Consider the following 139,623-nt stretch of genomic DNA (forward strand, 5'->3'; position numbering starts at 1 on the left):
CTGACTACGGTCTTTACAACCCTTTAAAGCAGCTAAGGGACTCCTGACTAAGATCTTTACACGCATTTAAAGCAGCTGAGATACTGCTGACTAAGATCTTTACAACCCTTTAAAAGCAGCCGAGATCCTACTGCCTAAGGTCTTTACAACCATTTAAGGCAGCTGAGATACTGTTAATGTCTTCACAACCATTGAAAGCAACTGAGATAGTTAGGTAGACACAAGTTTGTTGATAACAACTTCTTTAATACTGTAAGAAGCGACGTTTCGGTATAGATCCTTATACTGTTGTCAAGCAAGACAGTCTTGTCATCCGGCAACTTCCTATCAAACAATTTAAAACTGAGATAGTGCTGACTGCGACCTTTACAACCCTTTAAAGCAGCTAAAGGACTCCTTACTAAGGCATTAACAACCCTTCTTAGGAGCTAAGATACTGCTGACTAAGATCTTTACAACGCTTTAAAGCAGCTGATATACTGATGACTAAGGTCTTTACAACCCTTTAAAGCAGCTGAGATACTGCTGACTAAGATCTTTACAACCCTAAAAAGCCACTGAGATACTGATGACTAAGGTCTTTACAACCCTTTATAGCAGCTGAGATGCTGCTAACTAAGGTCTTTACAACCCTTCTTAGGAGCTAAGATACTGCTGACCAAGATCTTTACAACGCTTTAAAGCAGCTGAGATACTGATGACTAAGGTCTTTACAACCCTTTTAAGCAGCTGAGATACTGCTGACTAAGATCATTACAACCCTTTAAAGCAGCTCGGATACTGCTGACTAAGATCTTTACAACCCTAAAAAGCCACTGAGATACTGATAAGTTCCCTACAACCCTGTAAGCAGCTGACATATTGCACGTCACTGCAAAGTAGCTAAATACATGTTTTGCCGCGCACAGCAATATTCTAGCTATGTAGAGGCGGTCTGTAATTAAGCCAGTCTGGACCAGACAAAACAGGTATCGATATCATGAGCATTGATTCACGCAATTGGGATACGATGACATGCATCAACCAAGTCAGCGAGCCTGACCACCCGATCCCGTTAGTCGCCTCTTACGACAAGCATAGTCGCCGTTTTCGGTAAGCATGGGTAGCTAAAGGCTAAATACATCAACTGCCCACTGAGGTCCACATTTCCATGTAAAACAATTATGATATTGCAAAGTTCCTCACAGCCTTCTAGAGATCATATATTGCTGACTACACTGTTTTTTTCCCGTAGTTCAGTTAGAAATTATAATTTATTGTTTATTGAGTTTTCAGCCTATCGTTTTGAAACCTATTTCATAGAATATGCCTTGTCAGGGGGATAAAGGCATCACCATTAGCAGCTTCCCAGGGCAAGGGAGATAATTGACTGTAAAAGTCCGGAAACTTCAGGTTAATGCTATGAAATCTTTGCAGTGGCGTAGCTACCATGTAGCAAAAGTGCAAGTGCTTATACTTTGAAATCGTTACAAAGATCAAATAAAATAAATAATTAAATAAAAAACTGCTTTAGTGCGCTCTTCTTTCAGTCGTGTGTTATAGTTACATGAGCTTTTGTTGATTTACAGGTTGACCCGCCTACCAGTGTCAGATTTGTTGTTGATGAGTTGGTTCAATGTTGTTGTTTGCTTGTTACATTTCCTTTACGCTTTTCGCGAAAAAACGGTGTCATAACTCATTTTCAGTAGTCCATTGGTCAATGGTCGACAATTCAATTTTCACCTTTTTTTCCCTTTACGCCAAATGGAATCTGTTTCGGTGGATAATCTACAGTGGTTATTCTCTTGCATTCACAATTTATATTTTATGAGGATACGTGGGTTTGGTAACAATACTCTAACTGTTTTATGCTTAAAATTGGTTATATCGACGAGAACGTGGAAAGGATATGTCGTGATATCTTAGTTTTAGGTACGTTGTACTGGCCTGTTTGTGTTTGTGCTTGATCAGCGTCATGAGTATTTAAGAATCAGTACTGCAATATGATTGCTAACATTTTAAATTCATCTAGCTACGCCCCTGCTTTGGTCTGTGGTATGGACACTATTCGTGTTACGGCATATATTGTCGCCGGGCTCATATTGCCGCTGGCGACAATATAACTATTTAGCACCAATGTTAAGAGTGTTTACAAGAATAACTTCCTATCAATTACAGAACTGAACGAAGTCGAGCACGGTTATATTTTTCTGCCTAAGATACTTGCACTGAAGCCACTGCTGAGGGGAGAAAACATCTGCAAAATATTTGTGCTTCCAGGAATGAGTTTGTGAATATTTTATGACCGTTTTAGTCACTTTTGTCAGCCTTCAAGACGAATGGACCCAATAACGAGATTAGAGTGTGGCCATTAAGCTGATGTAACAGCTGAAGCCAACGGTGCAAGTGTCTTGTTATCAATTATACGGAATCAAAATGAAAGTAATGTTTGGCCATTGTAACTGTCCCAGACTGTGTTCCAATACATACACGTGTATTATCTTAAACTTTGTTTCTTTACTAAGCAGCAGACTCTTCACACTACAGACATAATTCAAAATTAACATATCGTCTTAAGGATATCAGTAACTGCTGTCGTGTGACTGAGTTACTGGTCCATCACTTGAGTGTCTGGTTTGTTTTCATGCCGCCGTCGCATGGTAGGAGAACTGTTGTGTGATTTGAAAATACAAAATTTGAATCCTACAATAAACCAGATTTTAAAATATGTATCTCAGTTTCAAAAGTTTACAACCTAAAAATGCGCGAAATTCCCTGTGTGTGTTTACAGGTTGTTTTTCATTGAATGTTGTGTGTGTGTTAATATGCATCCCCTGTTTTGACAATGAGGAGGAAAATGTGGGTGCATCTATCCTTCCTTCAAGGGGAACCGTGAAGGTCCGGGGTAGAATAGGTCTTCAGCAGCCCATGCTTGCCGTCAGAGCGACCATGCTTGTCGCAAGAGGCGACTAAGGGGATCAGGTGGTCAGGCTCGCTGTCTTGGTTGATGCATGTGATCGTATCTCAAGTACGTGGATGCTCATGATATCAATCACTGGATTGTCTGGTCCAAACTTGATTATTTACAGACCGCCTTGAAATGGCGGGAATATTGCTGAGTGCGGCGTGAACAAACAAGCAAACAAACAAGCCGAACAAACAGATACACAAACATGGAGCGTATTGTGACAACGTGTATGCCCCCTCTTTCACTACGACTACGAATATCCCGAATCACCCCGAAACTTTCGAAATTCGTGATGATTCGGCCAATAATGCAAACTTTCGTGTAGAATCGGTAGGAGGTACATGTGTACGAAGCAGTTACGACAAACGTTCGACGGAGTTACGAAAACTCGGGTTGAAAAAATATGAAGAATGCCAGGAATGGGTTGAGAAACATGTACGAATTACAAGATTCATGTACGGATCATGCACCACTTGTAAGAATCACCTACGACTAAGTTACGAATATGCCGAATGCAGGACGATCGCAACGAATAAGATACGACGAATACGACATATTTACAAATAGTTTGCCCAAATCGGTACTTTTCCTGACACTTCGGCATGTTCTTGGGTCCCGAAAGGCTGGCCAACCAATCATTTCCACCATGGAGGTTCAACGGAGAGCACGTGTTGCTCTGGTCCTTGTCCTTGGGGAATCGTGTTGTTCTTACTTAATTCTTACATGATTCGTAGTTGACTCTGGACATTCGTGGCTGTTTCGGGATGTTTTCGGGTTGAGGACAAACAATTTGGGCGCCACAAATCGCTAAGAATAGCCAAGAATGCAAAAGAATCGATTACGAAGCTTTTACGGAACATAAGAATTAATTACGAATGGATTGCGAATTGCAATTCGGCGACCCAAAACAAAAACATATTACGTCGATTCGACGATCTCCCGCGCACTGTACGAATGTTTGGGAATCAAATGAGATTCATTTAAGAACTTCAAGAAATGATTGAGATTTATCTACGAACATGAAAAATTTCCTATTCGGGGATATTCAGGATATTCGTAGTCGTAGTGAAATGGGGGCATAACGTGGTTGACTGTGTGTTTTATCTTGACGACTGTGAGGACCCATACACATACTTTTAACAACTGATATGTTGCACAGACATGAATGTTTAATGGCTTCCGTGGTATGGCTTGAATATTGCTCTTTGGGGTTTTAAACACTACATTGACGTCCTCATTCTCGTGTCTTCCTCACCGAGTATATTACATTGTATGTTATTTTACAAATCGTTTTCTTTGCTGTTTTACGTCACGCTCAGCAATATCCCTTTGTATGACGGTGGCTTATAAATAATCGTGTCTGGACGATAAACAGTGATTGATGTTATGAGCAACCTTTGACGTTTTCGGGGTACGAAATGACACTCAGTCAACCAAGTCCCGAGCCTAAGCACCCAGCACCCAGCACCCAGCCATCGACTCGTCGACAAGCAACTCCCTGAGGACCAATTCTCACCCAGAGAATGTGATATATGGTGAGTGAGTGAGTATGGTTTTTAGCAATATTCAAGCAAAATCACGGCGGCGGACACCAGAAAAAGGCTTCACACACTGTACCCATGTCGGGAATCGAACCTGGGTCTTCGGCGTGACGAGCGAACGCTTTAACCACTAGGCTACCCGACCGACCGGTGATATGGTGAAAATAAAACGTCAGGAACAATAAACATATATCAACGTATTTATTGCAGTGGTTTAAAGAATCATAATTTAAAATAATAATAACAGGGGAAAACATCGACATCAAGGAACGTGACATCAAACTAGCCTGTAAACAAATCAGCAACTCTCCAATATTGTAATGTTGCCAAAACCATAGCAGCACATATCCTAGTGACAACGGGTAAGATAAAGCATGTACATTGATCATATCCTATGGGTGAAGTCTACAAACATTACGGTGGCTGTTTTAGGGATCTGGAACTGTTTTCTATGACGTAAAACAGAAGACTTATACTTCTAAAGTCGGTATTGTGTTTTGGGGAGGAAAAAGATTATAGGAAAGATTAACTATTATGTACGTATATGTACACAAGACAACATATTGATATGGATTGTATCCAGCTCATCAACATCTGTTGTTATTTCTCTTACAGTGGAACACCGTATTTCCTTCAATAGACAGCATGGTAACGGTACATATTGTGAGTGTGTTCGGGCATTGACATAAACCAGTGGTAATAGGAGACCCAGTGTCTGTATCGTCACCATAGTTACGGGTTTGTTTGCACTAAGTAACGTTCCTCCATCACACGTGAGGACCGCCTCCGTGGTCTAGTGGTACAGTGTCCGCCCGGAGAGCGGAAGGTCCGGGGTTCGATCCCCGACCGCGTCATACCAAAAGACGTTAATAGATGGTACTTGTTGTCTGGCGCTCGGCATTAAGGGGATAAAACAAGGACTGGTCGGCTCGGAGTCAGAAAACTGTGTCTGAGTGGGGTATTCATGTTAAACTGCGGCATGGTATCTCAGTGAGCTAGCACTATAATTCGGCATCAGTCCGGACTAGTACAAGCAGCCACACACACACACACACACACGTGCATGCACGTCGCTATATAAGTGCAATGATTTTGGACCCGACGTTAAGTACCATTTCACCTCTCCTCACCTCTCACGGTTTGCAGAGTAGTTGCTTTTTTAACATACAGATCCACCTTGTCTAATTACGCAAAGTAGAAATCATGAGAAACTGACAAAGGGGAGAGGTCATTCCTTTTTCGGAAACAAAAGATTCGGGTGATTTTTCTGACTTAAACCATGTTATTTATGGTTGATGAATAAGTTCTCTATAATTCTGCATTATGAGCTATAGTTGTGTCCGTTGTGCATGTTTAAAATGCAGGTTAAAAATAGCCAGTGGATTCCTGGTTCAGAAACTGCAGAAACGATCGCGTGGCGTCACCATAATGGTCAAATTGACTACAAATGGACATTACCCACAACTGCTGTGTGTAGGTGAGTGAGTATGGTTTAAGGCCTCTTTTAGCACCATTCCAGCAATATCATGGAGCAGGACACCGGAAATGGGCTTCACACATTGTACCCATGTGGGGAGCGGAAGCCGGGTCTTCGACGTGACGAGCGAACGCTTTAACCACCGACCACCTACCCGACCGCCCCGGGACACAGTGCACACGAACACGTGAAAACTGACGATGTGTCTTCACGGGTTCGTCACCATATGACACAGACGTCTCGATACCACTCGACGCAGTTTGACATTATTAACACAGAATCTATTAGAAACTCCGTCTTTGTTTCTGACCTGCGTGCATTCGGGGCTTTGGGTGTTTTCCCCGGCGTTTATTGGAGGAAATACGGCAAACCATCACTGATGTTCATTCACTCGGCTGGGAAATACAAACAAGAAATGTTAGTCAATTATAATTTGTCAAATGCTCCAGTTATTTCTTGTGAGATTCACCGACGTAACACACGCATCATGCTTATAGTGAAGCTTATGAGCTCACAGGTATACGATATTTTGGAATATATACACCAAATTACAAATTATTCAAATTTGATAGTCATTTAGTGCATATATTTTACCCTGTATCTTATGTCGAGTATTTGCAGGTTACTCTCATGAAATTTCGACTTTTAACAATGGCATTTTTTGTAAATTTATTTTTTCCGAATATCCTGAATATAGACTACTCCATTTTTGATAAGAACAGTTTTTATCTTTCCATGATGCACAAAACTGATTAATAAATGTGTCAAGTATATTTAAATTGAAAGAAATAATGATTATCACTATCCAAATGTCATAAGTATATTTTTAAGGCAATGTAAAATCGGTCCGTGTCGATGTCTGCACCTTCTTGAATATACATTAAGAGTCATCGTAATCATTCCATGCTTGACTTTTATTGACCAGAGACGATTGATAGAAGTTTCCCGAAGAACACATTCAGAACACAATCGACCAACATCATCCACAGTTCATGAAGAAGATTTTCTCAGACGTGACGTACAGTGTGAGGATGATGCGTCCAGAACCGTTGCATTCTTGCTGAAAGATATTAAAAAGAATCCCCAGATTGGTTCAACGTTAAAATACGAACATGGCGTTTCTGATTCCTTCACCGAGTTATGACAAGTAATCGGACTATATAACCGAGATGTTCCGAATGTCTCGGTGAAACTGAAGTAGGCTCCACAGTTCTTATTTCTTGGCTACAATGTCACCATCGAGGTCGATCCCTGTGATTTTGTCTTCAGCATCCAGTCTCATTTCTATCGTTCCGATGTCCTTCAGTGGGTCTTTGCCGGCCTTGCAGCCCTCAAGGAAGACGTACTTTGGCTCGTTGTCATCTTTTTGGATGACGTACTTAAATGTGCATTTCGGGTCTTCCTTGTGCTGCCTCATCACTCGATACTCTACGAAACCTGCAACAAATGAAGTGGTGAGTGAGTATAGTTTTACGCCGCTGTTAGCTTAAAGTTTAAGTTCAAGTTCTTTATTTCACCAAAACCGCTCACAGTGGGACACGATACAATTCAGTTATTATATTTATACCACTCCACATTTGCCAAGGGCCATATATGTGATTAAATGTTGCTAGCTGGTTCCTTAGAACATGTTGAGTAGTGTATTAAATGAGGCAGTTTCATAATACAAAATTGGTACTAATGGTACAATGATATGACAGTTGTCAAGTGAGAGCTGTTTTAACAGGTCAGTGGTAGTATGTAATAATATATACCATTATTATTTCCTTATGAAGATATAAAATCATGATACCAACTTTAAATTTGTAAAACAATATTCCACCGACAAGGGTATGTAATAGCGAGGGGAGATAACTATGTATCCCAATGGGTGCCAGTCGAGTTTGGACTAGATTGTCAACAGATCCAGTGATTGACAACATGGGCTTCGATCCACGCAATCGGGATACGATTATATGAATTCACCAAGTCAGCGAGCCTGGCCACCTGATCCGGATAGTCGCCTCTAAAGGTTGCCGAAGACCTCTTCTCACCCGGGTACATCTTCACGGGTACATTTTCATAAGCACCACGTATAAGATGGGTGCCTCGATCACGTTGACCCCCTTAGGATGACCAACACGGTCAAATCATGAAACATCCATTACTCAGTGACCGTTGGATTTGAACAACGACCAACTGCCTCCGACTGTGTTCCGGGGGCATGGGCGGGCCAATCATCTGAGGTACCGCAGAGCAACAAGCCTGAAGTGATGCAGGTCTCAGACTTTTACCACTTTGGTGAAACCCACGAGCATGGGTATGGTGCTGACAACTAAGAAACACAATCGGAGCAAAACAGTATTCCAACCCACGGTCATAGGTTTCTGGCGAGACCAAGGGACTTAACTCTACGTTGCGAATTGCGGAGCCTTAGACGACTAGGCCTGTCGTGGTTCTCTTGAATATGAGCTTAAATGCTTGACATTATTAGCTGCAAATCAGTTCTAAGGGTCGGTTCTTCCAACACAGTTGTGTAGTTTATGGCCGCATTGGGGGATTCCATTTTACATGGTATCCAAAATTCTGTTCTTGTGGTATTTATTGTGAACGTGTATTCCTCTTCTTGTTTGTCTGCTTACTATACTTTCTCAAGTTGGAAGTACCCGTGAAGACCAGGGTTAGAATTGGCCTTCAGCAACCCACTCTTGTCGTAAGAGGCGCTTTTCGGGATCGAGTGGTCATGCTATCTTATTTGGCTGATGCATGTCGTCGTATCCCAATTGCGTAGATTGATGCTCATGATGTCAATCACTGGATTGTCTGGTTCAGACGTACTTACGTACATACCGACATCAGAAAGCTTGAATATTGCTGAGTACGGCGTTAAATGACACACAAATAAACAAACAAATAACTATTAGCAATAGTGATATAATCCCTTTTACTCAACCAAAGTATGGTTAATTATGACTTACATTATTAGTGTGTGAACCATTATGCTGACGTCAAGCACGACAGTTTACGAACCGGATTTCGATTTCGGTGCGCGATTTTGATTGGACTATGCATAGACTCGTTAATCCAGCCAAAATGTAACTCCATGATACCAGCCTAGTTCGGCAAGGGTGGAAACTGGACTTTTATAGTCAGTTAACTCTCTTGCCTCGGGAAGATGGGGAAATCACACGAATCTGTTGATTCCGGGAGTATAATCAACGAGCACTTCGAGCTCCATTTCATTGATTCTATTTCGTTTATCCTACTTACGGAGTCAGTCATGTCTTTTCAGCAATCTGCCCGTATGTGAATATGGAAAAGGGTTACAATTAAGAATAGATCCTACAACTCAATGCTTGCTACATGGAGCCGGAACATAGGATTGGATGGTCAGACTCGAAGCCTCACCTTCCCGATACAAGGGAACTATCTGACCATAAAGGCCAGTTTCCATCTAGGCTGGAATTATGGAGTTATATTTTGGCTGGACTAACGAGTCTATGCATAATCCAATCAAAGTCGCGTAACGAAATCGAAATCCGGTTCGTGAACTGCCGTGCAGATTTCCGTCAACTTAGGATTAACAGATATTTTCCAAATCGTTTCATATTTTTAATTGACGTGCTCGCGTGATTTGATGCTCTTCGTGAAGTAAGACCCGTTTTATAACAATATAGATCTTGATTATTGATCAGATCGTCTTAACGCCCCCATTTTGCTTGACACAAATGCAAGTGGTATGAGAGGTGGAATCTGATTAGTCGATAGGAGGGATATAAAAGGGAAATAACTCGTAATAGCCACTGCCGGTCCTACGATCGAGCCCAAAAATTCCATCATAGTTTGCCAAGGGTGACTTTTAGAGTCAGTTACCTCCCTTGCCACGGGCGTTCACCATCGGTACAGATTAGTCGTATGTCCTCATCCAGTGACACGTCCATGATGGTGCACGGGTGGGGTGATTGGTGAGGGGAGAGAGAGGATGGAGATTGAAACCATTCAATAATGTACATTATTGTGTCCTCGTCGTACACTGTTGCTTATAAATACATTTAATACTCGTTGTTTAATTGTTTCAATGGAAGCGCATTAAAATCACTGCGTTCAGTGGTAAGAGTGCCTGCGTCTGTGAATCTTCATTGCTCGGAGAGGAAGTACCATTAATATTTCTGTCGCATTGTAAATTAAAACGGATGAAGCTGCGGTAAAATCGTCATATAATTGCTGACATACACTCTACACAGCAAAACGGTTTGGGTCGGACGGGGGTGGATTTAAGGGGAAAACGTAACCGTGCTGTTACAGAGCCCACAAGCGAGAGGAATCGCGCGACTGTGTTTCTCAAATGCAGGTATATTTTAAACCCCGAGCGAAAAATCATTTGCAATCAACGTCGGGGCTCGTTGAATCTACTCTCGGTATCAACAGACTCTCATAATTTTCCCATGGCATCAAAACGTTCTAGAAATCATCCCGTGAAGGTTCGGGTAGAGAATAGGTCTTTAGCAACCCATGCTTGCCGTTAGAGGCGACTGACGGGATCGGGTGATCAGGCTTGTTGACTTGTTTGATGCATTTCATCGAAATCCAATTGCGTGGATCGATGCTCATGATGTCAATCACTTGATTGTCTGGTCCAGACAACGCATAGATCTACGCAATTGGGCTAAATATGAACAAAACAGGAATGGTTATTCGTTGGTGATGTATTTGATCTTAATTTTCTTAGGACTTATGCTTGCCGTAAAAGGTGACTATGCTTGTCGTAAAAGGCGACTAACGGGATCGATTGGTCAGGCTCGCTGACTTGGTTGATGCATGTCATCGATCCCAATTGCGTGGATCGATGCTCATGATATTAATCACTGGATTGTCTGGTCCAGACTCGATTACTTACAGACCGCCGTCATATAGCTGGAATATTACCGATGCAATAAACCAATGTTATCATGAGTGAGGAGTGAGTGAATATGATTTTACGCCGCTTTTAGAAATATTCCAGCAACATCACGGCAGGGGAACCAGCCTTGGGCTTCACGCATTGTACCCATGCAGGGAATAAAACCCGGGACTTCGGCGTGACGAGCGAACCCTTTCACCACTAGGCTGCCCGACCGCCCCTCCAAATTTTAAGCTCAATCAATGACGTGTCTGCTTGATCAATTAACAATATATATGAAGTTAAGTGAATATGAGTTTAATGAATTAATGTCTTCTACAAATATCAATGTACTGAAGCCTTTGACAGCGTATATATTCCATGCAAAGAATTTTAGAAGTGATAATGACTTAAATAAGTAGAAATCAATATGTCCACCTACTGTCCACAAAGATATGTACTATAGGCCTATGGCCTTTCAGTATTTCTGAAATAAAGATTAATTGATTGATTGACACCAGGTGTTCGCAAAATATAAAAATGTTATATTGAGAGCACTAAAGTCTAGACACCTATTGTTCCAAATGCTTGTGACCAAACCAAGGCGTAACCTCTTAGAGACCGAAATATGACATCGCCATGCAGCCCAATTGAAACTTTATTTTTTTCAATAACCTCATCATCACAACCAGAAAACATAGTGTACTGGATACACTTGAAATAGAAACTCCTTTTTACAAGCAGAAGTCGGTTTGTTATTTAATCTGACATGATCCTTCCAAATGTACTGTCTCGCACCCGCTTCATGTGAACATTAGATTCTACGTTGATTTAGAAAGTGTATATTCGCTTCGATGACTTTCTATGCCAATGATAAGATGGACGTGATTGCCTGCCGTTACGAGTACATTTTATGAAGCGGAGTATCCAATATTGTATGTACGAGTATGTCCGTATATGGAATATTGGATGTACATGTATATCGACTATTAGATGTATATCGAATATTGAATGTATGTCGAATTAGGATTTTTGATTTAAACTTATTTATTCACAAGGAGTGAACGGGATTGGGGGACAAGTTCTTCCAACTTAGAATGCCCTCTCCCTGGTATTTACAAAAAAGTCACAATTTCAAATTCAATATATCTGCATAAAACATAAAACACTATAGAGAGAGAGAGACAGAGAGAGAGAGAGAGAGAGAGAGAGAGAGAGAGAGAGAGAGAGAGAGAGAGAGAGAGAGAGAGAGAGAGAGAGAGAAAATGTTGTACTTATAAAATGTTGTGCCTTAAATATAGCTTCATTTTCTGTAACAACGTCGAATTAGGAGACAAATCTGCTGTTTTGAAATTCGATGCAATCTCTCTTAAGATTACATACGTCTTATCTTTATCTAGAAATCAGAAGTATCTAACCTACCATGGGGCTATTTCAAACACAGTAGGCTGATCTCTATTCTACCATGGCGGCAAGAGCGCTTTGAAAACGGTGCTCTTTCGGAACACGTAATTACATATTGGTAAAAATGTCCACTATCTTCTAAAATTCCGAAAAGGGGTCAAAAGTTATAATTGTAACAAATATTACTAAAGTTCAAGATTAAACTACTCACAGTCTTAGCTAGTTCATAATAACTACTCAAAACACATAGATTTTCAAAAAGACCTTGTCAAAAAACCCTCCAAAGATTTCATCGCAACCTATTGCATATTTGCATGCTTCAACTCAACCAAGTTGTTTCTTGGAAATCACCGCGACAAGACAATTCGTGGAAATCAACATGACATCTCCCGATGTAGTGGTAACAACCTTTAGAAATAGAGAACACAATGCTGAACGAATATTTCTCCAAAAAACTTTATTGAATAACATGATTATATGTATTTTGAAGTTGTAAGTGTGTAGCAGTTGGTTTGAAATATCTCCTCAACAGTAATAAATGTTAAGAATGATTTCGACTCGAGCTTCGACCTCGCTGAACTTGTGTCCTGTCCATGGCTGGCAAAAGGTTTGATCGCGGTGACAGTGATATGTACAAGTTACTTAAACCTCGAGACAAATCCCGATCGGTAGTTATGTTCAACATTAACCCGATGACTGACGGAAATGATCCTACTGGCACAAGTATTGCCAGTAGTATATCTGAATACCGCCGTTTTTTTGCTGCAGACGACGACACGAGAGAGACTGCCCCCATCTGTGACCGAGGATTATGTGGCCCGGTTCATGTGTAGGAATTGTGTAGGAAACAGATTCCATCATTTTCGATAAGCTGTTCTTCTCATATCGAACGTATTCAAAATTTCTGGTGCATACGTACATGTATTTTTTAAAGACATTAATACATGCTTAAAGTCATGAGTAGCATTGCCACCATTCGCTGTGCATATTAATCGTGTGTTGCTGCACAGTGAATTGATGCCTATAGACATTGTACATCATTTTCCAAATCCCCATCACCCTCTGAAGTCATAGATCACAGCCTATTTTATCATTAGTTTGCAGCTTTCCTATACAACATAAGCAAGCATGGATGACACGGCCCTGTGAAACAACATAGGACGTAAGATGTATATCCTGTCAGTTAAACATGTAACCTGTAGAATCCTAACTACATGTAATCATGTAGTAATATCTTCCATCGGGTGGCATTTCGTCTGCTGCACGTATCGTTTTAGCCCTTGCCAACAATAAATAACCGAAAGCAAATTGCTTTGACTACATGAACACTTCCCTCTATCATTCCTCCAAGACATCAGCTTCCTATAATGTACAATGTAATGGACATAAAAATGGCATATTTGAATTGAGCTATACATGTAGGTGAAACGGAAGCTTGCTCGCAACATTCTTAAGAATTAAGTTTATGATTTCAGCTTGTGTTTAAAATATATTTTATAATATTATTCCCTGTTATAAATATATACATAAGATAAATATTAAAGAATCAGATGTCTGTGAAGAATGTGGTCAAGTGAATACATCCCAACACCATTCATTTTACTGTCATAACGTCAATAGATTTTGGAAATCCAATGTATTTTGTGATATTTCAAAAGCTGTTTATTCAGATTTAGTAACACGGGATTAATGCCACTGTGTCTTTACAGGGTTCATACTAAACACTTCTCATTCTCAATCATTTAATTATATATTATTATTAGCGAAATTGTATGTATTTCGCTCAAGAGTAAAAGTTAACTATTTTCTGTTTATTTTGTAAAAGAACTCAAGGATATATACACACAAAGCAACAAAGCAAACGTAAGGATAATGTAGATTTAATTAGAAAAATAGACTTAGGCTTAGAACAAGTTGTTTGATAAATTTACTGTTATTTTGGTACTTCCTATTCTAAGTAATATCAATATTACACCAAGTCCTATACCTCTCGCCTTGAGAATCTGTAAGGGTTAATTGTAAAACTGTGGCAACTATCTTGAGAATAAAAGTTAACATTTAAAAAGATGATAAGAAAAAAAGGTTTATGATTTGAAAGAGCTATTTCCGAAATGCACTAATTAATGCCTGGGCTGTTCATTATACTGAATACAAAGATTGGTTCCAGACTGACATATTGTCAAATATTACTCTGAAGCAATTAATCCAAGATGGCCGCCAAAGCCACGGCGATAAAAAATAAATGGCACATCATGGCTTGCAGACAACAAAGAAGGATAAGATAGTTAAGATCTATGCACCTGTATGACAAGATTACCTTCGCTGTCAGTTCCATGCAAAGATAAATGTACATAATTATAGATGACTCTTCCAACCAGATATACATGTGCACGACAACGCCAGTTCAGTCGTGGTAACTTGATACATGCCCCACGGTTAAATGAGAAGGCATAGCTGGTGTTATACAATTTATACTTACCATAATCAGAACACAAAACACATAAACAAACTAAATCAGTTTATTTATAAAATCTAGGTAACTGCACTTGAGCGAGATGTTATGGAACTCAAACACTTCAAAAAGCTTAATAAGCATAAGACCTGTGAATGTGATACAGTAAGTTTCTTTGAAGAAATAATAGATGTGCTGCAAAGAGTCATTAGGAGTTTAGATTATTAAGATGCACTAAATATAAGATAAGAAAAAAGCATTATTAAAAACACACAAAGGCTGCTCTGGGAAAAGTAATTACCCAAAAAATCTATACTGTGAACAAAGCAATTGAAATTGCATTGTCCTATTGAAACTGCTCTGTTTCGAAAAAGTTATTTATACTATAAGCATCTCACATTGAATAGATTAGGAACTTTTGATGGATACAGCATGTATTTGATCTCTATAAGTAATAAATCATCATCATAGCAGACACCTAGTACTGCAAGTAAAACGACAGGTGCAGACTGACGTCATTTGTGCTTCAAATTTGTGATGGTGAATGTGAGCTCCAGCTGCAGTGTGTGCTCGAGTTCTACACGAAACTGTCCGTTGATGCGCTTGTTTGCTTATGTGAAGCACAATACACACATTTGTACGACTAACGTCAAACGACCATTAGAACATGTCCTTGTCACTCAAGATGGTTGCGAAATGTCCGGCGGTCGTGTGTTTGCTTAGTGTTTCCATGCCCCTTAAGAATAAGAATAAGAATAATGTATATATATATCATAACTTATGACTTGTACGGTGTTATTGTAATTTAATTAATATTTATGACTACGGTCCGTCGTCACAGATATCCTCTTCTCCAGAAAAAAACATAGTTATATATCAAATATGTGTGACGACGTGGTTATCAACAAGTACCATTTGGATCACGTGGTCACTGAGAGTCAAAATCTTAAGTTTGACAATAGAGCATGTACTGCCTATAACCCCACGTAGAATATTAGAAATGTTATTGGTTGCTTCCTAGTCTTCCTGATTTTATTTATTTGAACCTTTGTATTATGACGTTGGATTCTACACTCAGACTCTAGTCAGAATAAAACATCTTATATTGATATTGTAGCCTCTGTGGTGTTGGAAAACATTAAAGCATCTTTAGGCCTTTCAATTCTAACCCTCACTTTAGTTCAAAAAGTTTTGCCGATGAGACGTTGAAATCTAACACACTCGCTCATATTGGTCTCAATAACATTTACAACCATTTACTACTGTGTTTTAAGCTCTTGATGTGTAATATTGCTCATTGAGGCATGTTAAGACAATGTCCCCAACCCAGTCCTAAAAGGCAAACACACGTTCCTCCCCTTCTCACACGCTGTCTTGAAGATCGAGATAAATTAGCTCCAATAAAACTTGATGAAAGTGAATATAGTAGCTGGCTAAACGGCCTCTACTTCTTAGAAACAATTTCGCCGTCCAGGTCGACGCCAAGGACGTGCTTGCCCTCCTCGTCCAGCTTGAGCTCCGCTGTGCCGATGTCCTTGAGGGGGTCCATGCCGATCTTGCAGCCTACCAGGTATACGGCCTTGGGGTCGTCATCCTCCTGCTGGATCAGGTACTTGAAAGTACCGTACGGATCCTCCTTGTGCTGCCTCATCACCTTGTACTCCTTGTAACCTGCAACAAAGGGAGGTAATAATCAGGGGAGGTAACTTCAAGGAAGGGAAGTAACTTCAAACAAAGGAGGTAATTGGTTTGGATAACCGTCGATAGTACACTATGCAATGTATATTCAAGATTCGATGTCATTCAGATTTAAAAAACATATTTTATGTTTGTCGATCAAGTGAACTGAATACTATTTGCAAACGTTTTTTAAATATTGTGAATGTCATATTATTTGATAGGCCGTTATTTTGCAAATATATTTCGTAATATGTTGGCATCGTTTGGAAATCTAATGGTAATGTGAACGAAAGTTCAATCATTGAATCAGTAGAAAATAATAAAGATTATATGAATTAATTTGTTATGGGAAGCGAAGGATTTCCAACATGGTGTGAATGTTATTACTTGCATGACACCGTTTACACACACAGTAGTATCGATATTAAAGAAAACATAAGTAATTGTATTGCACAGAAGTTTACATGAATGGGCAGGTTTCATTTTCGAAATAATGTAGGTTCAGGGTGAAGACAGTGGAACGGCATACCCAATTCATGGAAATATTTGGTTAGCTGTATTCTTTAATGCATCAGTTAATTTAGAGTTGGCATTGCCCTGAGGAGGCGTTGTCAGTTGTTAGCCATGAGTATAGGGGTATCATTAGTTCACATTCATCGTAATTATACCAACCTAGATACATGTTTCTACATTAGTAGGACAAGGTGGTCCAACGATGTAAGAAGCCTCAATTAAGAGTTGTCTGTGTCTACACACAGGACGAAAAAAGAACGTTTCCCAGCCTGGAAAGAACATGGAAAACTGATCTTTCCAATCTTTCCAAACTACACGATATTAAACATTTTGAAGCCATGGTTCCAAGTAGATCATCACTTCTCTCAAACTCCCAAACATTCCCACAACTTTCTAAACATGATAATCTCTAAGGTTTTAAAATATGCTATTTCCGTTTTGAATTTTTTTATTTCTTAGAAGGGAAAATTTGGAAAAGAACACATTTCTTCCAGTGACTTGTCTTATCCGAGTGCACAACACACCTGGATTATTATCCCTAGTATCACAGTGTAATATCCATGATCTTAAGTTTCAATAGGCTAGGCGACACATATCTCCAGTCCAACCTAGCACACATACGTTCAGAATAGTCGAAGGAAGAAACGGTACGATAATTACGTTATTTTACTAATCATTATGTGGCAAGTAGGCTGTTATATACAGATCCATGTATGTTGAGATAAAACCCGCTTGAAACGGTTATCGTGATCACTCTTCCACAGGTGTGGCTTTAATCAACGACAAATATCTACACCAGATTCTTCGTTAATTGTCTTAATCACTCAAGTTATTATACGGGGTTTGATAAATGATGCACGTCCATTATTACTGCCAGATGCAAATAACTTCATTGTTGCACTACCAGCCGATGGAAGCATAAATCTACCAGCTTATCATTTATTGAATTCATATGCACGATGTTACCTCCAGGGTAAGCATTTGGAATGCATATATATAGCCTTTGGGTCGCGTTGTTTGCAATGTATAAAACATGTTGGCTGATTGGTGTGATATGCCCCACATGCGTTGGTCCATATCATGAAGGCATCGATGGTGTGCCTTGTGAAGCTGCGACCAGATGGATTGCGTTAAATGATAATTTAATGCATGTTTACAAAATTCATATTTATCCATCATCCCACATATGCAAACATCATCCTGTTTAATGGGCGTCGGGGTTAGCATAGTGGTTACAGCGTTCGCTCGTCACGGCAAAGGCCCGGGATCGATTCCCTACAAGGGTACAATGTGTCAAGCCCATTTCTGATGTCCATCGGATCGCCGTGACATTGCTGGAATATTGCTAAAAGCGGCGTAAAACCATACTCACTCACTCTTCCTATTCAATTGGCGTCCTCGTCATATGTTCACTGTTAATCATGTTGTTATAATGTCACCCTACTGTTATGATTTTACCACTCTTGTTGATATTGCTCATGCATAAATTGTTGTTAATGTTCATCCTGCACCAACCATATGTAATTCTGTACCAGGCTCACACGATTCTTTCCTGCTTGACAACGGTATAAGGATCTATACCCTCACATTCTATACTATCACATTATAGAAGCTTTTATCCATAAATCGTGTCCATTGAACGATTTCGACTTTCCGACTTTATAAAAAGCATATTATCATCTGACGAATGCCTATCAGGCACCCCATATGCCAGAAGTTTGTTTCTGAAATGAAATATGAGCTACAGCTGGAAAATGACCTGGGATTGCTAAAGGTTGGACAACATGCAACCATGCCACATGCAGTTTGTATTCATGTTTCTGACACCTAGATGCCAGTATGTAGTATAACTCCAACACATACGAGTAATGAAGCAATAGATTAGTGAATGGTGGTAAATATAAAGGTTTTTATAATTTGTCAAATTGTTACAAGAAATTTGTCTTACCATGACTGGTTCATCTCGGGCAAACGCCGTCTGGTGGCTCTCAACGGTCATCCAGGTGTTGAGGAATACATCAGGTATTTCGTATATCTAACATGAGTAGCACTTCTTGTTGTTACAGACAATCTGCATTATGGAAGGGCTTGCAGTTTTGTAGTGATTGCTGTTATGTTAGAGCAATGGCGTTGGGAGACATCAATATTTCGCGCCATGTTAAGATTTTGAGTATGGATATATGTCCTTCATAATATAGGTTTGGTCTTAGCACAAACCTACAAATTAAGAAACATCTTATACCAGTACATTTGTTTCCTGAATGAATTTGTTATATACATGGAAGTAACTCCAGCATGGTGATCCAGCAGATGGCCTGTTACTGGAATACACTGTGTGTGTGTGTGTGTGTGTGTGTGTGTGTGTGTGTGTGTGTGTGTGTGTGTGTGTGTGTGTGTGTGTGTGACGTAATATAACAAGTATGTTCACATTTTTGTGCTTGTTGTCTTCATAACCAATAGGTCATGGAAACTATGAACTATAAAGTGACGTACTAACTTACTCCACCATTTATTCATCCACTGATTCGTTGTGCCGTACAGCTGCGTCACTCGTTACCTATTTTAACCTGTGTACGTATTTATTTCCATTGCTCTCTGTCTGTCTCTCCCTCTCTTTCTTTTCTCCCTCTCTCTCGCACTCGCTCTCTCTCTCTCTCTCAGTCTCTCTCTCTCTCTCTCTCTCACACACACGCACAAGAAATAACACACAAAGACTGTTTCCATCTGTTTGCAAAATCTTCTATTTGGAAGTTTTGCTAATTTGCAAATTCTACGTAGGAACACACGACACACAACTCTGCTGATACTAGGCATAAACACCAATCTCGGGGGCTAAGTATCTAAAGAAGGATCCACTCTGTTGCACTGGAGCCGTCATCCCCGAGACAGCTGGCGCTATGACTGACGTGACGATCGACGTAAGGGGAGGTAAGGGGAATACTCATTACTAGGGTTGATGGTTGGAGACATGCTCGATAGATAGATAGATAGATAGATAGATAGATAGATAGATAGATAGATAGATAGATAGATAGATAGATAGATAGATAGATAGATAGATAGATAGATGTCTCAAACCATCAAAAAACTGTGAAACAGTGGCTTGAAACATTGAAACATTATGAGGGACGTGTGTGTTCCGTCTACACTAAAGGAAATGGAAGTAGGCACTCAATGCATGGAGAACAAACCTACATACATCCTACCAAAACACACAATTTTCTTATAATACACAAAGTACATATTTCATCAACACATACATTACATTAAAATGAGAGATAGGATCATGTTTACATTTTCGACTGAACACATGCAATATGTTTTAAAGTTGATAATGGATATTGATGCAACTGTCGCGAAGTACATATACTAATCAAAACAAGTTAAGGATCACCCTTTATTGGATGGTTGTGTGTTGTAATACGCAGCAACCATGACATATTAACAATATAAAACAATCGGGTGTTCTTTAACTTAACTGAATAGTACATATGCTGAGTGACAAGTGCCGGCAGTAGTTATCTATATTTCACATAAGTATGGACTGACAATACTTATTTACTGGTCTGCTCACAGTACAATTAGGGTAACAGTGCTGTGCACACGACCTGGTGGGCAGCGTGGGAACACTGTTGAGGCCACAGGTGTCTGTCTGTGACTGATACTCACCATCACCTTTGGCTGCAACCTCCACAGCCTGCCACTTGTCTCCATCCAAACTGTCGATCAGGGACTCCATCACTCTGGAATAAAACAATGTTATGAGAACAAGGATTCCATGACGACGAACATGAAAATGATGATGATGGTGATGAGTGAGTGAGTATGGTTTTACGCCACCTTTAGCATTATTCGATCAATATCACGGCGGGGGACACCAGAACTGGGGTTAAAAATTTGTACCCATGTGATGAATCGAATCAGGGCCTTCTGCGTAACGAGCGAACAGAAGAAGAAGAAGAAGAAGAAGAAGATGATGATGATGATGATGATGATGATGATGATGATGATCAGCGATAACAGCAATACTGAACAACTTAAGCATCGTTTCCCAGCTCAAAGCATCGTTTCCCAGCACTACATATCGCAATGTTTTCGAGCGAAATGAAGCTTGATTTAGCAGATGGTCTCATCAGTTTTAAAAACAAACAGCAGTAAATTTACATGAGCTCCCGTAGGTTGCTTTGGGTGTTGTTAGTAGAGTGCAAGGTGACCCAGCCCCGAGACAGCAGACAGTGTGAATGCACTATCTAGATGCTGGCATTTGTCGAACTATTGGTGTACAACAGGCGCTTGTCCCATCGCAGATACTGCACAACAAACAGATGTTTACCTTTGGATGCTTATAAGGAACGTATCCTTCTGCCGGAAGGCATACATGAAGGTATGGAGACACACTGTGTATCGGGCATGAAGCGAGCGTGAGTAAGTTTGCTTTAGCGCGCATATCGAACAGTATTTCAGTTATATATCAATTTCATGTCAGCTTGACTTTGGGTCGCAGACGGTGAGACAGACAGACAGAAATGATGCAGGTCTTTGAGGAAACCAGCAGACATGGATCTGGTGCTGAAAGTGCACATAATCAGGATGAAACTTGCATTGAACATAAAACGTCAACCCCAGAGAAAAAAACACAGATTTTCCGCCAATGCTATTGAGCGTAAATGCAAAATAACTCATAACTTATTTGAATGGATCACTGACAATTTGTGATGGCACCAGTTGTTCGCGAAAATGGTAAGCATGTCCTGCTCTACCTTTCACAACGACAGGCCATAATTTGCATAAAAAGTAAGTGGTGGTTGTCTGACGCCGCATACCAGCACTCTCTACAAAGACCGGTTGGTTATATTCTCATGGCCAGGTAACATTCTAAGGTAAGCCAGCGGTATTCTGGCAATGTCCATGTTGCATTACGGACGAGTGATACTTTGTGTAAACATATGTTTCCTGTCGTAATGTTGTTGTGTGTATGGATGAAGCTGTGTGTAAATAACTCGTTGGTCAGTTCTGAAATAACGGGAGACGACGTGGTAATTGATGTGTAATGGCAACGCTAACTTGATAACCTTTTGTCAACAACAGGCTGCCATACAATAGCATTCCTGCTGGTAATGGCTCTGGCTAAAAAGTACACTCAAGGATAAATGTACTACCTCGGCAGCGCTTTTTTGTTTGTTGTTTAACGCCGCACTAAGCAATATTCCAACCATATGACGGCTGTCTGTAAATAATTGAGTCTGGACAAGACAATCCAGTGATTGACATGATGAATATTGATCAACGCAACAGGGATACAATGACATGCATCAAGCAAGTCAGCGAGTCTGACCACCCCATCCCGTTAGTCGCCTCTTACGACAAGCACAGTCGCCTTTTATGGCAAGCATGGGTTGCTGAAGATCTATTCTACTCCGGATCTTCACGCAAACCGGTAAACCAATGTGCTGCTTCATAGCAAACACATAGTCTAGAGTACAGTTTATGTGCTAGGATATCGTCTGAGCTCAATACACATAGAATGAAACTACGTAAATCCTGGGGGTGAGGGTAGCCTAGTGGTTACAGCATTCGCTCGTCGCGCCGAAGACCCGGGTTCGATTCTCCACAAGGGTACAATGTGTGAAGCCCATTTCTGGTGTCCATCGCCGTGATATTGCTGGAATATTTCTAAAATCGGCGTAAATCCATACTCACTCACTCATAACGCCAATCGGGAAACATTTTCGTTAAACATTTATGTATAACTACAGCGACCTTTATATAAACCAATGATTCGTTCACCCGGCCATTTGATAAGCAGGACATGTTTCACTTTGAACTGTTCAGTCCGGATAAACGGGTGTTCAATGTGTTAATTTGTTGTTGTTGTTTTTTGTTAGTTGGATAACACGGCAAGATTCCGGCTATATGACAGCAGTCTCTTAATATTCGAATTTTGACCAGACAAACCAGTGATTGACATCATGAGCATCGATCTATGCATCAACAAAATCAGCATAACCACCTGATCCCAATCGCCTCTAACGACAAGCACGGGTTGCTGAAGACCAATTCTAACCTAGCAAATTCTAACCAATTCTAACTGGCGATACATGTGAATTTTACGGAAATATATTATTAATATTATAAACATTTAAATGTCATAAACATATGACTGATATATTCATCACAAACACAACAGCATACGTCTTAAGCTTTTCTATCAGGACGCACGTGTGGTGAGACTTTTTCGTACAAATCTCAACTAGGAGTAAGACAGCGACCAATTAAGAAGACACGGCGGAACGTGTGATATCATAGTACCGTGACATGCATACACGTGTGTGTGTGTGTGTGTGTGTGTGTGTGTGTGTGTGTGTGTGTGTGTGTGTGTGTGTGTGACTGCTTGTAATAGTCCTGACTGATACCAATTTTATAGTGCTAGCTCACTGAGATACCATGCCGCAGTTTAACATGAATACCCCAGTAAGACACAGTATACTTAATCCGAGCCGACCAGTCCTTGTTTTATCCCCTCAATGCCGAGCACTAGGCAGGGTATCAATAAGCACAATATTTTAACGTCTTTTGGTATGACGCGACCGGGGATCGAACTCAGGACCTTTCGCTTTCCGGTCGGAAGCTCTACCACAGAACTATGATAACCGTATATAATACATATCATCGATTAATCGTTTCTTGTTTGTTTCGTTTTTAGCTACCACCAGGCATTGCTCAAGGCAAGTTTAGTTGCATATATGTTCCTGATATGTCTGACATTATGTTATATACATACTGCTGACATAGTCATCCAAAACACAATGGTACCTGTCATTCAGAATTACCTTTTGGACACACGTAAGGTGATACGTCTTCATACATATCTCATCTTGGAAACGTAGTACTGAGACACGTACCACACATACTATCATAATACCGTGAAGCTTGCAGTACTGTGTTGGCAGCAGAAGAATGACAGGATATGTCAGTGCATGTTAGTGTTACTGCTGGTATATGACCCATTGTCACACACACATTGTCACATATGACGAGCACTGTACTGATGACAGACAGCGCATGTGTTGATATTCCTCAATGTTACTTCACCATAAGTTGTTTCTAATTAACGAGAACCGTCAGAAGAAAAACTGGCCACTTATTTGTCAGGTTCCTTTGGTGCATCATTGTATGTTCTCCTATGCTGTAGTCAGCAATGATGTTCATCCTATTTTCATCTCAATGATCTAGAAAGGGTAAAGTGTGGTTGACAGCGTGAACACGATCTGTCTACGGACGTCGTATCCTATGATCAGCAGAGATTACAAAGTTGTTGGGCGTTTGTTCTACCTCGAATATCCACTGGGTAGTGAGAGCTGAGTGAATATGGTTTTACGCCGCTTTTGCAATATTCAAGCACAATCACGGCGGTGGACACCAGAAATGGGCTTCACACATTGTACCCATTTTTGAGGTCCCAGCCCGGGTCTTCAGCTTGACGAGCGAACGCTTTTACCACTAGGCTACCCGACCGCCCCTCTCATTGGTTGAATAATGTTCTTATTGTTATAAATAACCTTGAAATGTTTCATGATTTTAACGTATGAGAACATTTCTTGATAATGATCTTTTAGTTTCATATCATTCCCAAATGAGAAAAAAAAACTTCATTCTGCGTGGTGATATGAATACCACTTTATTTGAATGCCGTCGGTTCCAAATATTGAATACTCAATAACACCCGCAAGTCTGACAACACATTATGGTAATGTCAGACGTAATTAATATATACACCTTTTAGTTTTCTAAATGCGGGAGACTGGGTGATAACACGTTGGAGACCGCCTCCGTGTTGTAGTTGGTAGCGGGCCTCCCCAGAAACCGGACGGGCGGTGTTGTGATCCCTGGTCGCATCAAACAGAAATACGTTTAGATATGGTACCCTGCATGGCATACGCACACACACACACACACACACACACACACACACACACACACACACACACACACACACACACACACACACACACACACACACACACACACACACACACACACACACACACACACACACACACACACACACGCACGCACGTATACAAGCACGCATACAAGCACATGTACACACCCACCCATACACACACACGCCTACACACACAAGCAGGCACGTCGCTACGTCAGTGCAGTAATCGTGAACACGTCGTTAAATCCCTTTTCACCTCAACTCAACTGTAACATGACGTGCCTCAGGTGCAATATGTGGAGCGCATTCATTTTGTCACCGACGCGCTTTTGACTTGATTATTGCTAAAAAAAACACTAAACCACACATACAATCTATGTTTGTGTGTACTAACACAAATTGTTTATGTACTGTGTGGTGTTTGTCCTCGATAGTAAATATATTGTCTGCACTATCGACAAAAGACAAGTGCAGATACCCTCCATCACGGAAAATGGTTTCGTTATCTCTGTTAAAAAACCTCATGTTCTACATCATAACACCCATGTGTCTGAACGTGTATATCATCAAGTGGACATATTCCTGATCAGATAATTCGGCCAAGGTACTATTCCTGCTGTAAAGTCGATACCAACGTCCTCGTATATCTGCGAACCCTTTGCCAATCTCATGATTATCATGTACCTCAGTGTGAAACAACAACAGAGCGGTGACTCGTTTCAGAATACATGTTATCTTCACGAGGATCCTATACGTGTCATTAAATACACACCTCCTTAAGCACAAATCTGTCACAGAAACCTCTGCATCGACCAAGAAGCGATTCCGCTATAAACAACGTGTTTAAATAGAAAAAAAAACACAATCCAAAGCGTTTGTGGAGCTGGATATTGTTTCAGATGACGTTGCAATTTACCGTTTCTACGACCGGAGAGTTTTTTCTAATTCTTCTCACATGTTTGATGGTAGACTGATATTTATATATAGAAAACTACGCTGACTTACACGCCGTGCAAAACAATGCCGACCTACGGAGTGGTCGCTGAAATTGGTTTAGCATGCGCCACAGAGGTGTTGAAGATATTGTGTTTCTCATCGCCTTCCGGTATCTAGTATTTAACATTTACGGGTCAGGTTGGCTCTTGTGAAGGATTGTAACCTTGTTCCGTTTGACTGAGGAACATGCTCCCCACATTGTTCTCATTTCCCAACCTCCAGAAAGAGCATGGAAAAAAGCTAGACTAGTCGCTTGGTTATTTGGACAATGTTTTTTTCTGGGGTTTTGCATGAAGTGATTTCAAGGCAAATATACACTGACCACAAAACATATGGGCGGACGTTCCTGTACGGTAATTCCCCGAGTGGTTGTTACTAAAAGTAGAAATATTTCGATGTGTAATGGTATGGATGTGAATGAAGGATACTAAGGGTACTTTCTTGATAATATGCATGCTACTCAACGGAAGATAAGAACACAAAAACATTTTCATGCGACTAAAGTAAACCTGTCATGCACATCAACAGGAGATATGAAATATTCGTGTGCTCTTTAACTTCTTTTGAGTAGTATATGTGGTTGCCTCGTCTCAGTATCAGCCTGTACCTATTTTGCCATAATCAGTGTACTATTCAGTATAACTGGACACCTGGATTCTCAGCGTATGTTTCAGTTTAACTGGACACTTTGATTCAGTGTGCGAATCAGTCTAAAATGGAAACTTTGATTCTGAGTGTGCGAATGAGTTTAAACTGGACACTTTCATTCACAGTGTGCGAATGGACACATTGATTCTCAGAGTACGATTCATTTTAAACTGGACCTCTTGATTCTCAGTGGACGAATCAGTTTAAGATCGATACCTTGGTCCTTAGTGTACGATTAAGTTTATATTGGATACCTTGGTGTACGATTCCGGTTAAAATGGACATCTTGGTCTCCAGTGTCCGTTTCAGTTTAACTGGACACCTTGAATCTCAGTGTACGATTCTGGTAAATGTAGACACTTTGATCTTCAGCGTACGATTGTTTAAACTGGACACCTTGATTCTCAGTGTACGATTCTGGTAAATGTAGACACTTTGATCTTCAGCGTACGATTGTTTAAACTGAACACCTTGATTCTCAGTGTACGATTCTGGTAAATGTAGACACTTTGATCTTCAGCGTACGATTGTTTAAACTGAACTCCTTGATTCTCAGTGTACGATTCTGGTAAATGTAGACACTTTGATCTTCAGCGTACGATTGTTTAAACTGAACACCTTGATTCTCAGTGTACGATTCTGGTAAATGTAGACACTTTGATCTTCAGCGTACGATTGTTTAAACTGAACTCCTTGAATCTCAGTGTACGATTCTGGTAAATGTAGACACTTTGATCTTCAGCGTACGTTTGTTTAAACTGAACTCCTTTATGCTCAGTGTACGATTCTGGTAAATGTAGACACTTTGATCCTCAGCGTACGATTGTTTAAACTGGACACCTTGATTCTCAGTGTAGGATTCTGGTAAATGTAGACACTTTGATCTTCAGCGTACGATTGTTTAAACTGGACACCTTGAATCTCAGTGTACGATTCAAGTAAATGTAGACACTTTGATCTTCAGCGTACGATTGTTTAAACTGGACATCTTGATTCTCCGTGTACGATTCAAGTAAATGTAGACACTTTGATCTTCAGCGTACGATTGTTTAAACTGGACACCTTGATTCTCAGTGTACGATTCTGGTAAATGAAGACACTTTGATCTTCAGCGTACGATTGTTTAAACTGGACACCTTGATTCTCAGTGTACGATTCTGGTAAATGTAGACACTTTGATCTTCAGCGTACGTTTGTTTAAACTGAACTCCTTGAATCTCAGTGTACGATTCTGGTAAATGAAGACACTTTGATCTTCAGCGTACGATTGTTTAAACTGGACACCTTGATTCTCAGTGTACGATTCTGGTAAATGTAGACACTTTGATCTTCAGCGTACGATTGTTTAAACTGGACACCTTGATTCTCAGTGTAGGATTCTGGTAAATGTAGACACTTTGATCCTCAGCGTACGATTGTTTAAACTGGATTACTTGAATCTCAGTGTATGATTCAATGTAAAGTGGATACCTTGGTTCTCAGTGTATGATTCAGGTAAATGTAGATTCTTTGATCCTCAGTGTATGATTGTTTAAACATGACTCCTTGAATCTCAGTGTATGATTGGTTAAACATGACTCCTTGAATCTCAGTGTATGATTGGTTAAACATGACTCCTTGAATCTCAGTGTATGATTGGTTAAACATGACTCCTTGAATCTCAGTGTATGATTGGTTAAACATGACTCCTTAAATCTCAGTGTATGATTGGTTAAACATGACTCCTTGAATCTCAGTGTATGATTGGTTAAACATGACTCCTTGAATCTCAGTGTATGATTGGTTAAACATGACTCCTTGAATCTCAGTGTATGATTGGTTAAACATGACTCCTTGAATCTCAGTGTATGATTGGTTAAACATGACTCCTTGAATCTCAGTGTATGATTGGTTAAACATGACTCCTTGAATCTCAGTGTATGATTGGTTAAACTGCAGGACTCTAAATTTACGAATCTGTTGAAACTAGAGACCATGTCCCCCACAGAGTACATCCCGCTTCCTATTTAAGGCATGACCTGGCAGAAGACTGTGCTTCAAAAGTAAACTTTGGCTGTCGACTCCGAGATACCGTACATACATGTTTCTGTCGTAAACATGGCTACATGGTTTGGCAACGCAGAACACATTGAGATAACACAATTATTTATGAAAGGGCTGTTAACAGGAAGGAGGTTCTGTCATACGTGAGTGAGCGAGTCCGGTTTAACGCTGTTTAAAAATTCTACATTATTTACGTTATATCACAAACTGTTGGTTGATGTGGGAGGAAAACCCGAAGTGGTATAAGTTCCAGACGTTTACAACTTTCGAGAAACCAACGAATACACTGTGGTGCTAACAAACGTAGATACATAACATAGTCGAATCGGGATTCGAACCCGTGATCATAGGCTTCTGGCAAGCTTGATGGACGCATCTCAGCACTGCGAACTGCGGCATCTCAGACCGTGGCCCACCCGTGGCCCCCATATAGTGTTAGCTTTGTTCCATGTCAGCTAATATGGCTTATCTGTTTATGCGGAGAAGCGCTGACATACACACACGCTGACTTTTACTTTATTGCATGGAGTTCCTCTTCATATTATTTCTGAACAAGGTGATATTTACATATAACCATAAACAATCTTGTTTGAAATTCCGATGCGCGTAAAACAATGGGCTCTCCCTGTACATTTTACAATTGGCGGTTAAGAAGGCGATCAACATTCCTCTCTTGAAAATATTCAACTGGAAACGGTAGTGTGCATTTACGTCACAGGATCCCGATATAGGGTAATCAATCATTTAAAAGTGGAAACGCCTTGCCCCGAGAAAAAAAGAAGAAGCAGTTCCCTCGTTCGGTGAATCTTGAAAGCTGTTGAAAAAACTGAATCTCGGTTCACAGTGTTGGAGAGTGTGCCATGTGCTATTTGATACCTCTAAACTTAGATGAGTGAGGGCGAGTTGGGTTTACCGCCGCTTTGAACAGTATTCCAGTTTTATCACGGCGTGTCAGCTTGATGTGAGAAGTTAGCCCGAGTGATGTAGGTCCTACCATTTTAGTGAAACCAAAAGCATAGGCATGGTGATTATAAACATAGAAACATAATCGGGGCGAATCGGGATCCGAACGCATAATTATAGGTTTCTGGCGTTCCCATGGGACGCAACACTGCACAACTCTTGTCATATGGATGCTTTTAATATATTTAACTATCTCACTTACTGGTGGAAGAAAACAGATTGGTGGACCTGTCGAGTGTATTCTCTGCGTCAGAATCCTATGATTCGAATGTCAGATTCGCAATGATTTTGCTTTTAGCTTGTTAGCATCATACCTGAGCTCGATATACACATATCCTCTTACACCAAGCTGACACGCAGTGATATTATAGAAGACTGTTCAAAGCGGCGTTAAGCCAACTCACCGACTTGTAACATACCAGAATTGAATGTCAACCCCCTTTTGGTTCGCAGGATTCGAGGGGGCTAATTAGCGTGTTTTCGTGACGCATAAGTGTGGTACGCTGGATGCAAAAGAATCGTATTTAGTACGTATATTCAACATTCCAACATAGTAATGGTGTACGTAAATAAATTCTGTGTACATTTTATTTCTTTGATATTTTTTCAGTAGTATAAATATATATCTCACTGTCAATGCTTTTGGGATTTGTGTTAAGTAGTATCCAGGATTCAGTGGAGGGTGAGGTTGACATCGTCAGCAATGACCCAGGTGTCGACGCCCGTGGACAACATTGCAACACAGGACACGGTGTTTCTGGGCCCAGACAGGGTTTTGTTTTCTTCCTTATCTTTTTCATGATCAGCAGACATAAAACAGCAAAACATGACCAATGCACCTGTTTTTGCAAGTAAGATCTGTGTTCTGCCAGTCAACTTTTGACAGGTTTTTGTTTTGCTAAAATTGTTTCGTGTGGCAAGATTGTTTTCTATGTAAGTGCCAAGATTTGCTTTAGATATGAGAATACAACCGGATATTTTGTCTTTTAAGAAGTTCAACAAGCGCAACCAGAGAGGAATTAACAGCTTATTCAAGTTTGCTTTGAAGGGAAATAGATCTGGAAGATTGTGAAGAGCGAATGCCGTCTTCACATCTTTTACTGGAGTTCAGTTTTGAATTCAATGCATTGCTTGGACGTTTCTGTCTGGTGGGCGTCGAACGATGCTGTCGGAGTTTATACTGACAATGTTACGGGCGCGAATCATCACGTGACCACTGTGTTTTTCACGAGCTGTTTTACACAAATCGAAGCATCCCCATGGGATTAATTATACAACATGTCACGAAGGTAAAATGGGATTTAACTATCCCTTCCCTCACGCAACATGTCACGAAGAGGCGAAGTTAGGTGAAATGGGGTGTAACTATACAACACGTCACGAAGGTGAAATGGGGTTAAACTATCCCATACTTAATGCAACACGTTACGAAGGTGAAATGGGGGTAAAACTATTTCATCCCTCATACAACACGTCACGAAGGTGAAATGGGGTTAAACTATCCCATCCGTCATACAACACATCACGAAGTAAGGTGAAGTGGGATTTAACTAAGACACCACTCTTATCCAACAAGGTTTGGCCCTTAATGCCGAACACCAGGCAGGTTAACAACGTGTTTGCCTGTTTAACGCCGTACTCAGCAATATTCCAGCAATATTCGAGTCTTGACCAGACAATCAAGTGTTTGACATTGTGAGCTTCATTTATCATATGTTAACGTAATTACGCATGGCCTGTCCAGGGGATCGAACCATTGACCTTCCGCTCTGTCAACTGGTGGTGACAGTTATCTCAAAAAGAGCTTGGGATTCTACTATGCATAATTTATATGCATTATGTCCATATAGTATTTCCATAACAGCGCATGTAATGGTTCGGTAGTCAGACGAGGGACTGGGTTACATGTAGTCGTACCCCGACGGCATGAGACGTTGGTCGTAATATCAAACACTGGTTTGTCGGATCCAATCGTCCTCTGACAGGTCGCAGCGATAGAGCTAGACTAAATACTAAAATATTAAACAAACATCTTTGTTCAAGTAACCCTTGTTCCAAAAAAATCATGCACATCTGCAACTGGGCTATGTAATGAACGTTAATGATTGTAATCTTGAATTATCAATAAAGTATCCCAAAGCAGATTCTTCAAGAATCGCCGAATAAGACTTTAGCCAGGGTCTGTCAGTTTTGGCACTGGGACAGGGTACGATTGTGTTTCTACACTATTACATAAGGGTCGGTAAGAACACAGTGTTGTGAGATCCGCATCTTCCCACGCTCAGCAATGTTCATCCTGAATCATCAAGTAGAATCCAATAAACCCTAATCTCCAACTCGCCAGGTAATACTTGCATGGATCTAAATAAACCAAGGGTCTTATTTCATTAAATCCTTCTTTAGGTAGATCACAAAATCTGTTCTTTCTTTTTTTGGTGTGAACCTTTTTTTAACATTGTAACACATTTAATATGCTATGGAAACTGGGATGTTACCATTGAGCCATCGGAAATATATCCACAGTTCGAGACACGAAAATGTATATATATGAATTGAACAATCTAGCCTTTATATCAAAACATATGGAACGTGACTAGTACGTTATATCGATATGTCGTGATAGCGGGGTTGGAGGAAACAAGATGTAACTGCAAGGACGTTTTAGGTTGTGTCTGTGGTCCGTTCATGTCTCGCACACATGTATAGTTGCAATGACGCAAACGTTAGCAAAATCATTTGGGTTGATACGCGGTGCCTGTTCATGTGTAAACAGCAAGTATATTGCATGCATATGAACATTAGGATGGTCCTTTTTTGCCTTGAATCCTTTGAGTATTGCTTTGTATTAATATACTTCCTCTGATTCAAGGTGAGGTAAAATGGAGTTTATAGTCGCACTCAAGTGTATTGCATTTATAAAGCGACGTGCATGCATGTGTGTGTCCGATTGTTCCAGAACAATGCTAGTTTCATAGTGCTAGGCATAATATACCATGCAGCAGTTTAACATGAGCACCCACTCAGACACAGTATATACTGATTCCGAGCCGACCTTGTTTTAGCCCCCCCCCCCCCCCCCCCCCCCAGTACCGAGCGCATGGCAGGATAACACGGGTACCATCCTTTAACGTCTTTTGGTACGATGCGGTCGAGGATCGAACCACGACCTTCGGCTCTCGGGGGGTATTTGGGATCCTTTTTCTAAATTTCAGATATCGTATAAACAAACCCAGCTGGAATGATGATGACAAACTTACAACTTAGTCAACTATATACACAACGAAGTAGACCATCCCTTGCCGTCCTCTTTAGTACACTAGGGTCTTTAGAAACCGACCAGGAGAAGATATGGAGGACCAGTGTGTGTGGGATGGATGGAGTGTTGTGTGGTGGAGCAGCTGGTAGCGACCGCAGCACCACATGCTCTTCATCACTCACCGAGCGCCAACACCGACTTGAAATCTCATTTCTTCGCTACACATGACGTAATCTCGTCAAGTCTCAAATATCAGTGTGAAAGGGCGAGATTGTTGGTGTGATCGAGTCACGTAGCTTCACAAACCTTTCTCAGATTGATGAAATAACACAAATAGTGTCCGCCTCTTTACAAGCCATTTATACGCGTACGTTCAATGTTACACAAACAACTTTCTAAAATTATGACACATTTAAAAGCAAGCATTCAAACCACGCAACTGCGCCCTAAATCGTTTTATATCATTAAGGGAATCATCACAGAGAAATGTGTTTTACCATTTCAAAGATCTATGCTTCGCTGCAAAGCAGGAAGCTGAAAAACACTGACGAATGATGTTTAATTTTTAACACTGAAAATACAAGAAGTTTAATGGTCGTGTTCGGGCGTTGTAGGGCGACAAGCAGGCTGTGACTCACGTTGCAACACCTGGCAAAATCAAGGGAGGCAACTCCTAACTGTGTCTGGGGAACCAGCCACGCAAACGAGTGTCGTCGCTTCTCACACCCTATCTGTATTTGAAAGCATCGCGGCATGATTACACACGGAGTAAATATTGATGCGTGAAGCGGAGATGTATGAAGCACGTGCTGCACGAGCTTTGAGCCACAGAGGATACCTCCTGGAGATTTGCACACGGTTCATAACTCTTCTACAGGAGCCCTGATCACTCCTGTAAATAGCCATGTAACTGATTATACGACACACATTGCTGATTTGAGTGATAAATGTGCTTTGAAGTGTAACTTTATTTACTTAATGAGATTGATGTTCTCTAGTACAGAAAACTACGTTTATAACGAACACGTTTATAACGAACTGACGGATATAACGATTTTTTGGGGGGTCCCGTCCATTTGACATAAGACAAAAATAATGTGTTATAAAGCCATGACCAATAGAAAAACAACCTGTGGAACACCCCCTCCCAACATTCCTCCCTCCACACCCTCAATCCCCGAATATACAGCGGGCGGTCTGCTTGACATTGCTAAAACCCTTAGTCACTCACCCACCCTGAAAGGATCATCATGATAGCGTTCTCTCTTCAAGACCCGGGTCTACAACCCGTTGATGGTGTGAACTGCCGTAATTAAAGAGAAGCATTGAAAATCTGTATATTCGATAAAACTATGTTGTTTGTGACATATTATATTTATAATATAAAACAAAATAAAAAGTTTTATATAACTACATACATGAAATTACGACTGTTGAGTTCTTTAAAAAGTCTTTGCAATATATCTATTTCTGAATGTTTCGAAATATATCCGTCCCTCCTTAAGCTTCTTCATCTAACCCCACATCTTACTTTCAGGGTTAATCATTTATGTGAATCACTGTACAATGCCATCTGTTATCTGTTGTGGGTGTCATTGGCAGAGAAAGGTACCATTTACAGAGCGATGCTTCAAAAGAATCTAAATCTATTTCAAGCAAAACATGTTTCTACTAAGAATACTACATCGAAAGAACAAATTGTGAAAAAAGATATAAAATAAATAAATTATTGTCCCAATAAAATGTATATCGATATTGTCGTAAATATTCATTTATCCGTAAGAATTTCCCTAAAATAGTTAAACGGATCATCTTTTAAAAGAGATGACCGAACTGTGTGGAAAAAACGACAATCAGGGATCAGAACTTACTTCATCTCATGATGTAAACACATGGATACATTGTTTATAGTATAGTGATGTGCGCCGTATCAAACCAGTCACCGCAACAAACCTTGATAAGTTTCTCTAAACAGCCTGAAGCTGAATGTGATTGTTTTGATTCCGAGTAAAGATATGTACACAAACTGCTTGGCCATTTGGTAAGCATCAGGTCTGTATATTCACCAACCATCTGATTCTACTTGTGGCTATGTATCCTCCTCGTTAATCTTAAACGATTTTTATCATTGCTGAACTTTCTCGTATTTACCTATTTATGTGAAAAAAGGAATTGAAAAAGTTGGCAGGAACATTCTGAAGACATGTAATCAGCTTCAAGAGGATATTATGTGCCTGAGTGGGTATATACACATCGAATTGTTGTACGCAAAAACGCGGCTAATATACAAACGTTGAACGTGGTCGTCACAGGGATAGCCGCTGAGGCTGATGTATGCGACCTCGCTGTAAACACGCCTCATAATAATAGTCAGGGAGTGAAGATGTGTAGCGCCACCTGGTGATGAAAAGAAGTGCACCTGACATTCAACTCCGGTTCTCTTGAACTCTCTTTGAAAGCCGGTGACCGCATGATTTGTTCCTAGATGAACACTAATCACAAACTATAGAGGAACTTGACACACACACAATCTAAATCTACACGTGAAGATTCGGATTAGAATTGATCTTCCTCATCCCATGTTTGTCGTAAGAGCCGACTAAGGGGATCGGGTGGTCAGACTCGCGGACATTGTTGATGCATGTCATCGCATCCCAATTGCGTAGGGGGGCACGGGTGGCCCAGTCGTCTAAGGCGCCGCGATTCGCTGTGCAGAGTTGCGTCCCTTGGGCACGCCAGAAACCTATGATTGTGGGTTCGAATCCCGGTTCGCCCCGATTATGTTTCTAGGTTTGTCAGCACCACACCCGTGCTTGTGGGTTTTGCCGAAGTGGTAAACGTCTGAGACCTGCATAACTTCTGGCTTTCCTCCCACATTAAGCTGACACGCCGCGAATAACTGGAATACTGTTAAAAGCGGCGTTAAACCTAACTCACTCACTCACCAATTGCGTAGATCAATACTAATAATGGCAATCACTGGATTGTCTGGACCAGACTCGATTATTTACAGACTGCAGTCATATAGCTGAAAGACTGTTGTGTGTAGCGTTGAACAACAAACAAACAAATAAAACATAATCAAAATCCGAACCAGGCAATCCAATGGTCGAAAGTATGAACATCGAGTGTATCCAAGCCTTTGAAAGGAAAATAGAAATGATACATACAAGAAACAGAATTTATACATGTCAACTTCATTCTTATGAGGAACACAACGTTTCTGAGTATACGCTTAATCCGCAACGAATGAATTCACCTGATGAAGGATTAAGCATATGCTCCGAAACGTTGTGTTCCTCATTTTAAAGAAGTTGAATTCACCTGATGAAGGAGTAAGCATATACTCCGAAACGTTGTGTTCCTCATAGTAAAGAAGTTAAGTTCCATAAATGCACTTCCTTATCGAGTGCATCGGTCAAGTGATTCCAGACGCCATTTGAAAGGAATCTATCTGCTGGTACAATAGTACTCAGTTCGTGATTATTTGCTAAAACAAAAGTAGTTACTCATTACTACACGATAATGATCAGAAAAATGAAAGTTGTCATTAGCCCTTACACACATTGCCAAACGCTTGGTAGACAACAGGCGCACTGAAAATACATAGTACAGAGAGTTGAAGGTCTCGTTTTTCAACTGTACTTTAAATACCATGGTGTCTTTTGTTCTTCAGCGCCATACAATGGTTCCGCAGACATTTGGTCCTGGATCTAGCGAGTATGTGGCACGAGTTGCATCAGCTTCACCATATACCGCACTAATATCACACAATGGAATCATCTTGCTCCGTCGAAAATTCAATACATACAGATCGGGGCCCCGTCTACCCTGTATTGTTGATGCAGGTGCTAAAAATCATAATGCCTATGTACATTTCTATATTTACACCTGACAGGGAGCAAGATGCACACCCAGCAAATGCCATTTTGCAATATACGGTGCTCAGTTCGGGCCACATTTCTTCACCAGCATGAAGATCTCCGTAGTTGTAGAGCTACCGCTTTTATTTACAATTCGACGTCACTTTCCAAACATGAATTGTTTTTACACATTAAGCCCAAATCTAGTTATTCATATCAGTGTGATTCATGCATATTAACCATTTTGTCCATCTGATCACAATGCTTCTCACTCAGAATACATCACCGATGTATCTATTTTAGTATAAATCATCAACGCTAGTGAATAACCAGTCTCGATGTTCCAACGAAACAGATTCGAAAAATAGCGGTGTAAATAAATTACATGAACAAGAGGTGACGCCAGGTGTTCTTGAAAATGGTAAGCATGTCCTTCCCTACCGGTAGCACTACAATCATCTAACGTTTCTCTTTTCAAAATATCAGGCTAAAAAAAGATGAATTTCACTTCAAAATTAACGAGTGAATGGATTGAATTCAAAAGGGGCCATGATTCATATCTGAAGTATGGCTACGACAGGCTTTTGTAAATAACCAGTTCCGGAAATTAACGAGTGAGTGGGTTGAATTCAAAACTGACCGTGATTAATTTCTGAAGTATGACTACGACAGGCTCCTGTAGATAATCAGTTCCGTCAGTGGCTTGTTGGCAGTACGTAGCAGATAGACAGCATGAAGCTTGCATTGTTAGAGACTGCAGTGCGGCTTGACTCAAATAACGCTCCGACCACGTTCCAAAACATCTAACTGCGCCAATCCTACGTCTATATTTTCCCAGTCAGCTGCTTGTGGTGGAATGTGAAGGGCGCTATTTCAAATTCATTGCTCTGAACAGCTCCATGCCAAATACATAAAATGTCGAAGGTAAAATAACCATTTCGGTGGTCCTCTAGGATTTGCACTGATGTGTCGATGGCAATAGGTCCACAGAAGACTGCGCTACACGCCCATTCCCAGCGGTGATCTAAATGTAATTACTGTTATGTTTCAAATTGATATATTGAAACGTGTTAGATGGCTACACTCAACGAATTGAGAGATGGCAGAGAAAAAAGAATATTGTTATTGATATGAGTCATTTTTTGTAGGACATCCATATTGCTCCTTTCCAGCATCTTTTAATGTGTTCGCTATTGTAGATCTAATTGTAAACACTATTAGTTATAGACACCACAGCAATAAAAGGTCCATTCGATATTTGGGAGTGGGATAGGGACTATCGAAATCAATATATTCCCGAAAATGGTCTTAGTTGAATCAAAATAACTCGTTCATGGACATGATGGTTGTTCTGAAAGAAGATGTGCTTGGCTGTTCTTTCATAGAAAACAAGTGCATGTTTTGGAGCACGATCAAACTTCCCTGCCTCTCGTGTATTTTTATACCGTTGTATTGCAGAACAAATACCTATGGTCCAATATGGTAGATGCAGTAATTCTGAGTGTCTTATATGGTACATGGCAGCAGGGTTGATGTAATATGTAAGATGTAAAATGTCCTTGTCTTCCTATTCTTTGGCCCATTTCTGGTGTCCCCCGCCGTGATATTGCTGCAATATTGCTAAAAGCGGCGTAAAAACATACTCACTCACTCACTCCTATTCTTTGTTAGATCGGCCCCAGTCGTAATATACGGTTGTGCTAGCCGCGTGCGCAGGGGACACGCGCAGGACGAACCGAGAACCAGTCGAAGTAAGAGTTGTTCAGGTTGAGTCCTATCCGGGATTCGAACCCATACTCCCAGAGTGAGGCATCTAATCGCCAGTGCACAAAGTGGGTGGGGTTTTGAGTTTTCAAACTTGTGCCATGTTCTAACAATATCACGATGTGTGACATCAATATAATAATGATAATAATAGGTTATTTATAGGTACATTACCACACCACTCATGGGCATGCCCAAAGCGCTAATATAACCCAGGTCACTGGATCAGTGTGCACTCAAGAATCATTCTCAGCTCCCTGGGGAGTATACAACCCAAGCTGCCTGTTAGGTGCTAAAAGGTGAACAACCACATTGCCATCTCATCCCATCGGGTAACTATTCACTGCTGAGTGAACAGAGACCCATATTCGAACAAAGCCACTTGCCCAAGGAGACGCCACATGTGCTTCAGTCGGGGGCAGGACCGAAGCCCTAGATAATCTCTGGAGCCAAGTTGCCGAAAAGTGGTCACCCATCCAAGGACTCTCCTCGAATCTCCTGCTTAACTTAGTAATTTGATTTGTGACATGTGCGCTGGGCATAGGACCATGCTGTCACAGAAGACCAATCGTCACACATTTGACCCATATGGGAATCAAACCTGGGTCTTCGACATGACGAGCCAACACATTTACCTACTGCCTCTGTCACACTACCTGTCTCCCTGCATTGTTTTATTGTACGATGAACAAAGGCACGAGTCATTTATTTCTTATATGAGATATCAACATTATGTACAGCCCTTTTAAGAACAATGCTAAACTGTACTAGCTTAAACACTATTAACCCGTATTTAAATAATGATGACTCCCTCAATACCAATGTCGAACAGATCCATTTTATGTACGGGTGGGTGTCTCCCGCATATTCTCACATTCCTCACGTCGATTACCTGTAACTTTTATCCTATTGCCAATTGTCACATCTCCCCTGGTTTAGGATGCTATCGTTTGGACATTGCATTTATCTGCGTTGCCCAGCTACATCTATATGGAACAACTCACTAGACACTACCCTCCCCAAAATAACGTCGTCCAATATACGACGTCATCAGGTTGCGAGCCATGTTCGATTCTCCAGAAATGACGTCATGATAGAACAATGTTTTATCGTGAAATAACCCACGCTTCGTTCTTCATTGATCTTTGTGATTTATCGCGTAGGAATCTTATATTTTAAAATAGATCGTTACAAAAAAAAGTGTCCTTCGTCATTTTGAATTAGTTGCACTGCTGTGATTTGGTCAAACAGCTTTTACCTAACGTAATGTAAGTGCCCCAGTTCTTTCTTAGTGCATCTTTTCCAAAGGTAGACAGGCCGTTTCATCACAACAGACGCTCAATTGGTACTTGTTACTTCGAGTCAGTATACTGTGTCTGAGTGTGGTATTCATGTTAAACTGCAGTATGGTATCTCAGTGCGGTCTCACCACAAAGCGACATTATACGGACTATAACACGCAGCCACACACACACACACGTGCATGCACGTTGCACGTAAGTGTAGTACTTTTGAACTTGACATTAAACCTCACCTAATGAATTTCACCTAACGACACCTATTGTTATAATCTATGTGACTCCGACAAGTCTGCATGATGTGTCTGACCCTGCTATCCTCCCCTGTCCCACGTCTTCCTGATGGCTCTAAGTGTTTTTGTGACATTTCATTTGTAACTCAAATGCCATCATTATACAGAGGAAACACGCGAGGAAATCTGGGCACAATGAACGCTACATACCGATGGTTAAGTTGGTAGGAACAAAAACCATCAGAATCCTGCACAAAATGCACGGAGAGATACAAACAAATCGCTCTGTTAACAGAATAGAACACTGTGTCAAAATAAGTTAGTGAGATGGTCTAACAAAGGTGTCAGCAGGTTTTCGGTTGTACCGAGGCGTGTTATCTAAGAGATCGACCCGTTGATGAATCATATCATTAAGAAAAAGCACCTTGCAACAATGTAATTTTTGTTGTGGCAGGGAATTTGTCTTCTTTTGCAAGAGAAGCATAAGTATTTTTTCACGAATTTTATTGGACAATTATGTTTTTGAGGCACACATCCCAGAGAACATAAAATGGTCAGTCCCAAAAATGTTGAACGAATGCCGTAAATGCTCTGTCTGACATTTCTAATATATACTACTTTGTATGAAGTTAAAGAACATCCGATTCTAAGACAATAATCTGTCATACAATGACAGGTTGTTATGGTCATTTGAAAAAGGGGGTGTTGTGTAGCTGCTTCTGGGACATGACAGATCACTTATCGTCATTTGTCGGACACATTTTGTGGAAGCCTCGATGGCTGAGTGGGTTAGATAGCTCACTTTGTGTACTTGCGATTAGATGCTTCACTTTGAGGGTATGGGTTCGATTCCCGGATAGGACTCAATCTGAACAAAGTACTATAATTGTACTTTACCTAGGAAGCAAATATAACATTTGTTATGTTAAAAAAGTTGGTGTCAGTGTACAATTGATCATTTACGTCATATGTAATAAACCCCAGTTTCTCTTATCAAAGGTAAATCGGAATTTACGCAATGCTATTACTGACAAGAAAAGTGTGACATCATCTACATCTAATAGATCTCCACCAAAACATACATACCCTATATCGAGTTAGAAAGTACAGAAGTCAGTCAGTTTAACTATATATTATCATAGAGATCAAATTACAATTTCATTCCTATCAGTCCAAACTAAATATGTCATGCACATTTTGCCCTCGTTTTAAGTGAGTCCAGCTCCGTTTCAAGGCAAGGCACAGGACTCCAAGCACATAAACAGTAATCACTGTAATAATATGCTTTCGTTTTGTTTACTGAGCACTAATGTTCATACACATGAACGCGGTGCAAAGAAACGCAACAGCTGCACGTGTACTCCGAGATTCTCGGGGAGGATCTAGTGCACATATAACAATGCATTCACAGAACTAGAAATGTAAGAGATATTGAGTAATTACCTTCGGGTATTAAGGTAGATACATTATCTTGCATTTATTTTCTTAATGAATAAATAACGACACATCAAAAATATGCATGTGCACGTGCGGTCGGATGCATAGGATATTAAACGGAGAAATATACTATTTTGGCAAATTTTCTTTGATCTGAAAATAATATAATATTGGTGTTTGTCTGCAGATAAGAGTGCATTCTGGGGTGATACACATGTGGTGTAGTGATATGTGTGTCAAAATTGTAGATATATTCTCGTAATAATATTCAGAAGTTCAGTAGGTTTAATGTCTGACAATATGGTGTACTGTCCATAGCACTGGTTATGGCGATCATCTCATACCCACACAAGATGACTACCTGGATCGGCAAATACAGAGAGAATCTCATCCGAGGGTCTGTTTAGATCAGATAGTTATAATATTATCAAGACGAGTTGAGGAGTAAGTGAGTGAGTATTGTTTTACGCCGCTTTTAGAAATAGTTCAGCAATATCACGGCGGGGGACACCAAAATGGACTTATACCCATATCGGGAATCAAACCCGGGTCTTCGGCGTCTTGATATATTTGGGCTTGGTAGACACGAGGGTGAATATATATTAATCATCTAAAACCATTCTGTTCAGTTTGTAAGTTCCTTCACTTGAGTGTAAGATGTAACAACAACCAGCATCAGTAGCGAAGAGATTAGTGACGTTTGATTATGACGTCATGGTAACCAATTACCACACAGTGGTATGTGAAACATCGTGATGCAATTTCATTGTCCTCGGAAAAATAGCCTGAAATCTCCTTTGAAAGCCATCGTTAATACACGATACAGATCGAAATGAAATCGCCCGGATTAACACATCAGATTAACGAATCTAATACGCAGTAGTTGTCTTTTGTAGAACTTTCGACGTCCCCAACAGTAATTGCCCAACATAGAGTTTCCGTCTGAACGGGGTTCGCACTATCGAGGTGTTTCTAATCATAAGAAATCTCTCCTAATTGCAGAGTCCCTTGTACGATTCCGGCTATATCATAAGTATGTGTTTCTGAAATCTCGGTCAAATAGTGAAGATACCAGGTGTTCGAAAATGGGAGCATATCCTGCCCCACCATGAACACCTGTCACAAACACATGCAAAGGCAAGCCAATTTGTTTACCTGAAGAAACACGCCAATATATAGTACAAATGAATATAGGGAATCGGACATCATATTTGTAACTGCTGCGTCCTCTATGCAATGCGCTGATGAGCATCAAAGTAGAAACGGTCATCGCAATACAGTGTTTGTAAGAGCTGATCAAAATGGGCATCGTGTTGTGTTGTTTGCCATTCAATCTGAATTTGCGTGCAGTGTTTAAGCATTGAACACAAGTGTACCTGATAAGTATAGAGACACCTCCTAGACGCTTCTGGTAGGCCAAGGTGCCTCCGAAGAGAGTGGAGAATTTGATATAGGTGTGTAGTCTCGGTATGACGAGGAACATCAAACAGAAGGTGCAAACGGGAAATGTCAGGTGCTGGTTTGGATTTCGCCAATGCTTCAGGAGTCAGGGGCCCGAGAGAAAAATAGAACATCTGCCCTAAACTGAGCGTGCATATTTAAATACAAACATACCTTCAACGACGTGGAGGTAAATTCAGACACTAACTTGACCATGAGTAGAACATAGTTGTTTGTTTGTTTGTTTGTTGTTTAACGCCGCACTCAGCAATATTCCAGCTATATGACTGCGGTCTGTATATAGTCGAGGCTTGACAGACAATCCAGTGATTGACATCACCAGCATCGATCTAAATTTGGATACGATGACATGCATCAACAAAGTCAGCGGGCCTGACCACCCAATCCCGTTTGTCGCCTCTTACGACAACCATAATCGCCGGTTGCCGCAAACATGGGTTGCCGAAAGCCAGTTTTCACCCGGATATAAAATTGTAGTAGGTAGGATGTCTATATGTTCATTCAAACATTGGACGGACCTGGATATACATTCAAACACTGACTTGACCAGGAGTGACACTCAGCAGAAGACGGGAGACCTGCCTATGTACCTGTCAATTGTGTTTATGCAAGGTTTATGTACAAATTAACTTGCTTACATTCGACAATTTACAGGCATATTGCGGCAAAAATCAACATTCACTCCGAAAAGTAAGTGAGTCAACAGCTGGCATTGAAATTCCTAAATGCATGACGTCATTGTTTGAATAAATGTGTTTGCCCTTTCAAGCAATCAGTCGACGGAATTCGAGACGCCCAAATTCCTAAAGGAAGCAAACGAGTTGAGACAAATTGACGGCAGAACACATTCTCGAAAAATCGTAACTTTATCACCATTAAACGTCCGTTGATAGAAATCGTCCATATTTGGCGTAAACATCCCCGCAAAGCTACCTCAGTCACGCGACATATGTACGTACAAAACTGAAAATGATTCAGCATTTTTCGTTCGACCGGCTTCGCAGGGAAATGTAAATACAAGTTTGGGAAACTGGCTGGGATCCAAGTATTCGACATGACGGCGAGATCAGCCTCGGCTTTGTAGTCAAAGAAGAAAGCAAAAACTCCGTATTGATAATATCAGTATTGTTATGGCACCGACGGGGAGCCGTACTGCCATAACACCCACATAGTGGGCGTGTCTATTATTGTATTTTCTGTACATGTACATAATTGCTATATGATACATGTTTCAGGATTTCTTTTTTAAGTCCTTGAGCTCAAAGATGCCGGAGGTCTTGTAATGCCATCTATTTGCAGGAACATGTACGCTAAGGATGCGGGAAGGTTTATGTGCATTGTTATATCTACCCTCCATTTGGTGGTAACATTTAAGGATGAAATGCCACGATAGTGTCTAGTCTATTCACGGTAAATTACTGGCATAAGCCAAATAGGATTCTTGAGATACGACACAGCGACCCAGAAAACAAAACACTTGATCGGTTGAATGTGAAGTCAGCATTGGGAAATCATTATTATTGTAGTTATATACAGAGGACACGTTTTTAACTCGTTTCATCGTACATTAACAAATGAACGTACATGTAAAGCTATAATATTATCGAGTGCGGGAGTGTGTGAGTGCGCGAGTGAGTGAGAAGAGTGAACAAACACCGGGAAATGGCAATATTCTGTCATAAAGAAATGAGACAAAATTCTATAATCAGAAAAAGAAAGCTAAGTAAAACAGTAAGAGGCGACTAACGTGACATGTTGGTCAGGCTCGCTGACTCGGTTGATGCATGACATCGTATCCCAATTGCGTGGATCGATGCTTATAATGTCAATCACTGGATTGTCTGATCCAGACAGTTTTTTTACAGGACGCAGTCATATACCTGGGATAAAGCATTGTGCGGCTTTAAACAGCAAACAAGCAAGTAAACATCTGGACAAGTTCATGCCTTTTATGATAGACACATTGTCTCTTATTTTAACACAATTTTAACATGTATGATATACCCTGGTTATTTTATATATTTCAAAATGAGAGTGAGTGAGTGAGTGAATGAGTTGGGTTTAACGCCGCTTTTAACAGTATTCCAGTTATATCACGGCGTGTCAGCTTAATGTGGGAGGAAAGCCCGAAGTGATACAGGTCTCGGGCGTTTACCACTTCGGTGAAACCCACGAGCACGGGTATGGTGCTGACAAACCTAGAAACATAATTTGGGCGAACCGGGATTCGAACCCACAATCATAGGTTTCTGGCGTTCCCAAGGGACGCAACTCTGCACAGCGAATCGCGGCGCCTTAGACGACTGGGCCACCCGTGCACTCAAAATGAGAGTGTCACCCTACCCCTCCGACGTGGCTCGTTACTATTGCTACAAAAACAGAAAAAAACAATGATTGACAGGTCATCGTTATATACCCGAATTAATGCTGAATATGACGTAAAACCAAACCGACTCGCCTACTGACAGACGCGAACCCAGCGAACCACCTAACCATGCTTAACAATTTTCAACCCGAAAACCTAAACTTTATAAAGATAAACGAAATGAAGTTTAGCTGCAAGAATCAAAATCCATATGAAGCTCCTTGTCATTAAACCAAGCACAATGATTCTTAAACCCAGAGGGATCTAAACACCTTGGGCCCTTAAAGGTTTATTCCACCTATGACGATCCGGGGTAAAATAGGTCTTCAGCAACCCATGCTTGCCGTAAAAGACGACTATGCTTGTCGTAAGAGGCGACTCACGGGATCGGGTGGTCAGGCTCGCTGACTTGGTTGATTCATGTCATCGTATCCCAATGGCGTTGATCGATGTTCATGATGTCAATGACTGGATTGTCTGGTCCAGATTCACTTATTTCCAGACCGCCGACATACAGCTGGATTATTGCTTGGTGCGGCGTTAAACAACAAACAAACAAACAATTAAAGGTTTATTCACGTGTAATACATGTTCAAATACAATTTTGTACAAGAAGCATATTGCCTCAACCACCATGATGCATTCTCCACATTAATGACGAGATGACAAACTCGTACGCTTTCTGAAGTGTTGCAACATTGTAGATGTATGGAAAATTTACTATAATGTCAACTTGTCTCAAATCAAGCATATAGAGGAAATTGGGCGCCACTAAAGACTTAATTATGCCAGCGTACATTATACATCTTGCTTCTTAAGCATCCGTTAAGAGGATGCAAACACAGACAACATTACCAGTAACGCAATAATGGGATATCAGTATGGTGTTATAATGATCAATCCAGACTGTAGTTGATCCAATTGTCTAACCCTTTCAGAAGAAATCGCTTCTTTTATTGCTGTTTTATCCCAATTCATTTTACAGTAGAATACAGTTAGGACTCTTGAAACAAATGCCTTCTCGTTACAATCTGTGAATATCATTTCCGGTTCTCTCTTGTGGAAGGCACATGGTTTTCATATAGTCATTCATATTGTGGATTGTCGACATTATAGTAGAACCTCGTCATAATGCCAATTTTTCGTGAAATGTATTTCTCACTTTCAAATTACCTTTTTAATGCCATCTTGGTTATAATGCCAATGGACTTTTCCTGAACAAATGTCCTGATTCCTTGTCTATAATTTCAATGTCTGGGGGTAATGTTCACCAATGTGTATCATTTTCGATCACCTTTTCGAAACCATCCCATGTTCACAGCTAATCCTCTTTTAATCTTTCTTTGGTGAAACTTTGGTATTGAAATCGCAAACAAATTAGTTTGGTCTTCATAACAATTGTATTGCCATTATAACAAATGTTATATTTGGGATAACACTCTCTTAGTAAAGTACAGATTTTCGTACTGTTTTGGGGTCGAGTCCCGTCCGGAAGTCACGCACCTAATCGCCAGCACACAAAGTCAGCGATCAAAGATCTAGACTACCAGCTGTCGGACCTCCATTTGTGCGGAAGCCTCAGTGGCTGACTGGGTTCGATCGCTGATTCGTGTGCTGGCGATGAGATGAGTGACTCTGGCAGTGTGGGTTCGAATCCCAGACGGGACTCAACCCAAAACCAGAACTAGAATCTGTACTTTACTAAGAAAGTGTTATCCCAAATATAACATGTGTTACATTTGATCACATTCTAAATGGCATCGAGTGTACATATTACCATTAGCTCAGAATGAATATTAATATGACTTGAATGTGTTTTGGGTTCTTATAACTGGTTTTTTTTTATATTATGACAATCTGGTCGACCTTTCACCTACCTGTCTGTAATGCCAACCAGGTCATAATAGCATATTATTCAATGTTCAAAAGGTGGCATTATACTTAAGTTGTACTGTACATCTACATGAGATTACCACGAGGCATTACTGCTTCCAGTACACAGATGTTAATCTCCACCGAGATGCTTCATGTTGAATATGCTGAAGGTAGTTTAACCTAAAGGCAATATTCTTACCGGTATGTTTCCATAAAGCAATTGGAGATCACAGAAATGTTAATGGCCGGATAAAGGTTTGGCTATTAGTTTTGTTATAAATACGACTTGTTTTATCATCTAGTAATCTGTTTGTACCGGTTCGTCATAACAGTGGCATCAAAGAGACCCGTGTAACATGGGTTCGTATGTGTTCACCTCGTTTGTATTGTAAATAATTACTCTGTAAAGAGATACGAGAATACTGCAAGAAAGAGCGTCTTAAATGTAGGCATGAAAGTGTATATTGCTTATTTTGTAACGGTTTGATATTCTGGTATTTCCGTTGCAGGCGCAGCTACCGCCTTACTTCCTCCTGTATCATCTTCATCACTTCTACAACATCATCTGGGAGGATCCAGGGCAGTATATGTCCAGAGAGTACGCCATTCTTGTTGTGGGTCCCAGTACACGCTATGTGTCTCCCAGTGTGGGATTTCAGAGTAGAGTATGTCCCAAGTATTCCATTCTTGTGGAGTCCCAGTACACGCTATTTGTCTCCCAGTTGGGATTTCAGGGTAGAGTGTTTCCCAAGTACCCCATTCTTGTGGGGTCCCAGTACACGCTATTTGTCTCCCAGTGTGGGATTTCAGGGTAGAGTGTTTCCCAAGTACCCCATTCTTGTGGGGTCCCAGTACACGCTATTTGTCTTTCAGTTGGGATTTCAGGGTAGAGTGTTTCCCAAGTACCCCATTCTTGTGGGATCCCAGTAGACGCTATTTGTCTCCCAGTTGGGATTTCAGAGCAGAATATGTCCCAACTGCCTTATCTCTGTCGGATCCCAGTACACGCTATTTGTCTCCCAGTTGGGATTTCAGGGTAGAGTGTTTCCCAAGTACCCCATTCTTGAGGGGTCCCAGTACACATGACTTGTCTCCCAGTTGAGATTTCAGGGCAGAATATGAAACCAGTCAACTCATGGCTATCGGAGAAACACTTGGAAAACACCTGCATCACTTCGGGCTTTCGTTATCAAATCAAACGGGGACGATCTATTTGAAATAGTGTTCAAAGTGGCTCACGCCAAACTCACTCGTTGATAACATGTATACGAACTTTAAATTTCCATACTCAGTAACACGTCCATCTTCAAAGACGCTTCACTGTCAAACCTATCAGCGGGTAACATACCACTTCTGTTTTCCCATCACGACTGTGTTGACTATCAGTGCACAGTGAATGTTATCTTCTACATCGCCGCAACATTGCAGAAAACGCCTACTTTATGATAACATAATTAACATACAATGTATCTTGATTTTAGATTTGTCACATTGACTGCGCACTCGCCAACATGTTTGTTTCTTACATAGACATGGATGTGAAAGTATTTATGATGGTAAAAGCAATATTTAGGCTACGGTGTGGGTGGAAATACATGAGTAAATCTTATTCTGACATGGCACTTTTTGAGATTCTGATGGAAATATCATCTTTGTTAGATTGCTAAAAGACTTGCATATCACATTTCGTTATGTATGTAAGTGATATCCCGTTTAACTTTAATAATAGTTATGCGGGAATGATTGTCTAAATTTGAACTCTGCGCATTTCACCTCATTATACGAATATATAAATGATGAATATATTGGATTAAGAAATCATATCCACGATTATTGTATTGCATTGTCCATGAGAACATTAGACACAATAGACAATATGAATGCACGTTATCGGTACTCCTTACGTTAATTTCTGTTTGAACAACAAATATCATAAACACAACCAGGTGTTCTTTGTCGTTTTTGTAGAATACTTACTCGTATGTTATCAATACTATCCTTCAGTAGGATATCTTACAAGAATGTCAATAGAGAGTTATATATCGTTACCTGAACTTGTTACACCTTGATGCAAGTACACGCGTTATGAGTATTTAGCGTTATAAACCCAGGTACAAGTTGGTCATGAATATTTACCATTATGAAACCAGGAACAAGTTGGTCATGAATATTTACCATTTTAAACCCAGGTACAAGTTGGTCATGAATATTTACCATTATGAACCCAGGAACAAGTTGGTCATGAATATTTACCATTTTAAACAAAGGTACAAGTTGGTCATGAATGTTTACCGTTATGAATTTTCAACATTTTCTAAATTGCATACCCGAAGATGCAATAACAATCGACTGATTATTGATACCCTATTTCATTATCCCTTTTAAAACTTAAGATGAGATAACGTTCAGCTGATGATGACGACTTATTTCATATCCACAGATATTGTATTTCATAATCCATATCACAACCGAAAATGCAATGACGATCAAATGATTATCAAAACAAAGCCTGACCATGGCATATTCCATCAGCCATATGTTCCTGCGATAGAGAAGAATGCAGTGATTCACACAGCACATCTCCTCCCCATGTGGTTATGTAAGAACAGGTCCGTACCTGCCTGACAGACCTGCTCACCATTGAAACAACATTTTGTCAGATACCCATCATCTAAACATCAATAAAACTACTTCTAAATATATACCTGCACTTGTTGGTGTGTCTGTTGTAAATGATACAAAGGTTTAATCATAAGGAATAGCGGAAAGTAAACGTGGATAATGCACATGCAATCTTTACCAAATAAACATGTCATGACATTAAGAGCAACGAGTACGAGGGCGCGTAAACAATACTAAAACATGTGGGTATCTACACAACGTGAACGATGAATTGATGACGTTATCCTACGCTGATAACATACATGGTGATGACAACAGAGGGACCAATAGTGAAAACAGTCTGACTCATTCTAAGAACAGCTCGGTTGCCATAAATAGTTTACCGCTTATCCCACAGTTGCCAGCTCATATATTTCCAACACAATCGCCCCATTTTTAGATCCATCTTCAAACGAGTAGTATCATTAGTTGTTCGTGTTAAGCGAGGGGAAGAGTGTCCCTCCACCTTAAATAGAAAGACGCTTATCCCATATGTGCCAGCTCATTTATTTCCAACATTTTCGGATCTATCTTTAAACGATGTGATCATTAGTTTGCTTATGTTAGAAGTCATATTTTCAACTTGTCATTTCAGCGCCGTGTTCGCGACGCGTTAAAGAGCGTTCAGTTCCGCTTTGCTGCCACGAACCGTGTTAACAGGGCAGGTCTTCATTTAGGGATGATGAGAAAAAGAACATACGAGGTATCAATCAGGTTTATGTTTGTAGCCATGTGTTATCTATAGCTCCCTACAATGTTTTTTAATCAGTGAAACATGACGTGTCGAAACATTGTTCGGATGACTTACACACGTTCGCGAGTACGCCCATACCGGCGAGTGATTAACACGGAGGGTATGCTATGAATTGTGTGAAGTGATTATTTTACACGTTGTAGAAATTCCGTGTAATAATAAATACCGTTTTCTTTCATCGTGCGTTCCGGTTCTTATATATACAAACTCACTGCGGTTGTATATTGCGTTACAAAGGGCATGAAGTTTATTGACTTTCTTTTGGACATTTCCCAATGGTGACTGAGTCAGTCAGTGTTGATCGCTGATGTCGACAATATTCCAGCTAAACAACCACGGCTTGTATATAATGAAGTCTAGTCCGGTAACCAGCTGTTGATAACTGAAGAGGAATGGGTTTAACCCAACCTCAATCAATAGGTAAATTATAGACCCCTGAAGATCGGGGGTAGAATTGGTCTTCAGCAACCCATGCTTGCCATTAAAGGCGACTATGCTTGTCGTAAGAGGCGACTAACGGGATCGGGTGGTCAGGCTCGCTGACTTAGCTGATACATGTCGTCGTATCCCAATGGCGTGGATCGATGTTCATAATGTAAATCACCGGATTGTCTGGTGTCAGCGTTATGTGACAGTAACGCCTTCAGTAACGTTGTCCGAAGACTTACGGAAGTCGATTAAATCCTTTATTACAAAATACATTTCCTCCTCATATGGAATAGAGCAGGTGAGATTTTTTTATCATCTAACTGGGCAAAACATGAAAACGCCCATGGTTAAAAATGAAACAAATGAAACAAATATGGTTTTTCGATGGTGATGTACAGTACAACATGTTTATAACGAATACGCTAATAACGAACTGACGGATATTACGAATTTTTGGTCACGGACATTTGCTGTATAGATGCTGTAAATATGCTTACAACGAACTCCGGTTATAACGAACTACTATTAGTGGTCCATTTGAATTCGTTATAACCGTAGTTTTCTGTATTTCATACGGGTATCATAGGTATGATTTGGACATTATGGACGACTGTTTTAGCATAGTAAACAGTTTTTAAGTTATGTGTCAAATCCAAATTTAAAGTGTATACTTTACTTTGCCCGGCAGTTTAGATGTGGTGTCATATATTCCACATGTCAGGGCTACGCTGATGGGAGACCGCTTTGGTTAAAGCCATGAACACGGGTATGGTTCTGAGAGACCTTAGGCCATAAGCAAGGGGAATCGGTGACTCAAACCTACTATATGTATATGGCAATGCTAGCACGGTGGAGGACTACAACTGGCACCGTAAAGGCAAATAGGCATTAAGTAGCGTCAAGGAAGAAGGAGTGTGTGAGTGAGGGAGATTGGTGAACAGTTATATCACAACGTGTAGCTTGATGTCTGAAGGAAGGGATGAAGGCGTTAGATGGTTTGTGGAAAACCTTGAACTAGTGGACGGTGCTGATCATCCTATGAGCACGAAGAGGAGGATCCGGACTTTGGAGTTTTGTGTGTTTGTTGTTTAATGCCGCACCCTGCAATATCCCTGCTATGTGACGGCGGTCTGTAAATAATCAAATCTGGGCCAGACAGTCCTGTGATTGATATCTTGAACATCGATCTATACAGAGTGGATACTTGCATCAACCAGGTCAGCAAACCTGATACCCCATCCTGTTGGTCGATTATGGAACTCGAATTGTGGGGCCTTAGAAGACTGGGCCACCCGTGCCCACGTCGCAAACGATCTACTCAGATCGATGGGGTGAGGGCATCCTTTTAAGTGCCCCGCATCTAAGCTGTATAGGTGCCCCTTCAGCTGACGATAATTGGATAATGTTCCATTTACAGAAACAATATGGAGGATTAATAGCAATATATTTTTCTATGCCCCTGTCGTACAGATGTTTTGCACACACATGTTCATCCCCGGGTAAACCTCAAAATAATTCGAAACCTGAAATAATTCAAAAGTATAGCATATTATGAATTTTTCAATTCATGACTATATTGACTATGAAGAAATAACTTTCTATATTGTTCTCGCTGTTTGTTGAAACAAATCGTCCTGTCTTTCGCGAACGGATCGCGGCAACATCGCCTCTCAGTCGCAATGGTGGGCAGTTTCTTTTGACGAGTAGTGTACCATGCCACCTGCCTATCTTTCTCCTCATCTACACCAGCTGTAACCGCAACCTCATCAATTCCTCCATGGCGATGCCCCCTACCTCCTCTTGCTAAATAGACCAATTGTTTCGCATTAGACAGCTAGCCACCTCTATCCTGAACATACACGTCCACCAGGCAAACAAGCTGCTTTATTTACTTCGGTACTGAGCATATTATACCTGGTAATCAGATACGTTAGAATTCCCTCACGTCTCAACGGTGGGTTATAGCACCTGTGCATCTTAATTTGTTAATCGTTCCAGAAAATGCCGCGCCCTTGCTTTGAAAACTATAAGGTTCATTTTTGCATCGTTTGCTTGGAAGCACCGCGATGTTGTTAGTGGTAGACTTACAAGACAAATAGCATTGATGTATAAATCCTGATATGCCAGAAAACAGTTTGACTTGAATTACACAATGTACTTTAAAGTCTTCACTTAAACCCACAGACCGTCAATTCGTACCAAGGGAAATCAGGTTTGTTGACGTTGTTGCAGCCGTGTGCAGTAAACATATAAAAAAATCTCACAATAGTTTCTTTTGAAATATATCATCACAAGTCAAACGTTTTAAACTCCCAGGTATGTCGATACATATCACTGGCAAGGTAGACACATTTGTATGGATAACAACTTTTTTAATACTGTAAAAATCGACGTTTCGGTATAACTAATGTAATTATTTTATACATAGAATAAACAATGCTCTTGACGAACAACGGGCGGTCGGGTAGCCTAGTGGTTAAAGCGTTCGCTCGTCACGCCGAAAACCCGGGTTCGATTCCCGACATGGGTATAATGTGTGAAGCCCATTTCTGGTGTCCCCCGCCGTGATATTGCTGGAATATTGCTAAAAGGCGGCGTAAAACCATACTTACTCACTCACTCACTCACTTGACGAACAACATACAGTCGAACCTCCTTATCTCGAACTTAGCCATCTCAATTGTACCGATACGTCGAACCTGTTCACCCGTCCCGACCAACCCACTATAAATACGACCCGTGAAGATTTCGGGGTAGAATAGGTCTTCAGCAACCCATGCTTGCCGTAAAAGGTGACTATGCTTTTCGTATAAGGCGACTGACGGGATCGGGTGGTCAGGCTCGCTGACTTGGTTGATGCATGTCATCGATCCAAATTGCGTGGATCGATGCTCATGATATCAATCACTGGAGTGTCTGGTCCAGACTCGATTATTTACAGACCACCGTCATAGAGCTGGAATATTGCTGAGTGCGGCGTAAACCAAACCAAACCACTATAAATACATACAAAAACACATAACGCTATCTCGAACCTTGGATCTGGCCCATACATAATGTTGTACCTTTATTTCGAAGTCTACAGTGGTTCTTTACATAATGTCTGCTAAAGAAATCTCATTTCTTTCGTCGATTTTTTATATACTGAGTGTATTCCGTATCGTGATACCGCCTCTTGACGGGCTCACCTGGCAACAATATATGTCCCTGACATATGTGCCCCATCCAGCCCAGTGAATGCCTGATGATTCAAGACTCGTACATCAGTGGTATGTGACGCAATCTCGATCAATATAGAGTCTAATTCCTGCGCTAAATAGGTAATCGTCGCTCATAATAGCCAGTCAATTACACCAAGGTGAAAAAAGAATTCCAAATGTGAGCTTATACGCATTACACTTAAAACAAATTTGAAGTTTAATGCCTGCAGGAACGCGCATGGTGTTCGTAAAGCTGCAATCGAGCCCAGCATCTGCCTTCATGTAGACGACCCCCCTGCTCGACCCTCATGGGCGTGGTACGTCTGGATGAGCAAGATGTAACACAACAGGTGAACCGGAAGAGTTACAGCAATGCGCATGCGTATGATGACCATATGCTGAATCTTCAGAGATAACGAAGGGATATGGTTGTCATTACGCACAGTTGTGTGGGATCTATATGTGTTTATCACCGAGGCTTTGAAGAAAAGAAAACAAAGCTTAAAATGATAGCAACCAGCCTCGGGCTTTTACCCCTGGGGTAGTGGCGTCAGTAGATGGGGGTCGTCGTGGCCGCGGCAACGCTGGTGGTTATCATATGTGAAATGTACTTATTGACCCGGTGTGGGGTTGCATGGGGGGAAGTGGGAGACGGACAGACATCAAGGTAGCAGACAATGAAATAATAATTGCAGAAGTAAGTCAATATTCAGAGAATTGATGGTAATGTCATGGAACAGATGTCGGTATGAAGACAGGAATATCCGAGAGGGCATTACGTGTAAGACGCCACGGTGCTCTCTCTGTGGATACCCCAATGAAGCACAGCACACTGACTTCGAGCCGACCAGTCCTTATTTTATCACCTTAATACCGAGCACCAGGCAAGGAAACAACAAGTACCAACTTTGAACGTCAATTGACATGACGCGGCCGGGGCGGTAGTAGTATTAGAAGTAGTAGTTGTAGTAGTAGTAGTGGTGGTGGTAGTAGCAGCAGTAGTAGTAGCGACAGTAGTAGAAGTTGTCGTAGTAGTAGTAGTAGTAGTTGTTGTAGTTGTATTTGTAGTTGTAGTAGTAGTGGTGGTAGTAGCAGTAGTAGTAGTAATAATGGTGGTAGTGGCAGTAATTGTAATGGTAGTAGTAGCGGTAGTAGTAGTTGTTGTCGTAGTTGTAGCAATGGTTGTGAACGCGGAATGCAAATACACCCGAGCTAGCTTGTAATAAACAGTCAAATACCGCAACGAGAGCATGACCTCGATCATCTTACTATTTCATAGTAACTCACGTATGTCCGATATGTGCACTGAACATGCACATGTTTGTTACGACGTGCATGCAACAGGGAGTTGCCCTTCAAATCTGAGACTTAACCGCCCATGCCTGATTCATTTCTAGAAATCGGAACTACTCGCAGACAGGCGATCAGCCATGCTGACTACAACAGCATATGCATGGGGCGTCTACACACCAGAACGAGGCTGTAAGGTCACGTCACTTGACACTGATCACGTTCCGTCCGATGTCTTCCACTCGTTGCACGTGCACCTAGGTCACGGTGACCTGGTACGGCACGTACAGGACAAGATGTGCTGGTTTAACATTCAACAACGATGAATCGGTAAAATCAACAGTCCAGGTGTGTGAGTATACAGTGAATGTATTTAATATGTGATCAAAGAGATATTCGACTCAATTGAACTCCTTTGTATTGCAATTAGTAATAGATATGTGGCGTTGTATTCATTTTGTTTGTTCAAAAGGCGTTTTGTCTCTTGTCTTTTTGCGCCTATTGCATATGCATTGGAATAAACGTTATGAACCTGTGTTCACGTCAACAAGTAATCGGTGCATCTCCGAAGCAGCCATCAAGTATAGCAGTTAGTGATAGATATATGTATATTCTGTTCTTGTTTAGTCAATAGGCGTATTGTCTCTCAAAATACATCCTGTTTTGAAACAATGAAACGTACGTCATGAACTGGCGTGAACGTACTTGAAAGACCCGGATGCACGTTCTCGATAATCCACTCATGACCAGTTCGGGTGATTCTGCCTGGGAATTAAGTATTGGTGATGCTTACAACCAAGTGCCAAACAACTATTATCATCCCAAACTGGCTCCCACAGGAGATATCGCTTAGATGAGATCAAGCGATATCTACACTGTAGATATCGCTGCAATGATATTACATCACAATGCTTTGCAGACCATTGTGACGTCACTGGTTACCATTACGTCACAATCAAATGACATCACCAATGACTCTGCTACTGAAGCTGTTAGCAGTCCTTTTTACACTGAAGACATGCTATATACTGTTTACAAATTGAAAAAGCTGGAAGAATGATGTTGGATGATAAATAAAATCTCACCCTTGTGTCTTTTGATATCAAATATATCAACACTCGTTGATAAAAGTTGCAAAAATCCTCGGCAAGCCTCGGAATATTTCCACTTTTATCAACTCGTGTTGGTATATCTGATATCAAAAGACACTCTGGTGAGATTCTCTATATACCGAATTCCACAACATATGCATCAAGGTAAATGTTTCTGGACCCTGTTCAACAAAGCGATCTTAGCATTAGGATGATCGTAGCTCCAATGCTTACGATAGTCGTAGCACTAAGATCGCTTTGTGGAACAGGGCCCTGGTGCCAATCTGGTATGTCATCAACGGACGATATGCACATGCATGCATTACCAGCACAGCATATCACTGTCTTCAACAACGCCATAGACATGTGTTTCATGCTACTTCCTGGTATGTCATCAACGGACGATATGCACATGCATGCATTGCCAGCACAGCATATCACTGTCTTCAACAACGCCATAGACATGTGTTTCATGCTACTTCCTGGTATGTCATCAACGGACGATATGCACATGCATGCATTGCCAGCACAGCATATCACTGTCTTCAACAACGCCATAGACATGTGTTTCATGCTACTTCCTGGTATATCAGCGACGGATGATATCCACATGCGTGGATTATTAACACTGCATATCTACGTCTACGATAATGCAATGATTTAACGTTTTAAAGCAAGCCCTGAAGCATGATGCGAAATTCTACTAACTCAATGTCATAAACATTAAGGTTTCGGGTGCCAGAGCTCCGTTACCCAAAGCTATCGTAGCTCTAAGATGGCCCTTGTTCCCATACTTTAACACAGCTAACAGCCAAGATCTGTTTCTGGAACGGGGCCGTGGTACGTTTTACGGGTGATCTGCACATACATGCATTATTACTGAAACATATCAATGTCTACGATGGCTCTATAGATTACAATGCCAAAATTGGAGAAGGTCGCTTTACCTGGCCACCTGTGTTGAAGGTCAGAGGAGGGCACTTGGGGGGTACACGAGCTAAATATGTTGGCATATGCTCGTAGAATTCCGAGCATTAACCGCAGGTATACGAAAACAAACTGTTTTCTGTATGGCTAGATTTTGTATTGATAGAATTTTTTTCCACAATAAGCACTGGTTTTATTTATACTGCAGCAAGTTGACATTCGCGGCGGTGTCGTGGCCGAAGCTAATAGGGCGGAAATATGCCAGACTTTTGACTTTTTTCTAATTTTTACCTGATCTCATATTTGCCTGACTTTATTGTGGTACAATCTTAACGCCTTATCACCCATGTCCTTAAAACAACACGCATCCTTACAACAGAGATATCAGAGATATCAGAGATATCTATTGGAGCGAACAGACCTTCCAGCATACAGGCTATGATATCACACGGAGAGGTCTATATCCGCCTTGTGATAATATAACGCCAATGATAAATAGAAAATCGACCAAAAAAATTATATATATTTTTCAAAATCCGGTAGGATTTCAGTGTAAAGGATGACTCAGTGAAATTCGGCAGCTAGGAACGTTGAAAGAAGTTTTTCTTGTCAAAACAGCCAGGTGTGCCTGTCTTCCAGAACAGCCAAGTAGGGTTCTTTCGTAAAAAAGTTTCAAAAGAAAAATGAAGGAGCTCGTAACTAAAATGTATTGGTTTTCGAAGAGCGAAATCGCAGTGGGAAGGAGCATTCTGGGTGGTAACCTATTTGGACAATTCAAAGAAACTATAAGAAGGTAGACGCTGCTGGCTCATATAAGTGTGGATGCAACTGGTAATAGGGTGATGTGCTTTTGAAAGGGGGAGAGGTAAAGGAGATGTAAGTACGGGGTGTAATAGACTCAGAGTACAGAGAATGAGAGGAAGGAAGAGACGGATTCCAAAGCGAAAGGACGGCGAGGTGTGATCAAGGAAGAGTGTGATAGACCGGCAGTACACAGGGTTGGATCAAGGGAGAGAGGGATTCGAAAGAGAAAAAAAACGGAGGGGAGGCGTCAAATTAGAGGGACGCGAGGGAGGAACAGGGCAAAGGGGACAGAGGAAAGGGTAACGAGAGAGCGGAAAGGGAGAGACAGGTAAGGCAAGGAAGGGTAATTGGGAGAGAGCGGAGAGGGAGAGACAGGAGAGACAAGGAAGGGCTATGAAGAAGAGAGCGGAGAGGGGGAGACAAGGAATGATAATGAGGGGAGTGTGGAGAGGAGAGACAAAGACTGGTAATGAGGAGAGAGTGAAGAGGGAGAGACAAGAGAGACAAGGAAGGGTAATGAGGGAGAGAGCGGAGAGGGGGAGACAAGGAATGATAATGAGGGGAGTGTGGAGAGGAGAGACAAAGAATGGTAATGAGGAGAGAGTGAAGAGGGAGAGACAAGAGAGACAAGGAAGGGTAATGAAGGAGGGAGCGGAGAGGAGAGACAAGGGAGGGTAATGGGGAGCGGAGGGGGAGGGAAGAGACAAGGGAGGGTAATGAGGGAGAGAGCGGGGAGGAGAGACAAGGGAGGGCAATGAGGGAGAGAGCGGAGAGGAGAGACAAGATGAGGGAGAGAGCGGAGGCTAAAGTCGGTGACGGGCAGGAGGCCAGAGGAGAAAATTGAAAATGAGTGTCTTTAAAAGAGGTGAGGTGAGGTGAAATTTGGTTAACGTCGCGTCCATGATTATTGCACTTATATAGCGACGTGCATGCACTTGTGGGTGTGGCTGCTTGTACTAGTCCGGACTAATGCCGATTTATAGTGCTAGCACACTGAGATACCATAAATATTCATGACCCTGACATTTTTTGTTCGGGATATATAGAATGAGTGAGTGAGTTTGTTCTGAAGCCGCTTAGATATATTCAAGTGTGTCTGTTTGAAGCGAGAGGAAAACCCGATGTGATGAAGGTACCAGACGTTTTCCCGTCCCGAAACCCAACAACACAAGTGCTGACAAACCTAGAAAATCATAAAGTTCTATATGTACAGTGAAGATACCAGGTGATCACATATACACAAATGATAGTATACCACAATACACGAGGTGCGTCTACTCATTAGCATCACGACCAGCAAGTTCAATGCCCAACAGCTCTAGATTCCCCAATATAGTTTCCTGTTGATCTGTACTGGCGATATCCTTCTTTACACACAGCGAGAGCGACCACTAACAGCTGCCTCATAGTCTCTGAGTGGCATGTAGTAGGTCAGATGGAAGATGTAGTGTGCAACAGTTACCTAACTGTCGGAAGGGAAGGATTCACAGATAGTTCCCCAAGGATGGGGGGCACGGGTGGCCCAGTCGTCTAAGGCGCCGCGATTCGCTGTGCAGAGTTGCGTCCCTTGGGCACGCCAGAACCTATGATTGTGGGTTCGAATCCCGGTTCGTCCCAATTATGTTTCTAGGTTTGTCAGCACCATACCCGTGCTCGTGGGTTTCACCGAAGTGGTAAACGTCTAAAACCTGCATCACTTCGGGCTTTCCTCCCACATTAAGCTGACACGCCGTGATATAACTTGAATACTGTTAAAAGCGGCGCTAAACACAATTCACTCACTCCCCCAGGATGAGTGAGCGAGAAATACCCCAGCAATATCACGGCGGGTGACACCAGAAATGGGCTTCTCACATTGTACCCATGTCGGGAATCGAACCCCCTACCAGTATGAGACACGTGAAGATCCGGGGTAGAATAGGTCTTCAGCAACCCATGCTTGCCGTAAAAAGGCGACTATGCTTGTCGTAAAAGGCGACTAACGGGATCGGGTGGTCAGGCTCGCTGACTTGGTTTATACATGTCATCGGTCCCAATTGAGTGATCGATGCTCATGATATTAATCACTGGATTGTCTGGTCCAGACTCGATTATTTTGCAGATCGCCGTCATATATCTGGAATATTGCCGAGTGCGGCGTTAAACAACATACCAACCAACCCACCAGTATGAACGTCAATCGTTACATGTTCTGACATCACAGTAGACCACACTCCTCGTGGAGTTTGGTTGTAAATATATAACAACAACGCAAAAGAAGAATCAGATTCCAGTGAGCATAAAAGGCAAAATTGCGGTAAAAATTATATGAATGGATCACTGAAAATCGGTGATGACACCAGGTGTTCGTGAACGTCCACCCCCTGACACTGATTGCCCAATTAACAATACGATCACAACCATACACCCACATTTCATTCTGGCCTTTACATACTCCACGTACCCACGGCTCTCAAGGAGTAGGACTGTTGAGAGAGTTCCTCCTCACACTGCACGAGTAGATAATCGCATTTCTCCCGGAGAGGACAGATTTTCTGTCTTGAAGGCATCTGGGTGCTTATCTATAGGAATCTGTTGGTTGTAGAATGCATCAGCTTCACTTATCTGACAAAGATGTTTGGTAAACGATTCATATAATAGGAGTAATTTTCTTTTTAGTACCAGATTACGATTGTCGTAAATGCCTGTTTATGGTGCCAGATGTTGAGTTAAATTCTGTTGCTGTAAAAGTTACCGGATTACGGTTCTCGTAACTGTTCGACAATTGCAGTAATCTCAGTTTGCGATTGTCGTAACTGTTTCTTCCAACAGTTTCCGTTTATCATAGTCGTAACTGCTTCAATATTCAATATAATATCCCCGGAGTTGTTTCTTGTAGTGTTTCCAGATTACGACTGTCGTTGCATTTCGTAGTCACAAATTCGATTGTCGCAAGAGCCTAATCACTGTTTATGTCAAATGTCATTTTTTAGGGATCTCGATACAGTTTCGGGGGCACGGGTCGTCTGAGGCGCCGCGATTCGCTGTGCAGAGTTGTGTCCCTTGGGCACGCCAGAAATCTATCATTTTGGGTTCGAATCCCGGTTCGCCCCGATTAATGTTTCTAGGTTTGTCAGCACCATACCCAAGCTCGTGGGTTTCACCGAAGTGGTAAACGTCTGAGACTTGCATCACTTCGGGCTTTCCTCCCACTTTAAGCGATATAACTGGAATAATGTTAAAAGCGGCGTACAGCCTCCCACTCACTCACTCACTCGTTACAGTTTCCGTCCATTGCATTACTCCCCGATTACGACTTAGCGAGAACTGATCCTGGCAGAGCGTCATACGACTCTTGCTCAAACGTTGTTTGATCAAGGTTACATGTAGAGGACATTTCCAAATTTGATGCATCGCTGACAAAATTAATGTCCGATGCAATTCCCCATTCTGACTTGGACCATATATTCTTTAGTTATTCAGGGGAACAATTGACATGCCTTTGCATGTGTGTGACAGGTGACGCCGTTTGGGCAGGTTAGGTTCACCTTTTGGCGACACTTGTTTTTCACTATGTGATAGTGATTCATAAACACGTGTTTAGTCGAAATCGTACCATATACTCTGCTTATAGCATGATTACGGAAATAATTTTGTCGCTTTTATTTCAATGGTTCCGACAGCCTCCGTGGTCTAGTGGTAGAGCGTCCGCCCGGAGAGCGGAAGGTTCGGGGTTCGATCTTCGGCCGCGTCATACCAAAAGACGTTAAAAGATGGTACTAAAGCAAGGCCTGGTCGGCTCGGAGTCAGTATACTGTGTCTGAGTGGGGTATTCATGTAAAACTGCGGCATGGTATCTCAGTGGGCTAGCACTGTAAATCGACATCAGTCCGGATTAGTACAAGCAGCCACACAAACACACACACGTACATGCACGTCGCTATATAAGTGCAATAATCTTGGACGCGACGTTAAACCCACTTTCACCTCACCTTCAATGGTTCCAGATTGCGATTGTTGAAATAGAAGAGTTACTAAATTTGTTTTTGTATAAATATTACCCCAATATCAGTTTTGTAACTAGTTTTATTTTTGCAACAGTAGTGGGATGTGATCGCCGTACATTGTTCGCTCCCACATACCAGATTACGGTAGTTGTAAAAGCTTCCATCATCTCATCTATGTTTGGATACAGCGAGGTGACAGCTTCGAGAGCGACGGAAACGCATCAGCTGGTACCAGACACGTAGCAGCTATCCGTGTGTCTGTCCGAGAATGTTCGGAACTTCCACCCTTGTACCAACTGTCAGTGAGATCGGGAAGCAAAGAAATATAACCTGTCAGGCCCACACTTCACAAGTAACGAAATAAATGGGGAGGAACGCAAAAATAAACCACATTCTCAGAACGATAGATCTGTCTCACTTTGACTGTTTTGGCGTACGAGAAGTGTCGAGAATAGACAGTGAATGCCCGCGAAGGTCATGGATAAAAATCTAAGAAGGGCAATAAAATAAACTGTTCGGTAAGGGGAAGGCAATGTTTCCAATGATGAACATGTCTGTTGGTGTAGATGGTTCTGTATGCTCCTTGGGGAACACGGAAGGGTCTGGGCGGTGATGATGTAACGAATTGTTGTTTTGTTGAAGGTTTCCGATCCGCGTGCCAGACACAGTATGGTTTCAATTTCAAACCGACTTTCAAATTTGTAAATAAACCCTTAACCATGATAGGTGTAAGAGAGCGGTAATTAGATGTAGGCTAACACATAAAAACGGAAATTGTTATTTTTTGGAGAATGGTAAACACTTGTCTGCAAGTTATATTTCCGTTTTGAACCCGTGTATAGTTTTCAAAACATGTGGGGTGATATCCCCGTGAGTCTTAGACCCGAAAAAGGAGTTGAGTGAATGTGACTTCCTGAAATGTATCTTCCTCCAAAGTAAATATTTTGTAAATTCTGACAGGACTTAAGATTGAATCACAGACTGTACAGAAAGGCGTCAACAAGCACCTACTACATAACCTGTTCTTGTTGTCATATGGTTTTGAGACTACAAGAGTTTCCGGATATGCCAAAACAACCCATTGTTTTATTATAGTTGGCAGTTGGTACTCCCGTGCAACTTGTAGCAGAACACAAAGAACCATCTGAAGAATTTTCAGCATGTCTTTTAATCTTTTAGTCATGTTGCTTCTGCCGTCAAACGCAGGTCTGTCATAAAGCTAGTTATTTAGACTGTAGGTACATGTGAGTTGTCACTGAACGGCTGAGCTATAGGACTAGTCGACTATGCTGCTTGACATGGCATGGCTGGTGGATCAGTTATTGTTCTACATGAAATTTGTCTGTTTTACATGGCGTGACTGCTTGAGTAGTGACTGTGCCATGCTGCTGTACTTGGCGGCAATGCGTAACCACTGATTCAGTCATTGTTTTATGCTGTTGTACCTGTTGACAAGGCGTGACTGTCTTTCAAGCCTCATCGTTTCAGTGGTTTGGCAATAACTCGTTTTCATTGTGGCGTCTTGTGATGTATGTGGGCCAATATGCTGAAGTTTCAGTTTCTCTGGGCGCTACGTGTGTACACTGCCAACTGGATATATGCATAGGAGTGATGCCAGAGGTGTACATCAACGTTCATGCTCGTTCTCTGTGTCAAAGAGACTTGTTCTGATGGAAGTGGTGTCTCCTCAGAATCTATGAGGAAGGTTTTGCCGTCTCCGGAATGCATTAAACAAAGGCTGCTGTCATCCCCGGTAGTCGTCAGTGTGTGTGTGTGTGTGTGTGTGTGTGCGTGTGCGTGCGTGTGTGGGTTTGTGCGGGTGCGGATGTGTGTGTGTTTGTGTGCGTGTGTGTGTTGTGTGTGTGTGCGTGTGTCTGTGTGTGTGCGCGTGTGCTGGTGTGTGCGGGTGCGGATGTGTGTGTGTGTTTGTGTGTGTGTGCGTGTGTGTGTTTGTGTGTGGGTGGGGGGGGGGGGGATGTAGGGGGATGGGTGTGTGCGGGGTGATGGGGGGTATTGTTTTGTCCGAAATAAATTGAGGAAGATATTTTCTATTCCAAAATAAAATGAGGAGAGTATTGTCTTCTTCCAAACGGAATAAGGGAGGTAGATTGTTGTCGTATCCGACATGCAATGGGGAAGAGTGCTGTTTTCTCTGAAATGGATTTAGGAATATTATTGTCGGCTCCGAAATGCATCGACGGGGGCGACAAAACTATCCTACGTACAACGACAATGCTATTGCCGTGACAAAAATGCAATGTCTTCTCCGAAATGCAATGAGGAAGAGTACTGCCATGCAATGGAGGAAGAGTATCGTTGCCTCCGAGAGGCAATGACAAAGGGCATTGTCTTCTCTGAAATGCAACAAGAAAGATTTTTTTGTGAAATAGCGCGAAGAAGATTACATTTTTGCAAAATACACTGTCCCAGCACAAACTACGACACTGCGCAGAAAGGAAATCGCTTATGGAAGTGAGCGAAAGAATGAGTGAGTATATGACTGAATGTTGGGTAGTGTAAGTGATGGGGTGGGTGGATGGGTGGGTGGGTGGTTGAGTGAGTGAATGAGGGGTTTCGTGAGAGTTTATGTTTGGTGATGAGAAAGTGCGTTCCTTGGTAGTAGAACGGGCGACGAATTGAGCGAGGGAATGAGTATGCGATCGGGCGTGTGCCTGAAAACTGGTTTAAGTTGCTTGCTCGTGAGTTGTATCACTCCACTAACAGATTACATTACCAGGAATGGGCATCACGAACATAACTCGACGTAATCAGGAAACAAACGATTTCAACCCAACCATATAAAAGCTGCCTTTCCCAACACCACCCGCATCAAGCAAAATGCCGGTGTTCTTACACATGTGTGAAAACCGATCTTCAAAGAAACATCACCATGTTGTTTGGTCAAAAACCCGTTTGAATTTAATCAGCTGCTTGTACACTTAATACCAGCAATAAATGTATGTTTCAATATTGACAGATGAAGAAATTATACATACACCTGTCTCTGAAGATCTTGCATATCACCCCTACAATCCCCACACAACCGTATTAAACCAACAACGCTATTTTATAAACTCCCAGCACCTACACGTTGCAGAAGAAGAACTGTTATCAATGCGCGAATAATCAGTATGTGGACTGTCTGCCTCTGCAACAGTTCTGTATTGAACATGCTGGAAAACGTTTGAATAAAAACGTATGTATTTTATGTCATCTAAAGATGAGGAGGAAACCACGGTTTTAACAGATTGCTTTACGCCGTGTTCAGGATTACGGACCGTGCTATACTAACATCTAGTCTCTGAAATGAATATATTTTACAGAAAAAACAGTTGTTAAACTATACTTATAACAGATAATAAAAAGGAGCCCAGAGACTTTCTTGGTACTGCAGTAATCTAGACTTGCCGCACATTATAGACTTGCATATGCTGTAGTGGATATATTTGTTTCTGGGTCGGTATGACACACTAGGAGCCTGCCTGCAGATTCAATTACACGAAATCACATTTCATTATTTTCTTTAGCATAATATCAGCAATTCTACGCTTTGATTATTTGTCCACCAGAGTGTTTGTTTATCTTGTGAAGTTTACATGTTGGAGGTTTGGAGATTAGAATAACTGTAAGCTATGCAAGCATATTACAGGACCAAAATGAAAACATACGTGCCTTGAATAATATCGTTAATGTTTAGAACACGGTAGAGTGAGTGAGGGGGGTCCACGACAATTATAGCAATATTCCAGCTACATGACGGCAGCCTGTAAATAATCGAATCAGAACCAGAAAATCCAGTGATTGATAGTATGCGCAACGATCCACGCTGAAGTCACCGAACATGACCATCGATCCATTATGTCGCCCAGGTAAGTGTAGGTTGCAGGGGATCATTTCTTACCCTGAATCCACACGTTTTGTTTTAAAACAATTGCTGATCAAGACTGGTCATCCTAGCGTCCTCAGCAATATTCCAGCTATATGACGGCGGTCTGTAAATAATCGAGTCTGGACCAGACTTTCCAGTGATTAACAACATGAGCATCGATCCATGCAAATGGGATACGATGACATGCATCAAACCAAGTCAGCGAGCCTGACCACCCGATCCTGTAAGTCGCCTCTTACGACAAGCATAGTCGCCTTGTACGGCAAGCATGGGTTGCTGAAGACCTATTCTACCCGGATCTTCACGGGTCCAACGAAGAAGTGAGGGAATGGATGGATGAATTGGAATTTCACTAGGATTTTTTTTATTTCGGACAAGGGAACATGTTGTCACATGACGTCTTGAAAATACGAGTTTAAATTATTTTGAATTGATAAATAATCTAATATTCGTTTGTTCTGGCTCTAATAAAACGCTAATTGGGACTCTATAATGTTCTTCTAAGGTGTATACATGAAATGTTTGACTCAATGATAATAATGATTATCATCATAGCAGTTCAGGAGAATATTAATTGTCCTTTGACGTTATCATCATCATCATTATAATAATTCAGGATAATATTAATTTCCATCGATATCATCATCATCATCATAATTCAGGAGAATATTAATTTCCATCGATATCATCATCATCATCATCATCATCATCATAACAATTCAGGAGAATATTAATTTCCATCGATATCATTATCATCATCATAATTCAGGAGAATATTAATTTCCATCGATATCATCATCATCATCATCATCTAACAATTCAGGAGAATATTAATTGTCCATCGATATCCACACACAAGAAGCGGACCAGGTGAAATTCATTTGTCTTTTACCTCCCTGACGAGGTAAAAAAAAATTAAAAATAACATGTCGGTCAACAGCGGCCGATGACTGAATAAACTGCTTTTACTATTTAACGCGCAGTCGCTTATACGCACGTTACAATTACACACGTATGTAAAGACAACATCCCAGTTTCACGCCCGTCGTGACCTTTACTGTGTTTACGCATGCGTCAACCTTTCTCTAAGCTAAATAAACTGAAGAAGGAAATGCAGTATAGAGGAGGCGATGATGACACCCCGTAGACATCTACACACACTCGCAAGGCATGATGGGAATACTATGGCCGAAGTAGGAGATGTACGCGAGGAGTAGATACTTACGGCGTCAGCGAGTGCTCGTTCAATGTGACGTTCTTTTTGATGTGTCAAGGATTTACGTGTGCCACGCCGACCGAGGTCGATACTTGAGTTTAAAAACAAATAGGAGTTCTCCGGGTTATGACAGCGTAAAGATACATTCTGCAGCACTTGCATGAGCTTCTCCTGTTTGAGGCATCCTGAAAACACTGTAAATCTGTCATGGCGGTAAATGCCTCAAGGAGGTCTCCTCTGATTTACGCTGGACGAAAAGAATATATGTCAGCTTGGAAAGTGCATGGAATGGTCATGCATCTCCGGCTTATGTTGGTTGGTTGGTTTGTTGTTTAACGCCGCACTCTGCAGTATTCCAGCTATATGACGGCGGTCTGTAAATAATCGAGTCTGTACCAGACAATCAAGTGATTGATATCATGCGCATCGATCCACGCAACTGGGACCGATGACATGTATCAACCAAGTCAGCGAGCCTGACCACCCGGTCCCGTTAGTCGCGCGCCTTTTACGACAAGCATAGTCGCCTTTTACGGCAAGCATGGGTTGCTGAAGACCTATTCTAACCCGGACTCCGGCTTATGTACCGCCTCCGTGGTGGAGTGCATAGAGCGTCTTCCCGGAGAGCGGACAGTCGGTGGTTCGATCCTCTGGACACGTCATACTAAAAGACGTGAAAAGATGGTACTTGTTGTTACCCTTTAAAGTAGCAGGGACTGACCGAATGTATCTGAATGGGATATCCACGTCAAACTTCGGCAAGGTAGCTCAGTGGACAAGCACCATAACACCGGCATAGATGCGGACTAGTACATGCAGCCACACACATATGCTGATGTAAGAGTATGTGTGTGTTTGCTCGTGTGTGTGCGTTCGTTCATTCGTAAGTGTGTGTGCGAGTTTTTGTGCATGCGTGTGCGTCCATGAGTGTGTGTAGAAAATACTGGAAAAAGTATATTTACTTGACACGCTAACGCTCACTCACCCGAATATTCAAACAGTCGATCTCTTACGCCGTGTGTCTCTAAAGCAATGCATCTTCAGAGGTATGGTGTGAATTTAGGGTGTGTAAGAAACAGATTAGTACACGAGTGTCTGTCAGATTCCATCTTACAAGGAAATCGTGTTGAACACTTTTTAGGTCATCGCCATGGATCACCCAATCAGGGAACTGGAATTCGATCTCACACATACGTTTGATACCAGCTTGGCGATTTATCGAAAAACAATTAAATATGTTTGATGAAAGATGCACTTGCGATGCTGTTGCTGATACGTGTATACCAACAATGAATATGTACATGTATCTTGGTCGAAATAAGAAAGGTACAACACAGAGATGCCTCGAATACTTTCAAGCGTACTTCACAATCCACCAGTAAGTAATCGTGGCGAACAGCTTCACTGCGTGTCCTATCTCTAAGTGTCTAATGAATATATACAGTTACACATCTGTCATATGTAAGCAAACACTCCTTGCTCCGCGTTCATGCTCACGCGCGTGAGAGAACCAGGGAATGAGGGAAAGTATGAATGTGATAGAGAGAGAAACCGAGAGACAGAAAGCAAGACCGAGAGTGACAGATCATGTGAGAGTAAGAAAGAGTGTATGAGAGTGAGAGAGGTAGAGCGTGTGAGTGAGAGATCGAGAGAGTGTACAAGAAACGTAACAGAAATTTCTCTGAAATTTGTTTTGGACCAACAATTTAAACACATCATTATTTAGAACATCCACCACGTTTAGTGAACGATTTATATATTTTGTATTTCTTTCCAACATTTTATTCGAATAGAGAACAGATTATTTTTCTCTCAAAAACAGATCCCAATCCTAACAACGTATGGTCTGTTCCATACCCAGAAGTAACAGCGAGGTGTAAGTACTCGTCGAAAGGCATTACCCCAGCCACACCAATAATTAAAACGTCAATGCCGTCGCAAACACGATGCTTGTAAGGGATCGGTCATTAGATCTTCTTTGGGCGTTGGGGCTGGGATATTATTGATAAAAAAATAATGTGCTGCAGTTTTTTTAAAATAAAATTGCCCGCCTCAAAAATTACATTACAGGCGGCACCCCCTTCCCCACCCCACCCCACCCCCACCCCCTCCCCACCCCCAGAATATCAAATGGTCGGTCCCTTAGCTATGTAATGTGCTCCTTATGGCTACGGTAAGCAGCGCGCTTCTTGTTGCCTTGGCATTTACCGGCAAGCACGTGCAGCCCTCTCAACTATCACACTGACGCTCGTTATCACACAGTCCTATATTTTTTCACTTGAATAAACATATTTAGTTGTGAGGCCGAAAAGGCTAAACGCACGGTATTTTTGAAATAATGCAATATACAATACTGCGGTGTGCTACTGAATCACTGTAAGTAGGTTGTTGAAAGAAAGTGGTAACTTCTTTGCTGCCAAAGATATATTGCATGGAGAAAGAATGCTGATGTTCTAAATCATTCCTGTCACCTATTTCTTATAACCAGTAACTACTGTTGACGTGTTTGTCGCGTGATAGGTGACCATGTGGGTTAAGCGCCATCGTGTCTCTTTACACCTTTCAACCAGAAATTACTTTTAACATCTGTGTCAGGTAATGGGCGACCTAGCGGAGTGCCATCATGGCGATGTTCAGATTCCTTCATCATGGCAGCCATGATCTGGTTTGAATAGTGATTGATGACTAAGGCATAAAACAACATTCATTCTCTTCACAGATCTGTTGCAGTGAATTTCGAAAAGTTGTAGCTGTGTTTGTAGAAAACTAGGTCACTGTTGAACAGCCGTTGTATCGTTGTTTCGTTGTATGCGTTAAGAATTAAAACTATTCAGCTAATGTGTGAGTCAAAAAAGTTTTCTTTGGGTAATATGTCCGTTATTTTATATACGTTTGTTATCCTTTCAGTATTTTGCATAAAATCCGTTTATGCAGTGAGTAAAGGATGGGATGTGTTGTGTTACGAAACGCTTACTTAACCGAGGACAAGAATTATCATAATTATTGCTAGAATAGGTCTTCAGAAACCCATACTTGCCGTAGAAGGCGACTATGCTTGTCGTAAAAGGCGACTAACGGGATCGGGTGGTCAGGCTCGCTGACTTGGTTGATACATGTCATCGATTCCAATGCCATAGATTGTTGCTCATGATATTAATCACTGGATCGTCTGGTCCAGACTTGATTATTTACAGACCGCCATCATATAGCTGGACTATTGCTGAGTGCGGCGTTAAACAACCAACCAACCAACCAACCAACGTCCTAAAATAGTATGCGGAAATCGCTAAGGCCGTACGTGTTAAAAAGTGGCTCCGATTTCAGAGAATAAATGGATGTACACTCATTATGTCATCAACTTCAGAAATAAAAGATTCACACTCAGTATTTCATCAACTTCAGAAAGACAAGACTTAAACAGTATTGTACCGACACCTTTCACTTCTGAGGTCGGTATTGGCCAGACCGACATACTGTTGAGGTCACAGGTGTGATATCTTGTCAGACAACAGATACCCGAGCTTCCAGATGTGTGCGTTCCATCAATTCATTACACCAGTCTTGACATCCCGTAGTTTTAAGAACCTTTGGCAATTCTGTTTGTTCAAATGTTTTGGTGTCAGATATCACGCGGAACAACAGCATATGGACCACTGACTCTGGAGGAGAACACCCACACGTTTCTCTCCTCACAGAGATTTGCGGTAGTTATTGTGTATTTGATGCTTGGAAAATTCAAATGCTAAAATTTCCTTGCGTAAAATACTCAGTAACACATCAAAGTCGTGTGTTTCAGATTATTGGGATTTATAGCTGGGTTGTTCATTACAGAACTGGCAAAATAATATCTTTGGTTCGTTATCACAGCACATTTTTTGCGAAGCTAGTCCGAATTGGAGTGAGTGAGTGAGTCGGATTTAACGCCGCTTTGTCGTATTCCCGTTATGTCAGCTTAATGTGGGATGAAAACCTGGAGGTATGCCGACGGCAAACACAGAAACATAATCCGGCCGAACAGTGTGAATTGGAAGGGAACGCGCAGGTCTTTAGGCCCTCAGACATAAAGGATTAGGAAAAATTAAGAATTACAAAAATATTTGCCACAATGAAAATACCGTCCGGGGATATATATTGTTATTTGGCTGTCGACTGAAATTTCTCCTCACCAGATTGTAAAGCATTGGATCAAAGACGTAAAAGTGTAACCATTTGACATTTGGAAGTTTGGTCTCTTCAAAATGTCAATGTTAAAAAGCTTCGTAAAGGCAGAAGCGGTGGACAAATAGAGTATGCATGTGTTAACTATGTATGTGTCATTAGTTGCTTGTAATAGATCAATAAATGCGTGTCCAGTATGCTGTAAGTTACGTCCCTTTGGCAAGCCCAGAAACCTGTTCAAAGCGGCGTTAAACCCATCTCATTGACCCATATATATTCTCATCGCTCCCGCTCTTCCCCCCGTAGGGTGGTCGGCTAGCCTAGTGGTTAAAGTGTTCGCTCGTCACGCCGAAGACCCGGGTTCGATTCCCGATATGACTACAATGTGACAAGTCATTTCTGGTCACCTCGGCGTGATATTGCTGGAATATTGCTAAAAGCGGCGTAAAACCATACTCACTCATTCTTCCTCCCTTAATGTTCTACAAATCCCCCTTCTCTTCGTTTTCATCCTCTCTACCCCCTCCCCCACCCATCCACCCCACCCACCTTGCACTATCTATGTTCCCGATTGTCATTCCGACTTTAGGTAATAAGCCGCTCCACTGAATGTGAATGTGTTTGCCAATACATGCCTTCCCGTCTATAGTGTCAACAAAGAAGGTAACTGTGCATGAGACTATTCCCGATGGGGGCCAGACTTCACAAGCCCCAAGGTAGCTCGCATTCAGCAATAGTAAGGTTACCGTCTATTTTCAGAACGTTTATTTCGTCAAACGGAGAGTTAATGCCAAATGGAAGCACCTGTTTGAGATGCAGTTATACAGTCCATCAGATGATGAGAAAACAAACCATTGGTTTTCTCGCACATGTTTCATCATTGACAGCACGGTTATCGCTAACACCCGGTGTTTCAAGTTGTTGTTGGTTGTTGGTTTGTTGTTTAACGCCGCACTCAGCAATATTCCAGCTATATGACAGCGGTCTGCAAATAATCGAGACTGGACCAGACAATCCAGTGATTGATATCATGAGCATCGATCCACGCAATTGCGATCGATGACATGCATCAACCAAGTCAGCGAGCCTGACCACCTGATCCCGTTAGTCGCCTTTTACGGCAAGCATGGGTTGCTGAAGACCTATTCTACCCCGGATCTTCACGGGTCTTTACATGTTTTGAGTGGTATTGTTTACGAAAAAAATAAAATAAAGGTGAGATAATATAAAAGCAATACTCCACACCACGGAGTTTATGTTATATTATTATTAATAATAATAATAAGAAGAATGCAATGGCCCTGAGCTGATGAGCCTAACCAGCCTGACTGTATTAGGATCACCAAAACCCTCTTTGCTGCATTTATATTAATCTGTATAGTAATATTAACAATGATAATGATAATAATGCCTGCATGTGATGCTCAATCCGCGTAGCAAAAAGGTGTGAATCAAACTTGCGGAGTAACCTATCTAATTCAGAACGCACACAACAGAGTTTTAAATCATGCGAACACTCACCTTATTCAACAATCGGTTAAGACAAGGAAGCGCGGTTGCGGACAAGTGTGTCAGACAAACGTTCTTAGAGATAAAGTACTCCGGCAGGTTTTAGCTTTACCCTGGGCTCCGGCGATCTCAGAGAATAATACCTAATCTTCACCGAGGATAAGTGACTAGATAGCAGGCAAAGTGGGCGGGGGATGAGAAGTTCGCACGTGCTACAAATCTGTTAAAAGCCAAGCAGAATGCTGCCAGTTTTGGCCAACGAGATCGCGCAACGTCACAAAAGTCTTAGAGCAGTAGCCTGGAATGTTTTTGTGTCGGTACAGAATCCAGCTTAACTGAGAGATTAGGAATGGTGGGAGATCCCCGCTTGTCGTTCTCGCGCCGGAGATAACAAAGCGGGAAGGAGGGTATGCTGGGAAGATCAGATATATGAAATTAGCGGGATGGCTGGATGTGTTTGATGTGGTGTGCTCCAAGTGAGGGTAGGTCAGTTTTGGGGTTAGGCATGTGGTGGGGGAACGCGGGGAAACGTCTGTGTCAGCTAGCGGTGTTAGTGGCATGATCAGTTGAAGTTTCGAAATGATATGATATTTTGGAAGTGAGTGAGTGAGTGTTCACGCCGCTTTTGTGAGTGAGTGAGTGAGTGAGTGTTCACGCCGCTTTTGTGAGTGAGTGAGTGTTTTCACGCCGCTTTCAACAATATTCACGCAGGAGGGCTCAGTGGACTCAAACATGGTCCTTTGGTGTGCGAGTCATCACCCAAAATCCACATGCTAACCCCACACAGTAACATGTATAAATACATCTAATTAAAATTCCACTACTACAATGGTAGAAGATGTTTTTTAAATCTTAAGCAAAAATGGGAGGGGGAGGGTATGGGGGTACACACACTCCACTTCCGTTATGGGCCTCTTTAAATAACATAAAAAAGCGTATAAATAACCGGAAGATGCGGAAAACATTCTTGTATCGCCTGTCACTTTATGTTAGGGTGAGGTGAGGTGACATGGTGAGGTGAGGTGAGGTGAGGTGAAATTGGGTTTAACGTCGCGACCAAGATTGTTGCCCTTACATAGCGACGTGCATGCACCTGTGTGTGGCTGCTTGTACTAGTCCGGACGGATGCCGATTTATAGTGCTAGCTCACTGAGATACCATGCCGCAGTTTAAAATGAATACCCCTCTCATAGTATACTGACTCCGAGCCGACCAGTCCTTGTTTTAGTCCCTTACTGCCGAGCGCCAGACAGGGTAACAACAAGTACCATGTTTTAACGTCTTTTGGTATGACGCGGCCGGGGATCGAACCCCAGGCCTTCCGCTCTCCGGGCGGACGCTCTACCACTAGACCGCGGAGGCGGTCTGAGGTGACATGGGGTTTAACGTCGCTTGCAAGAGTATTGCACTTATATAGCCGCGTGTATGCATTTGTATGAATATGTATGTGGCTGCTTTGCCGATAGTGATAGCCCACTTATATACCATGCCGCAGTTTAACATGAATAACCCACTCAGACACCGTATACTGACTCCGAGCCGATCAGTATTTGTTTAGCCCCTTAATGCCGAGCGCCAGGCAGGGGAACAACAAGTACCATCTGTTAACGTAATTCGATTTGACGCGGCCGGGGATCGAACTCCCAACCTTCCCCTCTCGGGGCAGACGCTCTACCACTACACCACGGAGGCGGGCCAAGTCATGTGGTACAAGAATGGTATATGATGACTGATTGTAACACGGAGTCTGTCCCATTGGGTACAACCATGCATATCGTTGCAGGAGGGAACAATATTAAGGCCAGAGTGTTTCGTTAACATACCTCGCGTAGTCACAAAGCAATCCTAGAGCTGATACGATCATACTCCTATAATTTGATTTGGTTCAAATGATGAGTGAGAGTCATGGAGAGGGAGAATAAAAGAGAGTCAGGAATGTGGACACGGTGAGTGACGGAACATGAGAGTTTCGGAAATAGTGGAGTTGTGCGTTCTTCACCTCATCCCTACAGAGGCAAAAACATTTGTTTTGAACCGCTGGCTGAAAAACATATTCTGTAATGTCTGTCTGAAGCAGGAACTCCATCCTTGACCTCACAGATGTCAGCGCCAGGAGAGATTGCGTATCATCCAAAAAAGAGAACCAAAAAACATTCACCATTGTCTTGCCAGTGGCATGGAAACGTTACTGATCCATTGACTGCTTCTTTGTTTACGAAATAAACCACTAATTCTTTTGTCGTCATAATCAGTTCATGTTTATTTTTCATATATTTTGTCTCCTTGTTGTTTAACTACGCTCCCAACAATTTTCCAGCTATGTGTCGACGGCCTGTATTCCAACCCTCATAATGACATTCAATGTATTTCCTACAGCCACAGATGTCGTCCAACACAGGAACATAAGCAGCCTTTAGTCGTATATTGTGTAAAGACATATAAATCAGTGAACAACACAATTAATTAAGGTTATTGTAAAAGATAAATTCCTATGTGAAAGATATAATGTAATTTAATTTTCTGTATGGACGAAGTACTCGACCATGTTAATTTGACAAGTCTTAAAAAGAACTTTCAGGCCAGTTCAGGATAGTTTGTTTGCTTTTACGTTATCCGTACGTCTATGATCTGTGGTTTGTCGTACCGAAACCGTGCTTTATTCCAGGTTAGTACTACAGACTTTCTCTCGTTAACAGAGGGGGAATTTAGAAGTCTTGGAGTTGAGACTATTGGTGAAAGGGCACTCATGAGACAGAGGTCTTAAGACATACGGGTCTAGCTTGTGCTGAGAACATCAGACCAATCTAGTCGTTGTGTTTGCTAATATATGTCACTTTAATCTCAAATAATGATATATAAAGATTTGACGATGTATCACCATTTACAGAGTCGATGGCAGATAATGTCGACGTCCGGCGTTGGGTATTAATCCAATTTCTTTGTTTTGTTCATTCATCATATAAACACAGCTACGCGCTCTATTAGTGTGTTGGTGTTAACAAAACGAGTACACATAACTCAAGGACCTGGGTTTAGTATTGTGCTCCTTTCTTGAAACAATGTATGAAGAAGTTAAAGTTTGTTAAATCTTTGTAGCACATTTTGGAATAAGGTTATGTTTCATAACTATAATTTCGCTTCTGTGTTAAGGTGGATTGGAGAGGCCAAAACTCCATCGCAACGACCTCCAGATCGACCACAAGGCGATTGCATATCGGATGGAAACATGTTTCATGGCACACATACCCTTCTCGTTGCAAGCAAGGGAGAGGGATCCCAGACATTTGGCGCAGAATTTTTTTTGACATTACCAGAACTTGAAAATAAATTCATCAATGTTTACTTCCCCAATGGAAACTCAAAACCTTCACATTATCATTCTAACATATCTCCTGGCCCATGTCAACGATAACAAGCTTCCGCGTAAGATCAACAGTGAAGACTTTAGTTTAGATTTGTTGTATACAACACGAAAGACCTGTCCAATACGGTACGGTTATACTTAAACACTTCAGCGGGGCACGGATGGCCCAGTCGTCTAAGGCGCCGCGATTCGCTGTCCAGAGTTGCGTCCCTTGGGCACGCCAGAAACCTATGATTGTGGTTTCGAATCCCGGTTCACCCCAATTATGTTTCGAGGTTTGTCAGCACCGTACCCGTGCTCATGGGTTTCACCGAAATGGTAAACGTCTGAGACCTGCATCACTTCTGGCTTTCCTCCAACATTAAGCTGACACGCCGTGATATGACTGGAACACTGTTAAAAGCGGCGTTAATCCCAACTCACTCACTAAACACTTCAGCAAAAAGCAGGACTGGTGGGTGTAACTCCAACAAATGTGATGATAGGGCATGTGAATCACAACATTGTGTGTTTTACTTTCTATATCCTATATGCGTACTAAAGTGTGTTCGTCGTTTATAATGCATTGCTTAATGCATTAAACACTAAATACTAGTGTCATCTACCTGTTGTATGGATTCGACAGTTGCCCTCATTGTGAGCGATTGTAAGGTATATGTTTATATAAATTCTGACAAGGGTGGTTCTGTTCATCTTGGTACTGAGCAGGTAGCTGACACCTTGATGGTAAATATCTGAACCGCCATTAATTTGAAATTCCCTCATATATATATAGGATACTAAACGAGCTCCCGTGAATACCAGTTTTATGACACAAGTGAATAGTTCTGGTATCTGACGAGCGAGAGCGAGTAAAATACCACAACTATTCACGAGTTTCATCAAATTGGTTTTACACGGGAGCGAGTTTAGTATTTTATTTATTACTTGAAATTTATAACGTTTTTAGAATTATACTGTTGAGTATGAATAGGCTGACACCTACACGATCCACGGCATAATCCAATTGAGTTTAACAGAATAATATTTCCAACATGTCAAAAGTTGAAACGTATAAATTTAATACCATACAACTATCCACCTTTAGAATTCAGGCGTCCACACCACAACGTTATCGCAGGGCTTAGGTTATCGCAACTCACTTACGACTGTCGTTGCACTACAATACGATCGCCTTGTGGAACGGGTCCCTGCACCACAAAGTTTACAACACATCACAATACCCGATTACGTAATTTGTGGAATTTTGTTGCAAGATCCATCCTCGAAACAATGCCATGTGACGTCAGCCTAGCAACGGGGTTGCTGGGGTCATTGAGTGTGCATAAGTTCCTCTCAGTGATCTATCATCTCTAACGCAATGTCGTTGAATAAGCCAAGGGATGTTGAGAGCTTTCAATATTTGTTCGTGAAACTTGTTCCGACAGTACATAAGCACGCGTTTGGGTATTACATAATGTGTCATGCAGCTGTATGTTTATTAAACGGGTGATCTCCCCACTAGCAAGTTATACATAATATTTACGATATAGCCATCTGTAATCCGACACTTAAAATGAGTGGGTGTTTAATGTCCATGTGAACAGTTCTATGACGGCGTGTCAGTCATCCTCCCGAGGCAAGTGAGTTAACTGACTATAAAAGTCCAGTTTCCACCTTTGCCGAACTAGGCTGGTATTATGGAGTTACAATTTGGCTGGACTAACTAGTCTATGCATAGTCCAATCAAAATCGCGCACCGAAATCGAAATCCAGTTCGTAAAGTGTCATGCAGATTTCGGTCGACTGCAGCATTTGCAAAGCATGTGCACCGCTTTTCATGTTTTTAATCAAGGTGCTAAACGTGATTTGATGCACTTCGCGATGTAAGACTCGTTTTATCACAATATAGATCTTGATTATCAATCAGATCGTCTTGACTGGGCTCCACCGATTTGTTTAAAGCAAATGCAAGTGATACGAGAGGTTGAATCTAATTGGTCAATAGGAGAGGCATAGAAAGGACGTAACTGGTAATAGCCACTGATGGCGCTACGATCGAGCCCAGTAATTCCAGCCTAGTTCGTCAAGGGTGGAAACTGGACTTTTAAAGTCAGTTAACTCTCTTGCCTCGGGGAGATGCGTGTCAGTTTATTGTGGGAGGGAATCCTGAGATGGTGATGGGCACCAATGTTACCAGGTCAGTGATTCCCACTGGTACGGGTATGGCACTGATAGACCAAGGCCGTTCAGGGAGAATTCAGGATTCGAATCCACGATCATCAGGCTCTAGCATGCCAAAAGGACGCAACTCTGTGCGGCAAGCTGTGGCACCTTAGATGACTGTGTCAGCCGCTCCATACTGCAAGTAACGAATGACTTATTTTGCAAAAATGGATTCAAAGGGTGGAATTGTGAAATACATTTAAGCTCTTCAAGCATAAGAGATAATTTATATGTTCTGCAAGTGAAAATATAGAATAACGTATTTAATTACGCGTACAGTTGCGATCTACTCACTAGAACCATATTTTTCTGGCGAATAATGTAAGTGACTGCACAGCTTGTCTTATAGATTTCGGACCATGGATAGTGATGTGTGTAAGTCAGATGAGTTACCTTCGCTGGACAGTGGGTCACCAGCCATTGTATTCAATGAAAGACGACATGGAACCGTAAAGGTATAGTAGTGTACATCACTGTAGAAGTGTATCTTTTCCTGATACCTTTACTGTGAAATGAACTCATTTATAAAGCAAACCAATTGATTTGTAATATTAAATGTCCCCTTTGTTTGTTTAACACCCCTCTCTAATAACATAGTATACTGAGCATGAAAATGAATAAGATTAACACTACCTTGCAGTTTTATGGGTGTATATAGTGCAATCACATAAATCGTTATGTACATTTTAAATCACGTGTCAGTGTGCATATTGTAGAATACACAAACAGTTGTACAAAGCAGGACCGGACCAACATGGTTAACGTCACAAGGGATGTCCTCCCAGGGGCCTTGCCAGCGTTCCAAGGGACAACATTTAATGCCACCAATCACCTTTCCGTTAAAATCGCTGGAGAATTAGGCATTGATTAAGGAGGACCAAACAGGGAGTTTCTGCGCCTTCTCCTTCCGGAACTGTCCTCAATGTCCATATTCACTGGCCATCGTGACTGCAATCTTCTTGATCTGAACTACCCAGGTAATACACATATCAAATACACATGTCATAATATATTCAAGACGTCATAATATATTCAACTTTCAAATATATCAAACATATATTTCTGATTATTAGCAGGCTTGTGAGGTGAGGTGAAATTGGGTTTAACGTCGCGTCCAAGATTATTGCACTTATATAGCGACGTGCATGTACGTGTGTGTGTTTTTGTGGCTGCTTGTACTAGTCCGGAATGATGCCGATTTATAGTGCTAGCTCACTGATATACCATGCCACAGTTTAACATGAATACCCCACTCATACACAGTATACTGACTCCAAGCCGACCAGTCCTTGTTTTATCCCCTTAATGCCGAGCAAGTACCATCTTTTAACGTCTTTTGGTATGACGCGGTCGGGGATCGAACCCCGAACCTTCCGCTCTCCGGCCGGACGCTCTACCACTAGACCACGGAGGCGGTCAGCAGGCTTGTAATCATATAACAGTATCTAAGGGTTTCATCCATCTTCATAGTAACATCTACACGGCGCAATTCCTTACACTATGACACGTGGTAACTGAAATGCCATTTTCTTAAAAAATAACGTATTCTGTTTATTGAATCACACATGTGCTTATTTGATCTAGACGTGAATTCCTTTTTTTTCTACTTGTATAATGTTCATGTACTTAACAAACAAGAGGAGGTTCAGTTCTTGAACATTTTTAACTTTTCTTTGCAGTTATCTTTTGAGATGGAGCATCAGTTGTCAGTGCTTGGTTGATATTCTTGCTCACTGTAAACATATACGTTATGGTGAAGGAATACACACGTATGCACTTAACATTTCTAACACTACCCTGCTTAGTTATATGTTTAATCTTATCCTTCGAATACCCTACCTCTATTATATCATAGCCATAATTTCCGTTTTGCCTGAACTGACACCATAAAAATGTTTATATTTTGTAACAGACGTCCTAAACATTGTCAGTTAAATTAGTGATCCATAAGTTAGGCATCATCTTGCGAGAACTTTCGGAGGATAACAGGAAGCTTGGTGTTCTACTACACCGAGATCGTCCCATTCAGAAAGTCCGAGGACTAAATCCAATAATACCACGAAGGATAGATTCATGAATACAGGGAAGTTAGGGTATATTTGTTACATTACAATGTAATATTTTAGTATCTATGCTCTAGGGCTGCAACGATACAGGAAGGTCACGCGTGATACGATACGCATCTCGATATTCTGGTCACGATACGATACGTATCTCGGTACGCAATGATAAAAAAAACCAAGACTTACATCATGTCAAGATTGCACCTTTCATGATTTTGGAATAGTCAAAATTGTTTTATAATAACAAGACTACTGAAGTTGTTCAGCTTCAAAGTGGAACTTTCTCTAACTTTCCTTAAAAACAATTCAAAGTTCAAACACCAGAAAATAATTAATGTGCTCCACCAGTGATACAACGTCAAAGAATTTTGAAGCAATGGTCGAAGAAATTGTATCTGAAATTATCGTTTTATCAAGAATAATATATTCCAATAGCGTGTTACCTTAGTTGCAGCTTTTATTATATATATATTTAAAATTTTAAGAACCACAAGTGTAGCATTTTGGAACTGGTGATTGCTGTTGCAGGATATGTTTACGTATGGAACAATTTTGACCAGTCCCCCTAGGGACTTCCCGTGCTACATGTATTTCGATTGCGATATATATATTAACCAAATTGCCACAAATACGGCTTTTAACGAGTCAAAGTATGACATTTTTAATATATGTATCCATTCAATAGCAACTGAAGTTCGTTTCAATGCGTCAAAAGCGGTAATCTCACTGTGGTTTGTATCTCTTCACACACGATTTCATATAACTTAATGAAAACAATACTAAATGAAATTTTGAAAAAAAACTATTAAAATATATTACAAACACAAGTCCAGATATACAATGAACACGTTTTAATAACAAGATAGTATGATAATGGTATGGAATTGCGTGCTTCAGTTCGGATTTGCTGACAGATATTTCCATTGTTACGTGCTTGCGGGGATCAGCTGATAATGTTTTTTGACATGGGGAAAAACATCTGTCGGTGTAAAACCTGAGCTTATTAAAAATGTAAGTACGTTTTTTGGAGCCATGCGTTACCGCGCTATAACCAAGTTAACGGTTTAGTGAAAGGCACAATAGCGAGAAAACGCTGTTCTTGAGATTTGCGTTCCGTATCGTGGCGTATCGATAAATAGGCTTACGTTTATCGTATATCGTATCGTGGGTCAAGTATCGCGATGCATCGGAATATCGGTGTATCGTTGCACCCTTACTATGCTCACAGTATTTGAATATCAATGCTGGCAGCATCTTGTGTATAGTGTAAGTTTTCACTGACTACATAGCCAGGTGAGCTGCTGTGCTGTGACGTCATCTTGTGTATAGTGAAAGTTTTCACTGACTACATAGCCAGGTGAGCTGCTGTGCTGTGACGTCAACTTGTGTATAGTGTAAGTTTTCACTGACTACATAGTCAGGTGAGCTGCTGTGCTGTGACGTCATCTTGTGTATAGTGTAAGTTTTCACAGACTACATAGTCAGGTGAGCTGCTGTGCTGTGACGTCATCTTGTGTATAGTGTAAGTTTTCACTGACTACATAGTCAGGTGAGCTGCTGTGCTTTGACGCTATTTATTTGTAGTTGTCATAATTAGTGGTAGCTGTATGCATGTGAGGGCAATATACTGTTTCTTTTGAACTCTGTAAATAGACTATGCTAGCAAAGGTATGAAAGTGGCAAAGTTATCCGATAATACACATGCACCATATTCTTTATAAAATTTACAACCAAATTGTGTTACGAATATTAATATTCATGATTTAAATGTTTGTCGGTTTTGCTGAGACATTTGCCTGAAATATTTTACTTTTCGATGGTAACAATAGGACACCATCAATACCAAGGGCTCCCAAGTTAAAACTTGTCACATCACATAAGTAACTCTCTACAATTCACAACTCTACATGCTGATGTATTTATCAAGGCTCGCGAAAGAGTTGGGTGTGGAAAAACTACTCTTCAATAAATTCCCAACCTCATTAAAATCAGATCTTAGTACCTGCTGCTACTACACAAAAATCTGAAGTCATCCCATTACAGGTCACGTCATTGCATAAATGCAATAACCATAAGAAGATCCACAATAGACCTGAAACTGTCTAGTAACATCATATATGTGTAAAACTATTGAGTGTGTATAAATTGATAGTTACTATTTCAGAGAAACCTTTATTCAAACGGTCAAGACCTACTGTCACAAGGTGATTTCCAAATCATATCCTGAGTTTCACGGATTAGGTTAAGGTATAAAAAAAAGAAAAAACGGTCACAATATGCATGAATGATGTTGGTAACAAAGTAACAAATTACGACCCAAACATGTATCTGTCCCTTGTACTGATTGACACAAATGTTATCATGTATTTTTGTTTTATTAATGCCTATAGTTATTAGAGTGATGAACGGGGTGTTTTATTTATATATAACAAACTATTTTGACCAATTTTCACTGGTGAATTCATGATCATTGATCTCATTTGTAAAATATGTTGAATTATATATATTGTTCATCAAAGAGAAGGAATAAATTAGATGGCCGTTGTCAGTAGACCGTTTTAATTAGAAAAGAGAAAATATTACTCAGTATTTATAAATGTTGAATTTGAATCATAACATCTACTCGAAAAAGAGTAACATATTATACATAACTTAGAAGAGATCTATGCAGTATTAAAGAATGGGTTATAGAAAACGGTACACGTATAAATACGAAATATGGAATGTATGCCTCAAATTTTAAATACATGTGAATATATGTGAATATGCAGTGATGCCACAAAAGGGTTTGAAATGATAAGCATAAATGGAAAAAACACTTAAAGTGGGGCTGTACATGTACGACAGTTCAAGGTTATACACAGACACCTTTAATCAAGTCTAGTGACAACATGTTACTCGATAACAAAGGTGTGCACTGCACATGTACAGAATATATCCACTTCAATCACCTTTGATAGGCAGATTGGTGACACGTGGCGAGCTCAGCTCAGGGATTAACAGTTCGTTATACACTTAAACAGTATCGTTGACAGAGTACACACGGGGCCACAAGGTGAGTTTGCTATATCCGTTATTTCCTTATGAGCGTGTTCGTGATGTCCATCCACTTTAGACCGCCTCCGTGGTCTAGTGGTAGAGCGTCCGCCCGGAGAGCGAAAGGTCCCGGATTCGAATCCCGGCCGCGTCATACCAAAAGATGTTAAAAGATGGTATTTGTTGTTACTATGTCTGGCGCTTCGCATTTAAGGGCTAAAACAAGGACTGGTCGGCTCAGAGTCAGTATACTGCGTCTGAGTGGGGTGTTCATGTTAAACTGCAGCATGGTATCTCAGTGGCCTAGCACTAAAAATCGGCATCATTCCGGACTCGTACAAGCAGCCACACACACACGCGTGCATGCACGTCGCTATATAAGTGCAATAATCTTGGACGCGACGTTAAACCGAATTTCACCTCACCTCACCATCAACTTTATATGATAAAATAGATGGCAAATGGCCGGGACCAAAAGAACAATTCGATGTATCCGTCAGTACGTGTCCGCATGTAAAACTACTGAGTAATTATAAGTAATCTAAACGCCGCTTTGGGCTACATGCAAAGCCTGTGCCAAAAGGTTTGATTTTAGAGGTTTACAGGAACAGTATTTCTACAATATATATTCTGTACTATGTCCCTTATTCAGTCTTGCTTGACAACGGTCTATACCGAAAGGTCGCTTTTTACAGTATTAAAGAAGTTGTTATCCATAAAATTGTGTCTACCTTGTACCCAGTGTTTGTCATTAGTGAGTTGTCGTTAAACACATGCTTGAATTGTGAGTATGTAGACACTCTAGTTTATATCAAGTTAATGTTATGTATCTAGACACTTCTAAGGATGCACATTTCTTTTTAATTGTATTTTTAGCAACTTTAAAAGTGCTGGTAGTGCTTTAACGGTTATTAATTCCTTTGACATTCGCAAGCATCCACTTCCAGAATAAAAAAAATAATGTTGGTTTAACATGAATGAGCAAATGTTAATTTAGGGAGGCCCAACACGTTGATTAATTAAAGAAACGTCATCAAAACACGGTCACTTCCTGCCCAGGACATCACACCTCATATGCTAAGGTCAGTGAGAAACCTTCTCTCAAAGAAATCACATAGAATCAAGACACTGGCTCTTCTTGGTACTCTCGGTATGTAGTCATAGTTACCACTTATAGTTACTTATTATAACCCTATTCCTTGAGCAAAACAATACATTCGCAGACACGTGAGATATATTTGCCCAGATATGCACGTTTCGTTTTAATTTTCTACAATCCATTTTTAGTATTACCCGTTGGCACGACCAGGCCCGACTTTAAGGCAATCCCAGCCTCTCCGCCAATCAGGGGCCTTGGTGACAAAAGACCCTTTTTGTGTTATGACAAGTAACACGTGCTCACACAAATTACTGATTCACAGAGAGTGCAGGGGTTGTCTGTAATGATTTCATTACAAACTGGCCCGTATTGAATAAAAACAGACTTGTAGCGTTTCCTTTTAATTTTAAAGACTTAAATGTCTCATATGTCAAACTGATCGGGCATTTGGGAAGAAGCGTAATGGGTGTACACGGTTACCTGACACATAACATTACTTGCGTGAGAAACTCACTCACTCGTCATGTTGTAGTTCATTATTTGTCAGCATGTTTTCGTGTGTACGTAATTCGTATTCATCTTCACATCCTGAAGGGCGGGTTATGGTACACACTGACTGAATAGCGTGGATGTCTCGTGCGTCAACCTCATTCTTGTAATCAACAGTGCCTGAAACATGTAACTTGGGCTTCACGCAATGTCACAGCCGGAAACACCGGAAATGAGCGACATACATTTTGCCCTTCTTGCATTTTGCCATTTTGCCCGTGAACCCGGGTCACGGCGTAACGCGCCGATGCTTTAACCACAAGGCTCCCCCATCTCATAATAGATATTATGAAAACAATTGTTTGCCGAATTTTGCATACTTATATTATAACATTTTTCAACTGTATGACCTGCAATATGATCTCAATGCAATACCTCGCACACCATTGACAAAAGTGTTTATGACGTCACAACCCTACCGTATTCGTCAGGTTAAAAATAGAGAAGATTTGGCTTTCCGTTGACATCAGCCCCCCGTTCGCCTAACCCTGAGCTGGTTCCATTCATTGGCGAGTTGGTTCAGTCTGTATCCGCTGAGTGAAACAGAACCTCAAACACTCCCTGTTCTGAAAAGAAGTTGCAGTTTTGACAGTCATTGTTCGCTTACGAACTTGCGCATTAGGGTATAAACGTGAACACCTGTGTCTACACGTAAATCGATTAAAAAGGTGAGCACACCGGTGTTAACTTTCATACCTCCATAAACGCTAAACATCTGTTGAAGTCACTTCTTATGATAACAATAATAACTTCACATCTGTTTTTTTAATCATTAACACAAAAATGGTAGACAGCAATACGAAATCAGTGACATCGTTCAGCGCAATAATGTAACACAAGCCCCGCCCACTCCATTATCCACCAATCAGGAAACAGTATACGTAGCGTGCTAGTGGGCGTGGCCTACCGTTTGTAAGGTTTATGGAAACATTAACGCCAATTACGTGGACCGTACGAATTTGTTTCTTCTAAAATGATGATCAAAGGTGAAAGCAGAAACATATGACATATATAGTGGAAAATCTCTGCTGCTTACATATGAAGCTTGTTGTCAGTGGATATAATGCAATGAGATTCCATGTCCTTTAAGAAGGTGATCCAGTAATCCGCACCACTTTGTCTCAGAGACAGCCACCATCTTTCTATTCTCTATAGGGAACAATGGCGCTTTTAAATTTAGAGTGAGTGAGTTTGATTTTACGCCGCTTTTAACAATATTCCAGCAATATCACGACGGGGGACAGCAGAAATGGGCTTCGCACATTATACCAATGTCGGGAATCGAACCCGGGTCTTCGGCGTGGCGAGCGAACGCTTTAACCACTAGGCTACCTGACCGCCCCTGTTCGTAACAAGGAGGATAAAAAAAACCAAACAAATGCGTTTATCAGGAACATTCTCAGATACGAGTAAAAAGAAAGTATACACTTGAAAAAATGGATTTGACAAGCGTCATCAACACGTTACCGGCTGAAAACAGTCGCCGAAACACTGCAAAGTTAAGTTCCAACACACAACAATGATACCCTATAAAATACGCCACCACCCATTGGCCATTTCTTGTTTGTTTCATTTTAGCCACATGCTAAATATTTACTTTTTCCCGACAGTTTATGTCAAAGCAGAATAAAACCATGGCATAAATCTGCATGTATATAATGTCATCCATCTGTTGTCTGACTACAAACGTATGCAAACAAATGATGATTTTTTATGGCCTTGGCAAGATGACATAACAATGGTTTCTATCCCTTGCCAACTGTACGTTTGCTGATTCTATGATTCTGGATTTTGGACAAAAAGGTACTAATGGCATTACGGGAATTCAAATGCATGTCAATTGTATTGCAGTTTGTTCAAGAAACAGATGCAGCAACTGGAAGCACAATTGTTGACACTGCAGAACGCAGTGCTGACTCGCATACCTTGCGTTGTATGACAGCACCATCATTACCCGCAGATGTTTTTGGAGTAGCGTGGAATTCTACACAGAGAGTGTTAGATGGGGATAATGCGCCGCCCAATCACGTCTGGGTCATGTCATCCCAACAATGTGCCTGCCTGCGAATTGTCAACTTCATTATATTTATTATCATTTGAGTAATAACGGGTGACTCTAAATATATACAGAAATTGACTTAATTTCTTACTGCATACTTGATACAGGGTCCTGCATGAACATGGGTCATTGTCCTCTAAAAAACAGTACTCCATTTTGTGGCAATGTATTGTTGTTTTGTTTGTACATTGTTTAAGACCGCACTCCAGTTACTGACATCATGAGCATTGATCCACGCCATTTGGATACGAGTTCATGCATTAACCAAATCAGCGAGCCTGACTACACGATCCCGTTGGTCGCCTTTTACGACAAGCATGGGTTGCTGAGGACCTATTCTACCCCGGATTTTCACGGGTCAGTGTGTTGTGTAATATGAACATCGACACTGCGTGTTTTAGGCTGTCCCTTGATCTGACGATGATGCTCGTGGCAGCACCGCGTGTACCGGCCTAGGGTAGTCCAAGCACCCCATTGTGGTGCGAGAAAACTTATTTGGTCCGTGTGGTCGGGTTTGGTGACTGCTTGTTTGTCATCCAAAATGTTCTTTAGGAGGAAGAAAATAGTGAGTGAGTATGGGTTAACGCCGCTTTTAGCAATATTCCAGCAATATCACGACGGGGGTCAACAGAAAATGGGCTTCACACATTGTACCCATGTTGGAGCTCACCTTGGCTGCCTCATCGCCCCGCACAGCTGAGGGGACTGATCATTAGCAGACTTGGGGTGTGTCGGGAATTGAACCCGGGTGTTCGGCGTGACGAGCGAACGCTTTAACCACTAGGCTACCCGACCGCCCCAGGAAAAAAAAAAATATTCATAGTAGTTGAAAGTCGTGTTCTATGGTTCTCTCTGAACGGATCAACATCTTAAGTGAGTAACATCTTCCAAATGTTTGTGGAATAATATTTTCGCAGTGTCAAGAGACATTTTTATACTAGCTGTGTTTATTGCGTAATGCAATTCGGTGTTAGGAGTCGGTGCGTAAACGCAAGCAGGTAGTGTATACACCACGCTGGAAGCTCTCCAGTGGCGCGAGGGATGCGGTCTCACATTAGAATAGGGATGTAGTTACTGACGGTCTAAAGTGGTCAGTTGACCTTGACCTTGACATTCTAACCACGTAAGTTGTGGTTGTTGAAGGTGAGAGGGTAGCGCCTTCCTTGTTAGTATAGCCACGGACGTATGTAGCTGTATACACAGCCGCCTGTAGAGGCATTCAGTGTGTGGGTAGTTGCTGAAGGATGTGTGTCGGTGTCACTGCGAAACATGTACATACAGTTGTGTTTCTATGGGATCCCCGAAGGGACATTGTCGTGTTGTCGCCCTTACAAAAACAGGCAAAAAGTGTCAAAATTAACCAAAGCGCGACAATCCCACATCACGACATGTTATGACCTTGAAAAAAGTCTCGGTGTCGCATTGTCGCCTTTTGGTACAAGTACAAAATATTATTCAAAACTTGACAAAGCGTTTTGTTTAATGATATTTGTTTTGTTTTTTAACGCCCCTATATGACGGCTGTCTGTAAATAATCGAGTCTGGACCAGAGTGAGTGAGTGAGTATGGTTTTACGCCGCTTTTAGCAATATTTCAGCAATATCACGGCGGGGGTCACCAGAAATGGGCTTCACACATTGTACCCATGTCGGGAATCGAACTCGGGTCTTCGGCGTGACGAGCGAACGCTTTAACCACTAGGCTACCCGACCGCCCTCCGTCTGGACCAGACAATCCAGTGATTGACATATATTACTTATAGGAAGCCGTGAAACTGAGTGCAATTAGAATAATACACATCTAGTATAGTCTATTTCAGCGCTGAAAGATGAAAATGCACTTGCTGGTCCTCGTGACATGATGGTCGACTTACTTCTTGTTCTGCGCATGCCTAGTTTGGCAGGTTCCGGTCTGTGTGCTTTTAGTGCAGCCGTTACCATGTTTTCAGCATCCTGCTCTCAGATTTATGATGCTCTTTCGTAAATTTGAGTTTCGTTCTCGTTTTCTGTTGCCGATTCCTTGTGTTTTGTAGACATATAGCATATTTTTGTCGCAGTCTGTCAGTTTTCTCAGGAGGCCTGAATAGGGCACAAGCCGTTTGGATATTTTGAGCTGGATAGGATCCCTATCGGGTACATGATGACTCGCTAGTAAAGAGTTATTGTGACCAGTGGACACCGACCTTTGATCCGGCCTTTAATCTGACCAGTGTCCCTCCAAATGAAGACCACAGGACTAACGAATCATGGCTACACCTCTGAACTTTTGAAATATAGATATACGTTCTCCAATTTGTCAGAACTTGGTTTGTGTTGTTTGTTTGTTGTTTATCGTCGCATTCGGCAATATCCCAGCTATATAATTGATTAACCAGATAACCCAGTGATCGTTATTGTGAGCAATGATCCACTCCGTTAGGGAACGAGGACATGCTGTCAACCATGACACCTTGCCTGACCGCCCGATCAATGTGGTCACCTCGTGCGGCCAGCAGAGGTTGTTGGGGAACCATTCTACCACGGAATTCCCAATTTAATAGCGTATATTGAACAGGCTCTATATTGACGTCACAGACTGATGCCGTCATATGAAACACTATCTTGATGTCAGTAAAGGCCGACCGGAAGACTTGCTTGGTTTATGTATACGACAACTGAAGTGGCTAATTACATAAATATGGTTGGAAATAATATGCTTTAAACAAAAGAAATTATTTTTCAAAATTACATTGTTGGCTCACAGTTTTAGTTAAAAATATATATGGTTTTACAACTGTAGCTGAAATAATATATAGTCTCCATACAACATCCCAGACCCCTCCCCCCCCCCCCCCCCCCCCCCCCCCCCCCAAGTCTACTAATGATCAGACCCTCAGCTTTGCGGGGCGATGGGGCAGCCAAGGTGAGCTCCAACATGGGCACAATGTGTGAAGCCCTTTTCCGGTGTCCTCTGCCCTGCTGTTGGTGTAAGCGTAACATCCAACTTACTCAGTCATTCCTAAACGATGTCGTGACTCGTTGGTGTAGGGGTCGAATTTCAAAGATGTGTATTGGTATGTTGGCCCAATGCCAGTGTTGATGGATGTCACCAAAGTCATTACCGTCCTACACCCGCGCCAAATAGATCTTGCCTCCCACATAAAGCTGACACGCCATGATTTAACTGAAATATTGTTCAAAGTGGCGCGGAACCCCAAACCAGTGATGGTGTATTGTAGAAGAACGTTTTCGTTAGCGAAGGTCTTTGGACGTCGCCAGTGTGAACAGCGCCTAGGATCTGCATCACTTCGGGTCTTCCTCCCACATAAAGCTGACATGTCTTGATATACCTTGGAGTCTATACCAAGGACAGTGGAACCCCAAATACTGGCTGTTGCGTATTGAAGATGAATCTTGTCGTTAGAGCAAGAGGTGAGGTGAAATGGGATTTAACTTAACGTCTAAGATTATTGCACTTATATAGCGACGTGCATGCACGTGTGTGTGTTTGTGTGGCTGCTTGTACTAGTCCGGACTGATGCCGATTTATAGTGCTAGCACACTGAGATACCATGCCGCAGTTTAACATGAATACCCCACTCAGACACAGTATACTGACTCCGAGCCGACCAGTCCTTGTTTTAGCCCCTTAATGCCGAGCGTCAGACAGGGTAACAACAAGTACCATCTTTTAACGTCTTTTGGTATGACGCGGCCGGGGATCGAACCCCGGACATTCCGCTCTCCGCGCGGACGCTCTACCACTAGACCACATTGCTGTAGATGAAATCCAACTTACTGAATCTGCTGCGTGCTAACCCATTTAACTGACTCAGTTTTGAGTTGTCGTTGCTAACCCAACCAACTGATCCTTTGCGTTGTGAATGTTCCCGATAGTGCATGAAGCTGTTCTGTAACTCATTGTCGGTCTTAATTATCTGCGTTGGAAACACATTTATTTACAATCAAACGTGGTCTTCCTCACGTCCTTGCTAGTGATATATACATGCTTGCACGTACAAAGATATCATCGATGGGCCAAGGTCACAGTTATTCATCTTAAGAAACATCCTCGTATGACGTAAAGTGACAGACGGGTTTTTCGTGAATGGGTATAAGTTCCATTGCTATGATATCTGTTGTTTGTAGGAAATATATGAGTGAGTGTATATTGCTTGACGCTGCAGTCAGTAAAGTTTTAGCCATTTCCTGGTAAGTGTTGAATACCTCATCCTTATTTAACCCAGGGCTTTCAGACACGGATAGTCAGACACGCTGGCTTGCTTCATTCATGTCATCGTATCCCAATTGCGTAGGTTGATGCTCGAGATGTCAATCTCTGGATTGTCTGGTCCAGACTCGATTATTTACAGACCGCCGATGTATAGGTGGAATATTGCTGAGTTCGGCGTCAAACAAAAAACAAACAAAGGAAAAGCATCGGGTACCGGGGCCTATTCTCCACTGGAATCCCAGCTGCTGAACTAGTGTATTTTGGGGGTACTGGGAATGTGATCTTCTGGGAATTCACAAGGGAACATAAAGTTGAGGTACTATATCCACGATGAGACAACCTTGAAGTACTGGGAACGTATTCCTAACCTAACTGTGAATGCCCCAACATTTTCTCAACAGATTTGAAGGCACTATCCAATGACGATAGACGGAACTGATCAAAGACGCTTGACGGCACTATCCAGAGAAGCTCGACGGCACTATCTAAATATGTTTGACGGCACTATCCAAATATGCTTGACGGCACTATCTAAAGATGTTTGACGGCACTATCCAAATATGCTTAACGGCACTATCTGAAGATGTTTGACGGCGCTATCCAAATATGCTTGACGGCAATACCACAAAATGCTTGAAGGCACTATCCCAAGTTTTATTCTATCCAACACACCTGACGGCACCAGCCAAACATAACTGACGAGAATTCGAAATGCTTGACGACATTACCACCAATGCTTGATGGCAATAACCTAACATGCCTGACACCGCAATATCAATTGTCGAGATACAACGACATGCTTGACGACATTACCACCAATGCTTGATGGCAATAACCTAACATGCCTGACACCGCAATATCAATTGTCGAGATACAACGACTTATTTGACGACAGTACCCAACATGCTTGACGAAACGATTCAAAATATTTGACGAAAATATCCAAAAATGTTTGACGAAGCTATCACAAGATGCTTGACGAGACTGACACATCATATTTAATGGCAGCACGTCAGCATATTTGACAGCACTACACTAACACACATGACGGCACAACCCAAACACGCTTGATTAGGTCCTCAACATCTTTACTCTTGGTAAGACCACCCACCACCAGGAGTGGGTGAGTGAGTTTAACGCCGCTTTTAACAGTACTACAGTTGTATCGCGGCGTGTCAGCTTAATGTGGGAGGAACGCCCGATGTAATGCAGGTCTTAGACGTTTACCACTTCGGTGAAACCAACGAGCACCGGTATGGTGCTGACAAACCTCGAAACATAATCGGGGCGAACCGGGATTCGAACCCACAATCATAGGTTTCTGGCGTGTCCAAGAGACGCAGCTATGCACAGCGAATCGCGGCGCCTTAGACGAGTGGGCCACCCGTGCCCCCCGCGTTCGATTAGGGCAACCGAATTTTCCTCACAATAAGAGTGAGTAGTTTGTTGTTTAACTCCGAACTCAACAATACTCCACTTATATGATAGCGGGCTATAAATATCTGAGTCCAGACAATCCAGTGATTGATATTGGGATTAACTTCCTACCCTGTCAGGATACGATGAGGTGTATGATACATACTTTTAGTCCCTTCCTACGCAAGTACTGGTCGCTTACCCGGAGTCCCGCGGGGGATCCTAACATCAGACTGACGGCCTAAAATATTTGTTTTGCTATTTACGTCTTCAGGAACCCATGCTTGCCGTAAAAGGCGACTATACTTGTCGTAAGAGACGACTAAAGGGATCGGGTGGTCAGACTAACTGACTTAGTGGATGCATGTCATCATATCCCAAATTGTGTGGATTGATTCTCATGTTGTCAATCACTGGATTGTCTGGTCCAGACACGATTATTTGCAGACTGTCGTCATATAACTGGACTATTGCTGAGTGCGGCGTTAAGTAAATGCAAACAACCTTTGCATATGGAACTGATGCATATATACTTGGGATAGATGAAAAAATGTAGTCGAAATAAGAAAACAATTTCAAAGAGATGAATCATTTTAACAATAAACTCGAAAATATATCACCACTCACGCAGTGGATGACCAAATATGGTAATGTAAATAATGTTCGACATATACGCTATTCACACGAACTACACTACTCAAAATTTGCCAAGGACCAAAATAGACATCCGTTGTCAAAGGTGTTGTCCCTAGTAAATGTTGAGTGGTATATATCACATAACGGTGAGGCATGGGCAATTGAAAACGTGACTCCAATCAACAGCAATTCTGGTATCAGCATTGGAGAGAGATTCACTAAATAGTTTTAGTTTGTTGTAAGTATGTTGGCAAAACCAAACCAAACTATCAACACCCGTTTCTTGATTCATAATCATACTGTTATGAAGATCATCAAATGAGTTCAAACATTATGAGAATTGCTCACTCTCTTGTAACGAGACAACTGGAATTTCAGCACCTTTAGAAAAACAAACACTGCTCAAATTTGTTGGGAGATGGGCAAGTAAATGCTTTTTCGGATTCGGTTGTGTCAGCTAATTGTTTTCACGCTGCTAATTAGTTGTTAGTTAGGTAATAACATTCTGTGTGATTGCCTTCCCTATTGTACTTGGCGTCTACAGACGCTCAGATTACAGACGCAGGCTTGTGAGCAAGGGAAACACATTTCTCTCTTTTCCACCTGGCTGAATGGAATCGCAAGCCAGGAATCTATCTGGGAGAAGATGGCTTGACGCATGATTGGCTGGGTCGTGACTCGCGGAGGCAAGGATGTTATATATGAAATATTCTTGGCACACTGAAAAACCAACCATTGACCTGATGATTTGAAATACACAGAACAAAAGGTTTAGGGATCATGAATAGTTTGGCGGATTTTTGTTGATGTAAAGACTGGACACACACGTGTATAAAAAAAATCCCTCAAAATATTATGTAATGTTTAGTATATTTGGAAAGTAGTTCCGTAGCATGAAGGGAGTGAGTGACATGGCTTTTACCCTGTTTTTTTAACAGTAGTTCAGTTATGTCACGTGGTGGCAACTTCATGTGTGAGGAAAACGAATTATGAGAACCGGGTGTAGTGTTACAGTTTGAAATTCGTTGGAAGTTGGATTTGAAACACCGAAATCCTCTGCACGATTCTCTGCGTGTGAATACCTTTTTCAGTATTGTTTCTCAATCTCAAATTACAAAACAAGGCAAGGCGAAATGGATAAGTCATTCGTTATATATTTGAATTAGCAATATTTATCAGGACATTCCGTGAAGATCCGGGTAAAAATTGATCTTCAACAACCCATGCTTGTCGTAAGAGGCGGCTATGCTTGTCATAAGAGGCGACTAACGGGATTGGGTGATCAGGCTAGCTGACTTGGTTGAGGCATGTCATCGTATCCCAATTGCGGAGATCGATGATTATGATGTCAATCACTGGATTGTCTGGTGCGGACTTGATTATTTAAAGTACGCCGTCATAGAGATGGAATAATGCTGAGTGTAGCATTAACAACCAACGCTGACAACTTATATTACTTGTAACGTTTGTATTTGACAATGATGATCAACATTTTAACATCTGAAATATCTTCTTAACGCTATCGGTTCCAAAAAGAACTCCCGAATTGCATCGCCTGAGATAAGTGGAATGTCCCTTTTGATGAAGCGAGCTTTTGACTTTGAAGGATGTAAACACCCAGACCTGCTTTCATTAATTGTCTGAAGGTTCACGTGCGGTATTGACGAGACTGATTTATCGCCAAATAAAACACATTGCCTCGTGAGGAGCTTAGGAAGGCTCGGGGGGATCATAAAGACATACAGAGAGGCATGATTATCTATTGTGCCGCAACACATTGCCTCCCTTAGACATGTCAGGATTCGCTCATTCACTCCAATTTTGATTTTGGATTGTCAGCACCATGTTCTTGATGGTGGGTTTCACCTTACCGGATGACGCCATGGATGACCCGTTAACGCTATGCTCACTGCATTTCCTAGCTTGCCTTCTGCTAATGACGGTGGGTGGATGGACTTATCCGGACTGCTAGTGTTGCAAACCGTATCACACCAGATCTCACCGCATAGAGCTGATGTAACATAAGGACCGTGTTTTAGACTCCTTATTCAATCAGGTCTTTGAACGGCATTTAGAAGTGATACACAATGCAGAGAGTTCAAGGATGTCTACTTCTTTATTATGAGGAACACAACGTATATACTTACTCCTTCACCAGGTAAATAAATGCCATGAAGCACCTTTGCTATTCTATGCTCAACCAAAATAAGAAAAAACACTTCGAAGTAAAGACAAAATCAAACAGGTGAGGTGAGGTGAAATGAGGTTTAACGTCGCGTCCAAGATCATTGCGACGTGCATGCACGTGTGTGTGTATGTGTGTGTGTCTTTGTGTGTATGTGTCTGTGTGTGTGTGTGTGTGTGTGTGTGTGTGTGTGTGTGTGTGTGTGTGTGTGTGTGTGTGTGTGTGTGCGTGTGTGTGTGTGTCTGTGTGTGTGGCTGCTTGTACTAGTCCGGACCGATGCCGATTTATAGTGCTAGCACACTGAGATACCATGACGCAGTTTAACATGAATACCCCACTCAGACACAGTTTACTGACTCTGAGCCGACCAGTCCTTGTTTTGCCCCTTCAATGCCGAGCGCCAGACAGGGTAACAACAAGTACCATCTTTTAACGTCTTTTGGTATGACGCGGCCGAGACCGCGGAGGCGGTCCCCAAAATCAAACAGAAACAATTTGAAAGAGACGTGCAAGAGACGAATTCCAACATGGATTCCTGGCTGTGCGGTCTCAGGTAAAGTTGGACTGAGTCAAGAAATAGGCAGCAAGAAGCGTTTAACAAACAATCACAGAACAAATCCGTGTTTATTGCAAGGTAATCTACTGCCTGGATCGTAAAGGTGGCAAACATACACCATGATCTGGCTATCTTCACTTCCCACGCATAACCTTCAGGGGGAAGCACCAAAGTAAGCAGACTTTGTTGAAGAGAGCACCGTTTTCCATTTATTTAAGTCTTATCAAACACCTTAAAAGCTTCTTCCTGCTTGTTCTTGCATGAGATTAGTTGATGTATAATCACCATGCATTACCGTTGGTTGGTTTGTTGTTTAACGCCGCACTCAGCAATATTCCAGCTATATGACGGCGGTCTGTAAATAATCGAGTCTGGACCAGACAATCCAGTGATTAATACCATGAGCATCGATCCTGGCAATTGGGATCGATGACATGCATCAACCAAGTCAGCGAGCCTGACCACCCGATCCTGTTAGTCGCCTTTTACGACAGGCAAAGTCGCCTTTCCTGGCAAGCATGGGTTGCTGAAGATCTCTTCTACCCTGGATCTTCACGGGTCGCCAGGCAAAGAAAGTGTTCACTTGAAAAAACTGGATATGAACAAACTATTACAAATGTTATCAAAACAGTCGCCGAAACACTGCAAGCTCCAAAACACATCCCGGATCTTCACGGGTACCATGCATTACCGAGGATGAAAGTATGAATTATGCTAACCAAATAACCCCCCGAAAGAATTGTATCTTACTTGACCTGCAGACAAATGCGTGGATCGATGCTCATGTCATCAATCACCGGATTGTCTGGTCCAGACTCGATTATTTACAGACCGCCGTCATATAAGTGGAATATTGCTGAGTGCGGCATTAAACAACAAATAAACTTACAAATAATTACAGAATAAACAACGAGATACGAGGAATTACGGATTAACCGTCACTGTGGATGAATGGTGATAATCCCGAGCCTCTGTCGAGGGACTTACGGATTAATTCAATCAAGAGGGAGAGATAATCCATCACTCGAAGTTTTGAGCAGGTTATTCCATATTTTACTCACTGAAATTTTAAGAGAAAATGAAAATAAAACACAACGTATAAAACGTGACCTACTGATTGGCGTCATGAATAATAGATGACGTCATCTCGTATTTCATCTCAAGATGAAAGCATTGTGACGTCATAAGTCTTTAATTGACGAAACCAGAATCGAGAATCACTCAAAATGCAGACGTGTAAATACCTAACAGCTATTACACACGATCATTCTACCCTTATGGTGAGTGAGTGAGTGAGTTGGGTTTAACGCCGCTTTTAACACTATTCCAGTTATATCACGGCGTGTCAGCTTAATGTGGGAGGAAAGCCCGAAGTGATGCAGGCATCGGACGTTTACCACTTCGGTGAAACCCACGAGCACGGGTATGGTGCTGACAAACCTAGAAACATAATCGGGGCGAACCGGGATTCGAACCCACGATCATAGATTTCTGGCGTGTCCAAGGGACGCAACTCTGCACTGCGAATTGCGGCGCCTTAGACGGCTGGGCCATCCGTGCCCCCTACCCTTATGGGTAGTGTTTCATTAAATCGTAATATCGTTTACCTAGAAATTTATCGGTTAACTATTAATCCCCAAGTCATCGCGAATCATTGGTTTGTCAGCAGCATACCATGTAAATGAGTTTCACCTGGGCGGTAAATGCACCAATTAGGCTGTTCTTCCGCATTTGGCTGACACGCCGTGATATTTGTAAAATACCAGTCAAACTCACTGCCTCCATGGTTGCACTACAAACAGTTTAAAGTAATAAAAGGTAAATAAAGTGACAAAATCCTTTCCTCATCCAATAGTGAGTAAGTGAGTTGGGTTTTAACGCAGCTTTTAAAAGTACTCCAGTTATATCGCGGCGTGTCAGCTTAACGTGGGAGGAAAGCCCGAAGTGATGCAGGCCTCGGACGTTTACCACTTCGGTGAAACCCACGAGCACGGGTATGGTGCTGACAAACCTAGAAACATAAACGGGGCGAACCGGGATTCGAACCCACGATCATAGATTTCTGGCGTGTCCAAGGGACGCAACTCTGCACGGCGAATTGCGGCGCCTTAGACGGCTGGGCCATCCGTGCCCCCTGCCCTTATGGGTAGTGTTTCATTAAATCGTAATATCGTTTACCTAGAAATTTATCGGTTAACTATTAATCCCCAAGTCATCGCGAATCATTGGTTTGTCAGCAGCATACCATGTAAATGAGTTTCACCTGGGCGGTAAATGCACCAATTAGGCTGTTCTTCCGCGTTTGGCTGACACGCCGTGATATTTGTAAAATACCAGTCAAACTCACTGCCTACATGGTTGCACTACAAACAGTTTAAAGTAATAAAAGGTAAATAAAGTGACAAAATCCTTTCCTCATCCAATAGTGAGTAAGTGAGTTGGGTTTTAACGCAGCTTTTAAAAGTACTCCAGTTATATCGCGGCGTGTCAGCTTAATGTGGGAGGAAAGCCCGAAGTGATGCAGGTCTCAGACGTTTACCAGTTCGGTGAAACCCACGAGCACGGGTATGGTGCTGACAAACCTAGAAAGATAATCGGGGAGAACCGGGATTCGATTAGAACCCACAATCATAGGTTTCTGGCGTGCCCAAGGGACGCAACTCTGCACAGCGAATCGCGGCGCCTTAGACGACTGGGCCATAGTAACGATACAAGGTGTTAGCGAAAAATTGATCGTATTCTGCCCCTACGGTGGCACCCGTCATAAACACATGCAAAGGCAAGTCAAATGTTCACCTGAAAAAAAACCTTGGGAACATATGGTACAAGATAGGGAATTCTTGTCATCATTCAGACATCATTTTTGTCACTGATGCGTCAAATTTGGAAATGTCCCCCACATGTCTACCATAAATCTTTTTTGAAAACTTTACTGGGGCCTTGAATGTTGTAACCTTGATCAAACAACTTCTGAGCAAGAGTCATATGATGCTCGTTGAAATCTTGGTTAAAAGAGCATGCTCGTTTGTATCTAAAAAAGTTGCGAAATGTAAACACCAAAGGCTGGAGCTGCTGGAATATTGCTCGACATGAAGGGAAAGTTGACTATTGGAAAGTTGAAGTCATTCCTCTTGTCATACAGACTTGTGAAGAGTGTTTTGTCACTCTGAATCTTTATGCACAGATCGAAATATGAAACAGATAAAGCAGTCTCACTGGTCTCCTTTATTTCGAGTTCAGGTGGATAAATCTCTGAAAGGGAAGTGGCTGTTTGATTGTTATTGAACGATATCAGATCATCGATATTCCTGAAGCTTATTATAGTTAAACGCCAAATTACCTTGTTTTCACTTCGTCAATCCGAACAGAAATTCTAATTCATATGCATAAAGAAACAGATCCGCAAATAGGGGAGCACAATTGGTGCCTATAGGGATGCCCACTGCCTAAATGTCTTACCCCCAAATTTGACGTAGATGTTATCAATGCGGAAGTCCAGCATTTCACAGTTTTCTCAGTGAACTTCAGATGGCATTTGCTTTCATTTTTCACAAATTGTCCTGAACCTCTGAATATAGATACGTGACTGTATCTGTGTTCACCACGTGTTGCAGAAAAATAGAAAATGGATCAAGGAATGAAGTGGTTCCTTAATTATGTCATGTGGGATAGTGGTGTTCAAAGTTGAAAAATCAAGTGTATTGACAGAATGGAACTTGGATATTTTATGAGATAACCAAAAGTCAAGCAAACCCTTGAGTTTTTGAGAACCCACATGGCATTAATACCACATGTCTCAAAATACTTTCTGTGAATATAAAGAAGGTCCTTCCTTGGCTGTATTAAGAAAACCAGGCAAATCAGTGATCAATTGTGTTAGCATATCAATTGCGAAAAGACATGGTTGGAAGGTGCAGTTGTACGGGTCGTGTTCATGTTGGTTAGCCATCAATGTATATCAGAAGATTTGTTTGTTGTCTAACGCCGCACTCTCCAACTATAGGAGGGGCGGCTATAAATGATCGAGTCCAGACTGGACAATCCAATGACCAATATTGTGAGCAGCGATACACGCCGAGGTTAATAATGACACGCAACTAAATCATATAAGTCACAGAACCTGACCACCGATCGTTTTAGTCGTCTCTGACGACCAGTACTAGTATAACCAACTGAGACCAATTATGCGGGGTCATAACCGGACTTTCTGCTATCAGTACAAAACCAGCTGTGTTTGCGACGTGTTACACGATTTCTATGACATCAGTTCTGAATGACCACTGGAACAATACAGTTTGTTTGTCTGTAGTTTAACGCCGCACTCAATATTCCACCTACAGGAAATCGGTGTGTAAATTATCGGTGTGTAAATTATCCAGTCTGACTAAACAATCCAGTGATTGACATCATGACTATCGATCAACGCAGTTGGGATACGATGACATGCATCAACCAAGTCAACAAGCCTGATCACCCGATTTCGTTTGTCGCCTCTTATGACAAGAAAATGCACAGTTGCCTCTCACGGCAGGCATGGGTGACTAAAAGACCTATTCTCTACCCGGATGTTCAAGGGTCTGGCAAATACGAGCGAAGTATTGGTCATTACTAACAGAAGATATGCATACACTTGAAAATCAGATTTGACCAAAATATTTTGATACATGTTCTTGCCTATGTAGATGTTAACGGTATTTTTGTCTTAACTACATACAGTCAAAAGCTAAAACTAGCCAAGGACATGCTCGTTTTCCTTCTTCAACGCAATAGGTAACATTCATTTCATGTTATGTTGTTTGTATGTTTGTTGTTTTACGCCGCACTCAGAAATATTCCACCTATTTGACGGCGGTCTGTAAATGATCGAGTCTGGACCAGACAATCCAGTGATTGACATTATGAACATCGATACACGCTATTGGGATACGATGACATGCATCAACCAAGTCAGCTGGCCTGACCCCCGATCCCGTTAGTCGCCTCTTACCACAATAACATTCAAGGCCTCAATAAAACTTTCAAAAACCTTTTTGTAAGACATGTGGAGGACATTTCCAACTTTGACCGCATCAACTACAAAAATGATGTCCGATGAAAATCCCTATTTTGACTTGTACCATATGTTCCCGTACAGGTGAACAATTACCTTGCCTTTGCATGTGTTTGTGACGGGTGCCACCGGTGGGTCAGGCAATGCTCACCTTTTCGCAAACACCTCATATCATCATTACTTGATGGCGATTCATAAACATAGTCGGAATGAGAATTCTTGTGATTGTGGAAGATTTATTCGCTTTCATTGTGATGGGCACGTTCGTTGTTATGTTATCTGAAGTTGTTTCGACTATATTTTACATGCGCTTGAAACAATCAGTAATGGAAGTGGGTGATGTGGCAACAGACATCCGGCGTAATTCATGTATATGTTTTCAGAAACAAAAACATGTGTCTCAGCGTGATGCATCCATGTAAGAATAGTTTTTAGATAATTACAAGTTGTAATGTAAGGCACACAGACATGTTTGTTTTTCAACTTTAAACAGCACAGCTCGTTTCTTCACAAAGCATGACATCATCACAAATTAGCATGACATCACGAATTAGCATGACAGCTTCAATATATTACATGACAGTACCTTTACAGAGCATGACATCACGAATTAGAACGACAGCTTCAATACATAGCATGATAGTTTCTTTTCAAATCTTGACATCACGAATTATCATGAAAACTTCAATAAATAAAATGATAGTTCCTTTACAAAGCATGTTATCACGAATTAGCATGACAGCTTCAATATATAGCATGACAGTTCCTTTACAAAGAATGACATCACGAATTAGCATGACAGCTTCAATATATAGCATGACAGTTCCTTTACAAAGCATAACATCACGAATTAGCATGACAGCTTCAATATATTACATGATAGTACCTTTACAGAGCATGACATCACGAATTAGCATGACAGCTTCAATATATAGCATGATAGTTTCTTTTCAAATCTTGACATCACGAATTTTCATGAAAACTTCAATAAATAAAATGATAGTTCCGTTACAAAGCATGACATCACGAATTATCATGACAACTTCAATATATAGCATGACAGTTCCTTTACAAAGCATGACATCACGAATTAGCATGACAGCTTCAATATAGAGCATGATAGATTTTTCCAAAGTATGACATCATCACGACTTATCATCATACAAATCATGAGAGCATGACGTATCACATACTTACAAGTAGTATTCTAATGTACACACAGGAGTTGGGGCTAATAAAGGACACACACAATACAATAACGTTCTCGTGTTCTACAATATTTGGATGAGTTCATGCTCACGTTCTTTGACCAACGACATCAAATATTTCCTCCATCCATTGTCTGACTTAACGCCATCAAATACGCGAGCAAATGTTATATTTGTGTCGAAATATTGTGGCTCATAGTAGCAGTGGTGGATCTGAACAGCCGGCCACATAGGTTCAGTAGTGTTAAGCTTCCTCGCTGAGCCAATCACCTTCCGCGTGTGACCATCCAGGACATGAATTGTCGCCCTTTGCATGTCTACCAGGAAGCCGAGTTCGATCTGAAAGCGGCCGCCATGTTTGACTTTCTTGGGAAGAGTGTATCTATCCAGATGTTTTGAGCTGCTGAGGATGTCGATGATGACCTCCTCACGCATGTTGCTGTACCAGACGTTGACGCCGAACATGTTTTGTTGGTACAAAACGCCAGGGTCTCTCAGTTTGTCGATGACGTCCTGTTCGCCGATGTAGACGTCAAAGATGTCGTAGAGACGAGCTTTGTCAATTTTCGCTGTGCGAACGATCTGCACGTCAGCTTTCACCCCAAAGTAGCCGATGTCGGTTTTGAAGAAGCATCTGTTGCCGACGGCGCCCGTAACATTCGACAGTTCCCTGTCATGACGGTTGATCGGGTCCTTGGTTGTCTGGTTGTGAAGAGCGCCCTCTTCTGTGAAAGTGACATCCTTATGGCCTGTCTCTCGGTCAAATGCGATAGACGGACCTGGAACAAGATGTACAGAATTGTGTCAGTACCTATCGTGATGTGTCTCCGGGGGCGTAGGGGAACTCAAATGGTTACAGTGTTCGCACGTCGCGAGTAAGCCAATTCCTGCCAACACGAAGTCAACTTTGTCGATATTTTGGATAAAACGATATGTTGTACTTGTTCCAGTGTGACATCATTGTAACGGACCCGTGAAGATCCGGGTTAGAATTCAGTGTGAGTGAGTGAGTATGGTTTTGCGCCGCTTTTAGCAATATTCCAGTAATATCACGGCGGTGGACACCAGAAATGGGCTTCACACATTGTACCCATGTCGGGAATCGAACCCAGGTCTTCGGCGGGACGGGCGAACGCTTTAACTAGGCTGCCCGACCACCCCTTGAATTCAGAAACTCATGCATGTCGGATGGTCAGGCTCGCTGACTAGGTTGATGCATGTCTTCGTATCCCATTTCCGTGGATCGATGCTCATGATATCAATCATTGGATTGTTTGGTCCGGGCTCGAGAATTTACAGACCGCCGTAACATGGCTGGAATATTACTGAGTGCGGCGTTAAACAACAAACAGTTTGGGATTTTTTAGCCAGCATATGATATCTAGAGTGGAATGGCGCCACACAAATGGAATATTAATGACATCATATTGTTACGTGTGTATTTAATGACATTGCCCGTCCGATTTCGACAGGCCGCTTGTCAAGGACCCCGAACAGTTCAATATATGAGGGCACAGGTGGCCCAGTCGTCTAAGGCGCCGCAATTCGCTGTACAGCGTTGCGTCCGTTGGGAAGGCCAGACACCTGTGATTGTTGAATCGAACCCCGATTCGCCCCAATTATGTTTCTAGGTTTGTCAGCACCATACCCGTGCTCGTGGGTTTCACTGAAGTAGTAAACGTCTGAGACCTGCATCACTCCGTGCTTTCTTCCTATATCAAGCTGACAAGCAGCGTTATACCAAAATCACTCACTCGTTATATGTTTTTTCAGGATCTCTATGATGTTATTCTATAGATGACATAGTATCGATACATGAAGAAAAGTTGAGATATTATTTCACGTTTTAAGGTTTCAGTTTGTGATGGACTTTAGTTTCACAAAGCTTTGAATATTATTTCAATCATATATCACGGCGTGACAGCTGGAAAGGAACGTGAAGTAGAAAGTGATGCAGGGTGAGTGAGTGAGTTAATATTTAACGTCAAATGAGATAAGATTTAAAACTAGTTGAGGAACATTTAAAAGCAGAAAGAATGAGGGAACAACACAATATAAACATGGGATGAGATCGTCAGTAACTAAAGGGAGATCACAATACTAGGGACCATGGGGACTTACAGTACCTTTGCTTCCTTCATGGACACCGGAAGACGTGATGCAGGTCTCAGACTTTGACAACCACGATGAAACCAACAAACAGAGCCATGGAGGTGACAAACCAAGAAACTGGGATTCGAACCCATGACCATATTCTGGAACACCCGAGGAACTCAGTTCTGTACAACGGATTACAGCGCCTCAGACTGCTTGACCACCCGTGCCCACTTTACGATTTGAAGGCAGAGAATAAAATGGGGATATGCTTTAGATTAATATGCCCAAATTGTAAATATACTTACATCTCAGAACGTTCCTTTGTGTAGCGTCTTCCGATTGCAAGGCCTTGCCGCGTTCCTCTGAAATAGTTATATTATAAGTGACAAACGTAGGAAGTTGTATATCTTCAAAAGGCATTTAAAAGTGATACCAATAGGGAAGAGAATTTATGGATGTCAACGTCTTTCTTATGAGGAACACAACGTTTCGGAGTATATGCTTCATCAGGTGAATGAAGGAGTAAGCGTATACTCCGAAACGTTGTGTTCCTCAATGTAATGAAGTTGACACCCATAAATTCTCTTCCTTTCAATATCTCTGTTTTCGAAAATCTTTTTCTCATTGTTCATAATATAAATGACGGTTACATATCAATACATTGTGATCCATCATATAACCGATGCATTATATAACTCAACTTGAACATTTACAAAACATATATAAACCTCGTAGTTCTCCATATTTTTTTCTGTAGACCTCGGCGTCACGTGATAGTGACGTCATCAGATCTTTGTTGGCCTCCAGAATGTCGATGTGGAGCTGGTCAAGCTTGTCTTGTCGGTCTTGTTCCTGTGTGGAGAGAGAGGGAGGAGGGAGTGGATTAAAATATAACGTCGCATTTAACGTCGAGACGAAATCAATACACTCAGTAGCAGAGATAAATTATACATAATATTTTCATGCAAAAATCCTTGCCAGTGCAAAGTCCACACATTGCAAAATCTGCTTGAAGGTAACCCCTACACTAACACGAGAGAATGTATCTCGGCAGCTCATCGCCCTCACTTGTAATCAGTGCTCACCACTAAACCGACTGTGGTCAATACGATATCGTTGTAAAATGAACTTATCACGACTGGACTAGAGAGAGACGGATCTCCAGGTTTCCAGATAGTGCGACTAGTGTGATAAGGGACGTAACTCTGTATCGCCACTCGATCGCTTGCTTCGCCACAACACCGTGTGCTCTACCACGCATATGTACTATGTAAATATATGCTATTATGGGTTCCCGGTCTAAACATTTGATTCTGACATGTGTTGAATTTGGATGCGCCTATTTCAAATATTCTGACAGAAAAGCTTATTTTCCTATATTTTTTTATTGTTCCCTTATTCGTATATACATATAAATGATATGAACTATTTCATTTTCATCATCATCATCATCATCATCATCATCATCATAGTCGTCGTCTTCGTCGTCGTCGTCATATTATTATTATATTATTATTGTTATTATTATTACATGTACATGTATATCTGTGCATCAAACATGATAACTAATGATCATTATCATTCTTTCAACAACCACCACTACTACTAGAGTAGTTTGGTTTCGTTTGGTTTGTCGTTTAACGCCGCACTCAGCAATATTCAAGCTATATGATGGCGGTCTGTGAATAATTGAGTCTGGACAAGACAATCCAGTGATTGATATCATGAGCATCGATCCACGCAATTGGGATTGATCATACCTTAATAAGAAGGCCATGCTTGTCGTAAGAGGTGACGAAGGGGATAGGGTGGTCAGGCTCGCTGACATCGTTGATGCATGTCATCGTATCCCAATTGCGTGGAACGATGCTTATAATGTCAATCACTGGATTGTCTGGCCCAGACTTGATTATTTACAGACAGCCATCATATAGCTGGAATATTGCTGAGTGCGGCGTTAAACCGTTAAACAAACAAACAAACAAACAAACCTTAATAAGATCCATGAATATCCTACACCGACAGGTGCCGTCTAGGGTGTGCTTCTCGTGTTTGTCAACCTCTCCCTTGTCCGCTTTGTCTTCCTCCAGCTTCGTCATGCTCTCTGCATTCAAACAAAACAACGCGTAGACACGATCTCATATACCACCGCTTTACCATAGAATCAGAGCGAGACAGAACCATTCATCATCCACTGAAATCAACCATCACGAGTGTCAGAGAGTCACGAGTGAGAGAGTTAAATTTAACGTCGCATCGACATTATTTGAACCATATAGTGACGAGAACAAGTTTTTTATATATGCAAGCACGTCCTAAATACCAACTTATATAATAACGAAACTTTGTCAACACAAAATTATTTACAACTGTCAAAAAACACGGGCTATAATCCACCAGCAACCAAAGCGGGTCACCTCGATGGGGATCATGGGGACATACGATGTCTCAGCCTTAGAAGTCCCCATCGTGATAAAAAGACGAATTAGGGTATTTTTTTGGTTTACTGTTAAAAGCCACATTCGTAGATATTCTATCCATAATCCATAAGACAAACCAGTGATCGATATTATGAACAACTTCGTTGTATGATGAAAAAGAGCACCATCAGGAAAATTTCACTCGAAACCTTTATCGAAAAGACAGCTAATAATATATCTTACAAGCTACAACAAAGTTTGTTTTGTTTGTTGTTTAAGGTCGCACTCAGCAATATACCAGCTCTATAACTGCGGTCTGTAAATGATCGAGTCTGGATCAGCCTATCCAGTGATTGACATCATAATCATCGATCAACGCAATTGGGATACACCGACATGCATCAACCAAGTCAGCGATCCTGACCACCCGATCCCCTAAGTCGCCTCTTACAAGCATGGGTTGCCGAAGACCAAGTCTGACCCGGATCTTTCCTGGGGGCGTGACGATAAATCGGATGAAAATGTACTATGGTGCACTGAATACAGCAACACGGTAACTTGAATTCTTACCGCTAATGTCGGACAGCTTCTCATTGTAAGCTTTTGTGGTCCCTGTCAGTGTGGTGATTGCCTCCCTCGTCAGTACCTCCATGTCCTCCATGGCAACGAAACCTTTCAGTAACATAAATAACACAGGCAAGAGTGAGTGGGTAAATAATAATAATAATAATAATAATGATAATAATAATATAATCCCAAGTACCAAGTTGTCCGACTCCCCATTGTTCTCGGTGCCTTAGATTTGGTACCTCCCAATCTGTTGACTGACATTGGGAGAGTACCCGGGTTTGCTATCAGGAATACAGCCCTTCTGACAATTTGGGTAATGCAGAAGGCTGCAGTGTTGGGGAGTCTCCACATTCTCCGAAAAGTTCTGGGTGGGTTTGACAAGGCTGCGCTTCCTGGGAGAAGTCCCATTAGCTGTCTGGGCTGCGTGTAGAGGGGGCAAGGGCCCTGAGCTGATGATGAGCCTAATCAGCCTGACTGTGCCAGGATCACCCAGACCCTATTTGCTGCATTTTGTATTTTAATCTGAAACTACTACTACTACTACTACTAATAATAAAAATAATAATAACACTGGCAGTGAGACTTTAATGTGTCGTCACATAACCATCTCATCCTAAAGGTACATGTTCATTGCTGTGTGAATAAAGGTATATTTCGAAAGTAAGAATAAACGATTCAAATTAACAAAGACACTGAGACTGACAACGTGATCAATTAGACCGCTTCAAACACATAATTCCCACCATATGAAAGTACGAATATTATGATATACATGTAAAGATGACAATAAGTGTATTCTTAAGAAATAAAAGGACAAATAGTTTTGTTTGATGAATATCTGGCAATACGGCCGCTTTATGAAAGGTTTGTCATTAGCCTATTGTTTCGGAGTGAGAGAGTACCACTTCATAACCAACCTTCTCCGTGGTCTAGCGTGGTCGGCGCAGGGTCAGTATACAGTGTCTGAGTGGGGTACTCATGTTAAACTGCAGCTTGTTATCTCAGTGGACTAGCACTATAAACTCGACATCTGTCCCGAATGGCACAGGAAGACACAGACACGCACGCACGCACGCACGCACGAACGTCGCTATATAGGGACAATAATCATGAGCGCGACGTAAACCCCATTTCACCTGAGTGTTAGATCCCTCGTATAGGGATTATACAGATCAAGTGTGTGTTATCACAACTACCGTGATCTCTCCATGTCTACCGGTAATGGATAGTGGGGGCGTGAAAAAGCTTAGTCCCAGATAACATGTTTATGTTTCAGGTCTTTTTCTGAACACATCTGTAACAAATATGCAAGCTGTATGACAGACACATGTTTTTAAACTAATCTAGGCCAGACTAACCTACGGTCGATATTTTGAGCAAAGTACAACATGACAGGCTCGCCGTAAAATCTGACTATGCTTGCTGTAAAAGGCGACTATGCTTGCTGTAAAAGGCGACTAACCGGATCGGGTGGTCAGGCTCGCTGACTTGGATGATGCATGTCATCGATCCCAATTGCGTGGATCGATGCTCATGATATCAATCACTGGATTGTCTGGTCTAAACTTGATTATTTACAGACCGCCGTCATATAGCTGGAATATTGGTGAGTGCCGCGTAAAACAACAAACCAACCAACCGAAGGGTCCCCGAGATTGACCATCAGCAACGTCCAACATCATCGGGGTATGTGACTCTTACATCAGTTAGTGACTCTTACGAGGAGCTTGGGTTGCTGGCCCATGGGACCAATTGCAACCCAGATTCTCCATGGGGGATGAGTGGTCTAGTAGATAGAGTGTCTGTCGTGAGAGCGGAAAATCTGTTATTCTGTCGCGGGTTTGATTCCAGGCAGCGCCATTCCAAAAGGAGCCGAAAATGGCAAATTGTTACTATGCCTGACGCTCGGCCTTAAGGGGACAAAACAAGGTCAGGTCGGCCAGGTGCAGTATTCTGCGTCTCACTGGGGTACTCATGTTAAAACTGCGGCACGGTTTCTCAGTGGGCGAGCAATGTACCACCGGCATAAGGCCGATCCATCCATCCCCACCCCAAGCACAGAGGTAGCTATGTCAATGCAATAATCTGTGAATGGATTCTATGAAAGCTCATGAATACATATGGTGACTGAGTGTTCGTCACTTGAGAAGAAGAAGAAGAAGAAGAAGACACACATTAAAGCATTGTGTAGATCGATGCTCATTATGTTAATTACTGGTTTGTCTGGTTTAGTCAAGTATTTACAGAGCGCCGTCATAAAGCTGGAATATTGCAGAGTGCGGTTGGTTGGTTTGTTTGTTGTTTTACGCCGCACTCACCAATATTCCAGCTATCTGACAGCGGTCTGTAAATAATCGAGTCTGGACCAGACAATCCAGTGATTAATATCATGAATATCGATCCACGCAATTGGGATCGATGACATGCATCAACCAAGTCAGCGAGCCTGACCACCCGATTCCGTTAGTCGCCTTTTACGACAAGCATAGTCGCCTTTTACGGCATGCATGGGTTGCAGAAGACCTATTCTAGCCCGGAATCTTCTCGGGACGCAGAGTGCGGCTTTTAAAAACTAGAGTGCGGCTTTTAACAACAAATAAACATAAATACAAGGACCATCTCAGTTCACAACAATCGTTTTCTATTTTCATAGTACAGTAAAGTACGGTTATAACGAACTCAAAGGGACTACTAATTTTAGTTCGTTATAACCGTAGTTCGTTATAAGCATATATACAGCATAATTACAGCAAATAGTCGGGACCAAAAAAGTAAGTTCGTTATATACGTCAGTTCGTTATAACCGTGTTCGTTATAACCGAAGTTTACTGTATTATTCGTAATAAGATAAATCCTTTGTGTGCACTCCAATGTCCCAGCTATATGACGGCGGTCTGTAAATAATCGAGTCTGGACCACAAAAGCCAGTGATTGACATCATGATCATCGATCCACGCAGTTGGGTTACGATGACATGCATCACCCAAGTCAGCGAGCCCGAATACCCAATCCCGACAGTTGCCTCTTACGACAAGCACGGGTTGTTAAGTTTTGCTTTGGTTTTCTTTGTTGTTTAAAGCCGCACTCAGCAATATGCAAGCTATATGACGGTCGTCTGTATTAATCGAGCCTGGTCCAGACAATCCAGTGATTGATATCATGAACATCGATTTACGCAATTGGGATACGATGACATGAATCAACCAATTCAGCGAGCCTGACCACCCGATCCCGTTAGTCGCCTCTTATAACCAGCATAGTCACCTTTCTACGGCAAGTATACGTTATTAATGACCTGTTTTCTACCCGGATCTTTACGGGTGGAAAACACTATTGTACGATTCCCTTACGCATGTGTTCATGAATCCCAATCAAATAGTGTTGACACCAGGTGTTCGCGAAAATGTCATCGTACCCTGCTCCATATGTGGCACCCGTCACAACTTGTAATGCAACTTCTAACCCATAACTTATAACTTCAACCGAAGAAAATTTAACTACCTTTCCAATAGCGAAATGGTTGTTTGCACAGAAAAATCAATATCAGGACCGATTGCTCGTATAGAAAACGAAATAACGAAACATGTCACCTTAACCCAGAATCAATTCACTCTACCAGGTAAAATAAAGTACACATACCTTCCGATCCAATTAACCAAAACAGCAGCAAATACGAGTTCGTGTCTGACACAGAGCGCGACAGTCGACACCAATCGCCCTCAGCACAATAACGGTCACTAGGTGATATCGAAGGAGGAGTGCTTTAAACACAGATCTGCCTAACGGTGACACGCCGCTGACATACGATACAAACCGTCTCGGCTCTCTGACCCCAGATAAAACATAGGTTAACGGCCCTTTTACCTGAAGACGACACTGGGCGGAATGTAATTCCACAGGTGGTTAACGATACAAATGACAGTTCAAACTGTCGTCTTCAAAGGGGGGGGGGGGGGGGGGTGTTGTCGATAAGCGCGTTTAAGAGGTCGACGCGTATAGTGTATGGAATATTGATTCAAAATTTGCAGATCAATATGTATGTATAATTTATGATATTCACACATATGACTGCGGGCGTGATTTAATACCTCCCAAATATTAGCGGCGCGAATATCTTCAATGCTTCACTGTCAATGCTCTTTGGGCATTATGCCGTTATGTGTACTTGAAGGGTGAGGTGAAATGGGGTCGAACATCGCGTTCAAGATTATTGCACGTAAATAGCGACGCTCATGCAAATATATTTCTCCCGTTTGTACCAGACTAATGCCAGTTTTATTGTGCCAGCCCAATGAGATACCATGCCGCAGTGTAACATGGATAGCCAACTTGACACAGTATACTGACTCCGAGCCGAACTGTTCTTGTTTTATCCCCTTAATGCCGAGCGCCAGGCAGGGCTACAACAAGTACCAACTGTCAACGTTGACCGGGATCGACCATCAAAAAATGAGAGAAAAGGTAGGCTTTTTGTTCTCAAGACAGACGCTCTATCAACTAGAACACTCATCATCCCCTAAAGGAATCTGGGATGCAATAGGAATCCATGGCTAGCAACCTAAGCTTGTCTTAAGTTTTTTTGTTTTTTTGTTTAGTCCAGCTCTATGACGGCGGTCTGTAAATAATCGAGTCTGGACCAGACTGGACGAGTCTAGTCGCCTCTTACGACAAGCATAGTCGCCTTTTACGGCAAGCATGGGTTGCTGAAGAGTCTACTAAATGGATCACACATCTCGGTGACTTAATAGATTGCATGACATCGTAACGCGATGATGTTGGACGTTGCTCATATCGTGGTAAATAATGAGTACAGTTTTATTTAGGTTTAACTCGGTACGCACAACGCAGCCGATCCGCTACTCAGGTCTCTGCCCGCGCCTGCTTCTGCCACCGCCCTGGCGCTGCGCCTCACCCATGACGCTCAGTCTTCTCCCTGTAGGCGAGAAAGTAAGACTCCCACCCTCCCTCCCTCCCTCCCTCCCAGGGTTTGTTAGTTTTAATTATGATTTCATGTTTCACATTTAAGTTAGGGAGGTGTTTTTACATTGTTTTAACACGTAAATATTTTATCTTAATAATAGGGATCAGTGTGGTCCCGGCGAGGTTTTGGTATGGGGGACTACAATGGCATTATGAGGGAGGACAATTCCTTGAAGTCCATATTTGGTAAAAAATATCTAAACGTGTGACATGATTCAGGCAAATGCTTCAATGCTCCAACTGTAAATGGATATTATCAACCCCTGCTGCAGTATCATGAGCTTGCCCAAGAGCGACGTGTAGCTCATGCAATGAAAATACTCCATTGCTATCTTCACCGTTATTAAAATCAAATTCAACTTTTCCTCTTGTTCCTGACATCTCTGAAACGTTAGGACATAATTTGATGATGAATAATTGTTGGCAAGAGTTTCGCCAAGTTTATTTGCAATGTCAGTTTTATCAGTTATTAATTTGTCACCGTCTTTAAGATGGTGAACAGACGATTTGGAACCTTAGTCTTTTAGTTTTTGGACTATGTTCCACACCGTGGACATGGGTGTGCATGAATTAGTTTTGGAGATATAGTTCCTCTAATATTTGGCGCTTATTTCGTTTATAAGCACGTCGTGACTTGGCACTTGTAATTTTAACATTATTGAAGCAGCTGTACATTGGGTAAGTCTTATATGTTAGAACAAGGCTATAGACCACCTATAACCAAAGTTAGGCCACCTTTCTAGGTACATGTAGAAGTGTGTTTGTCCGGACCATATCTCTGAAACGTATAAGTATTCTTTCTTGAAACTGTGCACACACAAAGACCATAGTGCCTTTAAATATTCAAGGATTTTTCGAATTTTCTTTTTTCCTTTTCCATGGGTTGACTTGACTGTGCCCATATTTATGTGTACCTGACAGAGAGATACAAAGTTCCAAATCCCAATTCCATGGTGTTGCTTTGATAGCTCAATAACTTTTTTGTATGCTGACAGACAGATTAGATAGCAGTTCTCTCAACAAGTTGGACTTATAAGTAACTGTGATAATTGTTCCTTCGGATTTCTGGGGGCAGGAGGTGTTGTCATCTTCTGATGACATGTAAGATGATGACTTGTCATTCAAGGAAGGCGAACCGACGAGCACACAACATCTATTACGCATGGCAGTGTGTCGTACGTCCAGCTGATTATCATCACGAACACGCTCCCATAGAAAGTTTTAGGCGAGGGGTTAGACACTGCATACAAGACAAAATGTGCAGACCTTTACTAAGAGAGTAAATTCCCAAATATACCATGTGTTACATTGTGTATTCACAGCTTTAGGTGATGGGAGCCGCGCCAATTTACACTTTACGTGATCTGGGCTATCAGTTATCGGACTGAATGGGTTCGATCGCTGACTTAATGTCCTGGCGATTAAGTGCCTCACTCACCCCCAAAATTACTAATATATGTACTTTGCTCAGAAAGTGTTTTAACTTGTTTGATACGCATTACTTAGAAGTTGACGGGTGAGGATCTGTACAGTATTAAAGAAGTTTTTATCCTTAAAATTGTGTCTACCTCAGAAAGTGTTGTCCAAAGTATAACATTTGTTACATTAACCACTATCTGTAACGCATTATAGAACGATTACTGACACTATGTCACGTTTTCGAGCTTATCTAGATCATTGGACGTCTTTCGAGTGATTTTGTTTTGGTTGTTTGATGAAGACGCAGAACAAGGTCACACTTGTCGTCAGTTTCCTGCACATGATTCTGATTATCAAGTGATTAAGACGTCGATTCAGGTGGTCAGAGACAACTCCTCTTTGACAGATGTCTTCATTCACTTTATGTCACTACCAATGTACCATCGTAGTTTCCAATCCCGATTATGTTTCGAGGTTTGCTTGGAGGTTCACACAGTTTAACCAGCGCTTTTAAATCGTTCACATGTCAATGAACCCATCAAAACTGACGTTTAATTCTTATGCTAACAACTTTTGTATGCTTGTAGAAAGACCCTGTTGCAATGGTTTCTGTATGAATACGCTGTGATATTGCTCTTCGTACAAATACTGTGACATTGCTTATCGTGTCCTTTGTGTTTGTGACGGGTGCCAACAGTGCGGCGGAAATACGCTCACGTTTTCGCGAATACCGAGTATCATTACTATTTGATAGTTATTCATAAACATGATATGGTCGGAAAGGTACAATCGAATGCTTTCGGCAGAGATTTCTTATGAATATGGAATGAATGCTGTCCCTTTTATTTCTTAAGTGTCAACACAAGTGATATATGCTTCTGAGCTTTTGATGAAACTTGGGGAAGCAGAAACATCGATTGACCCAGTTCAAGTGAACATAAAACGCCAACGCCAACGCCAACGCGTTGTAAACAAATTGCAGTTAGGACGAGTGTTTTGGTAGCTCTCTTTATCACACACTGTCTGATCGACTGTTATTGTTGCTTGTCATCCTTGTACATGATTAGTTACGGCATTATTTCAGCCATATAGCGACGAGACCAAGTTAATTTATTCACAACTGCGTAATGTATTCAAAGTAGTATTGACAACAACATAAATATGACAGATATATGAGCATATTATATTCAAAAACAATTCATAAGACATATTTGAGCATAACAATATCATTTTATACAGTTTTAAAAAACGGACTATAGGCCACCAGTAACCAAAGCTAGGCCACCTCGCTAGGGATCATGGGGACGTACAGTACCTCTGCTTCTTGCATGATACCCCAGCAGGATTTACGTCATCACGTTAGCTACTGGTGGTTGTGCACAATGCTAGCCAATATTTAAAAAAAAATACTCATCAATGAGTTGGCTTAAAAACAATGGTTGATGATAGTTACATCGATTATGATAGGATTACGTGTCACACAGGGGGTCAATAATTTGATGGTACATTAACCTCCTGGACAGAGCCTTCAATAATGTCAGTTAATAGTAGCATCACATCAAATTTAAAAACAAGCATTTAATTATTCACATACATATTTAAAATTTATTTTACAGACCAATTTCTTTCAAGTAGTTTATAATGAGATGCTCGCTGACACGCGAAAAGACATCTTTCAGATTTACACTTTGATAATGTGAATCCCTTGCGATTGCAATGTCCCCAAGGTTATGAGTCCGTGTTAACAGCCGAGATAACATGTTTGGTGTCGACCTGTCTGACGTGATGTTGGATAATAAGGCAAACAATTATAAGGCGTATGCTATTTACTCATATAGTTATAATGGTTACAAGAAAAAATAGGTTATTGAAGGAGTTATGATTTACAATCAGCTTCAATGACGTAGGCGATGTTGTAAACATGTTTTCTTTTTTGTTCCTCGAATCCACGATTTTGAGGTCTTAAATGTAGAAATAGAACCACAAATATCTGCAGTTCACTTTTCCTGGATATTAAATAAGGTTGGAAAGGTCATAACACACACATAATACACATCAAATGTGACAAGATAGACACAATTTTATGGATAACAACTTCTTTAATACTGTAAAAAGCGACGTTTTGGTATAGATCCTTAAACCGTTGTCAAGCAAGACTGCTAAGTCTTAAAAGTTGTTATCCATAAAATTGTGTCTATCTTGTCATCCGCCAACTTCTAAGTAGTGCCTATCAAACAAGACATCAAATGTGCTATTGGCTGAAAAATCGAAAGTGCCAATGTGGCTGGGGCAGTGACGGCCAGGTTTCGGACTATTTCCGAATTCTGTGAGCCGTTTTCACGAGCGCCGTTAGCTGGGATAATTCATGCAAAGTTTCAACTGTCAAGGCCTTGTAGTTCCAGTGGACATATCGAAGAAAACCCGCCACGTATATCCCCCCATTGATGTGTGACTCACTCGCCCTTATTCACAACTCGTTATCATTACGAAAAAGAAGGTTACCCACTAGATATATTTACAAAATTCATTGTGCTGTAACAGATAGGTGGTAATCATTCAAATAATACCTTTTGGCTAAGATCTAAGATGAACTATGTTGGTGAAAAGATTTTTTATTTTTTGGTGTTTCCTGTTTCCTTTAGCATTTGTGATGGAACACTGAAAAACTGCTAATTTGGTATTCTTTCACAGGGAATAAGCTGCAACTATAACTATAAAACAGAAATAAAATGTATTTTATAAGGATTGGAAAGAAAAAGAGGTAAGCTATTATAAATATCTTTTGATGAAATGAGGCATTTTCTTTCGTATGAATACTTCAAAGAAACCTTTCAAATTATAACACACTTTCTAAAATACACGAGTATACTGAACTCTGTTAAACAATACTCACTAAAACATTTTCCAAAAGAAATGCCCTATTCGATCTTTTTAACGCATTTCACTTACTTAAAACACCAAAGGAAGTCAACATAACTTCTCAACCCCAATACAAACCAACTGTGCCAGCAATCAACACTTCGATACATTGGACAGTCTACAAGAAATTAAGATTGAAGATAAAGTTGTCAACAACATTTCATTTAATCAGCTTTGAGATTGACAACTAAACTGCTTCTCAATGCAAATCAAACTCACTCCAAGCATACACACATTTGAATCTGGAAAACACAAAGCAAGCTTGAATGCATAATGAAATTGACGACAATCGCAACATGACATCTTAGGGACAAGTTCACCAACCAAAAATGGTTATAGTTCATTGCATTCCACTGTCGCCTTGGAATGTTGTTTTGACAAATAGTTCTGAAAATGCAACATTCAATGAATAGTAATGATCAGGAATGATACACATACGATGTCAGTTTTGCTATGGACTCCTCCCTGTCTTAATGTCATGACTGATCACCCTTTCAGCACGGTATATCCGAACAGCTATCACAATGAGACATTCATAGTTTTCAAATAAATACAGTATGCATACATGGAGTTAACTGGTACAATATAGAGCTTGGCATGTACATTTTAAAACATTAATCTTGGTTTGTATATTTGTGCCCTAAGCCCTGAGGACACATACTTTTCTGTTTTAAGGAAGTGAAATTGGGTTTAACGTCGCATTCAAGATTACTGCATTTAATGAGCGACGTGCTTGCTCGAGCGTGAGGTTGCTTGTACTAGTCCGGAGAAACGCCAATTTTATATATTTTATAGCTCACTGAGATAACATGCCGCAGTTTAACATGAATACCCGACTCAGACACAGTATACTGACTCTGAGCCGACCTGTGTTTGTTTTAGCCACAGTATATTCGTATGATAAGCAATGTCACAGATTATTCCAAAGTATACTCGTCCGTTAAGCAGCAACACTGAGTATTCATACTGTAAGCAATGTCACAAGGTAAATGTTCAATAATCAATGCCATATAGTATTCATACAATCGACAATGTCACATCGTATTCATACGATAAGCAATGTCCCATTATATTCATACCATAAACGATGTCACAGAGTATAGATGCGATATGCAATGTCCCATTATATTCATACGGAAAGTATTGTCACAGAGTATACATACGATAAGCAATGTCCCATTATATTCATACGGTAAGCGATGTCACAGAGTATACATACGATAAGCAATGTCCCATTATATTCATACGGGAAGTATTGTCACAGAGTATACATACCATAAGCAATGTCCCATTATATTCATACAGGAAGTATTGTCACAGAGTATACATACGATATGCAATGTCCCATTATATTCATACCATAAACGATGTCACAGAGTATTGATGCGATATGCAATGTCCCATTATATTCATACGGAAAGTATTGTCACAGAGTATACATACGGTAAGCGATGTCACAGAGTATACATACGATATGCAATGTCACACTAAGTTAAGTTTCTATCTGTGATATACTGGTGCTTTTACCATCTTTCGTCGACCGGTTTTATGGTCCCCATTTATGTATTATGACTGTAAAACTTGAATTGGTCACGATATGGCTGAAATGTTGCCGATGTGACTGTAAACTCACTCACTCAGAGGATTATGGTTGGCAACAATAAAGACTTCAGTACAACATTTCTCCCCATAGGGTTTAGAATTCTTTAAGACTTTTGGGTGGTTTCTCTGTGCGTCTTTTCAAATTGTTCTTGATGATTAAGTTGCATCGAACCATCTGAGTCCAAATCAAATTCAATTCCCTCAAGTTTTTAAAGCATGGTACTTGTGTCCAATCTAAGTTTCATTCCCTACAAAGCTTTATCGGGGTGTTTTTATCCATATCAATCTGCTTTACCTGCATAAAATTTTAGCCCAGAAAATCTATCAAAGAAGTTTAGTAAGATTAACTGAGAAGAGGGCTTTTCCTCATGGCATCGTTGTATCATCTGCGAAATGTGCCAGTATATCTTCAATATTTCCTATTGTAATGTTTATTACATCTTCCTATCAATAGGGCACGAATATCAGCACATTATTAGTCATGGTGTCTTCATATATGGTGTCATAACCTAATATGACACTGAATACGGCAACTAAAGACATCATAACGAATTTATTATGCCGAAAGGTTTACACTATTTGGTGTCATTGTGGCACATGTCATGTCAAGATGAAAACATGACACCTACAACCGGTATAAACGATAGGATCTGTACATGTGTTTCAGATACAACGCTTTAACTTAAACATAAACGTTATCAATGGAATAATATTGCACTAAATGTGTACGTTTAAAGTATTATGGCTAAAATGGATAGAAATATAACATATCCGCATGTTAGCAGAAATCTGCGGTCAACTGTAACTTGATAGCAGTCCGCTTTCCCCTAACGACGGGCTGCTGTCTATTCTAATCGTATGTGACGTCATTGGTGTCACGTTTCTTGTTTGTGACGTCATCCTATAATAATGTTCTATGACGTAGGAATTTGTGACCTCCGTTGTAAGCTTTTCTTTCATAACTACTATGAATAAAGTCACGAACGTGTTTTCTTTAAAAATTAAATTCTTTGCGCATCACAATTGATTTTATTAAAACATAAAAACAGTGTCGAATTGTACCAGAATTTCCACGTGAAACATGTGAGGTGGGTGTTGGTAAATCCAAAATGGCTGCCACTGACGGTATATGATCTCATGTGGGGTTAGTAGTTCTGCCTTCGATTGGTAGATCTCACTTTGAGCCATAATAAAGTATAAATATGTATGTCAACAGCGCAAATATTGAAATTTCTGATTCCAAACTTACTTGGAATACAATATAGAAAATATTTATAAAAAAGTAAAAAGCGATTGCATTTCTCACGGCTTCTTACGCTTTTCAAAATTCATAATACAATACTCTCTCCTTTTTATAGAACATTTATTTAAAGCATTTTAGTTTTTAATGTCTACTGCAGGTATGGAAGCCTGCCTTTTCAAAATATTCCTAAAAAAACATTCCGTATTATAACATACGGAGAGTAAAATCTCAGGTACCCAACTTCAATTAATGAACAGCAAATTGTCAAAACGGAGCGTAGGATAATAACTGCATCATATGCGTCAGTCTCTACCTTCAAGCCACCGACTGCACATGAAAACAAACAGGGCCCGGAAACAATTCATACCAGGTAGTAGTAGTCTTTTAAATTATTATCTTTGCTATATTTGTTATCTTATCCTGCCATAATCCCCTTTATCAAAGTTTACTATTGCTGTAATATATGTGTAGATATACATATAGTACAGTAAACTACGGTTATAACGAACTCAAAGGGACCACAAATTTTTGTTCGTTATAACCGTAGTTCGTTATAAGCATATATACAGCATATATACAGCAAGTGGCCGGGACCGGAAAAACAGTTCGTTATATCCGCCAGTTCGTTATAAGCGTGTTCGTTATAAACGTAGTTTACTGTATACCTATATTTACTTTTAAAATTCCATTCCCGTCGTCACTTAGTTATAATGTTCAGGGGGCACGGGTGGCCCAGTCGTCTAAGGCGCCAATATTCGCTGTGCAGAGTTGCGTCCCTTGGGCACGCCAGAAACCTATGATTGTGGGTTCGAATCCCGGTTCGCCCCAATTATGTTTCGAGGTTTGTCAGCACCATACCCGTGCTCGTGGGTTTCACCGAAGTGGTAAACGTCTGAGACCTGCATCACTTCGGGCTTTCCTCCCACATTAAGCTGACACACCGTGATATAACTGGAATAATGTTAAAAGCGGCGTTAAACCAAACTCACTCACTCACTATAATGTTCAATTGTCTACATGTTTTTACCTGTGATTGTAATGGTAAGAGTTTATTTTATTTTGTACATATTTTAATGTCATATATGTTCCTGCTAATTAACTGTGCAATATGAACTCCTCTTGGGATAAGAAAGTCTTATCTTATCTTAGAGGTTGATATTCTGCTAATTGATAGGACCTGCCTCTCTGTGAAACCAATGGTATTGAAGCTATGTGAATGGATAGCATCGTCATATGTCCTACCTCACTATTGTGATGCGACCAGGGTGACTCACTGCTGACGAAAGGGAACAGGAGAACACATAGGCTTCTATCAGAGAAACATTAGTTGATTTGTGGGTTACCCATCCGTTGTGGTTCAGATCAATGATATTCATACGATTTGAAGGACAATTCACACCAGGTAAGTAGGGTTAACTCTCGTATCTAGGAGCGTTGTACTTCATGTTAGTCACATATGGATGGATACTGCATGGCGTGTTCATCGTTCCTATAGTCATTGTCTTCTAAAGAGTCTGTGTATGCATACACGCATGCATGGTAGCCTCGTCTGCCCGCTAGAGTGTGTTTTGTTCTTCCTCCACTTGCTGACGAGGAGTGGGGTTTAAGAATGTCCTGCCTGAATATAATTATTGCTTCTGGTGCTATTCCATCCTCCACATTTTTGTTACAAAATCCAACAATAGAAGGTATCCTGGTTATTTTTACTTTGAATTGTGTCCATAATGCAAATATAATACCCGGTACAAGGCATGGTAGTACGTTTTAATTGTTTAACGCCCATCATTTCGTGGCCCTTAATAACACTATGGTTCATATTATTTATAAGCAATTCTACCAGGACATTAAATAATGCTTGATTCTGATTGCTTGAAACAATATCTTTTGTATCTGAATCCTCTTTGATTTAAAAACTGAAGTAAAGACGGGCGTATGAATACATTTATACATAGCTGACCATTACCAATACGAACCGAACATGTTGAACAGCGGATGATGTTGGGAACGATTTTGATGTCCTAGGCCTTACCCTGTCATTTGTTAATGGTAAGATGACCACACTAAACGAAGGTATATCTTTTGCATAACGTTGATATAACCGTTGATAACTTTTAAGGTCATGTGAGGTATTTTCTCATGAATAAAAAAATATTTAAAGTAAAATACACATTAGCAATAGGGTGGTTTGAAAAGCTTTATTCATAACAAACCTTTCTGTGACCGATATTTATCGCCATCTCCGTGAACCGCCAACGTTAGGATTTGGCTGTAGGGGATTTGAAATTCCAGCAGAAAAATACTTCTCCCTTCAAAAGGTCACGAAAGCTCACAAACAATTATTTCGCCATCAGTGCAGAGGCACTGCATAGGGATTAGGTCACAAACATGATGAAAGCCATTTTCGAACAAGCACAACTAAGTGAAACGTAGAGGGACCACTGTATCAGGGCACAACTAAGTGAAACGTAGAGGGACCACTGTATCAGGGCACAACTAAGTGAAACGTACAGGGACTACTGTATCAGGGCACAGCTAAGTGAAACGTAGAGGGACCACTGTATCAGGGCACAACTAAGTGAAACGTAGAGGAACCACTTTATCAGGGCACAGCTAAGTGAAACGTAGAGGGATCACTGTATCAGGGCACAACTAAGTGAAACGTAGAGGGACCACTGTATCAGGGCACAACGAAGTGAAACGTAGAGGGACCACTGTATCAGGGCACAACTAAGTGAAACGTAGAGAGACCATTGTATCAGGGCAAAACTAAGTGAAACGTACAGGGACCACTTTATCAGGGCATAGCTAAGTGAAACGTAGAGGGACCACTGTATAAGGACACATGTCTTTTTCATGCTATGCATTGTAGATACATATGAAAATAACTTGCAAATGATTAAGTCCGGATGATTGTGTAGATAAATAGAGAATACTACACTCATTCTCGTTAGATACCATTTTTACGAAACAAGTGGACTTTCTATGGTATCTGACCGAGCGAAAGCGAAAGCGAAAGTTTCTTAATGAACAACACCCCCCGAAACAGCGCCACGGAATACCCTTCGAAGGGGACACTGATGGCACAACCGGACCATCCCAAATAAGTCTAAATATCTGTCCAGATAGTTTAAACAGACTTCATTTCACCACGCTTATCCTTTTACGTTAAATTGAAAGTTGCGAAAGTGGTCGGATGCGTCACGCTAATGGGGACCCTCGCTCTATTGATCGGTAGTCGTACATTGTAAATGGATATAGCTCAATTATATAATGTCTGTAGAAGCTCTATGCATAACTTATATATAATGTAAACCGAATTTGATGCGTGTGACTATGTTATTTGGTTTAATAAAATGTTTGTAAATATCTCTCCTTCTCATTAATTTCTTCAGTTCTGCCTTGTAGTTGCAAAATGAATGACGTCTCGCGATTTTTTATGAATGAAAAAAGTAGTCCCGGCGTGACAGAGGTCACGGTTATCCAATCAAAACGAATAAAACAAGGTCAACCTTGTACGTCACACGTGTGACGTACGGATTTAGTATCTTACCACCTGTATCTTCACCACGTGGGTAATAAATGTTAACTCTGTTTTCAAGAACAAATACAAATAAATGTTTTTAAAATGACATAAATGCATTCATACAATAATCATAGGACGTACAGTAGTCTTGTACAACCTTCCGGGACTCATGAAAGTGGCAAAATGCGTCATGTCACTCGATTTGATAGACATGATATCTGAAAGGAAAAGACAAAGGATCTTTTATAATGTATGTCCTGAAGTAGTTCCTGCTTAAAGTGTTCTTTAACTGGTTAAATATATCTAGGTTACATGTTTAGGCATATACATTATTTCATTACCAAATACATGATAAACTTTCTTTATTCTCTGGAAAAACTAAACACATACAAATATATTTTGTCTAAGATGTACAAAATATAGCAAACTTCTAAAGACGATAATATATAAATGCAGCTCTTGGGATAGAGTAGATCATGACAAGTCCACATCCCCAGTTCATATCCAATACATGACTTTTTAAATTAACAATCGACACTTATATAAGCGATCAAATGAAAACGTAGTGGGACACACAGGTATTTATCGGTAACCTAATAAATCGGAACTAACAACCAATCATCCCTACTTGAGTTGTCAGTATAGACATGCGTAATGTATAGATAGTCAAAACTGAGTCATGATTTATAATTTTGCCCAAACGGATCACCTGTTGATTTCCGCGACAAAGTTGGTTAGTTGGTTGGTTTGTTGTTCAACGCCACACTTAGCAATATTCCAGCTATATGACGGCGGTCTGTAAATAATCGAGTCTGGACCAGACAATCCAGTAATTAATATCATGAGCATCGATCCACTCATTTGGTTTTGGTTTGGTTTGATGTTTAACGCCGCACTCAGCAATATTCCAGCTATATGACGGCGGTCTGTAAATAATCGAGTCTGGACCAGACAATCCAGTGATTGACATCATGAGCATCGATCCACGCAATTTGGATCGATGACATGCACCAACCAAGTCAGCGAGCCTGACCACCCGATCCCGTTAGTCGCCTTTTACGACAAGCATAGTCACCTTTAACGGCAAGCATGGGTTGCTGAAGACCTATTCTACCCCAGATCTTCACGGGTCCCACGCAATTGGGATACGATGACATGCATCAACAAAGTCAGCCAGCCTGACCACCCGATCCCGTTAGTCGCCTTTTACGACAAGCATAGTCACCTTTAACGGCAAGCATGGGTTGCTGAAGACCTATCCTACCCCAGAATCTTCACGGGTCCGCAACAAAGTAAACAAATACCAAACTTTATTACAAAATGGCTTAGCAATGGCCAAAAGAAGTTGTAGCTTTTATTAGGTACAAGGCGAAAAGGTTAAATTATGGTCAAAATACAAAATACCTTAAAACAAATTAACATGAAAACGGAACATATATGTTTTCAATATGGCTGCCATATAAGGTGAGATCAAGGTCAAAGTTAAAAATATCGTGAAAAACATGCATTCTATGTATAATATACACGTCTTCAATTTGACCACTGGCGTTGGCAATTTCCAGACATGGTGTGGTGAACAAACCATTCCAACCAGCACGTTTCAGGCCTCTGACCTTGGCGACCTAATTGCAATTCCAGTTTTGATGCATTGAACAAACTTCAGATCAAATGTCAGTCAAACCCATCAAGGCATTTCAGAGTCGTCAAAATTATAATAAGTTTATGGACGCCGACGAAGCCAACGCGCAACATGGCGAGACATTATCTCAAACGGCAAGGGGAGCTATAATAGTGTCTCGACATTGTAGTTCACCTGGATAAAAGTTAACAGCTACAGTTGCCAGATTGGAAACTTCAAACAAATGGTGAGTCATCTCTCATAAAGCAATGAAACTGAAACTTCACATTCATGTTCCCATCAATGATGACATGTACTTGTTCAAGAGTTCGGAAAACAAATTGTTCATGACCATTACCAAATCGTGTTGAGTTGACATTATTAGTACCTTGACACTTCGACCCTACTGAAACTATAGCTTCTTGTGGGTATTAAGCGTCCATTCTGTTACAAAATGTACTGACATTTTGTCCATGTGTAGTTAGTAGCGTAACTCAACATGTTTTGGCTGTAGTTTTTTCACTTTCAGCTGCACTTTGCCCATATCGCTGCATTCCCTCAACATGCAATTACTTGCACTGTTTGTACCAGGATCCTAGTTCTTTCCAAATACGCTTTAAGCACTGGATTGGTTGGTTTGTTGTTTTACGCCGCACTCACCAATATCCCAGCTATATGACGGCGGTCTGTAAATAATCGAGTCTGGACCAGACAATACAGTGATTAATATCATTAGCATCGATCCACGCAATTTGGATCGATGACATGCACCAACCAAGTCAGCGAGCCTGACCACCCGATCCCGTTAGTCGCCTTTTAAGACAAGCATAGTCGCCTTTTACGGCAAGCATGGGCTGCTGAAGACCTATTCTACCCCAGATCTTCATTGGTCTTAAGCACTGGAACATCATCGCTTCAGAAACTGGACAAGTAGAATTTATTCAAGAGGTTCGAATTTGATTTTTCAATATGGCCAACATTGAACATTGACCATTACTCAGTTCTGCTCACGTACTGTTATGCACTTACATTCTCCCAATAGGCATTTTTGGCCGGTTATCATCTTTGTTATTAGCAGATTAATGGGGCCGAAGTTTTGGCATGTATGTTTCTCTTATGCTGGCATAATATGTTGTTTATGTAATTAGGATTTGAGTGTTTATTTTTGTGTGAAGCAGTTGAAAAACTAGATGGAATTAATCTCTTTAGAACATTACAAGGGTCGATGTTAACACTTTGTGTGAAGTGAATTTACCTGTTCTGTATTGCAACAATTTGATACAGTGAAAATTAATCCTTGAAGATTTTGAAACATTGTGGAAATTTACATGGTTCATATTTGTTAATATTTTACACAATATGTATGCAGAAAATATTGAAAATCAATGCTGACAACAGATCTTGGAAAATGGTTTTCCTTGTTGACATTCTTAGCTGTTAAACGAGTGAGTGAGTATGGTTGTACGCCGCTTTTAGCAATATTCCAGCAATATCACGGCGGAGGACACCAGAAATGGGCTTCACACTTTGTACCCATGTCGGGAATCGAACCCGGGTCTTCGGCGTGACGAGCGAACGCTTTAACCACTAGGCTACCGACCGCCCCCTTAGCTGTTGACCACCTACCAGGTGAGATTCAGTGCCATGGCCATATTTCTTATCAAGTTGCATCTTGAAGTTTACATTTAACATTTGTTTCAGATGTCCAGTTTTCCACTTCAGAGATGTTGCAGTCTCTTGGTTGTGCTTATGGTCGCAGTCTTGTTTTTTTCATGGAATGGCTTTGTCAAGTAAGAACGATTAAACTCGTGGGGATTCAGGTGGGGATTAGAAATAGGTCCCCCCGCAACCTATCCTGCACAAAGACAATCAGGCATACAGGCAATCAGCCAAGACCCAGCCTGGCTGTCTGTAGTCAACAAGATAATTGTTGAAAGTCAGGAACAGCAATAAAACGATGAGTTGATTTTATTTAAAAAGAGGTGACTAAATGAATCGGATGGTCTGATTCAGTTACCTGGTTCATCTCTGATGCGTTGTTCCATGATCATGATGTCAGTCACTGGATTGTCTGGTTGTCGATATGTATTGACATACCATCGCATTTAACTGAATATAGCTGTGTAAGGGGTGGAACACAAAAGACACAAACAAACAAAATAGGGGCATAGGACTCACCATAGGGGCGCGGTAACTTACCGGAACGTTGCTGAAATCAGATACATCACCACTGCCTCGCTACATATATGATCATCACAGGGGTGGAACCACTTTGACTAACAAAGTGATGTTCCAGCTGTCATTCATACATGGAAGTGCATGATGTTCACATTTATTGAATACAATTTCAGGGGGGCGTAATCAGTACATCCTTTGGCATAATTACTTAATTAAAATGTGAACATTTCCAAAAGCTCTTGAGACGTTTCGATAGTTCCGATGTGTCTGAGATGTACATACGCATACCCGACAGCCATCATACAACTCAGAAGCCAGTGCCGGAGCTTGGTATCTTTCTCCCTGACTAAATATATCGTCAATCGAACTTGTCCGTTGCGCGTAAAAGGCAAAATAGCGGTAAAATTTTATTGAAGGATCCATGAAAATTAGTGATAATACCGGATGTTCGCGAAAACAACTGTTTTATTAACAGTGATGGTGACAATTGTGTCATTGTGAGTTTCTGAAATGCTTGTCCTCATAGAAGAAGCTGTGTCACGTCGTGTCCTGGGCCTGGTATACAGAAAATATATCTCTAAGAGTACAATCTACTTTATTGTTTCAAACTAAAATGAGCGCCTCGAGGTATGCATTATGAAACATCTGTCGACACAAGGAAGGGCAAAACTAGATTATAACAGATGAGGACTTGGACTAGTAATACTATGTTGCCAGACAAAAACATACCACTATACATTAACAGTACTTGCGTAAGAGGCGACAAACGGGATCGAGTGGTCAGGCTTGCAATATTTCAGCTATATGATGGCGGTATGTAAATAATCGAGTCTGGACCAGACAATCCTGTGATCGACAACATGAGCATCTACAAGCATAGTCGCCTTTTACGGCAAGCATGGGTTGCTGAAGACCTATTCCACGCCGTATCTTCAAGGGCCATATGTCAAATGAACCTCAATCCGAAATTTTAACCAACGTTTCCTAGTTGCCTAGAAGCCATAGCAGAGCAGAAATGTCTTTGCCTAAGATCGATACCTTCGCATGTAGAATGAATGTTGTTTAATTATCTAATCTGATCACGACGGACTTAACCGGGATCGGGTTGTCAGGCTCGCTGACTTGGTTGATGCCTGTCACCGTATCCCAATTGCGTGGATCGATGCTCATGATGTCAATCACTTGATTGTCCGGTCCAGACATGATCATTAACAGACTGCCGCCATAAAGCTGAAATATTGCTGAGTGCGGCGTTCAGGAAAAAACAACCTTTTTTAAAAACGTTTAACTATGTTGTGTTGCATATACCTAAATATAACTAAAAGGTGAAACAATGTTAAACTATGCATATTATCTTGCAGGTTTCAAATGTCACCACAGCCTTACCCTTCAATCGCTAGAAGCCAAAAGCAAAGCCATGTAATGGAAACACAAATCGTTCCAGAAAGCTATGTGCTCAGTGATGCCGAAATCGATGATGTAAATAGTCATGCATCTTCAACAACCTCTAAGATGTCAATTATCAACCCTAAATTTGTGTATAAACTTAATGGAACAATCCGTGTTAAAATCGAACTTTTTGACCACAAGAATAGAACAAAAACCCGAGGTGGCGATATGCTTATTGTATGGATGCGAGACAAAAGCAAGGGAGCTGCTTCAGCCGGAACTGTTATTGACCATGACAACGGGACATATACTGGTGTTCTGCGGATCTTGTGGACCGGAAAAGCTGTCATCCGTGCAGCAATGTTGGCTCCAAGAGAAAAAATGGCTTTTGTAAACAGGGAATTTAGACATGGATATGGTGGTAAGATTCTGATATGCTTATTTAATACACCTGGATTAACAGAGACGAGTTCGGGGCACATGGAAAGCAAATTTGTGAACAAAATTGATGTTTGTAATTTAACAGACAAGCATTATGGTGTTCCGCTGTATTGTGACAAACCCAAGAAGAAAGGAGTTCAATGCAGCCACTGGACAGGGGTCAACTCACTAGGATATCTAGCAGTGAGTGCAAGGCCAAACAGCAAATGGTACTTGTCGTAAGTATAAATTATTATTTAATGCAACAAAATCCTTTCCACATTCTTAAGAAATTTCTACCCAAAGCAGAGTCGACTTTATGATGAGCATGTGTGTATGAATCACGACCATACAGTGATGATACCAGGTATTCACGAAGAGGTGAGCTTGTCCTGCTCCACCGGTGGCACCCGTCACAAACACACGCAAAGGCAAGCCACATTTTTATCTGTAAACATAAAACTCATATGGTACAAATCATAGTAGGGAATTGCATCGGGCGTCATTTAGACAGTGATGCTTCAAATGGGGAAATGTCCTCCACATATCTACCATAAAACTTTGAGAAAGCTTTACTGAGACCTCGAACTCAACTTAAACAACTTCAGAGCAAGAGTTGTAAGACGCTCTTTGAAATCTTGGTAGAAAGAGCATGCTTAATTGTACCTCAAAAGCAGTACCTCCAAGGGCTAGAGCTGCAGGAATATTGCTCGCCATGAAGTGAAAGTAGACCCATTGCTACTGTAAATATTTAAGTAGATTAACTCATGAGTATAGATGGATTTGCTGTTTATTCGTTTATTGACGCTTCACTCAGCAATATTACAGAAAGAAGACAGCGATCTCTAATTAATTGAGTCATAAAATAATTATTTTTACAAGCCCCGAACAATGCGGCCGTGTACAATCAAATATTATCAACCAAGTTTACAACAAGCCTGACTAATTGACCAGCATGACCTACCATAATAGTCTTACTGTTAGACACTAGTATATATTGCAAGAAACAAATCATAATTAATAATTTCAGATCAGCCGGCCCAGCGGTTCTTCCAGACATTGTCACAGTCAAGATTCCTACTGGTATGTCAGCATGTTCTTTAGCTGGTTTGCTAAACTGATATATAGTCTCTGAAATTATATTCTGAGGTTAGTCATTTGATATAAGATGAAAGTCCACAGCATCTCTTGATTTTAGAGAGAGCAAACAAATCCACAAGGCTGTTATTCCTTTGAAGTCTACTACGTATGTAAATAATTCTATCACCCAGTGTGTTTGACAGAATATGTTTTACCCATAACCCCTCAGCCAGTCCCACTCTCTCTCCTGAACCTCTTCACTCTCCCTATTCGTGTCTGTTTACTTCCCCCAGCTGTAGGATGTTATAGGGTAGTAAGTACGGCAACCTTAAGCAGGCCAGGAAAACACAAGATACGATGTATAGTTGTTTGTGTATGAGTGAGTGAGTGAGTTTGGTTTTACGCCGCTTTTAGCAATATTCAAGCAAAATCACGGCGGAGGACACCAGAAATGGGCTTCACACATTGTACCCATGTCGGGATTCGAACCAGGGTCTTCGGCGTGACGAGCGAACGCTTTAACCACTAGGCTACCCGACCGCCCCTGTTTGTATATGAACTAACTTATAAATCAAAATGCATGTCTAATTGTATCTTAATGTTTCAGTGCAAAACACAACACTGCCGGCAACGGTTCCATGTAGCAGGTCAAGCGTTCGGAATTCTTGGGTGTCGAAACCTGTAGGTTTCTTTTACAACTCTACGTGGCGCCCCTTGTTGTGTTTCAACGACGTAACTGTGGAAGACTATGACCTCTGTCTAGCCAACAGAACTCTTCGAATGTTTGGTGATTCGACTGTCAGACAGTGGTTTTCTTTCTTCTACAAACATCTGAATCTTACTTGGAGAGTAGGGCCATGGCAAATAACAAAGAACCTTCAACCAACAGGCAACTGGTATTCCTATTCCGAAGCATACAAAAAAGATTTCAACTATACCATCTTTTGGGCCCCCCATGGTCTACCAATGACTTTTAACAATGCCAATAGGACTGCCCTCCGACCATCCTTTGTTCATCTCGATGAGATACCTTCTGGTTCTAGAGACATTGTGCTCATTCATCTATATGCTCATTTTCTCTTCTATCCAGTACACATGTTTAGATCTCAAATACAACGCATTAGACCAGCAGTACAGCGATTATTGGAACGGGCGCCAGATATAAAAATCGCTATAAAAGGACCCCACTATTTTGTATTAAACAGCATTATTTATACATTTGGTAGAATGTGGGGCCCCGTATATGACAAAATTATCAGAGAAGAGTTTGTAGGCCTTTATGACCGTGTCATTTACCTCGATTTTTGGGAAATGCTTCTTTCTGTAGAGAGTCCTGATGTTCATCCAGGTGAAAAATTGATAAATACCATGATTCGCACTTTGTTCGGATACGTCTGTAAAAAATGAGCATGTCAGTTTGCATCTTTATGAATACCGACTCAATAAAATACAGTGTTATATGTGTCTCTTCTTACTCCTTTACTTTCAAAACCACACTTTATATATAAACAAACAGAGCGCGTCGGGGTAACCTTGGGTCAGAGCATTCACTGCTCACGCTGAAGACTTCAGTTCGATCGCAATGCGTGAAGCCCATTTCTGATGTCCTCTGCGTAATATTGCAGAATATTGCATGAAGAGGCATACAAATAAACTTTCCCACTCACTATAATAACGTGCAATGAGAAAGTAATCATGTCATGGTTCAGTGAAATATCAATACAGTCGGGAATGGAACGGCAACAGGAAGCAAAATGTCGTCAGTTTCTTGCTTGCCACTCAAATGTCCGTTCACTACAACCACATCAGTGCGGTTGTCATGTGTAATACCACCCTACACCATGGCACTACGGCCCCCATACCGATCATGACCAAGAATGGTTGCCCTGGCATACCGCTCGCCGCTACGTAGCCAACAACATTTTCTGCCATCTGTGAATCGGAGGCAAAACATTGTATGCGTCTGTAAACTTTAAGGAACATTTTCGTATCAAACGTAACTCGTTTACTTAATCCTGCAGCTCCATACTTTTTTAGGTATTGTCTAAGGTCAAAAACAGTACCTGTATTACCATGATGTTTTTGGCAGTAAATTTCAATCACAAGTCACCAATATCTTCTTTATTTGTTGTGAAATGTTTGTTCTATCCGATGACATTGGTATCGCCCAGCTCCTGTGGTCAGTCATCCCATGCCATGATTTTAGCCATTTGTCATGGTTCAGAAATAGGGTTGTGCTTAACTTTTTTACTTTGTGGATATGTGCATTCCTACACACGCACAGAATAATATTTAGTAAATATGTCTATGCAGCTTCAGGGGTTGTGCTAGGTGGTGAGATAAATAATGAATTGATATTTTAAGGGACATATAGTTACATGTATTCATATTATCGACTTTCTTTTCAACGCAAAACTCGTGAGTAGGTCGTTTAACGAAAACAATGTATCTTTGCATGTACAAAAGTCTAACTGTCCCGCCGAAGTTGGTTGTATCTAAAACTGAGACACTGCAGCACTGACATCTGTCACAGTAACATTAACTTTCACGAGGACATAATTATCTCGCTTTTATGTACAATTTCACGTACAAGTCATGTACGTCACATTCTTACCTACGTGATTGGATTATTTGTACGTGAAATTGTACAGAAAAGCGAGATAATTATGTCCTCGTGAAAGTTAATGTTGTGTCTGAAACACCTATGTCCTGGACGGGACGCTTGCGCATGTAAGTGTTTGTTACATTTTTCAACAAAATCCAGGAATAACGCATATGATATATAATGACAGCAGGCCTAGTACTGACAGACTGACACACAACTATAGGTACTTTGACAGATGTCAGTGCTGCAGTGTCTCAGTTTTAGATACAACCAACTTCGGCGGGACAGTTAGACTTTTGTACATGCAAAGATACATTGTTTTCGTTAAACGACCTACTCACGAGTTTTGCGTTGAAAAGAAAGAAAGTAGATAATGTGAATATATGTAACTATATGTCCCTTAAAATATCAATTCATTATTTATCTCACCACCCTGCACAACCCTTGAAGCTGCATAGACATATCTACTAAATATTCTTCTGTGCGTGTGTAGGAATGCACATATACACAAAGTAAAAAGTTAAGTACAACCCTATTTCTGAACCATGACAAATGGCAAAAATCATGGGATGACTGACCACAGGCGTTGGGCGATACCAATGTCATCGGATAGAACAAACATTTCACAACAAATAAAGAAGATATTGGTGCGTTGTGATTGAAATTTACTGCCAAAAACATCATGGTTAGTAACACAGGTACTGTTTTTGACCTAAGACAATATCTAAAAAAGTATGGAGCTGCAGGATTAAGTAGACGAGTAACTTTTGATATCAATATGTTCCTTAAAGTCCCTACTTGACATGACACGTGAAACAGATCAATAGCGGTTATATCCGCCACGTGCCCGGATGACGCATTCCACCCTACATCTCATGCCTCCAGTCAGACGTTTTATCTGTTTAAGGGTCAACAACAACCACTCCTGATGCAATGCTGCTTCCAATTGGCGTAAATCTTGTACAGGAGGACCTCGTTCCAGTATGAGCCGCCCCGGAATATCCCAATTCCGTTCAAGGGGGTTCAAATCTGGGCTCATTGCTGGCCAGGGAAGAGTCGTTATGACATTGGCCCTCATGTAATCCACGACTGGATGCGAACGATGAGGCATGGTATTGTCATCCATGTACTGAGGTGGAGTAGGAAGAGGGTGGTTGTCAAAATGATGAAAGACGACTGGCCTTAAAACGCCCCGGATGTTCTGAGCCCCTGATTAGTTTCCCCTTATGGTGACCAAATCCAACCTGCAGTCATGAGAGATACACCCCCAAACCATTACCGAGCCCCACGGTATGCAACAGTTGGTTTAATCTTCTTGGGGTGTAGGACGTGTTCCAATTCCACTTAACTCTAGTTCTTTCATCAGTGACGTGGAGCAGAAAGCGACTTTCGTCTGACCAATGAATGGATCAGTCTCCAAGTTCTCAGATTCCAGTTTTGTCGCGCAATACACCATGCTAAACGAGCAGCTTTGTGGTGATCACTCAACAAGGGTCGTTCTATGACTCGTCTAGCTCTCAGTCCTACTGCTTTCAGCCGTTTCATGAAGGGTCTGGGGCTGAAACGACGATTGGGCAACCACAGCTGTTTCAACTTGTTAAAAAGGGTTCTCGGCGTATGTGACGAAGAAGGTTCCTGCTTCGCGATGTGTCGTCACAGGAGGTCTTCCGGATCTAGGACGGTCCTTACATTACCGATCTGAGCATGTTTCTCGACTAAACGGCTTACGGCAGTGTAATGATACCCCAATTTCCGAACAATGGCATTACAAGACATTCCTGCGTTATGCGTTATTATTTGCTATCTTGTGGCGTTTGATAATCGCCTTCGTGCCATGGTCACAAAATTTCATGAAATAACTTTTTAAAGCCGAGCTTAAGAAAGCAATTTTAACGTTTGGATATACTGCTTTTAGAGATACTCGAGGGTAGCATACTGCACGGGCATGCCATGCATGGCACGTGAGCTTTCGTCACGTATGACTGATTACATCATCTCGAGTGAACATAATTCTTCACGTAATTATATCTTTCATGATTGTTACAAATATTGGGACCAAACAAAAATGAAATATATCAGGGTATGCTTAACCTTTTTCTTTGTGTATATAATATGAAACTGCTATGGATAACGACTTTTTTATTCTTTTCAACGTGTCAGGGCTACTTCTTCTTCACCGACAGAAATAGTCAAGTTTACTTCCTTAGTCAGTGAACTACACTTCACACACTAACATGATAGATTTTACTAACCAGCTAGTAAATATTTGCTAATTAGACTAGTAGATTAGTACAATTTACTTATCGGTTAGTAGAGATCACCATCCGTCTTTCCAAGAATCTCCTTCTCATTATTTACCAAGTGCAATATTATATTTACTAAGCTTGTAGTGAGTTTTACTTCACTGGTAACTAGTGGTGATTGATAACGGGATGCTGTACATGGATACCTATGCCGGTAATATTGTTTGTGTTTTGAGATGCATCTGTGTCAGTGTGGGTGTAGTGTGGCTTCGTTTAAATTTGTTACAAGTAGTTGAGTGACAGTTTTCTTTTCAGTGTTGCTTAGTTTGAGGTGTAATTGAAATGTGTCTGCGTGTGATGTTTCGGTTTGTCATTTATTGTATTTATTGGGTAGTGATGCATGTAGGGTGTTATCTTCTTTGTGAGTTTGTAGGTTTGTAGTCCTTTGTGTAGGTGGGTTAGGTAGGGACTTATTTTGAACTGCTTAAGTGTTTCTGGTCTTGTGTGTTTAGGTGTAAATGTGTTATAAGTTGGTAAATTGTGTTGTGTTGTGTTGTACCCCAACGCAGCAGTTTAGACTGATTTGGTCACGCCTGATGGAGTGGGGGTAGAGCTTTAAAGTATTAGTAGATTGTTTAGGTATCAGTTCTTGTCCCCAGCGCTATTTTTAGGGCTTTACATTAGATTGAATTTAATATATTTATGTTTCTGACTGAGTGTTGAGAACTGGAGCAGCGTTGTCGAGTTTGGCGTGTGTAAGTGTTTTAGCAGTTATGTTTAGCAGTGTGATAAGCCATTGGTCTCTTAGTGTTTTGAATAACCATTTGGAATACCAATTTTGATTTAGTACGGGTTGAATTTGTGTGTGAGCTTGTGATATGTATGTAGATGTTGTCCAAAGTGAAATTCATAAGCGCTTTAGTCTGCAGATACATTTTGGGAGACTAAGGGAATATGTCAACAATCACTAAGTTAAAAAGTGACGGCGACAGGATGCTTCCTTGTGGGGTGCCATTGTGTAAAGGGGCTTTGTTACAGAGTGTATTGCTTGAGTTCATATGGTCTCACGTTTCGTGGTTTGGAGTACAGCTGCTTTGGACCTCATTAATAATGTTGTGTTTGAAAATTTGGAACTTGAGCCTGTTATTAATTATTCTACCATGAATTGGGAAATTACTCAATTCTGATTGGTCAATCAGAGGCTATTAAATCACAATATACCCCCTCTGATTGAAACAGCTGGTTTGACGGCCGCATCACCGCGGAAGCTAACTACTAAAATAGTATTTCAGTCTTGTCGTTAGGCATTTTTATATCATTATATCTACAATTATAGGTTACAAAATGCAAAGTTGCAGTTAATGCAATATTCAAAGGATGTGTGGCAATACATTTCGAGCAGAAAACACGACATAAATCTACAAAGAGAATGTATTTTAAGTTTTTGGGGCAACAGAGAGCTTGGGATTTGACGGTTTTTTCTATATAGGACTTTGACCTTATATCTTTTGCGTCACAATGGCTGATATGACGTCATAACGGTGACGCACGGTGGAGGACGACAGTTTTGCAAATCTTGCTGGGTTTTCATTGGGTGTGCCCACCTCATGTTAGTTTCCAAGTTGCTGTGCTAATATGCTTTCAATGCCTGTCATATATTCGGGTGAAGTATTACCGTGTAAACAAACTGCCTGAGCACCATATTTTGTTTACAGGCTGTTGTCGGTAAATCTGTAATTCACATCAACAACCCACTCAAAACTCTGGACTCAACCCATGCCGCTTCACTCAATATTTTTACATGCACTAAAGAGTTTGTATTTTATTTAGTCATGGTAGAATGGAGATAAACATACTGTGTTTTCAATGTAGAGCTAAGTTACCTGTAGATTTAACCGTGCTAAGTTAAACGTTTGATACGTTCGGTTCCATATTCAATTTAGCACGGTTAACCTACAGGTAACCCAGCTCTACATTGAAAAACACAGTATGTTTATCTCCTAATTGTTTCCCTATTTTTTACAGATGATGTGTGAGGTGGGGCGGTAGGAATCAGGCTTGAGTTATTTTTGTTGTTGGGATGAGTGAGTGAGGGAGCTGGGTTTAACGCCGCTTTTAACATTATTCCAGTTAACTTGATGTGGGAGGAAAGTGATAAAGGTCTCAGACGTTTACCACTTCGGTGAAACCCACGAGCACGGGTATGGTGCTGACAAACCTAGAAACATAATCGGGGCGAACCGGAATTCGAACCCACAATAATAGGTTTCTGGCTTGCCCAAGGGACGCAACTCTGCACACGGAATCGCGGCGCCTAAGACGACTGGGCCACCCGTGCCCCCAGCTGTTGGGATGCAGCTTGAGGCCATGTTGTGTATTATGTTTGTGCAGTTTGTCTTAAATGTGTCATTGTTTATGGTGTGTTTGTTTGTTGTGTCGACTTTGTTTCATAGTTTGGTGAACAGCTGTTTGTCTACTTTCTTAAAGATGGGGATATTAAATATATATATATATGTTTTTGTTTGTATACGTCAACGCATATTCATACAACTTATATTCTAGCAATGTTGCCATGGATTAATGTTGATATTTTATAGTGTTCGCAAGTGGATAAACGTGACTACCATACAGTGGACGCGAACATTTTTACCTCTACAGACGACCAATACATTCGCACGATGCTAATGTATGAGAAGCATACAAGCTGAACATCGTTGGTTGTTTGTATTTGTTGTCAAACGCCGCACTCAGCAATATCACAGCTATTTGACGGCTGTCTGTAAATAATCAGTCTAGACCAGACAATCAAGTGATTACCATCATGAGCATCGATCCGCGCTGAACATGGTATCGGACGTTGGAGCATGTAAGCATGTAAGTATGTGTAGCAGTTGCCGCAGCATTGCAGGTAGAGTTCAACAAGTGTGGCAGATGTCTCTACTGTTACGTGTCTGCTCCAGATAGATCGGACAATGGGCGGTGTGGTAGCCTGGTTGTGAAAGTGTTTGCGTAACGCGTCGAAGAACCGGATGCGATGTGTGGTGTCCCCCGCCGTGATTGTGCCGGATTAATGCTTAATGCGGCGTTAAACAATACGCATTCACTGTCTCACTCTGTTCAGGAAAAACATATTTCTCCAAACGACCTGCCACATGCGTTTTGCGTTTATTGTACAGTCGTGAATTTGGATATGGATCTGCAGACCTATCACGTAATATTACCGTATCCTAATGGATCATTTAATGGCACATATCTCAGCGAATGTAATAAATGCTGTTCATTAGACTGATTTTAATAAGCCATTGAAGCCCAGTGTCTGACTGACTGACTGTTGTTGTTTAACGCCACACTCAACAATATACCAGCTATATGACAGCGGTCTGTAAATAATCGAGTCTGGACCAGACAAGCCAGTGATTGACATCATGAGCATCGATCCACGCAATTGGGATACGATGACATGCATCAAACCAAGTCAAGGAGCCTGACCACCCGATCCCGTTAGTCGCCTTTCACGGCAAGCATGGGCTTCTGAAAACCTATCCTTCCCCGGATCTTCAGGGGTCCAGCTATCACGTAGTATTACTTTATCCTTACGGATCAATTAGAGGGACATTCATCAGCGAATGCAATAAATGCGGTTCGCTAGACTGATTTTAAAAATACCATTGAAGCCCAGTGTGCGCGTGTTTTGATGTATTCTAATCTTGCCACTGCATTTATTCAATCTTCCATTTCCGTACTGAGTAGGCCACAGGCCTATAGTACATCAGAGCAGGGGCCCGTTCCACAAAGCCATCTTAGCGCTAAAGCGATCGTAAGGCCCATACTTTAACACAGGCTTACGACAGTCGTAGCACTAAGATCGCTTTGTGGAACAGGCCCCAGACCTCTAAGTGTAGCGGAGTTATGCCCCCTTTCCCTAGTACATGGCCTTTCCTCACTATCGTCCTTTGACGTCATTAAGGAAAACGATTTTCACTGTTCATTGCAAGCAATTTTTAGTATACGTATTGGTATTGTCAGAAATCATAATATATGATGAAATCGTACTACATGAAACAGGAGGTTCTAGCGAAATGGAAAGCCTTATCTGACCTGTAAATTAGTTCTTAGATTTCCATAAATAATGCTAAAGTATAAAGAATCAGTGATTGAGTCGAGTTGACAATTGTGTATTGTCTGGAGGCATGACAATGAGTCGGAGAATATGATAGATCGTATACATTTACTTTGGTGCTGAGTATATTCCAGTGCTGACTGTATAGCCTTGGCTTCAGCGGTGAATATGGAGCTATCATCTGGTATTCCATGAATTTTTTATCCAACAACTCTGGCATTAGCAGTTTGGGCCAATCAGTAAAGATAGAGCTGGTAAGAATCACATTGGGATCTTAATTGGATATATTCCTGTAGGAAAACTAATTGCTTTGTTAGGTCTACCTCCTCTTTGACGTGTTGCCAAGGAGGTGTAGACAACAGACAATATGGCGCGATAATATTTAGATCCATATAAGCTGCCATGATATGTGGCTTAATTGTGACCCCAAGAGGTAGAACAAGTTTGGGTTAGTTTGAATTCTTCATAATGAGAGAAAAAACAAAAATATATGCTGGAGTAGACTGATTTGAGTCTAATTTGGTAATATGTTATAATGGGAGTTTAAGAAGGTATTGTTTGAGGGAAGGTTCATCCGCCTCCATGCATTTACATGAGTTTGGCTTGAGACGTCGTTTCGCCAATTC

The 139,623-nt window shown here is 41.2% G+C and overlaps 3 protein-coding genes across 6 annotated transcripts; 1 reads left to right on the forward strand and 2 right to left on the reverse strand.

The window, feature by feature from the left end:
• Nucleotides 1-6,136: 6,136 nt before the first annotated feature.
• On the reverse strand, nt 6,137-73,117 carry LOC139447419 (uncharacterized). Of its 4 annotated transcripts, none has more exons than XM_071228757.1 (3): nt 21,206-21,272; nt 20,542-20,615; nt 6,137-7,402 (listed from the first exon to the last, which is right to left on the reverse strand). In XM_071228757.1, exons 1-3 carry the CDS (start codon nt 21,250-21,252, stop codon nt 7,179-7,181), a joined length of 345 nt encoding a protein of 114 aa, XP_071084858.1. In that variant the 5' UTR covers nt 21,253-21,272; the 3' UTR covers nt 6,137-7,178. The 4 variants fall into 4 exon arrangements, with proteins under 4 accessions (XP_071084858.1, XP_071084859.1, XP_071084857.1 ...); XM_071228758.1 differs by lacking the exons at nt 6,137-7,402; nt 21,206-21,272 and adding exons at nt 14,734-16,350; nt 72,946-73,117; XM_071228756.1 differs by lacking the exon at nt 6,137-7,402 and adding an exon at nt 14,734-16,350.
• Nucleotides 73,118-102,634: 29,517 nt separating this feature from the next.
• LOC139447204 (uncharacterized) lies at nt 102,635-111,334 on the reverse strand. Its single transcript, XM_071228429.1, has 6 exons — nt 111,298-111,334; nt 107,659-107,760; nt 106,660-106,772; nt 105,397-105,520; nt 104,974-105,030; nt 102,635-103,350 (listed from the first exon to the last, which is right to left on the reverse strand). Exons 2-6 carry the CDS (start codon nt 107,747-107,749, stop codon nt 102,635-102,637), a joined length of 1,101 nt encoding a protein of 366 aa, XP_071084530.1. The 5' UTR covers nt 107,750-107,760; nt 111,298-111,334.
• Nucleotides 111,335-112,038: 704 nt separating this feature from the next.
• On the forward strand, nt 112,039-131,436 carry LOC139448362 (NXPE family member 3-like). The gene is made up of 5 exons (XM_071229902.1): nt 112,039-112,119; nt 126,664-126,752; nt 128,502-129,188; nt 129,980-130,032; nt 130,637-131,436. The coding sequence occupies exons 1-5, from the start codon at nt 112,039-112,041 to the stop codon at nt 131,434-131,436; spliced, it is 1,710 nt and encodes a 569-aa protein (XP_071086003.1).
• The last annotated feature ends 8,187 nt before the right edge of the window (nt 131,437-139,623 follow it).

This window comes from Haliotis cracherodii, unplaced genomic scaffold (assembly GCF_022045235.1).
Source record: "Haliotis cracherodii isolate W230 unplaced genomic scaffold, xgHalCrac1.p SCAF_7, whole genome shotgun sequence".
Taxonomy (NCBI): Eukaryota; Metazoa; Mollusca; class Gastropoda; order Lepetellida; family Haliotidae; genus Haliotis; species Haliotis cracherodii.

Coding starts and splice junctions, on each gene's coding strand:
- LOC139447419 (XM_071228756.1), bottom strand. CDS start 21,252: ATGTATGCCTTCCGGCAGAAGGATACGTTCCTTATAAGCATCCAAAG. Junction 20,616..21,205: donor TTCCTTATAAGCATCCAAAG/GTAAACATCTGT, acceptor GTTTTATTCCAG/AGTGATGGAGTCCCTGATCG. Junction 16,351..20,541: donor GGTTGCAGCCAAAGGTGATG/GTGAGTATCAGT, acceptor CCTTTGTTGCAG/GTTACAAGGAGTACAAGGTG.
- LOC139447204 (XM_071228429.1), bottom strand. CDS start 107,749: ATGGAGGACATGGAGGTACTGACGAGGGAGGCAATCACCACACTGACA. Junction 106,773..107,658: donor GAAGCTGTCCGACATTAGCG/GTAAGAATTCAA, acceptor GTTTGAATGCAG/AGAGCATGACGAAGCTGGAG. Junction 103,351..104,973: donor ACAAAGGAACGTTCTGAGAT/GTAAGTATATTT, acceptor ATCTTGTTCCAG/GTCCGTCTATCGCATTTGAC.
- LOC139448362 (XM_071229902.1), top strand. CDS start 112,039: ATGCCGAGCGCCAGGCAGGGCTACAACAAGTACCAACTGTCAACGTTG. Junction 112,120..126,663: donor ATCAAAAAATGAGAGAAAAG/GTAGGCTTTTTG, acceptor CATTTGTTTCAG/ATGTCCAGTTTTCCACTTCA. Junction 129,189..129,979: donor AACAGCAAATGGTACTTGTC/GTAAGTATAAAT, acceptor TAATAATTTCAG/ATCAGCCGGCCCAGCGGTTC.